The sequence below is a fragment of the Anomaloglossus baeobatrachus genome, chromosome 3, assembly GCF_048569485.1.
Source record: "Anomaloglossus baeobatrachus isolate aAnoBae1 chromosome 3, aAnoBae1.hap1, whole genome shotgun sequence".
Classification (NCBI taxonomy): Eukaryota; Metazoa; Chordata; class Amphibia; order Anura; family Aromobatidae; genus Anomaloglossus; species Anomaloglossus baeobatrachus.
In genome coordinates, this window is record NC_134355.1 from 23,631,005 (window position 1) to 23,775,183 (window position 144,179).

Here is a 144,179-nt window from a genome sequence, read left to right on the forward strand (position 1 = left end):
CCCTAGGTGAGATGCCAGGGCCACTGGGCTTGAGGGGGGTATAGCGGGGTCCACATATGCCCAGAGCATAGAAGAGCTCATCAGCGCCATCTAATACCATCACATCAGAAATGTCTGAGCGTGTGAATCACAGCAATGGGCACTTTACATGAATACTGTACATTGCACAGGTTTCTGACGTAAGATGGAAGCCATGACATAAAGTATAATAAGACAAAAATAAAGGCCATTCAAAATCTTCAAGTCTGAAAATGCAGAAATAGCATTTCAGGACTCCGAAAATCTTAATAGGAAATGTAAAAAAAAAAAAATAAATCAAGCTAGTAAAATTAGCTATTGAAAAACTAATCAACAAAATTAAAATAAATCCCTCCAAAATGTATAAATATATCAATGCCAAAAAGAAAAAATATAGATGTATTGACCCCTTAAAAGATAATAAGATAATTATACAGGACAAAGAAAAGGCTGAGATATTAAACAGGCCCTTTTCAGACATCTTCACCAATGAACTGACTTGCTCCAGGGATCATTCAACAAGGCAAAAAGCAAAGTTTGCCACTAGATATCGCTACTTTAACACAATAAGAAGTACTCCTGTGTCTGAGTAAATTTAACATTGACAAATCCCCCTGGCCAAATGGCATTCATCCATGGATATTGAGGGAATTGAGCTCAGTAATTGATAAACTGCTGTATCTTATCTTCTTAGACTCTCTTGGAACAGGGTTGGTGCCTCAGGATTAAAGGATTCCTGAAGTGGTACCAATATTTAATCAAGGCAAGAGGGTGGATCCAGGTAACTACCGTCCAGTAAGTCTGGCATCAGTGGTGAGCAAGGTTTTTGAGGGCATTTTAAGAGATGACATGTAATGATATATTAGAGAGATTAATATATTAACTGACAGACAGCATGGATTCATGAAAGATAAGTCGTGTCTAACCAATCTGTTGAGTTTCTAGAAGGAGGTAAGTACAAATCTGGTTGACGTCATTACAACAAATACATGACTTCTCATGCACCGGTGGCGAGACTGAGTGGTCATGTGATCGGAATTATGCAATGTGCATTCTTCCTGCCACATTCCAACTAGACGTGCACAGCCTTGCTACATTCACTTGTATTGAGGGAGGCCGCCACATCTAGTCAGATTGTGGCCAGGAGTGTGATCGTATACTTACGGTCACTTGTTCGCTCGGTGTCACAGTCTTCTGTGCTTGAAAATGTTTGACAGGCTCAGGCCACACACATTAGGGGTTAACTCTCTTTTCTGTTGAAGCAGCAGACTTCTCGGTTCCGCTCAGCTGTCTTCTGTTTACCGCTTCCATCTTGGATAAAAGCTCTCTGCTTTCTGCAGCGGGTGCTGGTTATTCAGTTCATTCTGATACTAGGCCTGGAGTGGTGAGGAGTCTGTTTTGCTGCTGTGGTTATTTTGTGCCGTGTTGTATACAAGTGTGTCGCCCAGAGCTATGGGGTACTCTGTCCCGGGCGGTGTACTGCTGGGGAGATGTCACTTGGTGGACGGTGCCCGGTTCCCTGACCCAGGGGACGCTTTTTAAAAGGGGTATATTTACAAGGGAGGTCAGGCGCAGGCATATGGTTGCCGAAGGAGTACGGTGGAGTACTCTCAGAACCATAGCACCGACGGGGTGCAGAGCCCTAGGTCAGGCAAACACTCCAAGCAGACCTGATAAAATCTGCACGGTGAGGGGACCATCCAGGACCTCACTGACCGTAAAGTCCAGGGCACCAGCAGTGACGGGAGAACCAGGGACCGGAACAGAGCACCGACCCTACAGGGTTTAAACTGCCGCTGTACGGACTGAAGACTGAAAGACGACCAGGAGGGGACCCCCAGACGCTCCAAGCCACGGGGACCCACCAACCAGAGACAGGTGCAGGGGAAAGAGGCCACCAGGTTACCACACCGGCACTGGGACTAAGGGGACCAGCGGTGAGGACCAGCCTGCTTCGGATAACCAGGCATAACAACGCCATGAGTAAAGAGACCAGTTACACTGCAACCCCTTGTGTGGCCTACCTTCTTTACGCGCCTAACTCCATCACCTACCCCCTGGGGCCTGGCCCTGCTTGTGGAGGGCCCAACATTCAGGCTGCCATTAACATCAGCCCCAGCAGTGTTAAACTGTGCAGCGGCGGCTCCATAGCTGCAACCCGCAAGTGGCGTCACAACAAAAACTTTATTATTAATCGCTTGTACATAACCCCTTTCAAGCGACCCCCAGGGTCACGGAACAGGGCAACGGCCACCCAGTGAACTGTCCTAGTAAATATACGGCCCAGGACCAAGTACCCCATAGCCCTGGGGTGAGACACATACGTGGCATAATACCCAGCCCACACCTTTTTCCTTTTTCTGGTCCAGTATGACCCAAGCTGCAGTTTTGGTCCATCCCACGCAAAAGAAAAAAGCACTGCTCTCCCAGCCAATGGGGAAAAGCAGTGAGTATGGATCAACGTGGGACCCCCCCATCGGATTACGCCGGACCTGGATTTGGGATTTGCCTGGGAAATAAATTGGTGAAAGAGGGTGTCTGTTGTCTTTATTTCTTTAATAATTTTCTCTTTTGATGTCTTTCAGGTTCGCTTTTGTGAATCGTCGTGGGACCTCGCTTTAAATTACGTTTTGTTTTTACATTTTTTTTTATAAATTTGTGAATGAGGGCTGTAGCCAGGGGGGGGTTTTGTCCAAATAAAATTTTATTTTTCTTTTGTTCAACGACTGGATTAGTAATGCGGGGGTATCTGTTAGACACCCACTCATTACTAATGCCATGCCTTGATGTCAGCTGGCAATTTACAGCTGACATCGACCCCATTTATTACCCCGTTCGCCACAATACCAGGGCAGTTGGAAGAGCCGAGGCGAAGCACCAGGACTGGTGCATCTAATGAGTACGCCACTTCTGAGGCTACTGTGGCTGGTTATTTTTTGGTTGAAGAGGGTCCAATAACCATGGACCTCCCCAGCCTGAAAATACCAGACCACAGCTGTCGGCTTTACCTTGGCTGGTGATTTAATTTGAGGGGACCCCACGTTTATTTTAAGTTATTGATTTAATTTTAACTACTTTAAAATAACAGTGAGGGATGCCCTCTGTTTTGGATTACCAGCCAAGGTAGAGCAGTCAGCGGTGTTCTGCAGGCTACAGCCGTCTGCTTCACCTTAGCTGGCTACAAAAATAGAGGAAACCTCACGTCGTTTTTTTGGCGGAAAATATTTAATTTAGAGCTAAAACCAAGGGTAAACACCCATAAGTGCCACATGAAAGGCATTAAAGGGTGCAAGATTACAAAATGCAGGGGAGTGGGACATTACAAGTATATACAGTACAGACCAAAAGTTTAGACACACCTCATCTCTAGAACAACTATTAAGAGGAGACTTTGTGCAGCAGGCCTTCATGGTAAAATAGCTGCTAGGAAATCACTGCTAAGGACAGGCAACAAGCAGAAGAAACTTGTTTGGGCTAAAGACTCTATATGCCTGGTTCCCACCGTGAAGCATGGAGGAGGAGGTGTGATGGTGTGGGGGGGCTTTGCTGGTGACACTGTTGGGGATCTATTCAAAATTGAAGGCATACAGAGCCAGCATGGCTACCACAGCATCTTGCAGCGGCGTGCTATTCCATCCGGTTTGTGTTTAGTTGGACCATCATTTATTTTTCAACAGGACAATGACCCCAAACACACCTCCAGACTGTGTAAGGGCTTTTTGACTAAAAAAGGAGAGTGATGGGGTGCTAAGCCAGATGACCTGGCCTCCACAGTCACCAGACCTGAACCCAATCGAGATGGTTTGGGGGTGAGCTGGACCGCAGAGTGAAGGCAAAAGGGCCAACAAGTGCTAAGCATCTCTGGGAACTCCTTCAAGACTGTTGGAAAATCATTTCCGGTGACTACCTCTTGAAGCTCATCAAGAGAACGCCAAGAGTGTGCAAAGCAGTAATCAAAGCAGAAGGTGGCTACTTTGAAGAACCTAGAATATAAGATATATTTTCAGTTGTTTCACACTTTTGTGTTAAGTATTTCATTCCACATGTGGTAATTCATAGTTTTGATGCCTTCAATCTGAATCTACAATTTTTAGAGTCATGAAAATAAAGAAAACTCTTTGAATGAGAAGGTGTGTCCAAACTTTTGGTCTGTACTGTATGTGTTTCTTATCTATCTATCTAGCTCTTGATTGTATGTAAAACACCATGTGGAAAACGCAGGTCAATGTTCGGTCCATGTGACGTCCGTGTGCCGCGCGTTTTTCTCACACTCATTGACTTGTATTGCCGCGGTACGAAGCCACTTGCAGTATACTGTGATTTGCCCCGCTCGCAGGAGATTTCAGAGATCAAAGTAGCAGATGTGCTCAGCTCTATTAATTAACATTGGTGCGAGTGCAATGCAATGTTTTCTCGCAGTGCACTCGCAGATTTTATACGCAGAGGTGACGGCACCCTTAATCTGTATATATACACTGCACAGTACCACTTCTACAGTGCCTTGCAAAAGTATTCAGCCCCTTTGAATTTTTCAACCTTTTCCCACATTTCAGGCTTCAAACATAAAGATAAAAATGTTAATGTTCTGGTGAAGAATCAAAAACAAGTGACACAATTGTGAACTAAAGGAAATTTATTGCTTATTTTAAACTTTTGTAAAAAATAAATGAAAATTGGGGCGTGCAATATTATTCATCCCCTGTAAGTTAATACTTTGTAGCGCCCCCTTTTGCTGTGATTACAGCTGCAGTCTCTTGGGGGATGTGTCTATCAGTTTTGCACATGGAGAGACTGAAATTCTCGCCCATTCTTCCTTTGTAAACAGCTGGAGCTGAGTGAGGTTGGATGGAGGCGTTTGTGAACAGCAGTTTTCAGCTCGTTCCACAGATTCTCGATTGGGTTCAGGTCTGGACTGTGAATTGGCCATTCTAACACCTGGATGCGTTTTATTTGTGAACCATTCCATTGTAGATTTTGCTTTATGTTTGGGATCATTGTCTTGTTGGAAGACAAATCTCCGTCCCAGTCTCAGGTCTTTTGCAGACTCCAACAGGTTTTCTTCAAGAATGGTCCTGTATTTGGCTCTATCCATCTTCCCATCAATTTTAACCATCTTCCCTGTCCCTGCTGAAGCAAAGCAGGCCCAAACCATGATGCTGCCACCACCATGTTTGACAGTGGGGATGGTATGTTCAGGGTGATGAGCTGTGTTGCTTTTACGCCAAACATATCGTTTGGCATTGTGCCCAAAAAGTTTGATTTTGGTTTCATCTGACCAGAGCACCTTCTTCCACGTTTGGTGTCTCCCAGGTGGCTTGTGGCAAACTTAAAACAACGCTTTTTATGGATATCTTTGAGAAATGGCTTTCTTCTTGCCACTCTTCCATAAAGGCCAGATTTGTGCAGTGTACGACTGATTGTTGTCCTATGGACAGACTCTCCCACCTCAGCTGTAGATCTCTGCAGATCATCCAGAGTGATCATGGGCCTCTTGGCTGCATCTCTGATCAGTCTTCTCCTTGTTTAAGATGAAATTTACAACAGTATCACGGACCTGCCTGTTGTGTTCCTTGGTCTTCATGATGCTCTTTGTGCTTTACACAGAACCCTGAGATTATCACAGAGCAGGGGTATTTATACGGAGACTTGATCACACACAGGGGCTTATATTTATCATCATCAGTCATTTAGGACAACATTGGATCATTCAGAGATCCTCAATCAACTTCTGGAGTGAGTTTGCTGCACTGAAAGTAAAGGGGATGAATAATATTGCACGCCCCAATTTTCAATTATTTATTTTTAAAAAAGTTTAAAATAAGCAATAAATATCGTTCACCTTCACAATTGTGTCCACTTATTGTTGATTCTTCACCATAACAATAACATTTTTATCTTGATGTTTGAAGCCTGAAATGTGGGAAAATGTTGCAAATTAAAGGGGGCTGAATACTTTCGCAAGGCACTGTATATTGGGTGTAATCATTAGTATCTGTGTTAGGTCCCCTTCATATGTCAGTGATTTCAGTATGTATGACGTCCGTTTTAATACCGGAGAGGGTCTGCGCACACATCAGTGTTTTCACAAGGACCGTATGTCTGTATGGAGCATACGTGTGTTCCGCACGGAGACATGTCCATTTTTGTCCAGTAGCACTGATGTGATCCATGTGACACGTACCGGAGAAAACACGTGTCTTTGAAATAAAATAATTTTCTATACTCGCCTGTCTTTGGCACTGCTGTCACTTGCGTCATGGCCCGCTCATTATGCTCATGAATATTCACTGCACCATGGACCCGGAAGCAGCAGCGCCAAAGAATCAGCATCGGGGACAGTAGCGCCGAGGACAGGTGAGTAAAAAGTTCCTGCTCTCCGTATGTTATCACAGTTAGCACACGGTGAAAACGTGTGCCAAAATCACAGCACACGGAGGGCCATACGCACCTTCAACAAAACCGTGCAAAGTACGATTGTTTTTCACACATGTGTATTTTTTATACGTACAGTACCACTTCTACTGTCCCCCTATCTTCTGGCTAAGGGATGACTTTCCGTTCACTGCAAAATGTTGGGACCCCACAATCCAGAGAACCAGAGCTTTGAAGAGCACCATGTAATTAGAGCCGTGGTCAATCAAACACACTGCTGTGGGGGCCGCAGGGATCTGTACTGGGAGCAGTGGGGGCCGCAGGGATCTGTACTGTGAGCAGTGGGGGCCGCAGGGATCTGTACTGTGAGCAGTGGGGGCCGCAGGGATCTGTACTGGGAGCAGTGGGGACCACAGGGATCTGCACTGGGAGCAGTGGGGGCCGCAGGGATCTGTACTGGAAGCAGTGGGGACCACAGGGATCTGCACTGGGAGCAGTGGGGACCGCAGGGATCTATACTGGGAGCAGTGAAGGCCGCAGAGATCTATACTGGGAGCAGATGGGACCACAGGGATCTGTACTGGGAGCAGTGGGGACCGCAGGGGTCTGTACTGGGAGCAGTGGGGACCGCAGGTGTCTGTACTGGGAGCAGTGGGGACCGCAGGGGTCTGTACTGGGAGCAGTGGGGACAGCAGGGATCTGTGCTAGGACTGATTCTTTCTAATCTCTTTATTAATGACCTTGTGGATGGGATTGATAGTAAAGTGTCAGTTTTTGCTGGCGACACCAAACTATGTAGGATATTAAAAATTGACCTTTATAATACAATATTACAAAATGATCTGGATAAGATGTCGGAATGGGCAGACACCAGGCAAATGAGATTTAATGTTGATAAATGTAAAGTAATGCACCTAGGACGGAGTAATCCTATAACTGCGTATACATTAAATGGAAGTAAACTCGGGACTACAGAACAGGGGAAGGACCCGGGGATTCTCATTACAAATAAGCTGAGCAGCAGCTCTCAATGTCAGGCAGCAGCTGCTAAAGCAAACAAGATTCTAGGGTGTATAAAAAGAGAGATTAGATCCCGGGATCCCAACGTATTGTTACCCCTCTATAAGTCACTTGTAAGGCCACATTTTAAAAAGAATATTCAGAAGTTAGAGTCAGTTCAAAAGGTGGGTAACTAGATTATTACAGGGATGGAGGCCGCCCGTATGATGAGTAATGGAGGCCGTCCGTATGATGAGAGGTGGAACAAGACGTCTCAGAGGAGATCTCATTTATATGTATAAATACATGTGTGGTCAATACAAAGGACTGGCACATGACTTATTTCTTCCAAAGACAATACTAAGGACCAGGGGGCATTCACTGCGAGTGGAAGAAAAGCGATTCCGACAGCTAAATAGGAAAGGGTTCTTTACAGTTAGAGCAGTCAGACTGTGGAATGCCGACCACAAGAGGAAGTAATGGCCGATACTATAACAGCCTTTACATCAGGGCTGGAGGATTTCCTCACTACACACAACATTGTGAGTTATACAGTTAGGTCCAGAAATCTTTGGACAGTGACACAATTTTGGCGAGTTGGGCTCTGCATGCCACCACATTGGATTTGAAATGAAATCTCTACAACAGAATTCAAGTGCAGATTGTAACGTTTAATTTGAAGGTTTGAACAAAAATATCTGATAGAAATTGTAGGAATTGTCACATTTCTTTACAAACACTCCACATTTTAGGAGGTCAAAAGTAATTGGACAAATAAACCAAACCCAAACAAAATATTTTTATTTTCAATATTTTGTTGCGAATCCTTTGGAGGCAATCACTGCCTTAAGTCTGGAACCCATGGACATCACCAAACGCTGGGTTTACCTCCTTCTTAATGCTTTGCAAGGCCTTTACAGCCGCAGCCTTCAGGTCTTGCTTGTTTGTGGGTCTTTCCGTCTTAAGTCTGGATTTGAGCAAGTGAAATGCATGCTCAATTGGGTTAAGATCTGGTGATTGACTTGGCCATTGCAGAATGTTCCACTTTTTTGCACTCATGAACTCCTGGGTAGCTTTGGCTGGATGCTTGGGGTCATTGTCCATCTGTACTATGAAGCGCCGTCCGATCAACTTTGCGGCATTTGGCTGAATCTGGGCTGAAAGTATATCCCGGTACACTTCAGAATTCATCCGGCTACTCTTGTCTGCTGTTATGTCATCAATAAACACAAGTGACCCAGTGCCATTGAAAGCCATGCATGCCCATGCCATCACGTTGCCTCCACCATGTTTTACAGAGGATGTGGTGTGCCTTGGATCATGTGCCGTTCCCTTTCTTCTCCAAACTTTTTTCTTCCCATCATTCTGGTACAGGTTGATCTTGGTCTCATCTGTCCATAGAATACTTTTCCAGAACTGAGCTGGCTTCATGAGGTGTTTTTCAGCAAATTTAACTCTGGCCTGTCTATTTTTGGAATTGATGAATGGTTTGCATCTAGATGTGAACCCTTTGTATTTACTTTCATGGAGTCTTCTCTTTACTGTTGACTTAGAGACAGATACACCTACTTCACTGAGAGTGTTCTGGACTTCAGTTGATGTTGTGAACGGGTTCTTCATCACCAGAGAAAGTATGCGGCGATCATCCACCACTGTTGTCATCCGTGGACGCCCAGGCCTTTTTGAGTTCCCAAGCTCACCAGTCAATTCCTTTTTTCTCAGAATGTACCCGACTGTTGATTTTGCTACTCCAAGCATGTCTGCTATCTCTCTGATGGATTTTTTCTTTTTTTCAGCCTCAGGATGTTCTGCTTCACCTCAATTGAGAGTTCCTTAGACCGCATTTTGTCTGGTCACAGCAACAGCTTCCAAATGCAAAACCACACACCTGTAATCAACCCCAGACCTTTTAACTACTTCATTGATTACAGGTTAACGAGGGAGACGCCTTCAGAGTTAATTGCAGCCCTTAGAGTCCCTTGTCCAATTACTTTTGGTTCCTTTAAAAAGAGGAGGCTATGCATTACACAGCTATGATTCCTAAACCCTTTCTCCGATTTGGATGTGAAAACTCTCATATTGCAGCTGGGAGTGTGCACTTTCAGCCCATATTATATATATATATAATTGTATTTCTGAACATGTTTTTGTAAACAGCTAAAATAACAAAACTTGTGTCACTGTCCAAATATTTCTGGACCTAACTGTAAATGAGTTAGTGACAAAATGTATAATTGGTGGAGGAAGGGTAAAGTATATGGACGGGGGCTTTTTTCAACCAATGTAAGTATGATTAGTTAATAACATCGTTACCAGTGCAACTACTAAACTGAGCTTTACACCTATCTGTAGTCACAATCTAGCAGCCTGTAGTCTTTTTCTTGTCAGCAGTATTGGCTATGTGCCCACGTTGCGTATTTGCATGCAGTTAAGCTGCGTATTGCACCGCAGCGTAACTGCATGCGTCCTACGTCCCCAGCACAATCTATGAAGATTGTGCATAATCCATGCGCACGTTGTGTTTTAGAACGCAGGGTTTTGCATGCTGCCAAATCGCTGCATTCTAAAAAGCAACATGTCACTTCTTTCGTGCGCTCTGCATGCTGTCTCCATTCTGTCTATAGGGAGAGGCAGCATGCAGAGCGCACCAATTCTGCAGTCACCAAAGTTTCAGAACGCCGCTTTTCGGCATGCAGTGACTTTACGCTGCGGTGTAGAACGCACTCACGTGGGCACATAGCCTTATTGTAAATGTTCAGAAGCCTCCTCAGACCCCAAAATATCTGTGTAGTAAATAGAGAACAGGGATTAGGGGAGAGGAGGGAGATGAAGCTGCAATTCTGTCCTTAGAACCATGGAGGAGGAGCCGCATAAAACTGCATGCTGTGGCGGGAAGAGGAGGACTGGGAGAAACCATATACATCAGTAAGCTGTGAAGGAGACAGACACCACTGACTGTGATGCCAGGATATTGCTGCATATAGATGCTTCTTAAATATCTGTGTTTTTATTGTTTAATGCCTGTGTGCTGCTTTCCTCTGTTATCAGCCACATATCCTGCTGTCTTACCCTCCCCCTCTCTTACAGATGCCCAGCTTAGCTGTGCACAGCCCCGGCCGTCTCTGTCCCCTCACTACGGCTTCGGTGGGGTCTACACTATATTTAATGCAATGTTTGCTCTATGGTGGCCTGAGAGGAACAAACTAGAAAAAAAAATCAGCAACATCAACGTGTTTGATTTGTCCGAAGACACTGAATAATGATAACAGAATTGTATTATTTTTATAACATTAAACCAAATTATTATTTATTTTCTCACATAACATTAATAATTCTTATATTCCGTGTAGACGCTCGTGGACGTTCCTCCACTTTAGACTCGTATAGACCACGGCTTAAACGTTCCAGGTTCAGGGACCGGACACTGCAAGACAACAACACAGGGAGCATATATTACTGGATATTATTTTACAGCTCACAGTCATTTTTTTTTCGACTTCCATTCTAATAGTTTTATTGCCTGGAAACAATCAGCAGGCAGGTGAGGAGCTGCATTTCCAAAAGCTGTGCAGTCAAATTAACACTTTTATGAATTGTCCCTAAAGTGTTTACCCCACATTGCTGGATTGTTTTTGCACAATATGAGGTTGCGCAGAACGTTTGTGACCTTTGGTATTTTGATGACGGCTCCTCGTGGGTGGGACCGAATTCATAAAAAGTTACGCCAGAAATCTTACGTCAGTGTAATTTTTGGCGAGATGCAAGGAGGCGCTCCACTGAGAGGATGCCCTGCACTCATTATGGGGCGCGCACCTCCTGATGGATTTGATGCATCTTACCCCATCAAGACCATATGTGTATGGGGAACCTTGGAGGAGTTTTCTGGTATTAACAAGTTATCGCCACTCACACTGCTGCTGCATTAAAATGGGGGAGAGAAGTTCCCAATTACTGACAGCAAGCAGTGGTCTTAAGCGGAATTGATGCATTAAATGTATTAGAAGGCTGAAGAATTTGAAGATTAGTATACCATGAGAATTTAAACCTCAGGTATGAAGGAGTTAAAGAACTAATCAGCTCGGAATCTTCTCATCTGATCCTACCAGTTTGGTGAATTGATCCACGCAGGCATTACGGATCCTCTCCGGCGTGGCCGGACTGTCCAGTCTGAATGTCCCGGTGATGCCGGACTCTGCTCTGGCCGACATGATGGCGTCCTTAATGGCATAAAATATGGAAGCCGATAAGAAGAGTGGAGGCTCCCCGATAGCCTGGAGAAGAAATGCAAAGATACATTGTATCAATATAAACAAAAGAAAGCAACAATGTATCACTTATCTCATGGGATTGAATGAGCTCCATTGTGGGAGATGGGATAGACGCCTTATTTTGTCATTTCTCACTATGAAAACTCTTAAGGACGCTGATAGAAAGGCAAGACACTGCACATCTTCTGACCGTCCAACACAGTTGTCAAATTTTCTGCCAACCAACATTAGGGGGTAGCTCATTATATATAGAGTTGGGTTCTTTTTACAGGTCGGATTGCTTTTAGTATTCTTAGAATAATTCCATATAAATAAAGCAACACAACTGTTATCTGTATGCGGTCAACTTCCCTTGGTGTAGCTGTGTATTATGATTGAAGTGAGCTCCCTCTAGTGGTGGCTGTATAAATCTGTATGTAGTGAGCTCCCTCTAGTGGTGACTGTATAAATCTGTATGTAGTGAGCTCCCTCTAGTGGTGGCTGTATAAATCTGTATGTAGTGAGCTCCCTCTAGTGGTGAATATATAAATCTGTATGTAGTGAGCTCCCCCTAGTGGTGGCTGTATAAATCTGTATGTAGTGAGCTCCCTCTAGTGGTGGCTGTATAAAGCTGTATGTAGTGAGCTTCCTCTAGTGGTGACTGTATAAAGCTGTATGTAGTGAGCTCCCTCTAGTGGTGGCTGTATAAAGCTGTATGTAGTGAGCTCCCTCTAGTGGTGGCTGTATAAAGCTGTATGTAGTGAGCTCCCTCTAGTGGTGGCTGTATAAATCTGTATGTAGTGAGCTCCCCCTAGTGGTGGCTGTATAAATCTGTATGAAGTGAGCTCTCTCTAGTGGTGGCTGTATAAATCTGTATGTAGTGAGCTCCCTCTAGTGGTGGCTGTATAATCTGTATGTAGTGAGCTCCCTCTAGTGGTGCCTGTATAAATCTGTATGTAGTGAGCTCCCTCTAGTGGTGGCTGTATAAATCTGTATGTAGTGAGCTCCCTCTAGTGGTGGCTGTATAAATCTGTATGTAGTGAGCTCCCTCTAGTGGTGGCTGTATAATCTGTATGTAGTGAGCTCCCTCTAGTGGTGGATGTATAAATCTGTATGAAGTGAGCTCTCTCTAGTGGTGGCTGTATAAATCTGTATGTAGTGAGCTCCCTCTAGTGGTGGATGTATAAATCTGTATGTAGTGAGCTCCCTCTAGTGGTGGCTGTATAAATCTGTATGTAGTGAGCTCCCTCTAGTGGTGGCTGTATAAATCTGTATGTAGTGAGCTCCCTCTAGTGGTGGCTGTATAATCTGTATGTAGTGAGCTCCCTCTAGTGGTGCCTGTATAAATCTGTATGTAGTGAGCTCCCTCTAGTGGTGGCTGTATAAATCTGTATGTAGTGAGCTCCTCCTAGTGGTGGCTGTATAAATCTGTATGTAGTGAGCTCCCTCTAGTGGTGCCTGTATAAATCTGTATGTAGTGAGCTCCCTCTAGTGGTGGCTGTATAAATCTGTATGCAGTGAGCTCCCTCTAGTGGTGGATGTATAAATCTGTATGTAGTGAGCTCCCTCTAGTGGTGCCTGTATAAATCTGTATGTAGTGAGCTCCCTCTAGTGGTGGCTGTATAAATCTGTATGTAGTGAGCTCCCTCTAGTGGTGGCTGTATAAATCTGTATGTAGTGAGCTCCCTCTAGTGGTGGCTGTATAAATTTGTATGTAGTGAGCTCCCTCTAGTGGTGACTGTATAAATCTGTATGTAGTGAGCTCCCTCTAGTGGTGGCTGTATAAATCTGTATGTAGTGAGCTCCCTCTAGTGGTGGCTGTATAAATCTGTATGTAGTGAGCTTCCTCTAGTGGTGGACGTATAAATCTGTATGTAGTGAGCTCCCGCTAGTGGTGAGGACATCCCATGCAATTCTATTGTGAGGTTTTTATTCTAGTGCAATGAACGTACCTTGGATGAGTAGATTGCTTTGCTGTTTGGACAGTCCCGAAGAAGAGACACATTAAATTCGGCTGGGATGTCACCGAACGCTGGGATCTTGTACATCCCGGGGCCTCGTGTATACAAGTTACCATCTGGAGAATATTTTAACTCTTCCAAAGTAAAAAGACCGAGTCCTTGGACAAAAGCACCTTCAATCTGGGAACGCGACACAATAATTATATGAATCCCATGAAAAGAAAGGAAATTTTAAATTTTTTCACCATTTTGCTTGCTCAGAGTTGCCATAGTAACCACAATGGACTAACTTCTTAAGAATGCTGTTACCCACCTGTCCTATATCTATTGCAGGGTTAAGACTCCTACCAACATCCATCACTATATCCGTACGCAGGTTCTGTAAAACAAGAATGAGCATCATATATACTGCGTACCCGTCATTTCATGTTTAAGTATAGGGAATTGTTCCAACATTCTGCACTGATTTATTCCTCTATCTTTATAGTGTACTGAACTCCATTTTTCAGATAGAGATCCAATCCTCCTGCATAGACATAGAACTAAGTGTTAAAAGTCTACCTGCAGTCACCACTAGAGGGAGGTCACTGCATACTTTCTTATGATTGAATAGGGTCTGTATATATCAAATACAGTGAGCTCCCCCTAGTCTTGGCTGTACAAATCTGTATGTAGTGAGCTCCCCCTAGTCTTGGCTGTACAAATCTGTATGTAGTGAGCTCCCCCTAGTGGTAGCTGTATAAATCAGTATGTAGTGAGCTAATCATACTGGTGGCTGTAAAAATCTGTATATACTGAGCTCCCTCTAGTGATGGCTGTATAAATCTGTATGTAGTGAGCTCCCTCTAGTGGTGGCTGTATAAATCTGTATATACTGAGCTCCCTCTAGTGGTGGCTGTATAAATCTGTATGTAGTGAGCTCCCCCTAGTCTTGGCTGTACAAATCTGTATGTAGTGAGCTCCCCCTAGTGGTGGCTGTATAAATCAGTATGTAGTGAGCTAATCATACTGGTGGCTGTATAAATCTGTATATACTGAGCTCCCTCTAGTGGTGGCTGTATAAATCTGTATGTAGTGAGCTTCCTCTAGTGGTGGCTGTATAAATCTGTATGTAGTGAGCTTCCTCTAGTGGTGGCTGTATAAATCTGTATGTAGTGAGCTCCCTCTAGTGGTGACTGTATAAATCTATATATAGTGAGCTCCCTCTAGTGGTAGCTGTATAAATCTGTATGTAGTGAGCTCCCTCTAGTGGTGGCTGTATAAATCTGTATGTAGTGAGCTCCCTCTAGTGGTGACTGTATAAATCTGTATGTAGTGAGCTCCCCCTAGTGGTGGCTGTATAAATCTGTATGTAGTGAGCTTCCTCTAGTGGTGGCTGTATAAATCTGTATGTAGTGAGCTCCCTCTAGTGGTGTCTGTATAAATCTGTATGTGGTGAGCTCCCCCTAGTAGTTGCTGTATAAATCTGTATTTAGTGAGTTCCCTCTAGTGGTGACTGTATAAATCTGTATGTAGTGAGCTCCCCCTAGTGGTGACTGTATAAATCTGTATGTAGTGAGCTCCCCCTAGTAGTTGCTGTATAAATCTGTATGTAGTGAGCTCCCCCTAGTAGTTGCTGTATAAATCTGTATTTAGTGAGTTCCCTCTAGTGGTGACTGTATAAATCTGTATGTAGTGAGCTCCCCCTAGTGGTGACTGTATAAATCTGTATGTAGTGAGCTCCCCCTAGTAGTTGCTGTATAAATCTGTATGTAGTGAGCTCCCTCTAGTGGTGACTGTATAAATCTGTATGTAGTGAGCTCCCTCTAGTGGTGGCTGTATAAATCTGTATTTAGTGAGTTCCCTCTAGTGGTGACTGTATAAATCTGTATGTAGTGAGCTCCCCCTAGTGGTGGCTGTATAAATCTGTATGTAGTGAGCTCCTCCTAGTGGTGACTGTATAAATCTGTATGTAGTGAGCTCCCTCTAGTGGTGGCTATATAAATCTGTATGTAGTGAGCTCCCTCTAGTGGTGGCTGTATAAATTTGTATGTAGTGAGCTCCCTCTAGTGGTGGCTGTATAAATCTGTATGTAGTGAGCTCCCCCTAGTGGTGACTGTATAAATCTGTATATAGTGAGCTCCCTCTAGTGATGACTGTATAAATCTGTATGTAGTGAGCTCCTCCTAGTGGTGACTGTATAAATCTGTATGTAGTGAGCTCCCCCTAGTGGTGACTGTATAAATCTGTATATAGTGAGCTCCCTCTAGTGATGACTGTATAAATCTGTATGTAGTGAGCTCCCTCTAGTGGTGGCTGTATAAATCTGTATGTAGTGAGCTCTCTCTAGTGGTGACTGTATAAATCTGTATGTAGTGAGCTCCTCCTAGTGGTGGCTGTATAAATCTGTATGTAGTGAGCTCCCTCTAGTGGTGGCTGTATAAATCTGTATGTAGTGAGCTCCCTCTAGTGGTGGCTGTATAAATCTGTATGTAGTGAGCTCCCTCTAGTGGTGGCTGTATAAATCTGTATGTAGTGAGCTACCTCTAGTGGTGGATGTATAAATCTGTATGTAGTGAGCTCCCTCTAGTGGTGTCTGTATAAATCTGTATGTAGTGAGCTCCTCCTAGTGGTGGCTGTATAAATCTGTATGTAGTGAGCTCCTCCTAGTGGTGGCTGTATAAATCTGTATGTAGTGAGCTCCCTCTAGTGGTGGCTGTATAAATCTGTATGTAGTGAGCTCCTCCTAGTGGTGGCTGTATAAATCTGTATGTAGTGAGCTCCCTCTAGTGATGGCTGTATAAATCTGTATGTAGTGAGTTCCCTCTAGTGGTGGCTGTATAAATCTGTATGTAGTGAGTTCCCTCTAGTGGTGGCTGTATAAATCTGTATATAGTGAGCTCCCCCTAGTAGTGGCTGTATAAATCTGTATGTAGTGAGCTCCCCCTAGTGGTGACTGTATAAATCTGTATATAGTGAGCTCCCCCTAGTGGTGGTTGCATAATTTCCGTACATTGAGCTCCCGCTAGTGGTGGCTGTATTTATTCCATACATTGAGCTCCCGCTAGTGGTGGCTGTATTTATTCCATACATTGAGTCCCCCCTAGTGGTGGCTGTATGAATCAGTTTACAGTGAGCTTTCCCAAGTGGTGTCTGCAGGCCATTATATTACCTTATATATATTATATATATTACAGCCTATAATACTGTGTTACATATGATATTTTACCTTGTGGTCACCAGTTAAACAATCAATTTCAACCTCAGAACAAGCCACCCCGTAGCTGAAGTAGTTGCTGACTTTCCCCTGATTCTTCACAGGGTCATAACAAATGTCATCAAGCCTTAAATTAACAAAACAAGACAGGTTTATTGAAAACTGATGGATACAAGTTGAAATATTGGAAAAATACGGGAACACGGCGTCACCACTGTGTGAGGACAGACAGTAACACATACAGGAATGGAATACCTGTAAAATCCGGTGGCGGAGAGGCTGACCTTGCCTTCATAAGCAGAACCGATCTATGGAAAATAAAAATCAGGAAACTTTTATCATATTTATGCCTATTATAATGTTTCAGTGTACTGCAGTTCTAATTTTGTCCACTAGGTGTCACTTTTTAAGTTACTAAAAAAAACTCAGTTTCCAGCTGCTGCAAAATGTCCATTGAGTTTTGCAGAAAGTTTTGAGCCACGGATTTTGCAAATAACAACAATAACCGCTCACATTAAACAATCAGTTATTTCCACGCCTGGTATGACCTTAATTTCTTTTTATGTCATTATTCTCACTCTTGACCCCCTATTATCAGTCTGAGCACCCATATACTACATGCATGATCATTCATTTGATGGTGGATTTAATATTGGGTGGCGTCATGCAGCCCCCCTGATTGGGGCATGTTAGTGTCACAGGCTGGTGCTTTATAAATGTTGACTAATCATAATAGCTACCTACCCAGCTTTCCCAGGTCCCGCTGGGGTTGGATGTTTTGTACGGCTCCAGCCTCTGCAGTAATGTCTGACATGCATTCTATAACGATAAAGGATGAGAGGATCACGGACAAAGAAAACAATCCACATCACAGTCTATATATATATATATATATATATATGAGCAAATCAGATAACGAACTAATGCCAGAGGGCATTCCAGGGCCAACACCCTCTACCTAAAAACTGCATCACAGAATCTTTTGGGGGCTAAAAACTTAGTTTTTGTTATACAGATCTCAGTTCTCAGTTGCAGATTTTTACAGTGACCACTAGAGGGAGCTCGCTACATACAGATTTATACAGTCACCACTAGAGGGAGAGCACTACATACAGATTTATACAGCCACCACTAGAGGGAGCTCACTACATACAGATTTATACAGCCACCACTAGAGGGAGCTCACTACATACAGATTTATACAGCCACCACTAGAGGGAGCTCACTACATACAGATTTATACAGCCACCACTAGAGGGAGCTCACTACATACAGATTTATACAGCCACCACTAGAGGGAGCTCACTACATACAGATTTATACAGCCACCACTAGAGGGAGTTCACTACATACAGATTTATACAGTCACCACTAGGGGGAGCTCAGTACATACAGATTTATACAGCCACCACTAGAGGGAGCTCACTACATACAGATTTATACAGTCACCACTAGGGGGAGATCACTATATACAGATTTATATAGCCACCACTAGGGGGAGCTCACTGCATACAGATTTATACAGCCACCACTAGAGGGAGCTCACTACATACAGATTTATACAGCCACCACTAGAGGGAGCTCACTACATACAGATTTATACAGCCACCACTAGAGGGAGCTCACTACATACAGATTTATACAGCCACCACTAGAGGGAGCTCACTACATACAGATTTATACAGCCACCACTAGAGGGAGTTCACTACATACAGATTTATACAGTCACCACTAGGGGGAGCTCAGTACATACAGATTTATACAGCCACCACTAGAGGGAGCTCACTACATACAGATTTATACAGCCACCACTAGAGGGAGCTCACTACATACAGATTTATACAGTCACCACTAGGGGGAGCTCACTACATACAGATTTATACAGTCACCACTAGAGGGAGCTCACTGCATACAGATTTATACAGCCACCACTAGAGGGAGCTCACTACATACAGATTTATACAGCCACCACTAGAGGGAGCTCACTACATACAGATTTATACAGCCACCACTAGAGGGAGCTCACTACATACAGATTTATACAGCAACTACTAGGGGGAGCTCACTACATACAGATTTATACAGCCACCACTAGAGGGAGCTCACTACATACAGATTTATACAGCCACCACTAGAGGGAGCTCACTGCATACAGATTTATATAGCCACCACTAGGGGGAGCTCACTACATACAGATTTATACAGCCACCACTAGAGGGAGCTCACTACATACAGATTTATACAGCCACCACTAGAGGGAGCTCACTACATACAAATTTATACAGCCACCACTAGAGGGAGCTCACTACATACAGATTTATACAGCCATCACTAGAGGGAGCTCACTACATACAGATTTATACAGCCACCACTAGAGGGAGCTCACTGCATACAGATTTATACAGCCACCACTAGAGGGAGCTCACTACATACAAATTTATACAGCCACCACTAGAGGGAGCTCACTACATACAGATTTATACAGCCACCACTAGAGGGAGCTCACTACATACAGATTTATACAGCCACCACTAGAGGGAGCTCACTACATACAGATTATACAGCCACCATTAGGAGGAGCACATTCTGAGTTGGGACCCAATAATTTGTTTGCACACCCCCGCAATTGCTCTTACATATATGGCCATGCCATTGAGGTCAGAGCTGATTGATGCAGCGGTCGGAGACGTGTTGGGGACGGTGTTGGTGCTGGTTTCACTAATATGGATTTTTGAGGTCGGTATTCCCAATGCTTTACTGGCAACCTGTGAAATAGAAGAAAATAAGGAAATTGGTGGGTTCAGTCATGTGTCCCCCTACTTATATGTAGTGGCATAGTGATTGCAGGATCCGACTACACTGTTTGTAGTCTGTTACCATGGAGATATATACAGCAGATCTGCATAGATGCTGTGTATACAAGACAGCAGGATATTTTGCAATGACAGCTATTAAATTGCTTCATTTTTTCTTACAAATAAAAGTGAGCAATAAGGTTTTATTAAATATATACACAAATTCACGCTGCATCTGACACCATCACCTGAATCATCTTGGTATGAAGTCCTTGGCCCATTTCTGTTCCTCCGTGAGTCAGGAGGACGGACCCGTCTTTGTATATGTGGACCAGGGCACCGGCCTATAACACATATATATATAATGGGAAATGTAGGAAGGAGACGATGGGACACAGAACACACGGGGAAGAGAATAAAGTGAAGAATAAACCTGATTGAGAAGCGTCAGCGTGAAGCTGATCCCAAACTTGGTTGGGACGACTGCGATGCCCCTCTTCTTCCAACGATGCTGCCTGTGAGAGGGCGCGAAATATGGGCATAACAAAGAAAAAAGAAATTACAATGGATAGATAGATAGAGGGATAGATAGATAGAGGGATAGATAGATAGATAATAGAAGGATAGATAGATAGAGGGATAGATAGATAGATAGAGGGATAGATAGATAGATAGATAATAGAAGGATAGATAGAGGGATAGAGGGATAGATAGATAATAGAAGGATAGATAGATAGATAGATAGATAGATAGATAATAGAAGGATAGATAGACAGATGAATAGATAGAGGGATAGATGGATAGATAGAGGCATAGATAGATAGAGGGATAGATAGAGAGATAGATAGATAGAGGGATAGATAGAGGGATAGATAGATAGATAATAGAAGGATAGATAGACAGATGAATAGATAGAGGGATAGATGGATAGATAGAGGGATGGATAGATAGAGGCATAGATAGATAGAGGGATAGATAGAGAGATAGATAGATAGAGGGATAGATAGAGGGATAGATAGAGGGATAGATAGATATAGATAGAGGGATAGATAGATAGATAGAGGGATGAATAGATATAGATAGAGAGATAGATAATAGAAGGATAGATAGACAGATGAATAGATAGAGGGATAGATGGATAGAGGGATGGTGTCAGGACCGGGAGGACTGGTGGGCCCAGGAGGTGGATCCACTGGACCGAGTACGCCACCAGGTGGCAGAGTACACGGAAGCCGGAGCACTGGCGTGGCCGGGACGGTTATAACCGGGTCAGCAGGATCACAGAGTTCTATGGGATAGTGCAGGAAACAGGCACAGGTACCCGATAGCAAAAAACAAACAGTCACAGGAGAGAGCACAAGGGGACCTGAGCATCTAGCTCTAAAGACAAGCTAAAGGACACGTTGATCAGGCAACGCCCCTATGGAAAGGCAAGTCTTATATACCCAGCACAGCCTCATGTCATTTCCTGCTGCAGGTGTGCTGGGCCTATAAGACCAGGAGAGTGGGCGCGGCCCGGTCCTATACAGAATCCTGAGGCCAATACTCAAAGTCAGACTCCTGAGACCAGGAGCAGGACTCAGGGGAGCAGGAGCGGGAGCGGCAGCCATGACTGGTGGACACATGGATTGGATCAGTGGGTAAGGAGTGGTGCTGGGACACGGGGAGCGTGACAGATGGATAGATAGAGGCATAGATAGATAGAGGGATAGATGGATAGATAGAGGGATGGATAGATAGAGGCATAGATAGATAGAGGGATAGATAGATAGAGGGATAGATAGAGGGATAGATAGATAGAGGGATGGATAGATAGAGGGATGAATGGATAGATGGATGAATGGATAGATAGAGATAGATAGAGGGGATAGATAATAGATGGATAAATAGATAGATGGATAGATAAATGATAGAAAAAGAGATGAGATGGATAGATAGATAGATAGATAGATAGATAGAGGGATAGATAGAGAGATGGATAGATAGATAGATGGATGAATGGATAGATAGATAGAGGGATAGATAGATAGATGGATGAATGGATAGATAGATAGAGGGATAGATAGAGGGATAGATAGATAGATAGATGGATGAATGGATAGATAGATATAGATAGAGGGATAGATAATAGATGGATAGATAAATGATAGAAAAAGAGATTAGATGGATGGATAGATAGATAGATAATACAAAGCATGGGAAGATATACGCCTGCTTTGTAGACTTTAAAAAGGCCTTTGACTCAGTGTGGCACCGGGGCTTGTTCTTGAAATTGCTGGAGAGCGGAATAGGAGGAAAGACCTACGATGTCATCAAAAGCTCCTACACCGAGAACCTCTGCAGCGTGAGTGTGAACGGTAGAAGAACGGCTTATTTCCAGCAGAGCCGAGGAGTCAGACAAGGCTGCAGCCTAAAGGCGGCGTCACACGCTACAATATATCGGGTGATATGTCGTCGGGGTCACGTCGTTAGTGACTCACATCTGCCATTGTTCGAGATATCGTACCGTGTGACAGCTACGAGCGACTGTGAATGAGCAAAAATACTCACCTTATCGTTGCTCGTTGACACGTTGTTCATTTTCATAATGTCGGTCACATTCCTGGATGCAGGTTGTTCGTCGTTCCCGAGGCAGCACACATCGCTCCGTGTGACACCCCGGGAACAATGAACACAGCTTACCTGCGTTCCGCCAGCAATGCGGAAGGAAGGAGGTGAGCGGGATGTTTATGTCCCGCTCATCTCCGCCCCTCCACTTCTATTGGGCGGCCGCTGTTTGACGTCGCAGTGACGCCGAACATCTCTCCCCTTCAGGAAGAGGATGTTCGCCGCCCACAACAAGGTCGTTCGGGAGGTAAGTGCATGTGACTGGGGTAAACGACTTTGTGCGCCACGGGCAACAAATTGCCCGTGACGCACAAATGACAAGGGCGGGTACGATCGCTCATGCGATTGCACGATACATCGTACCGTGTGACGGGGCCTTTAGTCCAACGCTCTTCAATATCTACATCAATGAGCGGCTACTGCTCTAGAATCTTCACCTGCTCCAGGTCTCACACTCCATGACGCCCAGGTGAAATTCTTGCTCTATGCAGATGACCTACTGCTGGTGTCACCAACCGAGAAAGGTCTCCAAGACAACCTACAAATCTTGGAGAAATTCAGCTCCACATGGGCACTACCGATCAATCTAAAGAAAACCAACATCATGGTGTTCCAGAAGAGAAAAAGAAGATTTGACCAGCATCCTTCATTTGTCGTAAACGGCTGCACTCTAAGGCTATGTGCGCACTAGAAATGTGAAGTTTCTCAAGAAAATTTCTTGAGAAACTTCTGCCAGTGAAAGATTTCCGGACCTGCGGAAAAAATCCGCACCAAATCCGCATGCGTTTTTGCCGCGGATTTGCCGCGGATTTGCCGCGAATTTGCCGCGAATTTGCCGCGGATTTACCGCGGATTTACCGCAGGTTTGTCCCTGCAATAAATAATAAAGATAATCGATAGACAGATAATGGATAGAGGGAAAGATGGATAGATGAATAGATAGATAGATAGAGGGATAGATAGATGAATAGATAGATAGATAGAGGGATAGATAGATAGATGAATAGATAGATAGAGGGATAGATGGATAGATAGATAGATAGATAGATAGAGGGATAGATGGATAGATAGATAGATAGATAGATAGAGGGATAGATAGATAGATAGAGGGATAGATGGATAGATAGATAGATAGATAGATAGAGGGATAGATAGATAGATAGATAGATAGAGGGATAGATAGATAGATAGATAGAGGGATAGATAGATAGATAGAGAGATAGAGGGATAGATAGATAGATAGAGGGATAGATAGATAGAGGGATAGATAGATAGATGAGAAAAACCTATATAATGTTCCACCTCCCTGCATTTTCTAAGCTGGCACCCTTTAGTGACTTTCATGTGGCACTTAGGCTACTTTCACACCTCCGGTTTTTGCTATGCGGCACAATCCGGCACTTTGCATGAAAATCGCAACCGGTTTTTTTTGCTGCCGGTTGCGATTTTCCTGCATAGACTTAAGTGCCGCATTGTGCCGCATGGCCTTGCGTTCCGTCCGTTTTTTGCCGCATGCGGCAGATGTAGCCGATGCGGCGGCCGGATGGAACGTTGCCTGGCACGTTTTTTCGTGCGGCAAAAAAAAACCGCATCGCGCCGCATTCGGCCGATGCGGCACATTTTTCAATACATGCCTATGGCGGCCGGATGCGGCGCGATGCGGCAATAACCGCATCCGGCCGCCGCATGCGGTTTTTGCCACTGCGCATGCTCAGTAGCATGCCGCAAGCGGCAAAAACCGGACTGGCCGCAAAGGAAAAACCTATGCAAAGGATGCGGTGTTTTCACCGCATCCGTTGCATAGCTTGCACAGCCGGATTGAGCCGCAGAGCTCAAGCCGGATGTGTGAAAGTAGCCTAAAGGGTGCTTAGCCTTGTATTTAGCCATAAAATAAATAAATAATTAAAAAAAAATGACGTGAGGTCCCCCCATTTTTTGTAGCCAGCTAGGGTAAAGCAGACGGCTGCAGCCTGCAGACCACCGCTGGCAGCTTCACCTTGGCTGATAATCCAAAACAGTGGGCACCCCACGCTGTTATTTTAAATTATATAAATAATTTAAAACAAAAAACGTGGGGTCCCCCCCCCATATTGGATCACCAGCCAAGGTAAAGCGGACAGCTGGGGTCTGATATTCTCAGACTAGGGAGGTCCACTGTTATTGGACACTCCCCAGCCTAAAAATAGCAGGCCGCAGCCGCCCCAGAAGTGGCGCATCCATTAGACGTGCCAATCCTGGCGCTTTGCCCCAGCTCATCCCGCGCCCTGGTGCGTTGGCAAACGGGGTAATATATGGGGTTGATGCCAGATGTGTAATGTCACCTGGCATCAAGCCCTGGGGTTGGTGAGGTCAGGCGTCTATCAGATACCCGACATCACCAACCCAGTCAGTAATAATTAAAAAATAGACAACAAAAAAAGTTTTATTTGAAAAAACACTCCCCAAAACATTCCCTCTTTAACCAATTTATTGAAAAGAGCACAATCAATTCCACGTCCGGCGTAATCCAATAAGGGGGGGGGGGGGGGGGCACGGCGATCCATACCATAGTCGCTGTCCCAGTCAATGAAAAACAGAATGTTCCCCATTGGCTGGGAGAGCAATGCAGTGACCTGAGCTAACATCAATAGGTCAGCTCAGGTCACTGCAGGGGATGACGAGCGCTGCCATCAGGAGCATAGATGAGATCATTAACTTCTGTGATCATCTCCTGTACTGCTGACGTCAGCGCTGTCACTGACTTATCGCGAGAGCCCGTGACGTCACCGCTAGTGACATTCTCGGGCCGCTCGCGAGTCGGGCATAGACGGCAGTGACAGCGCTGACGTCAGGAGGCAGGAGATCGTCACAGCAGGTAATGATCTCACCTCCTGACAGCAGCGATCGTCATCCCCGCGGCTCCCAGCACTGCAGGATGTCCGTGTCTGCCTGCGCTGCAGCGTGACAGGCTGCTGACACTGCGGGCAGACACTGACACCCTGCAGTGCAGGCAGCCGCGAGGCCGGAGCAGGACACACACTGCACGGGCACCTGGACGTCGCACGGAAGTGCTTCTGTGCGGCGTCCAGGGAGTGTGACGTGTGTTTCCTCTGCTCCTCTTCCTGGCATAATGACATCGCTTCCTGCAAAACCGCAGGCAGCGATGGGCATTACCGCAGGTAAATCGCGGCTATTCCGGTGGTATACCGCACATCATTGCTACCTGCGGAATACCCCCGGAATACCGCAAATGTGGCGCCCCTGACCTGGTCAGGCACCACTGAGTACTGCACCCATGCTGGGGACAGTACAATACAGGTAATCCAGAAGGCTGACAGGGGTGTGGAACACAGGCGCATAGTGATCAGCTCTCACACATGTACCCATGAGAGGACCCCTGGGGATCCCAGGAGGGGGAAAAGCCTTGACCTTCACTGGAATAGTGGAGGGGGCCAAAAGCCTCCATCTCCTCTCAAGGGGTGTGGTAAGAGAATCTGGTTGCTAGGTGGCGTAGGCAAGAACAGGAGAGGAGGAGCAGTGAGTCAGTTAGAGGAGAACTCCAGAGGGCTCAGTGAGGAGCAGACCTGTGGGGCTGTTGCTGTCTAACAGCGCCCGCGCAGTGGCTACTGACGGGGGAGAACGGTCAACTAGGAGTGCTACCTGAAAGCCAGCTTCAGCTAGAGAGAAAGCACGGAGTGGGAAGTAAGGAGACTGCTAGAGAGCACCAGGCCCAACCGGGCGGCAGATCCCGAAGCGAAGATAGATCCAGCTTTCTTCTGCTAAACCTGCCGGTGTGGGGCTCTCAAAGCCCACACCACAACACCACAAAAGCCGCAGCCACGTAACCGCAGTGAGGGCCCATAGGTCACAGGAGGCAAGCAGCTGGAGTGGCCTGGTCCGGGGAACAAGCAAACGGCAAACAAAAAGGGGGAGAGAGGCTGCAGCATCTTCCCTGGGCGACCCCCATAGGGACTCAAAGTCGGGGTCACCCCAAACCACCAAGGGCTAAGGAAGGCGAGTTGGTAGTCACCCTCATAAAGTCAGCCTGAAGGATACCTGGTTCCCACCTGGTTCATCTCAGCTACGCCCGGGCTACTCACCCTGCCATCAAATGTGAGTAAAGCCCTTGAAAGACAATTCTGCCTGTGTGGAGTTATTCTGCGCCTTGTGGTACTACAAACCTACACCGGGCCCTGGGGCTTGCCTCACTCTCAGGAGGCTATTCCAACTAACTGCACACACCATCAGCCCCAGGCGTCCCCTAACCTGCAGTGGCGGTCCCCACTGACCGCAATACTGAGAGTGGCGTCACGATCAAAACCGAAGATTTCCTACCTGTGACCAGCACCAGCTACGTGGAGTCCCTGAAGGTATGCACCGATACAGCACCGGCGGGGCTTCACATCTGGCGTCACGAACAGGATAAGGACTAGACCTGTTCAGACAGGTGACCATGTGCCTGGGCGGTCCGCTTGAAAAATTGGAAGCGCCGCCATATTGCCACCATGAAGAGCGCGCTGAAAAACAACAGCAGCCCGCGCTGGAAGAAGTTACCGCCCACGAAGAGGTGTGGCTACCCAGAGATCCCCTGCAGAGTTCTGAGCTTGCCAGCGAAGAGAGCGGAAGCGTCCGGAGACGGCGGAGCAGAAGGGAAGCCAGCAGCTTGCTAATGAAGATGGCGTCGGAGTGCAGAGATCCAGAGCCAGGCTCCGCTGCCTGGTGGTGTCGGGAGCTTGCCGAGTTCTGCGATCAACTAGAAGCCAGGGTCGGAAGGCTGATCAGAGAGGGACGCGAGGAGTTCCTATGGATGACCGCGGCGGTTCGGGCCTACGAGGAGAGAGCCGCGCACCGAGTGCCAGATCGGGCGGTGACAACTCAGACCCCGATGCTGCCAACGATGGGTGAGTCGAGTGATGCCCCGGCTAGCGCAAGTGCCCCGACCCCTACTGCCACGCCCGCGGTCCCTGAAGAGGCGCCCGGCGTGGCGACGCTGAACCAGGCCGCAGCCACGCCAGGTGCGGCCCGCCAAGCCCCGGCCGCCGCAGCGATGCCCTGCTCGGCCCGCCAAGCCCCGGCCGCCGCAGCGATGCCCTGCTCGGCCCACCAAGACCCGGTCCCTGCAGCGATGCCCAGCCCAGCCTGCACAGACCCCATCGCAGCTGCGACGCCGATCCAGGCCGCCGCCATACAGGGTGCGGCCCGCCAAGCCCCGGCCGCCGCAGCGATGCCCTGCTCGGCCCGCCAAGCCCCGGCCGCCGCAGCGATGCCCTGCTCGGCCCACCAAGACCCGGTCCCTGCAGCGATGCCCAGCCCAGCCTGCACAGACCCCATCGCAGCTGCGACGCCGATCCAGGCCGCCGCCATACAGGGCGCGGCCCGCCAAGACCAGGCCGCCGCCATGCCAGGCGCGGCCCGCCAAGACCAGGCCGCCGCCATGCCAGGCGCGGCCCGCCAAGACCAGGCCGCCGCCATGCCAGGCGCGGCCCGCCAAGACAAGGCTGACGTACCATTTACCCCGGCCTGCAAGGCCAGAGCAGACAAGGCTCCCCAGGTTCAGGAAGTCCCTGCTAGGCAATCTCTGGTAGGTGAGGACTCCGCATACTGGCAGCTAAAAGCCGACCTGGAAGCTAAGTTCCCACGGGAGATGGTGGAGCGGTACATGCTCCCTCCGCACACCCCAAAGAGTATCCCGACAGCTCCTGCAGCAACCACGGTAAAGAGTTCCCCACCTGGGCCGGCAGAAAGAAGTTACCAGATGAAGTTTTGAAAAGTTTTGGTTTGCAACGTTTACGTTTAAGCATGTGCCCACAAAAACTATTGTGAGAAAACCATAAACCTTAAGGCTATGAACTGGCTATAGCCACAAACTCTCGCAGTGTAAATAGTTACACCAGAGGGCACCACCACCACCAGAGTCAGCCTGTTTAGGGGCTTGGCTCGTCTGCAACCAGGAGGAGCCCGTCCGTATATAGGGCCTTGGCTCGCCTGCGACCAGAGAGCATGCCTGTTTATGGGGCCTGGCTCTCCACCACAAAGAGGGTACCTGGTCAGCACCAACTGTGGAGGCCGCCTCTGCATCCTGCCAGAAGAGGCTGAAGGCGCGGATCCACCAGGCCAGGTATACCCTGAAACCACCAGCCCATGTAAGCCGCCTCTACATCCTGCCAGAAGTGGCTGAAGCCGCGGCCAACGTGAAAGGGTTTTGGGTGGGTTAACGGACTTGTGGGTGGAGGGTGGTGATGTATGGTACCTGGTGCTTTTAAAAATGTTTTACATGTTTTAATGTTTTATGCATTTTAAAATGTTGTCTTGCAGCCCGAGGACGTGCTGGTGATAACTAAGGGGGAATGTGGCGCCCCTGACCTGGTCAGGCACCACTGAGTACTGCACCCATGCTGGGGACAGTACAATACAGGTAATCCAGAAGGCTGACAGGGGTGTGGAACACAGGCGCATAGTGATCAGGTCTCACACATGTACCCATGAGAGGACCCCTGGGGATCCCAGGAGGGGGAAAAGCCTTGACCTTCACTGGAATAGTGGAGGGGGCCAAAAGCCTCCATCTCCTCTCAAGGGGTGTGGTAAGAGAATCTGGTTGCTAGGTGGCGTAGGCAAGAACAGGAGAGGAGGAGCAGTGAGTCAGTTAGAGGAGAACTCCAGAGGGCTCAGTGAGGAGCAGACCTGTGGGGTTGATGCTGTCTAACAGCGCCCGCGCAGTGGCTACTGACGGGGGAGAACGGTCAACTAGGAGTGCTACCTGAAAGCCAGCTTCAGCTAGAGAGAAAGCACGGAGTGGGAAGTAAGGAGACTGCTAGAGAGCACCAGGCCCAACCGGGCGGCAGATCCCGAAGCGAAGATAGATCCAGCTTTCTTCTGCTAAACCTGCCGGTGTGGGGCTCTCAAAGCCCACACCACAACACCACAAAAGCCGCAGCCACGTAACCGCAGTGAGGGCCCATAGGTCACAGGAGGCAAGCAGCTGGAGTGGCCTGGTCCGGGGAACAAGCAAACGGCAAACAAAAAGGGGGAGAGAGGCTGCAGCATCTTCCCTGGGCGACCCCCATAGGGACTCAAAGTCGGGGTCACCCCAAACAACCAAGGGCTAAGGAAGGCGAGTTGGTAGTCACCCTCATAAAGTCAGCCTGAAGGATACCTGGTTCCCACCTGGTTCATCTCAGCTACGCCCGGGCTACTCACCCTGCCATCAAATGTGAGTAAAGCCCTTGAAAGACAATTCTGCCTGTGTGGAGTTATTCTGCGCCTTGTGGTACTACAAACCTACACCGGGCCCTGGGGCTTGCCTCACTCTCAGGAGGCTATTCCAACTAACTGCACACACCATCAGCCCCAGGCGTCCCCTAACCTGCAGTGGCGGTCCCCACTGACCGCAATACTGAGAGTGGCGTCACGATCAAAACCGAAGATTTCCTACCTGTGACCAGCACCAGCTACGTGGAGTCCCTGAAGGTATGCACCGATACAGCACCGGCGGGGCTTCACACAGGTACCTGCGGAAATTAATGGACATGCACATTTTCTCAAGAAAGTTTCTCGAGAAAATTTTCTCAAGAAATTTTCTTGAGAAAAATCCGCACAGTGCGCACAGCTATTTTTTTTTCTCATTGAATTTCATGGGAAATGTCTGCACAAAGATTGCAGACATTTCTCAAGAAATTTCCGGGGCAAATCCGCGGGTAAATCCGCGGGAAAAACGGTCTAGTGCGCACATAGCCTAACAGGAACAGACAAATACACCTACTTGGGCCTGGAAATTCACCAGTCAGGGAGCTTCAAACAAGCCATAGAGACCCTGAAAAACAAGGCCTCCAAGACCTTTTATGCCATCCGAAGGAAATTGTATCATCTGAAGCCACCAGTGAGGGTCTGGCTAAAAATCTTCGATTCCATCATTGCCCCAATCCTCCTGTACGGCAGCGAAGTCTGGGGCCCTCACACTTACCCAGATTGGTCAAGGTGGGATTCCAGCCCAACAGAAATATTCCACCTGGAATTCTGTAAGCACCTTCTCCAGGTCCATCGAAGCACCTCCAACAGTGCCTGTCGAGCCGAGCTGGGCAGATTCCCTCTACACCTAGCAGCTCTGAAGAGGTCACTATCATTTCAGGCTCACCTACAGAGCAGCAATCCAAGCCCCCATCACCACAAAGCTCTGATATATATACGTGGGCCAGATGAACCAGGACCCCGGGCACAGCTCTCGCAAACCCAACTGGACAAAATAACCAATCACAGCAGCCTGACAAGAACCAGAATCAGGAAGATGGTAGACGAGGGCCAGGAGAGGTATGTCAGTGACTGGAGGACCGACATCAACACCTCACAGAAACTGACCACGTACCAGAGACTACAGAGAGACTACAGACTGGCCCCATATCTGGAGAAAATCCCGGACCCCAGAGACCGCAGGACATATAGACTCAGTGCCCACAGTCTAGCCATCGAATCCGGACGTCACAAGCAGAGCTACAAGCCCAGGGAGGACAGACTGTGCCAACACTGTGACCTGGAGGCCCTGGAGGATGAAACCCCCCTCCTGCTACACTGCACCAAGTACTCAGCAGTGAGGGACACTCACTTCAGGAGACTCTCCCATCTCTTCCCGGATTTCAGCTCCATGAAGGAGGAAGAGAAAATATATATCCTGCTGGGGGAAGAAGAGAGCGCAGTGGAGATAGCAGCGCGGTATGTGAGCGAATGTCATAGACTTCGAGAAAGAGAACTATGATAAGTCATGGACTTCCATAGCCCCCCATCCCAGATGTGGCCCCCCCAATCCCCACCCTGGATATGCCCCAACCACCGTTACCACAGTCCCCACCCTGGATATGCCCCATCATAAGCCATGGACTTCCATAGCCCCCATCCTAGAAGTGCCCCCACAGTCCCCACCCTGGATGTGCCCCATCCATCCTTCCTACAGTCCCCACCCACCATCCCCACAGCCCCAGCCCCTAATGTACACTTGCTTTGGCAAAACTAATTTGTATTTGGTCCTGCCAATAAAGCTGATTTGATTTGATAATAGATAGATAGATGGATAGATAGGTAGATACAGTCATATGTAAAAGTTTGGGCACCCCTATTAATGTTAACCTTTTTTCTTTATAACAATTTGGGTTTTTGCTATTTCAGTTTCATATATCTAATAACTGATGGACTGAGTAATATTTCTGGATTGAAATGAGGTTTATTGTACTAACAGAAAATGTGCAATCCGCATTTAAACAAAGTTTGACCAGTGCAAAAGTATGGGCACCTCAACATAAAAATTACATTAATATTTTGTAGATCCTCCTTTTGCAGAAATCACAGCCTCTAGTCGCTTCCTGTAGCTTTTAATGAGTTCCTGGATCCTGAATGAAGGTAGATTTGACCATTCCTGTTTACAAAACAATTCCAGTCCAGTTCAGTTTGATGGTCGCCGAGCATAGACAGCCACTTCACATCATCCCTCAGATTTTCAATGATATTCAGGTCTGGGGACTGGGATGGCCATTCCAGAACATTGTAATTGTTCCTCTGCATGAATGCCTGAGTAGATTTGGAGCGGTGTTTTGGATCATTCTCTTGCTGAAATATCCATCCCCTGCGTAACTTCAACTTCGTCACTGGTTCTTGCACATTATTGTCAAGAATCTGCTGATCCTGAGTTGAATCCATGCGACCCTCAACTTTACCAAGATTCCCGGTGCCGGCATTGGCCACACAGCCCCAAAGCATGATGGAACCTCCACCAAATGTTACTGTGGGTAGCAAGTGCTTTTCTTGGAATGCCGTGTTTTTTTGCCTCCATGCATAACGCCTTTTTGTATGACCAAACAACTCAATCTTTGTTTCATCAGTCCACAGGACCTTCTTCCAAAATGTAACTGGCTTGTCCACATGTGCTTTTGCATACCTCAGGCGACTCTGTTTGTGGCGTGCTGCAGAAACGGCTTCTTTCGCATCACTCTCCCATACAGCTTCTCCTTGTGCAACGTGCGCTGTATTGTTGACCGATGCACAGTGACACCATCTGCAGCAAGATGATGCTGCAGGTCTTTGGAGGTGGTCTGTGGATTGTCCTTGACTGTTCTCACCATTCTTCTTCTCTGCCTTTCTGATATTTTTCTTGGCCTGCCACTTCTGGGCTTAACAAGAACTGTACCTGTGTTCTTCCATTTCCTTACTATGTTCCTCACAGTGGAAACTGACAGTTTAAATCTCTGAGACAACTTTTTGTACCTTCCCCTGAACAACTATGTAGAATAATCTTTGTTTTCAGATCATTTGAGAGTTGTTTTGAGGAGCCCATGATGCCACTCTTCATAGGAGATTCACATAGGAGAACAACTTGCAAGTGGCCACCTTAAATACCTTTTCTCATGAGTGGATACACCTGCCTATGAAGTGCAAAGCTCAATGAGGTTACAAAACCAATTTAGTGCTTTAGTAAGTCAGTAAAAAGTAGTTAGGAGGGTTCAAATCAAGAAATTGATAAGGGTGCCCATACTTTTGCACCGGTCAAATTTTGTTTAAATGCGGATTGCACATTTTCTGTTAGTACAATAAACCTCATTTCAATCCAGAAATATTACTGAGTCCATCAGTTATTAGATATATGAAACTGAAATAGCAAAAACCCAAATTGTTATAAAGAAAAAAGGTTAACATTAACCCCTTCACGACCGCGGGCAGTAAAATTACGTCCTATTTTAACGTGACTTAACGACCAGGGACGTAATTTTACTGCCTAAACTTCATTTGATTGCCGTGGCCATAGCAACGGCTTTCAAATGATGTCCCCTGCTGTTTCTTACAGCAGGGGACCTTTGCTTGACCCTAGGGGGGGCGGCATCGCCACCCCCTATCGACGATCGATGTGATTGGCTGTTCAAATCTGAACCGCCAACCACATCGATCGCACTAATTTCGGCAAAAATAATGCCCGAATTAGTGCGATCCTGTGAGATCCAGCTATGAGATGCCGCAGCTGCTGCAGCATATCATAGGTGGACCTCAAACATGTCTCCCCCAGCCCCTGCAGCACTGATTGGAGCGATCGTGCTATGACGCGCAATCGCTCCAATCAGTGTGCAGTGGGGCGGTGTGATTTGCCGGTGGCCGCCCTCCCCAGGCCTGTGCTGGCCTGCGAGCCCTCCCCCAACATGTCTGCAGCGTGCAGTGGCTGGTACTTGTGGTACCACGCCACCGCCGCTGCTGCCGCCGCCGCCGCCCTAGCTGTCACCGCTGCTGCACGTGAGTACTGTGCTCACTTTGCAGCCAGCCCGTGCGCGCTCCCGTGGTGCCCCTGCGCGCTCCCGTGGTGCCCCTGCGCGCTGCCATGGTAGCCCCTGCCGTGCCCCCCCGCGATCTGCTCCCCCCCCCCCCCGACATCCCGATCTGCTCCCCCCGCGATCTGACTGCCTCCCCCATTATCTCTGTTCTGCAGCTCCCTCTCCGGTCTCCCCCTCTGCTCTACCCCCCTCCCCCTCTGCTTCCCCCCCCCCCCTCTCTGCTCTCACTCCCCCCCCCTCTCCCCCTCTGCTCTCCCCCGACGTCCTCTTACCTGTCTTCACCGGCCTGATCACATCTGCGTCCATCGCTGGGTCCTTCCTGGGCATTCTGCTGATCTGCCTGCTGCTCCTGTAAAGCTGTCCATCTCTCTGCCATCTGTTCCTCTGCAGCTCTTCTGGTCAGTGATCCTCCTGCTAGTCCTCTGGGTACTGTGAGTATAACTTTTTTTTTTTTTTCCGTATCCCCTGTCCATTTTTACACCTCATCTGTCCGTGCGTCCCGCCAAGCGCTGATCAGGGATGCAGATAACGGATCGGCATCCCTGCTCAATTTTTGGCGTGACTTTTTTTTTTCCGTATCCCCGACGCTTTTTGTATCACATCCGTCCGTGCGTCCCGCCAAGCGCTGATCAGGGATGCACATAACGGATCGGCATCCATGGTCAATTTTTGGCGTGACTTTTTTCCATATTTGCGACGCTTTTTGTATCGCATCCGTCCGTGCGTCCCGCCAAGCGCTGATCAGGGATGCACATAACGGATCTGCATCCATGGTCAATTTTTGGCGTGACTTTTTTTTTTTTTACGTATCCCCGACGCTTTTTTTTATCGCATCCGACCGTGCGTCCTGCAGCGGCCGATCAGTGCACTGCGTCTGTGCGTTTGAAAAGTCAAATGGCGCTCCTTCTCTTCTGAGCCCCGCCATGCGCTCAAACAATTTATTTCCACCACATATGAGGTATCTGCGTACTCAGGAGAAATTGCACAATACATTTTATGGTGCATTTTTTCCTGTTACCCTTGTGAAAAAAAAAGCTACCTAGTTGAAGCAACCGTTTTGTGGTAAAAAAAAAAAATTTTCTTTTCACGGCTCAACGCTATAAACTTCTGTGAAGCCCCCAGGTGTTCAAAGTGCACATCAAACATCTAGAAAAATTATTTGAGGGCTCTAGTTTCCAAAATGGTGTCACTTGTGGGGGAGCTCCACTGTTTAGGCACCATAGGGGGTCTCCAAACGTGACATGGCGTCCGCTAATGATTCCAACCAATTTTGCTGTCAAATGGCGCTCCTTCTCTTCTGAGCCCCGCCATGCGCCCAAACAATTACTTTCCACCACATATGAGGTATCTGCGTACTCAGGAGAAAATGCACAATACATTTTATGGTGCATTTTTTCCTGATAGCCTTGTGAAAAAAAAAGCTACCTAGTTGAAGCAACAGTTTTGTGGTAAAAAAAATTTTTTTTCTTTTCACGGCTCAACGCTATAAACTTCTGTGAAGCCCCCAAGTGTTCAAAGTGCTCACCAAACATCTAGAAAAATTATTTGAGGGCTCTAGTTTCCAAAATGGGGTGACTTGTGGGGGAGCTCCATTGTTTAGGCACCTCAGGGGGTCTTCATACCCCACATGGCGTCCGCTAATGAGTGCAGCTAATTTTGCATTCAAAAATTCAAATGGCGCTCCTTGCCTTCCGAGCACTGCCGTGTGTCCAAAGATTTGATTTCCACCACATATGAGGTATCTGCGTATTCAGGAGAAAATGCACAATACATTTTATGGTGCATTTTTTCCTGTTACCCTTGTGAAAAAAAAAGCTACCTAGTTGAAGCAACCGTTTTGTTGTAAAAAAAATTTTTTTTCTTTTCACGGCTCAACGCTATAAACTTCTGTGAAGCCCCCAGGTGTTCAAAGTGCTCATCAAACATCTAGAACAATTATTTGAGGGCTCTAGTTTCCAAAATGGGGTCACTTGTGGGGGAGCTCCATTGTTTAGGCACCTCAGGGGGTCTTCAAACCCGACATGGCGTCCGCTAACAGGTGCAGCTAATTTTGCACTCAAAAATTCAAATGGCGCTCCTTGCCTTCCGAGCACTGCTGTGTGTCCAAACATTTGATTTCCACCACATATGAGGTATCTGCGTACTCAGGAGAAAATGCACAATACATTTTATGGTGCATTTTTTCCTGTTACCCTTGTGAAAAAAAAAGCTACCTAGTTGAAGCAACCGTTTTGTGGTAAAAAAAATTTTTTTTATTTTCACGGCTCAACGCTATAAACTTATGTGAAGCCCCCAGGGGTTCAAAGTGCTCACCAAACATCTAGAAAAATTATTTGAGGGCTCTAGTTTCCAAAATGGGGTCACTTGTGGGGGAGCTCCATTGGTTAGGCACCTCAGGGGGTCTTCAAACCCGACATGGCGTCTGCTAATGAGTGCAGCTAATTTTGCGTTCAAAAATTCAAATGGCGCTCCTTCCCTTCCGAGCTCTGCCGTGCGCCCAAACAATTGATTTTTACCACATATGGGGTATCAGCGTACTCAGGAGAACATGCACAATAAATTGTATTGTGTACTTTCTCTTTTCTCCCTTGTAAAAATGAAAATTTTATGGCTAAAGTAACATTTTTGTGTTAAAAAGTAAAATTTTCATTTTTTCCTTCCACATTGCTTTGGTTCCTGTGAAGCACCTAAAGGGTTAATAAACTTATTGGATGTGGTTTTGAGCAGTGTGAGGGGTGAAGTTTTTAGAATGGGGTCACTTTTGGGTATTTTCTGTCACCTAGGCCTCTCAAAGTCACCTCAAATGTAATGTGGTCCCTAAAAAAATTATTTTGTAAATTTTGTTGGAAAAATGAGAATTTGCTGATGACCTTTGACCCCTTCTAACTTCCTAACGGAAAAAAAATTTGTTTCGAAAATTGCGCTGATGTAAAGTACACAAGTGGGAAATGTTATTTAGTAACTATTTTGTGTGACATATCTCACAGATTTATGGGCATAAATTTTCAAAGTTTGAAAATTGCGAAATTTTCAAAATTTTCGCCAAATTTCCTAAATTTTCACAAATAAACGCAAAAAATATCGGCCTAAATTTACCACTGACATGAAGCACAATATGTCACGAAAAAACAATCTCAGAATCGCCAGGATCCGTTGAAGCGTTCCAGAGTTATAACCTGTCAAAGTGACACTGGTCAGAATTGCAAAAAGTGGCCCGGTCATTAGGGTGTTTTAGTGGCCGGGGGTGAAGGGGTTAATAGGGGTGCCCAAACTTAATAGATAGATAAATGGATGGATAGATAGATAGTTATATATTCATAATAAATAATAATGATAATTGATAGATGGATAGATAAATAGATAGCTAGATAGATAGATGGATGGATGGATAGATAGATAGTTATATATTGATAATTGATAGATGGATGGATCTAGTGTCCTCACTTGTTGAACCTTGTGATGGCGGTCTTCCTCTCCTGGTAGCGGGCGTTCTGGATGCACTCGTCCCAGCAGCGGTGGACATTGAACGCCTCCAGCTTCTGATTGAAGTGTGTGAGATCGCCCTCCTGGTACATGTTCATCTTCCGGACCTGCGTGTGGACAGGAGTCGTACAGTAATGTCAGAAATCCCGGACACGTTCGTCCTTCCAATGGTCGGAGAACAATGCTGGATGGGATTATAAAGACATTTCTGCCAGATACAGCGCCATCTTGTACATGGGATGGTATTGCAGATCAGCCCTATTTTAGAGAACTGCAGACCTGTAATACCAGCAATGGCCTGTGCAAAAGAGTGGCGCTGTTTCTGTAAGGAGGCATGGCTTGTAATCTGAATGTAGGATTTTCTTTTTCTCTCCGCTGGGGATCTTCTGGGACGTCACAGGAAGATCGTATCTGCCCAATCGGAGAGGGGGAACCTACCCACCTCCAAATCACTTGCCTTGAATTCCCCTTAAGAATATATTAGTCTGCTATCACTCACCTGTTCGGGCGGCAGTCCGCACACCTCGGCTATGTCGCTCATCCAGGTTTCCACCACCATCATTCCTTGTGGAGCCCCGAAGCCTCGAAAAGCTGTATTGGAGGGTAAGTTGGTTCTACACAAGTACCCCGTGCCTTTAATGTTGGGAATATTGTAAACGTTATCCATGTGGAATAACGTCCTGTCAATTATCTGCCAACAAGAAGAAGAAACAGCACTGACATGTATGGGAAACCGTCAGCAAGTATGAAATCCTACATTGCCCATGAGAGCTTAGCTGAGCGTCCATAATGCAGGGGGTGTAAAGATGGTGCGTCCCAGAAAGCAGACCACCAGGACAAGCTCCGAGCAGACACTGAACCAGCAGGGGATGCCGCAGGGAGACCCATACTATACCCCTGCACCCATCAGCGAGGGCGACACTTACCCCATGGGACAGGTCCATTGAGTTACCGGCATTTGAGTAATAAGAAACCTCCAGGGCCGTTATCTTTCCTGTTTTCTTGAAGCCGACCTGGAAACAAATACCGATATCATGCGTCAGTCAGTAGATGATGAGGAGGGTACAAAGAGGGGGGTCTGAGAACCTGGGCTTAGGGGTAATTCAGAGACTGAACCCAAACCTTAATATTAATGTTTAATGTAAAGAATGAGCTGTTGGTTATACAGTACAGCACTTTTTATCAGCTCAGTATGGTGCAATTATTTAGGTGCTGTATAATTGTATTATGTGTGCACTGTATGGCATTATTTTGGCACAGTTGGCTGATAATACTGCAGCACACATGGCACTGCATGGCTGTATTATATGGGCTCTCATAGTATTATTAAAGTATTTTAGGATACTAAAAAAATATATTAGGATACAGTTTTATGTTGGCACTGCATGGCGGTATTATTTGGGTTCTCATATTATTGCGGTATTTTACAATACTATTACTGGAGGAAATCATTGAAGCATTGTATTGTAGTGTTATGTTGGCACTGTACAATTGTTTTACGATTGCTTTGGCAGAGTATGGCGGTATTATTTTGGCACTCTGTAATGCTTTTATTTGGGCAATGCAGTATAGGAGAGCCTGAGCATAGGATATAACACCATTATTGGTGCATTGTTTTGTGGTGTAATTTTGGCACTGCCTGGTGTAACTAATTGGGCACCTGTATAGTTAAGTAGGCACTGTATACGACTAATATTGGTGCACTGTGATGCAGTATTATTCTGTTACTATATGATATTAGTGCTTGATCACTCAATACCAATAATTCTGGCATTGTTTTGTAGCTCCTGTTTGGCAATGCCTTGTCCTATAACGCCACAATGTGATGTAGATACATAAATACTGTACGGCACTATTAATGGGGCATTGTGATATCACTCTGGCCACTGTAGAATACTATTTTTTAGCTATTTTGTTCAGTGTTATTATTCGGTCACTATATAACAGTATTACTTGAGCACTTTATGTCATTAATATTTTCATATTGTGATTTTTTTTTTTGCCCTGTATGGTTTTGATTATTTACATATTGTGGTGTAATATATTTGGTGCTATTATTGATGCTTTAGGCTTATATTTGTGCTCTGTTTGACGCTCTTACTTGAGCACTGTATGGCATTATTATTTGTTGACTGTAGTGTGATCATTTTGCACTTTGTGAGGCTATTATTTGGACTCTATAAGATGCTTTTACTTCAGCACTGTATGGCAGTATTATGCACTTATGTCATGGGATATATTTGCACTTTGTGATGCTATTATTTGGACTCTATATGATGCTATTACTTGAGCACTGTATGGCAGTATTATGTACATACTGTCATGTAAAAAATTTTGCACTTTGTGCTTTGTGACGCTATAATTTGGACTCTATACGACGCTATTACCGGAGCACTGTATGGCAGTATTATGTACTTACTGTCAGGTGAAAATTTTGCACTGTGTGAAGCTATTATTTGGACTCTATATGATGCTCTTACTTCAGCACTGTATGGCAGTTTTATTTACTTACTGTGATGTGATAATTTTGCACTGTGTGATGCTATTATTTAGACTGTATATGACGGTACTACTTGAGCACTGTATGCAGCTATTTTTAATGATTGTATTCTGGTTTTGTTGCAAACTGTATAGCGGTATAATTGTATTTTAGTCGTATTCCTGACCTGAAATGAAATACATTTTAAGTAAAAAAAATAATTAATCTTCAAACTTACCTTATAACGTGCCAGATAGGGGTGTCTGCCGCCGGTTATGAGCATGTCCTCGTCTCTGTCCAGCATGCACCTCACCGGACGGCCCGTCCTACATAAAGGAGGGGCTCAGAATCACAATTATCACATAAGGGGTCTCGTATGTTTTATAAAAGCATGAAGTGAAAATAATAATTACTTGTATGCGGCCACCGCCACGACTGTGGACAGGACAGAACTCCGGGATTCCTTTCCGCCAAAGCCTCCCCCCATTCTCTTTACACGGACCACGATACGGTTTGCAGGGACCCCGATAGCATCGGCTGCAAAGTGCTAAGATGGAGAAGGCACAGTGTGGCGGGATTCAGTGCATTACTTCCATACCTACAGATGGCGGGCTTCTACAACCAACGATGTGATCCACCCAGTGCTGAATTCTGATTGGTGGCAATGGATAACATTGCTCTTACATCTGCTATTTTAACCCCTAATGGTCTCACCTGTGTCTCCATCGTATTCTGGGTGGAAGCGAACAGCTCCATCTCTCCGTCCTCGCCCTTCGGCACCGCAATGCAACAATTAGTCTCCAGATAGAAATGTTCTTGTCCGCCGATGTAAATCTCCCCTGAGGAACAACACAAATTTACAAAGTCCCATGAAGTAAAAGCTGTATATAGCACGACATCGGGAGCCGCGCACGTAAAGGGGGACCCTACCGGAGCAACAATATCGTAATTAGTCCAATGCATCCAGAATAAAAAATGAAGACACATTGGAAGAAATCTTGAAATTTTTCTTTTTTTGTATATACAATTCCTGTGCAGAATATGTGTGCTGTGTAGAGTATGTGCTGTGTACAGGCTGTGCTGTGTGTGCTGTGCAGATGATGTAGCAGTGCTGTGTGTGTGCTGTGTACAGGCTGTGCTGTGTGTGCTGTGCAGATGATGTAGCAGTCCTGTTTGTGCTGTGCAGATGATGTAGTAGTGTTGTATGTGTACTGTGTAGATGACGTAGTAGTGCTGTGCAGATGATGTAGCAGTGCTGAGTGTGTGTGCTGTGCAGATGATGTAGTAGTGCTGTGTGTGCTGTCCAGATGATGTAGCAGTGCTCTGTGTGTGCTGTGCAGATGACGTAGTAGTGCTGTGTGTGCTGTGCAGATGATGTAGTAGTGCTGTGTGTGTGCTGTGCAGATGATGTAGTAGTGCTGTGTGTGTGCTGTGCAGATGATGTAGCAGTGCTGAGTGTGTGTGCTGTGCAGATGATGTAGTAGTGCTGTGTGTGCTGTCCAGATGATGTAGCAGTGCTCTGTGTGTGCTGTGCAGATGACGTAGTAGTGCTGTGTGTGCTGTGCAGATGACGTAGTAGTGCTGTGTGTGTGCTGTGCAGATGATGTAGCAGTGCTGTGTGTGTGCTGTGCAGATGATATAGGAGTGCTGTGTGTGCTGTGCAGATGATGTAGTAGTGTTGTATGTGTGCTGTGTAGATGATGTAGCAGTGCTGTGTGTGTGCTGTGCAGATGATGTAGCAGTGCTGTGTGTGTGCTGTGCAGATGACTTAGTAGTGCTGTGTGTGTGCTGTGCAGATGATGTAGCAGTGCTGAGTGTGTGTGCTGTGCAGATGATGTAGCAGTGCTCTGTCTGTGCTGTGCAGATGACGTAGCAGTGCTGTGTGTGTGCTGTGCAGATGATGTAGCAGTGCTGTGTGTGTGCGCTGTGCAGATGATATAGCAGTGCTGTGTGTGCTGTGCAGATGATGTAGTAGTATTGTATGTGTGCTGTGTAGATGATGTAGCAGTGCTGTGTGTGTGCTGTGCAGATGACGTAGTAGTGCTGTGTGTGCTGTGCAGATGACGTATCAGTGCTGTGTGTGTGCTGTTCAGATGATGTAGCAGTGCTGTGTGTGCTGTGTACAGGCTGTGCTGTGTGTGCTGTGCAGCTGATGTAGCAGTGCTGTGTGTGTGCTGTGTACAGGCTGTGCTGTGTGTGCTGTGCAGATGATGTAGCAGTGTGTGTACAGTATGTGTACATTGTGTGCTGTATATGTACAGTATGTGTACAGTATGTGTGCTGTATATGTACAGTATGTGTACAGTATGTGTGCTGTATATGTACAGTATGTGTACAGTATGTGTGCTGTATGTGTACAGTATGTGTGCTGTATATGTACAGTATGTGTACAGTATGTGTGCTGTATATGTACAGTATGTGTACAGTATGTGTGCTGTATATGTACAGTATGTGTACAGTATGTGTGCTGTATATGTACAGTATGTGTACAGTATGTGTGCTGTATATGTACAGTATGTGTACAGTATGTGTACAGTATGTGTGCTGTATATGTACAGTATGTGTACAGTATGTGTGCTGTATATGTACACTGTGTACAGTATGTGTGCTGTATATGTACACTGTGTACAGTATGTGTATGATATGTGTGCTGTATATGTACACTGTGGACAGTATGTGTGCTGTATATGTACACTGTGTACAGTATGTGTGCTGTATATGTACAGTATGTGTACAGTATGTGTGCTGTATATGTACAGTATGTGTACAGTATGTGTACAGTATGTGTGCTGTATATGTACAGTATGTGTACAGTATGTGTACAGTATGTGTGCTGTATATGTACACTATGTACAGTATGTGTGCTGTATATGTACAGTATGTGTACAGTATGTGTGCTGTATATGTACACTATGTACAGTATGTGTGCTGTATATGTACAGTATGTGTACAGTATGTGTGCTGTATATGTACAGTATGTGTACAGTATGTGTGCTGTATATGTACAGTATGTGTACAGTATGTGTGCTGTATATGTACAGTATGTGTACAGTATGTGTGCTGTATATGTACAGTATGTGTACAGTATGTGTGCTGTATATGTACAGTATGTGTACAGTATGTGTGCTGTATATGTACAGTATGTGTACAGTATGTGTGCTGTATATGTACAGTATGTGTACAGTATGTGTGCTGTATATGTACAGTATGTGTGCTGTATATGTACAGTATGTGTGCGCTATGGAGCAGTGGTCTGCAGAGTCTACATTATTGTTGAACACAAGACCCTCACCCTCCGCAGTGTGATCGGCCTCCAGGAAACCTTTCTCTATGTTCCCGTTTTCTATCTTCTTAATAGGCAGAAAAAATGACTGATGTTGTATAGCCTCCTGGGAACAAGTACAAAAATACTGTAAGTAGGACGCAGTCACACGCAGCACTGGGCAGGTCCGGACCCCCAGGTTCTGGGGTGACACCAGGACCGTCCATAGAAGATTTCCTATCTCACGTCCATGTACCTGGATGGTAATAACCGTCTCCAGCTCCTCGTAGGTGATCTGCACAGCCTTAGCGGCGCGTTGGGCATGTTCCTGAGTGTCTGCAACGATGGCTCCAACAATGTGTCCGACACAAGTCACCTGCAAGGAACAGACCAGAAATAATCACATCCAGGGCTGCCGTCAGCGACCGGCCATCATGGGATGTGCCAAGGGTGGGCTGGACTTGTGAAGCCCGGCGCCATCGTGGTCAACAGCGCAGACAATGAGGAGACAGTGGTGGATGAACCAACAACGATTTATTCACTTAACACAAAGAAAAGAGGTCTTCAGCAAAGAACCAAGGAGCAGTAAAAACGATGGCAAAGAAATAGTTATATTGCAAGTAAAATATAGCAATGCAGATGAATAGGATATAAACACAATGTTATATACACACTACAGGTCTAGGTCTAGGAATACGTAACGGTTACCATAGCTAATATTGTAGTCTTAACACTCCCAACCCAGGAAACGTCAGTGCCACTACTGTACTCGTCACCATTGTCACTCTATAGGCTACACGAAACGCACCAACGGAGATCAACAAAACTACCCACTGGGCTACAAGTCCCAATTGGTGAGTTACTCTGTACACTGACCGTCTGTGTTCCCTGAAGCATGGCCCCACTCCCCACTTAGTACCATTCATTCACACAAACAGTCCTCCACTACGGCCTAGTCATCTCTTTCTGTTGAGTCTCCTGGGTCTTCTCTTGGATCTGGTCTCTCTTTTGGGTCATCTCTCGGATCTGGTCTCTCTTGGGTCATCTCTCAGAACTGGTATGTCTTGGGTCTTCTCTTGGATCTGGTCTCTCTCTGATCTTCTCTCAGATCTGCTCTCTCTTGGGTCTTCTCTTGGATCTGGTCTCCCTTGTGTCTTCTATAGACTCTTGGGTCTCCTCAAATCGGGTTTCTCTTGGGTCTTTTCTCGGCTTTGGTCTCTCTTGGATCTTCTCCCAGCTCTGCTATCTCTTGGGTCTTCTCTCAGATCTGGTCTCTCTTGGGTCTTCCCCCAGCTCTGCTATCTCTTGGGTCTTCTCTCAGATCAGGCCTCTCTTGGGTCTTCCCCCGGCTCTGCTATCTCTTGGGTCTTCTCTCAGATCTAGTCTCTCTTGGGTCTTCTCTTGGCCCTGGTCTCTCTTGGGTCTTCTCTCTCCTCTCTCTTGGCTCTTCTCTTGGATCTGGTCTCTCTTCAGTCTTCTCTCAGCTCTGATCTCTCTTGGGTCTTCACTTAGATCTGCTATCTCTTGGGTCTTTTCTCGGCCCTGCTATCTCTTGGCTCTTCTTTCAGATCTGGCCTCTTTTAGGTCTTCTCTTGGATCTGGTCTCTCTTGTGTTTGCTCTTTGACATTCTCTTGGATCTGGTCTTTCTTGGGTATTCTCTCAGATCTGGTCTCACTTGGGTCTTCTCTTGGATCTGGTCTCTCCTGGGTCTTCTCTTGAATCTGGTCTCTCCTGGGTCTTCTCTTGAATCTGGTCTCTTTTGGGTCTTCTCTCAGCTCTGGTCTCTCTTGGGTCTTCTCTTGGATCCAGTCTCTCCTGTTTCTTCTCTCGGCTCTGCTATCTCTTGGGTCTTCTCTTGGATCTGGTCTCTCTTGGGTTTTCTCTCGGAGCTGGTCTCTCTTGGATCTTCTTTTGGATCTGGTCCCTCTTAGGTCTTCTCTCAGAGCTGGTCCCTCTTGGGTCTTCTTTCAGATTGGTAGCTGTAAGCCAACTCCACTGCTCACTCACGCGGCTATCTTGCTAGAGGTCCAGGCGCCGATTGCTCCCCTTGTTGGCCGTTTCAAGCCTTTTATAATTAGGAACTGTGCCACAGCTGTCAACTGACCCAACGTGTCCTTCAATCTCTTCCCCAGGAAAACATACACTTCACTCAAATTCCTACTTCTCTTTTCTCTGTTATTTCTGACCAGCAGATGGCACTGTTTGCGGACACCCTGTGAGACATTAGTTGTGTGCGTCTTCTGTCCCGTCTACCTCCTTACAACTACATGGCAGCTGGTTTCGTTGGCTCATAGGGAGATCCTAGACTTACCGTCTGCTCTGCGAATATCTGCTCGTCGTGTCTGACCCCGGTAACGTTGCTTCCTGGAATATCTTTTGCCGAAAGGAAACAGACGAATCCTGGAGATGTCTCAGCCCTGGATTTATCAATGGATCTATAGAGAAGCAAAATCAAGGGGTCACATCAAAATAAGACCCTCAGTGCAAACATTTTGATAGTCCTTATTTTTCTGGACTATTTCACACAATTTTTCTACAAAAGGGGCGAGTGTGTTCTAATTCGTATTAACAGGCGGGTGGTCCATACTATGCGGGGGCAGTACTTAAAGGTAAGGCATGGCAATGAACGGGTTTCTAGGGTCTTCTGCAAGGAGAAGGGAGGGGGCTGGCATGAATTGCATGAATTGGGGGTCTTAGGCCTACTTCTTTACCCAGTGATCTGCACCCCAAAACCCATCCACTTACATGATCTTCGCGTGCGCCTTAGTGCTGGTAATTAACCCTAAATACAGCTCGTTTTCATAATGGGGGATATCGTCACAGTACACGGCTTCTCCGGTGGCTTGCTTCAAGGCGGACAAGTGCATGATGGGACGGCCGACAAAGTCTTCGGGGTTCTGACCGGCCGGAACTTCCTGTAAGGCAATGTGTCAATCGCTGCTGTTTAACCATTTAAACGCTGCTGACAATCACTGAAACTGGTTGCCAATGCATGCATGCGCTGGTCCAAATGCCCCTGCCCTGGATGCGATTGTAGGGTGCCGATTGGTTATTATTACGGTCGTGGCCCATTCCAATCCCTTATCTTGTGCATTGTCGATATTGTTGCAATGCTGCCACCCAGTGGACATATTGGCAATTACATTTTTCATTTAATTTTTGCAATTTTGTTCACTCTCCGGCTCCTATTTATATTAATTGGACAGTTCTCATCCAAGTTGAGCCCAAAGCACTTATTGCATCTACGTACCTGAAACAGCTGCACACCGGAGGTCGGGGGCTTGTGAAACAGCTCAGTGGCGCTCTCATATTCTGGGAGGACAGTCTCATGGAAATTATTCTTAGGGAATGATAAAAAAAAGAGTAGATTTAAAAAATTATCGAGAATGAGGTTCAATTCTGCATCTTTGTAATACACGTTGTGTTCCAATTTATCATCACTTGCAAGACCTCTGCTTGCTGCCGGCGAATACAAATATTCTCCAACTCTTAAAACTGTCCTTAGTCCTTAAAACACAGCAGAGGGTTTGTTACAATGTATTAGTATAGGGAATCTTAAATAACCATTTACTAATATAATCCTGATTTCATAGTCTTGTTCCCCTCCTAATTGCAAAATGTAAAACTCCCTCTAACCACCACTAGGGGGCAATCTGTCTCTGCTTCCATTCATTTCAATATGATCTATATAGTAATGTATACAGATCGCCCCCTGGTGGCCGTCTGACATTTCAGATTTTTACAAGCAAATTTAATTGGAGAATTGCTCTGTAAAAAAAAAAGAGGAGATCACTGGAATCTCACGAATATCACAAAATTAATCTGAATCATTCATGCCATTACTCAACAAGAATTGATAGGAATATGTAGTTTCCCTTTAAATTCCTAATATAAATGATCACTTTATAAAGAATTCCTTATTGTTGATAAAGCATTATAGACCAAAATAAGACGCGAGAGGAAGTAGAAAGCTACGTTCTTACATTTTCACCTAAATCTGTTGCCAATTTCTTAAGAACCGTGAGATAAAACTTAAAGAAGAAGCTGAGAGTCAGGATCTGACGAAATTCGACCATCCCTCCAGGCACGCTGGGTGACAGTGACATCTCTGCGGCTAGAAGTCGGCAGGCGTCTTGTAGTAAGTGGTCGTTCCATTCTCTTTGTGGAGAGAAAAAAGAGGGCTCAATGGGGTACAAACTGACACCTATTTAATAGTATATATCCATCTATATAATAGTATATATATACACCTATATAATAGTAATGTGCTGACATCTAGTGGCAAAAATGAAAACTGCAACACCTAATGTTTAGTATTATTATTAATAAGAATAATAATTATATTTTATTTCTATCTTTTTTTTATGCAGCTTTGGGTGTGACTAGAGTAGAAAATAAACTATTTTAAACTTAAAGATATCCACATTGAATTAAAAAAAAAATACATAAATCCATTGGGTTTTTTTTAGTAATAATGATGGATACTTTATGTCTTAAACTCTAGTTACATCCAAAGCTGCAATCAGATTTTTTTTACTATTCGCTTGGTGGTGACTTTACATGCTATTGGTATAAAGGAATGACATAAGTTGCCAGCGTGTATCGCTTTTGGTTGCCAGATTTTGAATGCAGCTTTGGGTGTGACTAGAGTAGATAAGTGGATCAGATCATCACCCGTTACCTCCCGGATAATGAGGAGCATGTGTCTTTTGCCATGACGGTGATGGGGGCCATTCCTCCATAGCTGAGCTGGATCTTCTCCACCCGGTGACTGTCAGGCCGGAACACAACCTTCATCCCACTGGTGACGATGGCGATATCGTCCTCCCGCCGTGATGCTTGTTTGTAGGCAGAGAAATATTCCCACTGTCACATCAACAAAGAGTTAACTGTCCCTGCACTCGTCAATTCTGTGACAATAAAGCATCAAGATTGTAATACGCAGGTTCCCGCTTGCTGTCAGTGAATGGAGACAAATTTATATCCAAAGGTTAAAAAAAAATGTGCTCAACTTCTCACAGGTGCGCTGGTGATGAAATGGGGGGCGGCAAATTCTATAATGGGGTGTCTGATGGTTAAAGTAGCAAGGGATGGCATTCGCTCTTCATTGATGTCTATGCAGAGTGCAGCAATCAAGATGAGTTTGTCATTGTCTGCAACGCTCTGCATAGACAACAATGCTCTCAGTGTGATTTGTTATCTCGCTTACTGTCTATGTACAGTGCAGAAGCGGATGACAAATGCATCTCACTTTCTGCACACTGCATAGGCAGCAACATGTGCATTGCACTATGATCTCCCGCTGCTTCCCATCTTCTCTCTCTTGTAATTTAATGAGAGGACCTAGTTTAAAAATAAATTAAAAATTAAATAAATTAAAAAAAAAAAAAAAATATATATATATATATATATATATATATATACACATATATTTAAAAATATATATTTATTTATTTTATTTATGTATATTGTATTTATATATATATATATATATATATATATAAATAAAATATACATATATATATATAATTTTCTATGGTTAGGGCTAGAAATAGTGCTAGGATTAGGTAGCAGGTAATATAATGCATAAAATGGAATAAAAAAACATTCTATTACATGTATAAATAATGACTTTCATATTATATGTTGGATTTTAGCAAAGAAATGAAGATTAAAGGGAAATCGATAATTATTCCAGTATTTCCTTAAAATAGAAAAATAGGATTAGGGGTTCAATACTGGACTTAGGGGAGCGCTAACAGTCCATGGGTAGGGGTGTAAAATAAGGGCTTTGCTCCAGGGCCTGGCAGGCCACACTACGGCACAGGTCTTATGCCTCAAAGTGGCGTTCCACTAAGCGAGGATCAGGGATCGGACTTTTTTGGGCATATTGGTATTGACCTTAAAAAAAAAAAAATAAATAATAATAGTTTGAGTGTATTTTTTTATAATGTCTCGTTGGGTTGTTCCTCTGTTATTCCTCCTGGAAATGTATTAAACACTTTAATCAGTTCTGTACAGACAGTATCAGATTATGTATAGGCAAGGGGAATGATACAACCTAGGTGACACTTTAGTCACACATTTCCAGGAGGAATAACAGAGTAATGACACAATATACAGGGAGAACAGATGCTCTAGTGTGGAGAGTGCATGTATTTACCAAATCAGACCCGCACAGATCCCTTTTTACAGTAGTTTTCTATGAACTTTTCACAAAGGATTCATGCTAATAGTAATCACCTTTTTGGAGAAGGGAACCTCGACCGACAGGAGGACGTCTTCTGGCTTTAGGATTGTTTTCCTGTATCCAGTAAAGAAATTCCCGTCCATCTGCAGCGTCCGCTTCTTTTCTGTAAAATGATTTGTAGACGGTCGGTTAATGCTGGATGCATCTGATCACATGAAAACCATTGTGCACCGATCTGCAGGGTCCGAGCACTGGGACCCGCACTGAACCGCAGAAGCGGGACATTTCTCCCCATTACCCCATTAAGAATGGAGAAGCCGTCTATATTCCTGACCGGTGCTCCAATTGTTCTCTAAGAGGCTGCTGAAAAAAGCCGAGAGCTGCAGACAGAATCTTATCATGTATCTCTGTATACAGGGAGCTCCCCCTAGTGGTGGCTGCAGACAGGATCTTATCATGTATCTCTGTATACAGGGAGCTCCCCCTAGTGGTGACTGCAGACAGGATCTTATCATGTATCTCTGTATACAGGGAGCTCCCCCTAGTGGTGGCTGCAGACAGGATCTTATGTATCTCTGTATACAGGGAGCTCCTCCTAGTGGTGGCTGCAGACAGGATCTTATCATGTATCTCTGTATACAGGGAGCTCTCCCTAGTGGTGGCTGCAGACAGGATCTTCTCATGTATCTCTGTATACAGGGAGCTCCCCCTAGTGGTGGCTGCAGACAGGATCTTATCATGTATCTCTGTATACAGGGAGCTCCCCCTAGTGGTGGCTGCAGACAGGATCTTCTCATGTATCTCTGTATACAGGGAGCTCCCCCTAGTGGTGACTGCAGGCAGGATCTTATCATGTATCTCTGTATACAGGGAGCTCCCCCTAGTGGTGGCTGCAGACAGGATCTTATCATGTATCTCTGTATACAGGGAGCTCCCCCTAGTGGTGGCTGCAGACAGGATCTTATCATGTATCTCTGTATACAGGGAGCTCCCCCTAGTGGTGGCTGCAGACAGGATCTTATCATGTATCGCTGTATACAGGGAGCTCCCCCTAGTGGTGGCTGCAGACAGGATCTTATCATGTATCTCTGTATACAGGGAGCTCCCCCTAGTGGTGGATGCAGACAGGATCTTATCATGTATCTCTGTATACAGGGAGCTCCCCCTAGTGGTGGCTGCAGAGAGGATCTTATCATGTATCTCTGTATACAGGGAGCTCCCCCTAGTGGTGGCTGCAGACAGAATCTTATCATGTATCTCTGTATACAGGGAGCTTCCCCTAGTGGTGACTGCAGACAGGATCTCATCATGTATCTCTGTATACAGGGAGCTCCCCCTAGTGGTGGCTGCAGAGAGGATCTTATCATGTATCTCTGTATACAGGGAGCTCCCTCTAGTGGTGGCTGCAGAGAGGATCTTATCATGTATCTCTGTATACAGGGAGCTCCCTCTAGTGGTGGTTGCAGACAGGATCTTATCATTTATATCTGTATACAGGGAGCTCCCCCTAGTGGTGGCTGTAGACAGGATCTTATCATGTATCTCTGTATACAGGGAGCTCCCCCTAGTGGTGACTGCAGACAGAATCTTATCATGTATCTCTGTATACAGGGAGCTCCCCCTAGTGGTGGCTGCAGACAGGAGCTTATCATGTATCTCTGTATACAGGGAGCTCCCCCTAGTGGTGGCTGCAGACAGAATATTATCATGTATCTCTGTATGCAGAAAGCTCCCCCTAGTGGTGGCTGCAGATAGGATCTTATCATGTATCTCTGTATATAGGGAGCTCCCCCTAGTGGTGGCTGCAGACAGAATATTATCATGTATCTCTGTATGCAGAAAGCTCCCCCTAGTGGTGGCTGCAGACAGGATCTGATCATGTCTCTCTGTATACAGGGAGCTCCCTCTAGTGGTGGCTGCAGGCAGAGTTCTTGCACATTATACATTAAATTACATCATTGGGGTTGTAGGGGTTCACTTTTAGTTTGACACCTAAGCCCACCATGTTCATGGCACCCCCTGCATCATATTAGAACAGTGCAATATATATGAGCATGTAGCCAAGCTGTCATCCTCACCGCCTCATTTAAAAGCACCGTGGCCATAAATAAGAGATCGCCTCTGTGGAGACACGGGGCTCAGTGGGTGCTCTCGTCCGCTGGCCCGGCTGCCTTTAGAAAGACAGCGTGGCTCAGGGCTCATCCCAACTGAACGCCGACCTCCTTAACCGTGGGCGTAACACTACTCAGACAACACAGGGTGAGGGAACCACAATAATTAGACTTTATTGGATCCCCAAAATATTAACGGCACATAACCAGCAAAACACAAATGTAACAGGCAACAGAGTCTCCCCCTTCCGCTGCTCACCAGGGATTTAGAATGTCCGTGCCTCAGAGGTTCCAGGGCCACTTACTCCAATCCAGCAGCACCCCGCTTTCGGCGGGCAACCACCGTGACTGGAATAACACCAGATTTAGGAAGCTGTATGAGGTCTGCAAAGTCTGTACCAGGTGACGGGATTGTCCCAACCTAGGTTTCCTCCTTAAGTAGTCTCTGGTGTGATGATATAATCCTGTACTGTGCAGCATTATATTATATATATGGAGGATTAAGGGAGCTGCATTATAATATATGGAGGACTATGAGGGCTGCATTATAATATATGGAGGACTATGAGGGCTGCATTAGATTATTTGGAAGAATATGGGGGCTGCATTATATTATATAGAGGACTATGGGGGCTGCATTATATTATATCGAGGACTCTGGGGGGCAGTATACTATATGGGGGACTATGGGGTGCAGCATAATACATGGAGGAGTATAGGGTGCATTATAATATATGGAGAACTATGGGGTTCAATATAATATATGGAGGAGTATGGGGTGAATTATAATACATGGAGGGCTATGGGAGGTGCATTATAATAATTGGAGGACTATGAAGACTACCTTATACATGGAAGACTATGGTAAGTGCATTATAATACATACACCATGTTCCAAATTATTATGCAGATTGGATGTAAGTGTCCTAGCGATTAATAATGAAACTCATTGATGGTATTGGGTCTCAGGGTTCTTTGGATCACTGAAATCAATCTCAGATACCTCCTAAGAGCTTAGGCTGGATCATGCACATCCATCAACAACAACCTGGTGACTTAAAGAAATCCCCTTTTATAGCCACAGCATTCCCTGTGGATACACTGCGTCCTCATCGGATTGGTTGGACAAGATTGCTTCTCCCATTGGATGAATTTCAAGCTGCATGGATATTGTTCATTTAAATGATGTGGGACGGAAGACTAAGGATATCTACATGGAGTCTGCAAGTCACCGACTAGACAATGGCTACTAAGGTAATCACATTAGCAATACACAACTACATTACAATGATTACTGGAAGGGTCTGGAGAAACAACAGCTAAGCAAACATGAGGTAATAGACCAAAGAACAATACGTCTGGCTGAATGTTAAGAAACTTTAACCCATGAGAGTCCATGTCGTCACATTCCTCCCCCTTAATATTAGCCAGACATGATAGGCTTCTGATCATCCTTCTCCTCTTGACGGTATTGTCCTTTTTAATGGTGAGGTCAGCAACAGAGGCTTGCATCTATACACCTCCCCCTGATTACCTCCCCCAAGTTGAGCAGGCATATTGCGGACAAGCACTAAGGTGGGGTCCATGAGTTGGGCTTGCATACATTTCTTACTATCAATCTTCCCCCAGTCAATAGCCCCGGTGTGGTTAGGCTTACTCACAGTTCTTGGCTCAGAAGTGGATGCTGAAGACCAGGAATGTGAATTATCCTTGGAAAAGATGTTAGAAAGATCCACATCAGGGTCCTGCTTGACTTGGAAGTGGGTGATGGCTTCTTCAAACTGACTGGATAGTTCTTGTCCTAGGTCATACTCCAAAATAACTGGTGTGAGCAGGTAATCCACACACCCCACTTCCACTCCCCTCTGGGTGGTATCCAAAACAACAGGCTTGGTGGTGCCATCCATGAACCCGACTTCAATTTTCTCCTTGTTCGTCCCCGAAATAACAGAAATGGGGAGACCATGCATGAGCCCTACATCAACTTCATCCTGGTTAGTCCCCGAAACAACAGGTGTGGGGAGGCTATCCATAAACTCCATATGGACCTCTTCCTGGTCAGACCCCAAAATAACAGGTGTGGGGACGGTGTCCATAAGCTCCACATCAGCCTTGCTCTGGTCAGTCTCCACAATGACAAGTGTGGGTAGGCTGTTCACAAGTCTCACATCAACCTCTCCCTGGTCCTTTCCCGAAATAACTGGTGTGGGGACGGTGTCCATAAGCTCCACATCAGCCTTGGTCTGGTCAGTCTCCACAATGACCGGTATGGGGAGGCTGTTCACAATCCCCACATCGATCACTTCCTGGTTGGTCCCCCAAAAAACGGGTGTGGGGAGGCTATCCACAAGCTCCACCTCGACCTCTCCCTGGTCGGTCCTTAGGTCCAACTGCACACATGCCAGAGGGACGTCTGAGCGCTGGCCCTCAGCCAGGGAGATGGATAATTGGGAATCTGGTAAAGGGTCTTCTGGGGAAACAATAACTGGGCTTACCAGGGTAATGGAGGAACCAGTGTCTCGTAGTCCCTGGCTCTTGACCGGCTGAACTGGTAGATGGACTCCAAGCATGCGGCCTCTGTTTTGGAGACAATCTTTATCTGTATGTCCATGGCGCCCACATGTATAACAACGCCATAGATTGGGTGACTCACAGGCCCTGTTTGTAGTCCTTTGTTTTGGCGCAGCTTCTGCTGGGTAGCGGGACCATCCTTCTCGAGCAGCTGGTGTTAGCAGTACGCCAGCTGGAATACCATAAACATATTCCAGAACATAAGCCCTCTCTTCTCTTGAGGATTTAGGCCCCAATGCAGCCAACAACGCTGTGGCTTGGGCCATTTTGGACAAAGTTGATTCCCGATTGTCACTAGATCCATCATGTGGCACATAGTTTAAATCCTCTGGGTCAATATCGGTGGGATCCTCATCGTCTTCTGCATCATTCTGGGCATCCCAATGGACTAATTTCCAGATCAAGTCTGACCGAGTGTCAGCATTCCTGTAGTCAATCTTTCGCCTCTGGCACAGATCCTGTAGCATCCATTTACTGCTGCGGTTGTAACTCCTCTCTGGTCCTTGTCCCATGGCTGAGCTGGTGGGGTTGGAGATGGCAGCGTCCGAAACCTGAATGCCTCCCTTATGGCCCGCTAGGTATGCTTATGTGCCTCCCTGTTTGTTGAGCCCTGGACGGTGTCCACGAACACCAGTCCACTGCAGCTCCCCTGGGTAAACCAGGCTAAGTAGTATCCCACCGCTGCCACCAATTGTGGAGACACGGGGCTCAGTGGGTGCTCTCCTGTGGAGACACGGGGCTCAGTGGTTGCTCTCCTGTGGAGACACGGGGCTCAGTGGGTGCTCTCGTCCTCTGGCCCAGCCACCTTTAGAAAGACAGCGTGGCTCAGGGCTCATCCCAACTGAACGCCGGCCTCCTTAACCATGGGCGTAACACTACTCAGACAACACAGGGTGAGGGAACCGCAATAATTAGACTTTATTGGATCCGCAAAATATTAACGGCACATAACACATAACCAGCAAAACACACAAATGTAACAGGCAACAGAGTCTCACCCTTCCGCTGGCTCACCAGGGATTTAGAATGTCCATGCCTCAGAGGTTCCAGGGCTAATTACTCCAATCCAGAAGCACCCCGCTTTCGGCGGGCACCCACCGTGACTGGAATAACGCCAGATTTAGGAAACTGGCTGAGGTCTGCAAAGTCTGTACCAGGTGACTGAACTGTCCCAACCTGAGTGTCCTCCTTAAGTAGTCACTGGTATGATGATATAATCCTGGCAGCCGGAGTCGAAATCCCTAGACTGTGGATATGGTCTCCAATCGGAACCGAAGTCCCTAGATTGAAGCCACAAGGTATCCTGATCCTCTAGCCAGCTCCTAAGAGCTTAGGCTGGATCATGCACATCCATCAACAACAACCTGGTGACTTAAAGAAATCCCCTTTTATAGCCACAGCCTTCCCTGTGGATACACTGCGTCCTCATCGGATTGGTTGGTTGGACAAGATTGCTTCTCCCATTGGATGAATTTCAAGCTGCATGGATAATGTTCATTTAAATGATGTGGGACGGAAGACTGAGGATATCTACATGGAGTCTGCAAGTCACCGACTAGACAATGGCTACTAAGGTAATTACATTAGCAATACACAACTACATTACAATGATTACTGGAAGGGTCTGGAGAAACAATAGCTAAGCAAACATGAGGTAATACACCAAAGAACAATACGTCTGGCTGAATGTTAAGAAACTTTAACCCATGAGAGTCTATGTCGTCACAGCCTCTTCTTACCTTCAGAGATGATATGCAGTTTGCTGCCACTTGCCATAAAGACAGGATTCAGGTCAGATATCGGACTGGCCGTCATGATATTCCCACCAATGGCCTGAAAGTAGGAAATGCCAGGTAATTACAGCTTTGGCCCTTAAAGTGCACTCACCGTTCTGCAGTGTGAGAATTATCCTATAGTGTTTATATACATAGTGGATTGACTTTATTGGGGGATACACATATAGGGGGTCTTCCTTACCGCCACATTACGGATCTGCTGTCCTGCAAACCACCTCAGCTGCTCCAGCACGGCCCGGAACACTTCTGTCCTGTGCGGGGGATGGTCTGACACCGCTTTCTGGAGAACATCACCCAGGGTGGCCAAAGTGCAGGCAGCTCCAAACCGGATCCCTGTGAACAGAAGCATTGACTGAAGGACACAGACACATCCATAGGATCAGCTGATGGGGGATCTCCGCTCCTCACCTTCTTCACTCTGCTCAACTGCATTTAATTCTGCAACCCAACTCGGGGTGATGATGACCGGGTACAACATGTTCTTAAATTTCATTTCAATACCTAAAAAAAAAATAGTCAGGAGACTTCAAAAAAACAATGTCTATATCAATTATAGAAGCATAATAGACTAAAGCCAACCTGCTGATAGTCTCCAGGTTTTAAGGCTATGTTTGTATAGATTGGAAAAATATGTGTCATCTGCTAAACACAAAGCATTACTTATCTAGCACTGACTCAGGACAAGTACACAACTGCACCAGCAGAATAGTGACTGCAGCTCTGGAGTATAATACAGGAGGTAACTCAGGATCAGTAATGTATGTACAACAGTGACTGCACCAGCAGAATAGTGAGTGCAGCTCTGGAGTATAATACAGGAGGTAACTCAGGATCAGTAATGTATGTACACAGTGACTGCACCAGCAGAATAGTGAGTGCAGCTCTGGAGTATAATACAGGAGGTAACTCAGGATCAGTAATGTAATGTATGTACACAGTGACTGCACCAGCAGAATAGTGAGTGCAGCTCTGGAGTATAATACAGGAGGTAACTCAGGATCAGTAATGTATTGTATGCACTAATGAAATGACACAACTTTATTTTGGGAGGAGTAGTTTTTTCTGTGCTCATTATAGCCCTCAGGTAAATTTTGCATTTTGAGAATATAATATTCTCTGTGTCTCATATGCAGCAGGTAAAATAAGCATTGAACACAGAATAATACAGCGGGTGAAATAAGAATTGAAGTTGTCACCAATTTTGTAAGTAAATATATTTCTAAAGCTGCTATTGGTATACATTTCTCACCAGATGTCAGTAACAACTCATCCAATCCACACAGGCAAAGAAATGAAACCATAGATGTTCAGAAATTTATCAATGTGTAATAATGAGAAATTACACAGGGAAAAAGTATTGAACACATAAAGAGATGTGCAAAAAGCCATGGAAAGTCATGACACCAGCTGAAAACGATCAGTAAGTAGAGAGCAATCCTGACACTTAGTGAAAAACAATATCAGCTGGTACACCTGATGGCGTATAAAAAGGTGTCTCATTACCAAGGTGCCACACAACAAACATCTCAAGATGGGTAAAACCAGTGAGCTGTCTCAAGACATTCATATTGTTGGAATCATACTGATGGCGTTGGTCACAGAAGAAATTCTAAACTACTAAAGGTTGCAGTGAACAATGATGGGGCCATAATACAGAAGTGTAAAGAACATTATTTTACCATAAACCGGGCATGACCAGGTGCTCCCCGCAAAATGTCAGACAGCAATAAAAATAGTTATCAGAAGAGTTGTCCAAGAACCATCTGTGGAGAGCTACAGAAAGACCTGGAACGAGCAGGGACAATTTTTTCAAAGAAAACAATAAGTAATGCAGTCCGCCTCCATGGCCTGTATGCACGCTCCTGTATGCACGCTCCTGTATGCATGCTCCTGTATGCACACTCACCATAAAAGACTCCACTGCTGAGCAAAAAGCAGCTTCAAGAGAGTTTAAAGTTTGTTCAACAACATTTAGACAAGTCTGGGAAATACTGGAGAATATAGTCTGGTTAGATGAGACCAAAATTGAACTCTTTGGAGGCCATAATACACACCATGTTTGGAGGCCAAAAGGCAAATCACCCCCAAAACACCAACAACAATGAAGTGTGGAGGTGGGAACATCATGGTGTGGGGTTGGTTTTCAGGATACGACACTGGCAAACTTCATATAATTGAAGGAAGGATGAATGGACAAATGCACAGAGACATTCCTGATAAATATCTGCTGCCATCTACCAGGATGATGTGGATTAAACCAGGGAGGACATTTCACAAGACAATGACCCCAAACACACGGCCAAGGAAAGAAAATAAATCTGCTAGAATGGCCGAGCCGATCACCAGAGCTGAATCCAATAGAAAATGTCTGGAAGGAACTAAAGCTCAGAGATCATAGAAGGAGCCGGGACCTGCAGGATGTGAGGAGTGTGTGCGGAAGAATGGGCCAAACTCCACCTGAGCAATGCAGGCGACTAGTGTCTGCATACAGGATGTGAGGAGTGTGTGCGGGGGAAGAATGGGCCAAAATCCACCTGAGCAATGCAGGAGACTAGTGTCTCCATACAGGATGTGAGGAGTGTGTGCGGGGGAAGAATGGGCCAAATCCACCTGAGCAATGCAGGCGACTAGTGTCTGCATACAGGATGTGAGGAGTGTGTGCGGGGGAAGAATGGGCCAAAATCCACCTGAGCAATGCAGGAGACTAGTGTCTCCATACAGGATGTGAGGAGTGTGTGCGGAAGAATGGGCCAAACTCCACCTGAGCAATGCAGGCGACTAGTGTCTCCATACAGGATGTGAGGAGTGTGTGCGGAAGAATGGGCCAAATCCACCTGAGCAATGCAGGTGACTAGTGTCTCCATACAGGATGTGAGGAGTGTGTGGGGAAGAATGGGCCAAATCCACCTGAGCAATGCAGGCGACTAGTGTCTGCATACAGGATGTGAGGAGTGTGTGCGGGGGAAGAATGGGCCAAAATCCACCTGAGCAATGCAGGAGACTAGTGTCTGCATACAGGATGTGAGGAGTGTGTGCGGGGGAAGAATGGGCCAAAATCCACCTGAGCAATGCAGGAGACTAGTGTCTCCATACAGGATGTGAGGAGTGTGTGCGGAAGAATGGGCCAAACTCCACCTGAGCAATGCAGGCGACTAGTGTCTCCATACAGGATGTGAGGAGTGTGTGCGGAAGAATGGGCCAAATCCACCTGAGCAATGCAGGCGACTAGTGTCTCCATACAGGATGTGAGGAGTGTGTGGGGAAGAATGGGCCAAATCCACCTGAGCAATGCAGGCGACTAGTGTCTCCATACAGGATGTGAGAAGTGTGTGGGGAAGAATGGGCCAAATCCACCTGAGCAATGCAGGAGACTAGTGTCTCCATACAGGATGTGAGGAGTGTGTGCGGGGGAAGAATGGGCCAAATTCCACCTGAGCAATGCAGGAGACTAGTGTCTCCATACAGGATGTGAGAAGTGTGTGCGGAAGAATGGGCCAAAATCCACCTGAGCAATGCAGGCGACTAGTGTCTCCATACAGGATGTGAGAAGTGTGTGCGGAAGAATGGGCCAAACTCCACCTGAGCAATGCAGGCGACTAGTGTCTCCATACAGGATGTGAGGAGTGTGTGCGGGGGAAGAATGGGCCAAAATCCACCTGAGCAATGCAGGTACTAGTGTCTCCATACAGGATGTGAGGAGTGTGTGCGGAAGAATGGGCCAAAATCCACCTGAGCAATGCAGGTGACTAGTGTCTCCATACAGGATGTGAGGAGTGTGTGCGGAAGAATGGGCCAAAATCCACCTGAGCAATGCAGGCGACCAGTGTCTCCATACAGGATGTGAGGAGTGTGTGCGGAATAATGGGCCAAAATCCACCTGAGCAATGCAGGCGACTAGTGTCTCCATACAGGATGTGAGGAGTGTGTGCGGGGGAAGAATGGGCCAAAATCCACCTGAGCAATGCAGGTACTAGTGTCTCCATACAGGATGTGAGGAGTGTGTGCGGAATAATGGGCCAAACTCCACCTGAGCAATGCAGGCGACTAGTGTCTCCATACAGGATGTGAGGAGTGTGTGCGGAATAATGGGCCAAACTCCACCTGAGCAATGCAGGCGACCAGTGTCTCCATACAGGATGTGAGAAGTGTGTGCGGAATAATGGGCCAAACTCCACCTGAGCAATGCAGGCGACTAGTGTCTCCATACAGGATGTGAGGAGTGTGTGCGGAAGAATGGGCCCAAATCCACCTGAGCAATGCAGGCGACTAGTGTCTCCATACAGGATGTGAGGAGTGTGTGCGGAAGAATGGGCCAAAATCCACCTGAGCAATGCAGGAGACTAGTGTCTCCATACAGGATGTGAGGAGTGTGTGGGGAAGAATGGGCCAAAATCCACCTGAGCAATGCAGGCGACTAGTGTCTCCATACAGGATGTGAGAAGTGTGTGGGGAAGAATGGGCCAAAATCCACCTGAGCAATGCAGGGACTAGTGTCTCCATACAGGATGTGAGGAGTGTGTGCGGAAGAATGGGCCAAAATCCACCTGAGCAATGCAGGCGACTAGTGTCTCCATACAGGATGTGAGGAGTGTGTGCGGAAGAATGGGCCAAATCCACCTGAGCAATGCAGGCGACTAGTGTCTCCATACAGGATGTGAGGAGTGTGTGCGGAAGAATGGGCCAAACTCCACCTGAGCAATGCAGGTGACTAGTGTCTCCATACAGGATGTGAGGAGTGTGTGTGGAAGAATGGGCCAAATCCACCTGAGCAATGCAGGCGACTAGTGTCTCCATACAGGATGTGAGGAGTGTGTGCGGGGGAAGAATGGGCCAAAATCCACCTGAGCAATGCAGGTACTAGTGTCTCCATACAGGATGTGAGGAGTGTGTGCGGAAGAATGGGCCAAAATCCACCTGAGCAATGCAGGTGACTAGTGTCTCCATACAGGATGTGAGGAGTGTGTGCGGAAGAATGGGCCAAAATCCACCTGAGCAATGCAGGCGACTAGTGTCTCCATACAGGATGTGAGGAGTGTGTGCGGAATAATGGGCCAAACTCCACCTGAGCAATGCAGGCGACTAGTGTCTCCATACAGGATGTGAGGAGTGTGTGCGGAATAATGGGCCAAACTCCACCTGAGCAATGCAGGCGACTAGTGTCTCCATACAGGATGTGAGGAGTGTGTGCGGAAGAATGGGCCCAAATCCACCTGAGCAATGCAGGCGACTAGTGTCTCCATACAGGATGTGAGGAGTGTGTGCGGAAGAATGGGCCAAAATCCACCTGAGCAATGCAGGAGACTAGTGTCTCCATACAGGATGTGAGGAGTGTGTGGGGAAGAATGGGCCAAAATCCACCTGAGCAATGCAGGCGACTAGTGTCTCCATACAGGATGTGAGGAGTGTGTGCGGAAGAATGGGCCAAAATCCACCTGAGCAATGCAGGCGACTAGTGTCTCCATACAGGATGTGAGGAGTGTGTGGGGAAGAATGGGCCAATATCCACCTGAGCAATGCAGGTGACTAGTGTCTCCATACAGGATGTGAGAAGTGTGTGGGGAAGAATGGGCCAAAATCCACCTGAGCAATGCAGGGACTAGTGTCTCCATACAGGATGTGAGGAGTGTGTGCGGAAGAATGGGCCAAAATCCACCTGAGCAATGCAGGCGACTAGTGTCTCCATACAGGATGTGAGGAGTGTGTGCGGAAGAATGGGCCAAATCCACCTGAGCAATGCAGGCGACTAGTGTCTCCATACAGGATGTGAGGAGTGTGTGTGGAAGAATGGGCCAAAATCCACCTGAGCAATGCAGGCGACTAGTGTCTCCATACAGGATGTGAGGAGTGTGTGCGGAAGAATGGGCCAAACTCCACCTGAGCAATGCAGGTGACTAGTGTCTCCATACAGGATGTGAGGAGTGTGTGCGGAAGAATGGGCCAAAATCCACCTGAGCAATGCAGGGACTAGTGTCTCCATACAGGATGTGAGGAGTGTGTGCGGAAGAATGGGCCAAATCCACCTGAGCAATGCAGGCGACTAGTGTCTCCATACAGGATGTGAGGAGTGTGTGCGGAATAATGGGCCAAACTCCACCTGAGCAATGCAGGTACTAGTGTCTCCATACAGGATGTGAGGAGTGTGTGCGGGGGAAGAATGGGCCAAATCCACCTGAGCAATGCAGGCGACTAGTGTCTCCATACAGGATGTGAGGAGTGTGTGCGGAAGAATGGGCCAAATCCACCTGAGCAATGCAGGCGACTAGTGTCTCCATACAGGATGTGAGGAGTGTGTGTGGAAGAATGGGCCAAATCCACCTGAGCAATGCAGGCGACTAGTGTCTCCATACAGGAGGCGTCTGGAAGCTTCAGCATCAACAAAAACTTATGTACGAAATATTAAATAAATATCAGTAATGTGTTCAATACTTTTTCTCCGTGTAATTTCTTATTATTACAAATATCTTAATTTATGAACATCGATGGTTTGATTTCTTTGCCTGTGTGGATTGGATGGGTTGTTACCGATGCCTGGTGAGAAATTCATGTCAATAACAGCTTTAGAAATATATTTACTCACAAAATTGGTGACGTGTTGAATACTTATTTCACCCTCTGTATGATTGTTATTCCTTTAGTGATATCGGACACGTCGCCTCATTCCTCACCGACTTCTGTGTTCCCCACCACAAGTTTAGCATTCGGGTACTGGGCCTTTAGATGCAGCAGCTCGTTCAGGGTGGAGGGCTGATACCACGTGACATCTTCACCTTTAAATACCATCTGCTTTCGAGCTACATCCCGATACAGCTGTAGAGAACACATATACCATAGCAGTGTACACATATCGTTATCGTAGTAGTGCAGCTTATAAAATACATTGGGTCCGGTTCACCATCGCCATTTCTGCACTTTTTTGGACTAAAGGCCGCTTTACACGCTGCGACATCGCTAATGCGAACTCGTTGGGGTCACGGAATTGGTGACACACATCCGGCCGCATTAGCGATGTCGTTGCGTGTGACACCGATGAGCGATTTTGCATCGTCGCAAAAACGTGCAAAATCGCTCATCGGTGACATGGGGGTCCATTCTCAAATATCGTTACTGCAGCAGTAACGAAGTTGTTCCTCGCTCCTGCGGCAGCACACATCGCTCCGTGTGACACCACAGGAAGGAGGAAGCTCTCCTTACCCGCCTCCCGGCCGCTATGCGGAAGGAAGGAGGTGGGCGGGATGTTACGTCCCGCTCATCTCCGTCCCTCCGCTTCTATTGGGCGGCCGCTCAGTGACGTCGCTGTGACGCTAAACAAACCACCCCCTTAGAAAGGAGGCGGTTCGCCGGTCACAGCGACGTCGCCGGGCAGGTAAGTAGTGTGACGGGTCTGGGCGATGTTGTGCGGCACGGGCAGCGATTTACCCGTGTCGCCCAACAGATGGGGGCGGGTACCCACACTAGCGATATCGGGACCGATATCGCAGCGTGTAAAGCGGCCTTAATTTGCTCATTTTTAGTGATTTTAGCGCCTTTATTTTCTATATATTTTGCAACACTTTTTAAGCTGTTTATCTTTGTAAAATCATTTTTAGTTTTCCTCTACAACTTTGCTTGTCCCGGATGTTTTAGACAGATTTGTCCCGGGCGCGTCCTGCCCCAGAAGGGGTCGGACCACATGGATCCGGACGTCGCTACTCGGGTGGCTCGAGGATCTCTGTGCTCGGGGTCACACCGGTACGTGATGGAGGGTTATTTACAGGGGATTTAGGTAGTTTGTGACACCACCCATGGTGTGCGGTAATGGGGAGTACCGCTGCTGCCGTTGGGAGTACCCAGGGTGATGGAACGGGGGCCGCCAGATGACGTTACCCTCCATGGGTAGGGAAAGGCCCGGGGACCCCGATGGTGGGATGGATTGCAGGGGGATCACAAACTCGCCGGTTGCAGGGGTTAGTCAGGTACTCACTCAGAAGAAAGTAGATGCTGACAACGTAGTAAACCAAGTCTCTGGGTGCCGCTGTTTTCTGAGGGGAGCTCGTCCGGGTCCCGTCCCCTGCACCACTGCCTGGTGGTTTGTGGCCTACCTCCTGGCACAGTATTTTAGAGTGTCCTTTGTGGCCCATCAGCTTGGAGCTTCCGGGCCCCGCTCCCTGCTATGGGTAGTAGAGGAGCTTGCTCTCAGGAGCTCACGCTTGGGATTTCAGTGGTCTGCTTTGCTTGGACAGCCCTATCTCCCTCGTTGCGCTTGTGCCTCCGATCTCTGAGGTTCGTGGGAACAGTCCATAAAGGCCCTGTCCTCCGCAGGTTAATTGCTGGGTTGCCTGAAGCTTCTCCCCGACCTAGGGTCCGTGTATCCCGTCTTGCCTTCAGTCCCAGCCCAGCTATTGAACTGTGGCTGCTGGCTATCCTCCAAGACTAGCCAAGCACCCAGTCACAATCTCCCGCAACCGAGTCTCCGACTCCTCCTGGTCCAGACCACCATCTGCGACCTAGTCTCCTTTTCCCCTGGGAGCTCCAACTCCCAGCTTCCTCCAGCTCCTCACAGCTCGAGGGCTACCACTGAATTGACTTGTCACCTCCCACCTCCCTACCTGACCCCTAGGTGGGCAGCCCTATTCCAGCTTAAGCAGCCCACTGGTGTGCCTGACAGGGTGTGGTGCAAGGTGTGACTAGGATTTGGGAATGCTGGTGGAGGCAGTACTGCAGGATGGAGACCAAGAACCATGGGGGGTTGAGTCCTGCACTGGAGATAAAGAACGTGCAGTACCCTGTGACGACCTGACTAGTCCAGGGGCGTCACAGATTTATAAAAAGTGAATTTTACCAAATGTTGCACTTTTTGGGCACATCTGTCATGTGCTGTCGCGATCCACACACGCAGAATACTACTATGGCTCAGACTCTGATCAGATTGCAGATTCCGAAAGGCAACTTGGTCTCTTGTAAGTGCTCAGCTTTGCTGGGCGTCGGCTGAGTTGTTTCACTGCTCTTTACCGTGCAGAAGTTAATCCTTCTTTGGAGCAATGTGCAACTCTTCTAGAGAGCCAGTTTGCTAATTACCATCTCCAGCTGGTCTCGTCCTATTTAAGCTTGTGTAGTAGGAGATCGCTAAGACAGCTTCAGCGATCCCAGTCTCAGTGGTTGTTCCGTTCATGGTGAAGGACAGTTGCTATTCTGCGTGGTGTGAACTTTCCCCTGCTGTGAGTTTATTCCTTACCTGTTTCTTTATTCCCCTGTACACATATTGTCTCCCCTTTGTGTTTGAGTGCAGTGTGTATGAGGTTTTGTTCCCCCTTGTCCGGGTCTTTTCTGTGGGGGGTTTGTTTCTGGGTTTCCTTCCCGCTGAAGGGAAGTCAGATCAGGGTTCGGACAGGAGTCAGGGTCACGCTGGGGGCTTGGACCTAACTACCATCAAGCCTACCTCTGAGGTAAGGAACAGCGCAGGGCCTCGAGTCGGAGAGCCAGCCTTGGAGCCCCTGTTCCGTCACTACATACCTCGTGACAACATCTCACTCCAGTCACTGCCTGGAGTAAACTTTCTGGCGGAATTTCTAATTTGACGTATAAGTTGCTTTTATGAGATTTTGCAACTTTTCTGGCTGAAAAGTCCCCAAAACAGTGGTTGAAGACAAAAAAAAATATTTTTGTTTTGTTTTAAGCTCTTGAATCAGGTGCGTCACTTTGAAAAATTTGGCACAAAGAACATCAATCAATATGACAACACAAAAAAAAGGAAAAAAAATGGCTTCAAGAAATTGCAATTGATGAATCGGGGTCATAGTAGAGGCCCATGGCTGGATTCTACTCATGTGCAGTGGTAGCAGATGAATTGTGTTACAATCTACACATTGTCAAACCTCAAATTGGGCAGATCAGATTGTAAAGGATCGAAAGGATTAGAGACACCAGCAGACCATAAACTTAATTTATGCAACCGGTGTCAGGAAGCTGCTGCAAAGCCGAGGTAGATTTCAGGAAGTGTAAACAGGAAAGTATCTCCATGGAGGAAACATTATTCCTCGATATTTAATATGTTACTATGTATAAGTCTATCCAAGATGGGTACAAAGTAAGACGCTCGTTATTTTATAGCACAAGCGGCGCACCTACCAGTAACTCTGGAGGGAAGATTGGTTCTTGGGTTGGATCCAAGGGTCTGAAGTCCGATGGGTCAAACAAGGCCGGAGGTGACGGTGTCTATAAGAAATACAAGATGTGATCTAGAAGCAGTATTTATAGTGTATTTCATCTCTACAAGACATTCCCGGCCCTCGGGACACCCAAGAATTGGCAGGACAATGGGGTTAGGGCCAAAAGTGCCCCTGAGGTCTAGCAGTGGATAACCACGTCTGACGTCGATAGTACAGAATCCCACCAGATGCTGCTCTTTTATTGAGTTATTTCACAATAACTTATTATTCCTCACAAATGATAGTACCTTGCAAAAGTATTCACTCCCCCATAAAAAGTCATGTTTCACAAAAGACCGCATTAAAGATAATCTTGCTGGCTCTATTTCTCAGCCTTCAGGACTAGAGGTGGGATACAGCTGCGGGGTGCGGTATAATCTATGAATTCTAGGGGAGATGGGGGGAGGCTCCTGCTGGAGCTGGTTTTATTATAGCCGGACAGAGGACAGGGGGGCACAGCTGATCTCTGGGAAAACACACAGATAACATTTGTTTGTATATTTCCCAGGTTAAAGAGTAATTTAAGTCAAAATTAGATTTATTTTTTTTTTACGGTATTATTTTATCCACTGTATGGCACAGTAGTTTGAGTAATGTTTATAAATGGTATTTGGATTATATGCCATTACATTTTGGTCACTGGATGCACTGGATTTGCGGAGTGCATAATATTGCTATTTGGGTGATGTATGGCACAATTATTTAGGATTTATTTGGCATTTTTATTTGGTCACTGTATGATATTGTTTTTTGGGCACTGTAGTTTTATTAGCACAATTATTTAAGATATGTTTGGCATTTTTATTTGGTCACTGTATGGTATTATTATTATTTGGATATTGTATGTCACTGTAATTTTATTAACACTGTATGACACTATTATTTATTCAGTGTACGATATGAGCAGCGTATGGTATTGTTATTTAGGTAACGTCCCACTGTTTTTGAGCACTGTACTGATCTATTTGTTTGGCACTGCTATTTGCAAAGTGCATGGCATTGATATCTGGCACGATGTAGCACTATTATTTGGTCATATCACAGTTATATGCGCAGTTTAAGTGTCGCAAGTGTGTCACAATCACAGTTTACAGCTTATATTGGAGTTGATTTACTTTCATTTGATGCTTAAAGGGATGACTTCCCCATCTGGCTGAGATTACTCATAACCTTAATTACAGCTGCAGAATTTTGGCATCAGACCCTTCCTCTATATATACCCACTCCTGGCTTTTCTCTATACCGATGATAGATCTTCTATACTGACCATTTTGAAGGAGCCTATCTTTGGGGAAGCTGAGGTGTCATTTTAGTTGCAGCTGTGAAGTTTCCTGCTAAAGAAACCAATGATTGCTTTTTTTGTGTGTCTTTCCCTACCTGTTTGTCTTACCTTCCTCATGTTGTTTTATTTTAGTAGTGAGACTAATGTCCTGCTGGCCTACACCCTAGTCAGGGCCTAGACACATGATGGCGCACGGGGGGGAAGGACCCGTCTAGTGTAGGGATCAGCCTTAGGTGAAAGTGATGAGGTGACCCCATTTCCATCTCCCAGCACCAGGGCCTTCCTTTACACCGTCACTGGTTTTCCCGCTGGGCGTTCCATCAGCGTGCTGTAGCATTAAGGTACTGTTATTTGTTTTCTATAACACAATGTAACACAGTTACTACATCTTACATTTTTTTCTTCTTTGTTATCCATACAGCAGCCACTCTTTGTCTTTCCGCCACAACATCCATCCTGAGAATATAATAGCATGGCACTATTATTTGAGCACTGTATGACATCATTCTATGACCACTGTATTGCACTATTTCAGCACTGATATTTGGCATTGTTATTTGAGCACTATATAGCACTATTATCTGGACATTGCACGCTACCGTAATATACATAGTTTATGGCACTGCTATTTGAGCACTGTATGGCACTATTCTATGCCACTCTTTGGGCACTGTGTTGCACTATTTCAACACTGATATTTGGACAGCGCACGGCATTATTATTTCAGCACTATTATCTGCGCATTGCATGCTACAGTAATATGCATAGTTTATGGCACTGCTATTTGAGCACTGTATGGCACTATTCTATGCCACTTATTGGGCACTGTATTTTACTGCTTCAGTACTGATATTTGGCATTGTTATTTGAGCACTATATAGCACTATTATCTGGGCATCACATGCGATAGTAATATGCATAGTTTATAGCACTGCTATTTGAGCACTGTATGGCACTATTCTATGCCACTTATTGGGCACTATATTTCACTGCTTCAGCACTGATATTTGGCATTGTTATTTGAGCAGTATATAGCACTATTATTTGGGCATTGCACGCTACAGTACAATGCATAGTTTATGGCACTGCTATTTGAGCACTGTATGGCACTATTCTATGCCACTCTTTGGGCACTGTGTTGCACTATTCCAGCACTGATATTTGGACAGCGCACGGCATTGTTATTTCAGCACTATTATCTGCGCATGCTACAGTAATATGTGTAGTTTATGGCACTGTTATTTGGAGACCTCATGGCATATACAATACAACATTGTTACCTGGTTTCCTTCTTTTTTATCCATACAGCAGCCATTCTCAGCCTTTCTGCCACAGCATCCATCCTGAGTAACAAAAACTCCATATAAAACACTGGACGGACATAAAATAATTCATAGGGGCAGACAAAAGCTGTGACATCGCAGTCGATATATGGTAAATGGTTTTATTAAAAAGTTTTCCCCATTTGCCTCCTATGGCCTCTGTATTGCTGGCTGCAGAATGAGCTAACTGAGAATCCTTCAGTGAGCGCATTGTGTCAGGGAGTTGATATCAGTTTTATCTGTCTTTTTGTGAACTCCTCAGTTCTTATGAATGTTTAGCTGAACTTTGATGTGGTGATAATCCAGTTTGGATTATAAAAGATTTGTAAATTCCCCAGATCATGGACACATTCTGCTGCAGCCAGATATATACCAGAAAAACAAAGAATCTGTAAAAGGGAAGAAAGGGGAGAGGTTTCTGCTGCCTCCCAGCAAATGCCAAACATCCCAAACCTTACCCTCTTTCCCAAATCTATTGATCACTGAGGGTAACATTAAAGGGGAGAAGATAAAGTTAAAGCCCCTCTTTAAGATGACAATAAAAGGAATCCATAAGGATGATGAGAGTAGTCAGACGTACGTTACCAATCATGGCCTCCAGACAACGACCGGGGTACTCACTTTGGCAAATGTCCTGAATCCCTGCAGAATAGGCCGATATCCCGTACAGCGGCACAGATTCCCTGTTGTGGGGACGGTCAGACATTAAATCCAGCTATGAATGAGTCCCATATTAAAAAAGCATGTTTGCGTCCTTCCAGAAACAGCGCCACATCTGTCCACAGACTGATAATGCAGCTCACTACCGGAATTGACGTTAACGAGGCTGAGCTGCAATACCACTGGCAGCCTGTGGACAGGAGGGGCGCTGTTTGCTTTGTAAGAAAGCTGCCCTGATTTGCTGACGCTAGAAACCTCCTTTAAGAAGTCATCCAATCTTATGCACATAAAGCCGATTTATTGTAGAAGGAGTTTGTGCATCTATTCCTCACCATGTTAAGATCTCTGCTTGTTGTCAGTGTATAGATTTGAGGCCAAACCCTGCTCCTGATCCTGATCTGCTCTGTTTATAGCTGATATTACTGTAATAAACCATGGATGAGCAGAACGAGGTCAGGAATCAGCCTCTAAATGTAAACATTCAAGTTCATATTCACTGACAGCAAGCATGCTGAACATGTAAGAGGTTATGTCACTGCATGGACTGAATATAGTCCATACCTCATAGATCAGTATATGTAGAGCAGCTGACATATTCTAACTTTGGTTCTGGACCAGAAAGACCCAAAAATGTACACAAAACCCATCTTCACCCCCGCTAGGCGGAGCATTTTTTGGGAAATAGAGGTAACTGGGGACAACTGGGGACATTAGGTGCATATGGACACTCCTGTTCTATGATTACTGCTCAGATCAGCACATCTTCTCCTGAAATACTCTGTGCTGCTGTGCTAGCGCAGTTCTCACACTAAGGCTGTGTGCACACATTGCATTTTTCCTGGCAAGAGATGCAGATGTGGTGCAGAAATTTATGAAACCAAATTTGCAACGTGACACATTCCTTATCTGGTATCTTGTCACCTTGGAAGGCGTCCTCTATCTCCTCCATGCTGGGCTGCGGGGTATTACGCAGTAACGCATACAGAGACATGACAATGCCGGGCGTGCAGAAGCCGCACTGGGAGCCGTGACTCTTCGCAATTCTTTCCTGCAATTGAAAAATAAGTAAAAAATATATATATATATATTATGATCATGACCAAGACTCTAAGTCCCCCGCACGGCTCATGACTATGGCTACTAAGTCCCCCGCACGGCTCATGACTATGGCTACTAAGTCCCCCACACGGTTCATGACTATGGCTACTAAGTCCCCCACACGGTTCATGACCATGGCTACTAAGTCCCCCGCACGGCTTATGACTATGGCTACTAAGTCCCCCGCACGGTTCATGACTATGGCTACTAAGTCCCCCGCACGGCTCATGACCATGGCTACTAAGTCCCCCGCACAGCTCATGACCATGGCTACTAAGTCCCCCGCACGGCTCATGACCATGGCTACTAAGTCCCCCGCACGGCTCATGACCATGGCTACTAAGTCCCCCGCACGGCTTATGACTATGGCTACTAAGTCCCCCAGACGGCGGCTCATGACCATGGCTACTAAGTCCCACGCACGTCTCATGACCATGTCTACTAAGTCCCCCATACGGTTTATGACCATAGCTACTAAGTCCCCCGCACGGCTCATGACCATGGCTACTAAGTCCCCCGCACGTCTCATGACCATGTCTACTAAGTCCCCCGCACGTCTCATGACCATGGCTACTAAGTCCCCTGCACGGCTCATGACCATGGCTACTAAGTCCCCCACATGGCTGATGACCATGGCTACTAAGTCCCCCGCGCGTCTCATGACCATGTCTACTAAGTCCCCCACACGGCTCATGACCATGGCTACTAAGTCCCCCGCACGGCTCATGACCATGGCTACTAAGTCCCCCGCATGGCTCATGACCATGGCTACTAAGTCCCCCTCACGGCTCATGACCATGGCTACTAAGTCCCCCACACAGCTCATGACGATGGCTACTAAGTCCCCCACACGGCTCATGACCATGGCTACTAAGTCCCCCGCACGGCTCATGACCATAGCTACTAAGTCCCCCGCACGGCTCATGACCATAGCTACTAAGTCCCCCACACGTCTCATGACCATGTCTACTAAGTCCCCCACACGTCTCATGACCATGTCTACTAAGTCCCCCACACGGCTCATGACCATGGCTACTAAGTCCCCCGCACGGCTCATGACCATGGCTACTAAGTCCCCCATACGTCTCATGACCATGTCTACTAAGTCCCCCGCACGTCTCATGACCATGGCTACTAAGTCCCCTGCACGGCTCATGACCATGGCTACTAAGTCCCCCACATGGCTGATGACCATGGCTACTAAGTTCCCCGCGCGTCTCATGACCATGTCTACTAAATCCCCCACACGGCTCATGACCATGGCTACTAAGTCCCCCGCACGGCTCATGACCATGGCTACTAAGTCCCCCGCACGGCTCATGACCATGGCTACTAAGTCCCCCACACGGCTCATGACCATGGCTACTAAGTCCCCCACACGGCTCATGACCATGGCTACTAAGTCCCCCGCACGGCTCATGACCATAACTACTAAGTCCCCCACACGGCTCATGACCATGTCTACTAAGTCCCCCACACGTCTCATGACCATGTCTACTAAGTCCCCCACACGGCTCATGACCATGGCTACTAAGTCCCCCACACGGCTCATGACCATGGCTACTAAGTCCCGTACACGGCTCATGACCATGGCTACTAAGTCCCCCACACGGCTCATGACCATGGCTACTAAGTCCCCCACACGGCTCATGACCATGGCTACTAAGTCCCCCGCACGGCTCATGACCATGGCTACTAAGTCCCCCACACGGCTCATGACCATGGCTACTAAGTCCCCCACACGTCTCATGACCATGTCTACTAAGTCCCCCGCACGGCTCATGACCATGGCTACTAAGTCCCCCACATGGCTGATGACCATGGCTACTAAGTCCCCCGCACGGCTCCAGTGGCTTCTAATCAGGGGGCAGTATTGTCGCAGGCTTTCTTGGTGTTTATATACCGGCCAAACATCCCTGTCATAATTATTAGAATCGCATCCCCGAAAATATTACCACAATTGTGTGACTAAAAATCACTGTGACCTCTGCAGCCACATGAGCCATTCCTCAATCACAAGCCCCTGTGACACTGACAGTGGAGGCTCCATAGCTGCAGGCTACGGTGGGGGAGGGGTTACATGCCATATACTGGGGTCTCAGGGTGGGGGGGAGATGCTGACACTTATGGGGGAACCATAAATAGTAGCTGTAAACAGTGGCTAAAGCTCCTCCATATATAAAGCTGTCTACTATGGGGTCACTGCGGGGTCTTAATTATGGGGTCATTGTAGAGGTCATTATTATGGGGTCACTGTAGCTGTCAGTATTATGGGGTCACTGTGGCTCTCAGTATTATGGGGTCACTGTTACTGTCAGTATTATGGGGTCACTGTTGCTGTCAGTATTATGGGGTCACTGGTGCTGTCAGTATTATGGGGTCATTGTAGAGGTCATTATTATGGGGTCACTGGTGCTGTCAGTATTATGGGGTCACTGGTGCTGTCAGTATTATGGGGTCACTGGTGCTGTCAGTATTATGGGGTCACTGTTGCTGTCAGTATTATGGGGTCGCTGTTGCTGTCAGTATTATGGGGTCACTGTGGCTGTCATTATTATGGGGTCACTATAGATGTCATTATTATGGAGTCACTGTGGCTATCAGTATTATGGGGTCACTGTGGCTGTCATTATTATGGAGTCAATGTGGCTGTCAGTATTATGGGGTCACTGTAGATGTCATTATTATGGAGTCACTGTGGCTATCAGTATTATGAGGTCACTGCGGCTGTCATTATTATGGGGTCACTGTAGATGTCATTATTATGGAGTCACTGTGGCTGTCAGTATTATGGGGTCACTGTAGCTGTCAGTATTATGGGGTCACTGTAGATGTCATTATTATGGAGTCACTGTGGCTGTCATTATTATGGGGTCACTGTAGATGTCATTTTTATGGAGTCACTGCGGCTGTCAGTATTATGGGGTCACTGTAGCTGTCAGTATTATGGGTCACTGCGGCTGTCAGTATTATGGGGTCACTGTAGATGTCATTATTATGGAGTCACTGCGGCTGTCAGTATTATGGGGTCACTGTAGCTGTCAGTATTATGGGGTCACTGTAGATGTCATTATTTTGGGGTCACTGTGGCACTTTATTAAGGGTCACTCTATCTGCTGATTTTCTTATTATGGGGGGCTGTAATGGCGTGCCCCAACAGCGCGCCCTCTTCTCTGTATGCTCAATCTTATAATGAGGACATATATTGGGGTACTGCTTTACCGCGGACAAAGCTTTACAATGGCTGCAGGCGTCCTACTCACCTGTATGGGGTGCAGTCTTGTTTTCGTGCTGCCGATCCCTTCCACCGTGGTGACCGCCGCACAGTTCAGAGAACAGATTGGAGCGAGGCAGGCGTTCACTGCATAGTGTCTACGACGGATGGGTATAGGATGTCACCGGTATATACAATATTTTACATACAAGGATGATTAGCGTCAATATTTTAACATTGTGTCTCTGTCTTTCCGCCATGCTTTACACTGCAGCTCTACTCAAGCAAGCACACAAGCTCCGGATGAGGTCAGTGCATTGCGACACAACCTCGTACAACATGGACTAAAAGGGGAATAGCGGGGTTATCATGAAGGGACTGCTGCGCACAGGGCGGAGCTTCAGTAAGGGGGTGGAGCCTGAAAATAGGCCCTAAAGCTATGTGGACCTTTTTTTGCAATATAAATGTGGAAGGATACAGGATCTTCTGCTGGAATTCGCAGAATCTAGAGATCATCACGGTGCAGGCTCCGCAGCCTCCTTCTCCGCAGCCCAGCTTCGTCCCGGGTAACCCCACTGGGGAAGGTGATGTTAAGGTGATAATAAAGGAAATCAGACCTGTGTAAAAGTATTGGCGCCCTCCTTTCTGGAAAGATTTAGTTTCCTATTATCAAAGTTGTCTAAAGAGAAAGTAGGCCTTCGTTGCCCATAGCAACCAATCAGAGCTCAGCTTTCATTTCTAAAGCTGCTCTGTAGAAATGAAAGCTGCGCAGTGATTGGTTGCTATGGAGGTTGTTTACAACACATTGTACGGTAACATGCCTCGGGTCATTCAGACCCAAAATTCATCCCTCAATCAATAATGTGGATGGAAAAGTAAATAAATAGTTATGTCATGAGGAACCCAAAAATGAAAATTAGACGCTGACAGAAAAGGGGGTAAAGTCCCAAATAACCAGCTGAAATCGATCAACATCCGTGTTAACCTTTATCCCCGATTCGTCACTTGCGGTTTTATTTATTTTTTTTATCTTGTGGCATTTGTAGTCTTTGTTTGGGTGAACTACAAATACCATAATGCCATCCTAGTCACGTCATATATAGGTAAACCCCTGAATATACGTGCGTTATGGATACATTTCCTTCGAAGATAAGTCAATAATGTCATTTTAGGATCTGCATTTTTCTCGATAACCTGCAAAAAAAGGACAAAATAAATATACATATATATCACGGGGTAAAACTTAAAAACGCAAAGCTTCCTTGAACCCCAAGTCTGGACCACCCCTTTAAAATACATATATTTAAAGCTAAAAAATAATTCAACAATTTCCAGTTAGTCTTCTACAGTCTCTTTGAATCCCTTTTTTGCTGTTGAATGAGCTAACTGAGAATCCGTCAGTGAGTTCTTTCTTGTATCTGTCTTGTTGAGCTGCTCTCAGTTGATTTATGACCATATTAACATTCCTCGGACCTCTGAAGCGATATCTGTTCATAAATCAATTAAGAGGAACTGGGGGGGGGATACACAAACTCCCTGCCAAAATTAGCTCACTGATGAATTCTTAACCATTTTTCATTTTGAAAGAAACCATTAGTTTTACCATATATTGTACTGGAAAACAGGAAAAAAATTCAAGTGCGGTAAATAGCAAACAAAGTGCAATTTCACGATTGTTTTGGGTGTTTTTTATTCACTGTGTTCACTATATGGTAAAACCGATGTGTCGCTGTGATGCCTCATTATAGTACGAGTTTGTAGATACCAAACATGTATAGGTTTACTTTTACCTAAGGGGTTAAAAAAAAAATCAAAAATTTGTCCCAAAAAAAAGAATAGGGCTTTTGTCGCCATTTTCTGAGACCTGTAACGTTCTCATTTTTCGGGATCTGGGGCTCAGTGATGGCTTAACTTTTGCATCCTAAGCTGACATTTTTAATTACACCATTTTTGTGCAGATGTGAAGTTTTGATCGCTTATTATTGCATTTTAAAGAAATGTTGTGGCGACCAAAAAACGTAATTTTGACATTTGGATTTTTTTTCTCGCCATGCCATGTACCGATCAAACTTACTGATTTTATATTTTGATAGATCAGGCATTTTCGATACAAAATATGTGTTTTCTGTTTGTGTTTTTTAACTGTTTAATTTTAAATGGGTCGAATGAGGGGTGATTTTAACATTTAGTTGTTTTTTTTTTTTATTTCTTCATATTTTTTAAAACTTTCTTTTACGGTCTTTACTTATTTTGCTAGTCCCCCTAGGGGACTTTATCACTGCACGGTCCGATCGCCTGAGCATTTCTGCTGATCAGAGCAGCATCGCACTGATCAGCAGAAATGCTCATCTCTTGTGAGTACCGGCGCTCTGTCAGCTCTCACAGGAAATTAGTCATGGCAGCGTCAGGGGTTATCAGCTGACCTGGCGCTACCATGACAACACATTGGCGCCTGGTGATCGTGCTATGGGACCACCGATAGCGGTGGGGAATGGCGCGATCCTTGCCGCAGCCCTTTAAACACTGACAGCGTGATCTAAGGGGTTAACTGGTGCGGGTGGATCTCCAATCAACCTGCGCCTGTTAGCCACACATGTTAGCAGACATGCGGGGAATACCGCAGCTTCGCCGCTGGAGCCTGCGGTAACCGGAGGGAGGCGACCAAGGACATACCAGTACGTCCGTGGTCGTAAAGGGGTTTAAGGGAATTTGTCAGCAGATTTTTGCTGTGAAATCTGAAAACAGCATCCTCTAGGCCGGGTTAACGCACATATTTCAGTGATGAGTCTTATCAAATTGTGGGCTGTTTACCTGCAATGTTTATTTTAGATTCAGAAGATTATAATTGCTGGACTAGGTCAACTAGACTTCAGCTAGTCCAGTACACCCCGTCCTGTGATTAGCAGCTCACTGTCTATAGTCATTGTATATAGAGAGCCGTGTGTGTGTGCGTGTGTGTGTGTTCGTGACGGGGGGGCAGTCCTCAACTCTGCTGCATTGCTAAATCTAAAAACTCTGTGTCAGAACTGATGAACCCAGTAATCTAAGGGACACATCACTAGAATCAGGGTCTCTGTCTCTACATCATGACACTCTCAGATGAGGTAGAAAAACCCTGGTAGCAGATCCCCTTTAAATGCAGATCTGGATGTGACTAGAGTAGTTGTCATTAAATATGAGTTACTTAACAAAATATAAAACCATAAAATGCTGTTTTCTAAGGGATCTGTGCTTTGTGTAACACATTAAATAACCACCTCAAGGAGATTCACTTATTAAACTTGACAGTGACAAATATGCTTGGCCCAGATTTCCTCGCTTGCGGTGCTTTGTGCTTGTTCCACACTTGTTAGCTGCAAGTTTGGGTGACATCCAATAGTGTAGATACCGGGGGGCAGAGTTGCCGGTAGCCTGGGCCCCGCGCCCTGAGGGGCCCACCCAAAGCGATGCTGGGGACTCGATCTTCCTGCCGCTCTCTGTATTGAATGTTGTAGGGCTCTATAGTCCTGCGTCTTACAGATCAGCAGATCCAGAGCGGAGTGACGCGATGATGTCATTGTAACGGGGTGCCAGGGGTGCCTCGGGGCTTGTAGTCGTGGCCCCAGTTTCTATCAGGCTAACCCCCGGCTCCGCCGTCACTATTGGGATGGGAGGTGGCTTGGTGGGGCAGAGTGTGGTGGTGCAGATGCCGCCATCAGTTGTACAAAGAATCTGCAGACGTAGATCAATTGAACCAGCAGGCAAGTTTATTGTACACTTCTCCATCGTAGAGGCAAAACACATCAGATGACTTCACACTTTTGCTAGGGAAAAACCTGTTCCGGACGTCTCCTCTAGTGGGGATGTGCCCGGCTACTCCACTTCACCTGGCTCCCACTCCGGCTAACACAGACTGGACCCACACCAATACTGCTTCACACTTGAGGATACTCCTTCTCTTCTTTTCTCTCGCTTTCATGTCCACCCAGCTCCCACACTCTGCCCCTCTCTGCTTCTTCTCTCCCGTCCCGGACTCGACTGCCTCTGACTAAAAACTTTTTCCTTAACAACTCTTTTCCTCCCTCCCCTTTCTGCTGCCGGCTCCTCCTTTCCTCCTGTACAGTTTCTATGGGGACAGCCGTCCCACCCGGCCACTAGGGGAAACCCACTGAAACAGTGCAATAACAATAAAACATTTTTATTAAATAACATCAGCATTCAGGGGAAAACTGCACCTCCTTGTAAGGGGTCTGCCCATCCCCTACATGCCTCCCCTCTTTCTGCCTAAGCCTCCCGGCAAGGCATAAACCTAAAAAACACATTTTATCAACAAAGTCATTTTTTATAAAACTCTACACATGTCCACACCAAGGCACACTCAAGGGCGCACCAGTCTGGCGCCCGGAGTCCCTCCTGGGAGCTCCCGGTCTTAGTAGATGGTGTGCCCGGAGGCTTTCACAGCACTCCCGGTCTTTGAAGGCAGAATCATAAAAACAACACAGAAGGAGCCTCTGGCTCAGTCCAGCGTCAGGTTCCTTCCGGGCTCCATAGCTTAAACCTGGTTGCAACGGTGAAACTTTTCCGGCTCTTTAACAATGCCGGTATTCAACACAAACATGTCCATCACCTCCGGTCGTTACGGTCACTCAGGATGGTAAGCGCGCTGCCATTCGGCCCGCTGAGCCCTCACATAATCAGAAAGGGACTGACCTGGCAAGCGACGCAGTCTCCGGAACGGCTCGTAGTTGACGGTTGGTTCTGGTGCCTCCGTCTCCGGTCTTGCCTCCTCAACCCCCGACGGGGGTGACGGGGTCGCTGAACGGGACGGCTGGGGACTGCCCACTACGATCACTGGGTGTGTGACCAGACTCTGTTGAATTGCCAACACCGCCGGTGTCCCCTTCTCTGGGTCGGCACTCAGTCCTGTCTTGACTTCGGGCGATACCGCCAGCGTGCTTTTCGGCCGAGGAACTTCAGCCAGCACCGGTCTCTGTTTGGCACGCCTCTGGTATTGGCACTTGTCACGCTCCCCGGGTCCCCTGCGCTGTCCCCCGGCTCACCTGTCACGCGTCCCGGCTCCCCTGCCTCGCTTCCCGGTTCCTTGGTTCGGTCACCGCCGCTCCCCGCTCTTCAGCATCCATTGCCAGCCCGTCCCCGGCGTCCTGGTCCCCGCTCCCGGCGCCCGTCAGCTTCTCAGCCCCAGCCCAGCCCTGCTGCTTCCTCCTCGCAGCTTCCTGCCCTGGCTTCTGGCACTCGGGCCGCGCGCATGCGCATTAGGGCGCGCGCGCGGTCATTGACCCTTTCTTAAAGGGCCAGCGTCCATTAACAGGAAATGATGCAAACAGGTACAGGGTATAAAGGGGTTTAATGACCAAGGGGGCGGGGCCTGATCTTCGTGTTTCCCAAGCTAGGAGTCAGGTCTCCTGGTGTCTATATGATATACTCACCTATCTCTCTTGTAGAGCCGTGCCTGCCTCGCCATCCGGTCCTGCTGAATCCCGAACCCCGAACGCTGTCCATCTGCCATCCTGACAGTCCGTACCATCTCGGATCCCTGCGGTGACCCGTCATCTCGCTCCGAAGGTTCCGGACCCCGCCTGACATCTTCTCGGCTTCCGAACCTGAGCTACGTCACCCGGACTACCTACAGTGACTCCGTAGTCCCAGGGACTTCTCCGTTAAACTCATATGCACGGACTGTTCTGCTGCCTATAGTGCTCCAGCTACCGGACCCCTTACCACCATCTAGGAGTTCGGCCCAGTGGATCCACCTCCTGGGTCTGCCCGTCCACCTGGCCATGACAGTAAGATCAGGCCATGGATCCCGCTGCAGCACTAGCAGCCGTACAAGAGGAACTCCAACGCCAGTGTGAGACTCAGACCCGCATGCTGCAGTTCATGTCTTCTGTGGACGCCCGCCTGAACACGCTACAAGCAGCAGTTGCGTCTTCAACATCCCGGGCTTCCACTAGTCAAGCCACGGCTCCAGCTCCCGTGGCGACTTCTTCAGATACTTCCAGACTTCGTTTGGCCTCACCACCCCGGTACGCCGGAGACCCCAAGACCTGCAGGGGATTCTTAAACCAATGCTCCCTCCATTTCACGCAGCTGCCGCATTTGTTTGCCTCCGACCAAGCCAAGGTCGCCTTCATCATGTCCCATCTAGAGGGTGAGGCACTGGCGTGGATGAACCCCTTGTGGGAGAAGGGGGATCCTGTGACCACGAACATCCAAGAGTTCCTGCAGGCATTCCGTGGCACCTTTGATGAGCCCGGACGCGCCTCCGCGTCTGCTTCGTCTCTTCTCCGGTTGCGTCAGGGGACTCTGACGGTGGGTCAGTACGCAGTCCGGTTTCGCACCCTGGCTTCGGAACTCGGCTGGAACAACGAGGCCCTAACCGCCGCCTTCTGGGAAGGACTCTCGGGGCGAATTAAAGATGAGCTGGCGGGTCGTGACGTACCGACCACCCTGGATGCCCTGATTGCCCTAGCGACACGAGTAGACATTCGCTTTCAGGAGCGAGCCAAGGAAGTGTCCCGTGAGAGACGTCCGGTACGGCATTCCTCTCCTCCGCAGAAGCCCTCCGTACTTCTGTCATCGACAGCTGGGGCCCCCGTCCACGAGCCCATGCAGATCGACCGAGTGCGGCAATCTGAACAACGTCGAGCAGAGCGGCTCGCCAAGGGTCTCTGCTTTTACTGCGGAGAGGGCACACACCTGCTACGCTCCTGTCCAGAGAGGCCGGGAAACTCCAAAGCCTAGGGTTGGTAGGAGAGGCCACCCTAGGTGCTGGGACTCTCTCAGACCCGGTTACGTGGACTGTGCAAGTGACAACAGGAGAGACGCGGTTCACGGCTGAAGCATACCTCGATTCCGGGGCAGCAGGCAATTTCATCCAGCAGGCCACGGTGGACAAGTACCAGGTGCCTGTTACTCCACTCGACAAGCCCCTAGTGATTGCCTCTGTGGATGGGAGACCCCTCTCTTACACCATCTCCTGGGTCACCAGGCCGGTCGAACTGCGTATCGGTGCCCTGCACACCGAGAACATCGCTCTCTATGTCCTTCCACGCATGTCCCATCAGATCCTGCTGGGACTTCCCTGGTTGCGGACACACGAACCATCAGTCAGCTGGGGCACTGGCGAAATCACCCGATGGGGCTCTTCGTGCCATGAGAAGTGTCTGAGGTCCATACAACCCATCCGACGGCCTCCGGTTCCAGAGAACCTACCGGGACTGCCCTCGGCCTATTGGTCCTTCGCAGACGTCTTTGATAAAAAGGAGTCTGAGGTACTTCCGCCACATCGTCCTTACGATTGTGCCATTGACCTGCTCCCAGGAACAACACCACCTCGAGGACGGATATATCCATTGTCTCCAGCCGAAACAAGGGCCATGTCTACTTACATCACAGAGAGCCTGGCAAGGGGATTCATTCGGAGATCCTCCTCTCCTGCTGGAGCAGGCTTCTTCTTCGTGAAGAAGAAAGAGGGCGACCTACGCCCATGTATAGACTACCGGGGATTGAACCAGATCACCGTGAAAAACAAGTACCCTCTGCCGCTCATCCCCGAATTGTTTGACCGGCTTAGGGGAGCTCGTGTGTTCACCAAGCTGGATCTTCGGGGTGCTTACAATCTGGTACGCATCCGCTCTGGGGACGAATGGAAGACTGCGTTCAATACTCGCGATGGGCACTATGAATACTGCGTGATGCCCTTCGGCCTGTGTAACGCCCCAGCCGTCTTCCAAGAACTGGTGAACGACGTTTTCCGGGACCTTCTCTACGTCTGTGTGGTAGTGTATCTGGATGACATCCTTGTCTTCTCTCCGGACCTCCAGACCCACAGAGAGAACGTACAGCTGGTTCTACAAAGACTGAGAGAGAATCGTCTGTACGCCAAGTACGAGAAGTGTGTCTTTGAGCAGTCTTCTCTTCCCTTCCTGGGTTACGTCATCTCCGATACCGGACTGCAGATGGATCCAAAGAAGGTCTCCTCCATTCTCAACTGGCCTCCTCCTTCTGGACTGAAGGCAATCCAACGTTTCCTGGGATTTGCCAACTACTACCGCCAGTTTATCCCTCACTTCTCTGCTCTGACTGCACCTCTCTCCGCTTTGACCAAGAAGGAGGCTAATCCAAAGGACTGGTCACCTGCGGCCGACGCCGCGTTTTGCTCTCTGAAGCGGGCATTTGCCTCCTCTCCTGTACTCCACCATCCGGAGTTAAACCGCCAGTTCACCTTGGAGGTGGATGCCTCCTCCTCGGGAGCCGGAGCAGTCCTCATGCAGAAGTCCTCCTCCGGGAAGATGGTGACTTGCGGTTTCTTCTCCAAGAGCTTCTCTGCGCCTGAACGCAACTACACCATCGGTGACCGAGAGCTCTTGGCAGTCAAACTGGCTCTGGAGGAATGGCGCTACCTTCTGGAAGGAGCAGTGTACCCCGTGATTATTTTCACGGACCACAAGAACCTGGAATACCTGCGGTCCGCTCAGCGACTGAACCCACGGCAAGCCAGGTGGTCCTTATTCTTTGCCAGGTTTGATTTCCAGCTCCATTTCCAACCTGCGGACAAGAATGTACGCGCTGATGCCTTGTCCAGGTCTTTCATGCCCATGGAGCAGGAGGAGGAGACTACCCAACCCATCATCTGTCCTAGCAAAATCATTCCGGTGGCCCCTGTCACCCTGGCCCAGATACCGCCCGGGAAGACCTATGTCTCTGAGACTAACAGGCAAAAAGTCTTACACTGGGGCCATGCCTCGAAAACAGCCGGTCATGCTGGTCAAAAGAGAACATGGAGCACGATTGTACGCCATTACTGGTGGCCATCTCTTCGCACGGACGTCGCTGCTTTTGTCTCTGCCTGCTCCTCTTGTGCCAGGAACAAGACGCCCAAACACCTGCCATATGGCCGTCTTCTGCCTCTGCCGATACCCTCAGTTCCGTGGCAACACATAGCGATAGACTTTATTACGGACTTGCCATTGTCCTCCGGACACACAGTCATATGGGTCGTGGTGGATCGTTTCTCTAAAATGGCACATTTCGTCCCTATGACTGGACTGCCCTCTGCTCAGGAACTCGCGGACGCCTATATACATCACATTTTCCGCCTGCATGGCTTTCCATCACACATCGTATCCGACAGAGGAACTCAGTTCACCTCCCGCTTCTGGAGGGCGCTCTGCAAACATCTGGGAGTGACTCTGGACTTTTCTTCTGCTTACCATCCTCAGTCTAATGGCCAAGTGGAGAGGGTCAATCAAATCTTGACCTCCTTCTTACGTCACTATGTCAACGCCCATCACGACGACTGGTCCACGCTTCTTCCTTGGGCTGAATTCTTCCATAACCACCACATCAGTGAGTCATCCTCCAGCTCTCCCTTCCATGTCGTTTACGGACTTCAGCCCTCCGTCCCATTGCCTGTATCCCCTTCTTCGGATGTCCCTGCTGCCGATACTGTAGCCCGTGACTTTGCAACCATTTGGGACTCTGTCAAGGCGTCCCTTGGGCGTGCTTCCCTACGGATGAAGAGACACGCAGACAAGAGACGTCTGGACCCTCCATGTTTCTCTCCTGGAGATCTAGTCTGGCTTGCTTCCAAGTACGTCCGATTGAAGATACCATCCTACAAGCTGGGTCCTCGCTACATCGGGCCGTTTAAAGTCCTCAACAAGATCAATGAGGTCTCCTACAAGCTACAGCTCCCGGCCACGATGAGAATACCCAATTCCTTCCACGTCTCCCTGCTCAAGCCGGTTGTCCTTGGTCCCTTCTCCGCTGCTGCCAGTTCGGCTCCTCCTCCTATTGCCGATGACGACATATATGCGGTAAGGGATATCGTGGCCATGAAAACCGTCCGGGGTCGACAGTTCTTCCTGGTGGACTGGGCAGGGTATGGTCCTGAGGATAGATCCTGGGAGCCCCGGGAGAATGTGGGTACTCCGCTGATCCGTGCCTTCCTGTCCCGGTTGCGGGGAGGGGGGCGTGGGGGGGGGTACTGTCACGCTCCCCGGGTCCCCTGCGCTGTCCCCCGGCTCACCTGTCACGCGTCCCGGCTCCCCTGCCTCGCTTCCCGGTTCCTTGGTCCGGTCACCGCCGCTCCCCGCTCTTCAGCATCCATTGCCAGCCCGTCCCCGACGTCCTGGTCCCCGCTCCCGGCGCCCGTCAGCTTCTCAGCCCCAGCCCAGCCCTGCTGCTTCCTCCTCGCAGCTTCCTGCCCTGGCTTCTGGCACTCGGGCCGCGCGCATGCGCATTAGGGCGCGCGCGCGGTCATTGACCCTTTCTTAAAGGGCCAGCGTCCATTAACAGGAAATGATGCAAACAGGTACAGGGTATAAAGGGGTTTAATGTCCAAGGGGGCGGGGCCTGATCTTCGTGTTTCCCAAGCTAGGAGTCAGGTCTCCTGGTGTCTATATGATATACTCACCTATCTCTCTTGTAGAGCCGTGCCTGCCTCGCCATCCGGTCCTGCTGAATCCCGAACCCCGAACGCTGTCCATCTGCCATCCTGACAGTCCGTACCATCTCGGATCCCTGCGGTGACCCGTCATCTCGCTCCGAAGGTTCCGGACCCCACCTGACATCTTCTCGGCTTCCGAACCTGAGCTACGTCACCCGGACTACCTACAGTGACTCCGTAGTCCCAGGGACTTCTCCGTTAAACTCATATGCACTGACTGTTCTGCTGCCTATAGTGCTCCAGCTACCGGACCCCTTACCACCATCTAGGAGTTCGGCCCAGTGGATCCACCTCCTGGGTCTGCCCGTCCACCTGGCCCTGACAGCACTCTTCCCACTCAATTTCTTGCTGCCACTGTGCAGCCTCTTGCGCCGTGGGCATCCGGGTCACTCCTACGGCAAATAGGCCACGGCATCCCACATCTCTCCGGAACTTCACCTTTTCTCCCGGGTACAGCGTATGAAGGCATTGTGGCAAGCCCTCAGTGTCCAGGTTAACCCGGTTGTAGAAGAAATGGTCTCCGGTCTCTTCATCTTCAATGAATCCATAGCCCTCCTTCTGGTTAAATTTGACTACGGTGCCCACGGTACACTGCCGTTCAAACTCCTCGCTGAGGGGACCGGCCATTATCTCGCGGGCCACGGTCTCGGCAAGTAACCTCTCCTGCTCCGGATCGGGTTCAGGCGATGGGGACTTTCGCTGAGTCAGGGGCATCGGCTTTACCGGCTCCCAAAAGAATCCCCACTCATCCTCTTCTAGCTCCCGGGCATATTGCTCTTCCGGGGCCGGAACTGCTGTGGGGGTTGAAGATCCCACCTCGACTGGCGGGAACGGCTCCGGACACTGGTGTGGAGTACCCAAGACTTTGCTTCCTGTATGCAGCCACGCCTGGTATGTGGCCCGGACTTCGGTCGAGGTCTCACCGGTCGCGGCATCCCAGGTAGTGACCCAGGTTACTTTTGTGGGCCGCTCCGGTCCTTCTGGCACGGCCGGTAAAGCAAGGGCAAGTCCTTCTGCGTCCACAGTCTGCTTCGGGCGTCCTCTGCCCAGGCTGGTTGCTACCAGCGCGCCCACTGCAGTATGTTGCTTTCTCGGAGCCTCCATTTTGCTCGGTGTTAGTCTCTGCGTTGGCGTCTCTTGCAATGGCGTCGGGGACAGTGGAGATGCTGGGGAAGGTGGAGGCGGGCATTCTTTTCCCGCTCTTGGGTATACTCCACCCCCAGTCTCGCACATCACATCAACCCGGCCAAGGCGGCTCTTCTTTCTTCCTGTAACGCCGCCCACTTCACATGTCTTCGTCAGCATCCTGGGGCCAGCACCTCCCCTCTTTAAACGGCGCACTCCGCACTTCTTTTTCTTTACCGGCCAGCCCCAGGCTTTTCTTTTGGTGCCAATTCTTCGCGCGCTCTCAATGTTCATGAAGACGGCGACCATCTTGCCGCCATCTTGTGCCCGGTCCAACGCCTTAGGCACCACTTGGTCTCCATCTTCTTGGTTCGGGACCCCTTGCATATAATCCGGATCCTGCCGACTACGCCACATGTAACGGGGTGCCAGGGGTGCCTCGGGGCTTGTAGTCGTGGCCCCAGTTTCTATCAGGCTAACCCCCGGCTCCGCCGTCACTATTGGGATGGGAGGTGGCTTGGTGGGGCAGAGTGTGGTGGTGCAGATGCCGCCGTCAGTCGTACAAAGAATCTGCAGACGTAGATCAATTGAACCAGCAGGCAAGTTTATTGTACACTTCTCCATCGTAGAGGCAAAACACATCAGATGACTTCACACTTTTGCTAGGGAAAAACCTGTTCTGGACGTCTCCTCTAGTGGGGATGTGCCCGGCTACTCCACTTCACCTGGCTCCCACTCCGGCTAACACAGACTGGACCCACACCAATACTGCTTCACACTTGAGGATACTCCTTCTCTTCTTTTCTCTCGCTTTCCTGTCCACCCAGCTCCCACACTCTGCCCCTTCTGCTTCTTCTCTCCCGTCCCGGACTCGACTGCCTCTGACTAAATACTTTTTCCTTAACAACTCTTTTCCTCCCTCCCCTTTCTGCTGCCGGCTCCTCCTTTCTTCCTGTACAGTTTCTATGGGGACAGCCGTCCCACCCAGCCAATAGGGGAAACCCACTAAAACAGTGCAATAACAATAAAACATTTTTATTAAATAACATCAGCATTCAGGGGAAAACTGCACCTCCTTGTAAGGGGTCTGCCCACCCCCTACATCATCACACTGCGACACGCACAGGACGTGAACCCCGGCAGGATGATGTCACTGCAGTCGCCGGCCCGGGACCTGTGTAATGCTGGACCCTCAGGGGTAAGGTGACTAGCTGATGTTTATATTTTCTTTTAAAATTGTGTTATGGTCATAATGTAAATTTAATGTAATGTATAAAATAGTTGGGTATACAAAGGGAAGGTCATCGTACATAGTGGGGGCCACTAAGTGGGCTATCAGGGTGTGGGGGCTACTAAGAGGGCTATGACAGTGTAGGGGCTACTAAAAGGGCCATAACACAGTGTGGGGGCTTCTAAGAGGGTCATGACAGGGTGGGGGAAAATAAGGGGGCCATGACTGTGGGGGGGCTACTAAGAGGGCCATGACCGTGTAGGGGCTACTAAAAGGGCCATGACAGTGTGGGGGCTGCTAAGAGGACCATGACAGTGTGAGAGCTACTAAGAGGGCCCTGACAGTGTAGGGGCTACTAAAAGGGCCATGACAGTGTGGGGCTACTAACAGGGTCATGACAGATTGGGGGCTAATAAGAGGGCCATGACATAGTGTGGGGGCTACTAAGAGGGCCATGTCAGTGTGGGGGCTACTAAGAGGGCCATGACAGTGTGGGGGCTACTAAGACGGTCATGACAGAGTGGGGGCTACTAAGAGGGCCATGACATAGTGTGGGGGCTACTAAGAGGGCCATGTCAGTGTGGGGGCTACTAAGAGGGCCATGACAGTGTGGGGGCTACTAAGAGGGTCATGACAGAGTGGGGGCTACTAAGAGGGCCATGACAGAGTGGGGGCTACTAAGAGGGCCATGACAGATTGGGGGCTAATAAGAGGGCCATGACATAGTGTGGGGGCTACTAAGAGGGCCATGACAGTGTGGGGACTACTAAGAGGGTCATGACAGAGTGGGGGCTACTAAGAGGGCCATGACAGATTGGGGGCTAATAAGAGGGCCATGACATAGTGTGGGGGCTACTAAGAGGGCCATGTCAGTGTGGGGGCTACTAAGAGGGCCATGACAGTGTGGGGGCTACTAAGAGGGTCATGACAGAGTGGGGGCTACTAAGAGGGCCATGACAGAGTGGGGGCTAATAAGAGAGCCATGACATAGTGTGGGGGCTACTAAGAGGGCCATGACTATGTAGGGGCTACTAAGAGGGCCATGACAGTGTGGGGGCTACTAAGAGAGCCATGACATAGTGTGGGGGCTACTAAAGGGGCCATGACAGTGTGGGGGCTACTAAGAGAGCCATGACATAGTGTGGGGGCTACTAAAAGGGCCATGACATAGTGTGGGGGCTACTAAGAGGGCCATGACAGTGTGGGGGCTACTAAGAGGGCCATGACAGTGTGGGGGCTACTAAGAGGGCCATGACAGTGTGGGGGCTACTAAGAGAGCCATGACATAGTAGCCCCCACACTGTATGTATCATAGTCCTCTTAGTAGCCCCCACACTAAGAGGACTATGATACATACAGTGTGGGGGCTACTAAGAGGGTCATGACAGAGTGGGGGCTACTAAGAGGGCCATGACAGAGTGGGGGCTACTAAGAGGGCCATGACAGATTGGGGGCTAATAAGAGGGCCATGACATAGTGTGGGGGCTACTAAGAGGGCCATGACAGTGTGGGGACTACTAAGAGGGTCATGACAGAGTGGGGGCTACTAAGAGGGCCATGACAGATTGGGGGCTAATAAGAGGGCCATGACATAGTGTGGGGGCTACTAAGAGGGCCATGTCAGTGTGGGGGCTACTAAGAGGGCCATGACAGTGTGGGGGCTACTAAGAGGGTCATGACAGAGTGGGGGCTACTAAGAGGGCCATGACAGAGTGGGGGCTACTAAGAGGGCCATGACAGAGTGGGGGCTAATAAGAGAGCCATGACATAGTGTGGGGGCTACTAAGAGGGCCATGACTATGTAGGGGCTACTAAGAGAGCCATGACATAGTGTGGGGGCTACTAAAGGGGCCATGACAGTGTGGGGGCTACTAAGAGGGCCATGTCAGAGTGGGGGCTACTAAGAGAGCCATGACATAGTGTGGGGGCTACTAAAAGGGCCATGACAGTGTGGGGGCTACTAAGAGGGCCATGACAGTGTGGGGGCTACTAAGAGAGCCATGACATAGTAGCCCCCACACTGTATGTATCATAGTCCTCTTAGTAGCCCCCACACTAAGAGGACTATGATACATACAGTGTGGGGGCTACTGAGTCAGTCATGATACCATGTAGGAGCTAATGTGGGGTCTGTGTACAGTTTGAAGGCTATTAAGGGGTCAATATACTGTGTGGGGGCTACTATACAGTGTGGGGGCATCATACTGTGTACGGGGGGGGGGAGACTCGGGACATTATTGTTATGGGGCACGGTTATTGCGACTGTCTAAGGGGAACTCAGGGCATTATTACTTTCTAGAGGGTAAAATATGGGCACTGTTTTCTAGGGCAGTTGGACAGGTCATTAATATATTCTAGAGCTTTGTTTTACCATCTATCGGGCACACAGTAGGGGCACATATGGCAGCAGCGGCTCAGTATTGGGGTATCAGCAGGAGGAAACGTTTGTGTGGGTTGGAAATCAATAAGGATGGTGCTGGAAATGTGAGGTCAGATGTGTCTGTGCTGTAATCTCTGTACAGGAGTTGTGGCCGGAGAAGTCGTCATGTCGGTCTGGGCCAGATGGAAAAGACAGGAAAAGTGACCGACTCCACCAGAAAGAACGTCAGCTGCAAGTCTCCATCTATAACTGTACTGTAACCTCATATATATTCTGCAGGACTGGTATTATATCACTATATGATTAGCGGTAATATCAATGTTAATCTTTGCATAGAGATTTTTTTTTAGTAACTGCTGAAGTTCTCCTACATCCAATATCGGGGTGCGCCACCATAGTTGTAATTAGGGATATCTGGTTAGGGTTCCACCCAGACGTTTCACCCCTGCCCTCCCCACCACCCCCCAAACCAAACCCCTAGCTATGCCCTTCGTGACAGCTATGTAAAATCAACAAATTCAGACTTTTCAAGACTAAATCCTATACAGGATAAGTCATCATATCAGATCAGAGTTTACTGTGGCAGATTAGACGCAGTGTACAGAGCTCCGTACACCACGTATTGGCCGATCCCGGGGACTGCAGCTTTAGCGGGCTTTACACGCTACGACATCGCTCAAGTGATCTCGTTGGGGTCACGGAATTTGTCACGCACATCCGGCCGCATTAGCGATGCCGTTGCGTGTGACACCTATGAGCGATTTTGCATCGTCGCAAAAACGTGCAAAATTGCTCATCGGTGACATGGGGGTCCATTCTCAAATATCGTTACTGCAGCAGTAACTAAGTTGTTCCTCGTCCCTGCGGCAGCACACATCGCTCTGTGTGACACCGCAGGAACAAGGAACCTCTCCTTACCTGCGTCCCGGCCACAATGCGTAAGGAAGGAGGTGGGCGGGATGTTACGTCCCGCTCATCTCCGCCCCTCCGCTGCTATTGGGCGGCGGTTCAGTGACGCAGCTGTTACGCTGAACGAACCGCCCCCTTAGAAAGGAGGCGGTTCGCCGGTCACAGCGACGTCGCAGAGAAGGTAAGTCCATGTGACGGGTCCGGGCGATGTTGTGCGACACAGGCAGAGATTTGCCCGTGTCGCACAAGCAATGGGGGCGGGTACGCACGATGGCGATATCGGGACCGATATCGCAGTGTGTAAAGCGGCCTTTAGTCTCTATTGAAGTGAATGTGACCTGAGGCATAGTATCCAACAATAACCATTACACAGTGTTACTGGCTACAGCAACACCTGATAACAGATGATCAGTAGGGATTCCAGCTGATACTGAAGACCTGCATAGGTTCTGGACCTCCCCTTTAATTCAATTTAAAGTATCTTTCTGGAGGCGAAAGGTGAATTGACTTAATCGGACATTAATATCCTTATTTTTCTAGATTTGCAGCTTCCTTACATGGGAGGCATCGGATACTCGATGTCATCCACTGGACAAAACAGCTACTAGTCCAGTAGCAGAGGAGTGCCACAATCACCCCCTATCCCTAAATGAGGTGGAAAAGGGCTCTGTACAGACAAAATTTAAACCATCTCAGCACGCAGAATCTTTGCTCCCCTCCACAACCAGAAAAGATGTCTTCATATTGTAGAACCTATAACTTTCTAATATACTTTCTGTATCAATTTTTCACTTTTCAAGGTCTCCGTTTACTGTCAGTGAATTTGGAACATTCAATATTTACATTCCGAGGCTGAAGACCTTAACCTAAAGCTCCTCAGTTCTCTCTGTGCAGGACCGAGGATACATTTGTGCACCGCTACATTGTAACCAGAGCCATAGGTCACTGGAGCTGAATGTAGCCATTTCCAAGAACAGTTCTCTAGAAAATTCACTTTAAAGTCAAACATTACATGAAGTTATAAAGTAACAAAATCTTCTTATTCTACAATACAAAAATAAACAAAACTATTAACTCCTTTAGGACGCAGCCATTTAAGTCAATTTTTCATCTCTGCATTCGAAAGCCTAATAGACATATGAGGGCTCTTTTTTATGAGATGCGGAGTCTTTTGGGTATATATTACAATGTAAAATGTTTTATTTTTTTGTTTAGTGTGGGTTCGGAAATAGAAACAAATGACACCATTATTTTTGGGAATTTTCACTCTTTTTAGTTGCTGCGCATTTGGTAATATATTGTGAGGTCAGTGGTGTTTCGCAGACTACGTGGCCACTATTGAACCCAGTGGCGGAACGATCGCGGTCGCAGGGGGCCCGCCAGCCATAGCCCCTGCTTCAGCTGGATGTGCATCCGAGAGCACACATCCAGCTGAAATGCATCGCAGTGCAGAAACGCGTCGGGTCCCTACACTTCTATTACACACTGCTGGCCAACCAGAAGCTGGCAGCTTTCACTGGCATCCCCGTGATTGAGGCGGTGCATGATAATGACGTCATGTGTTGCCATAGCATGGACGCCGATGAAAGCTGCCGGCCACTACAGGGCGGCTATAGAGGATGCCGCTCGATGTGGGAGCCAGGAAGGGGGTGAGTACAGTACATACCAAGAGAGAGACAGTATATACCAGGAGAGGCCCAGGAGAGTAACATATATACCAAGAGATGTAATGTATATTCTAAGAGAGGCCCAAGCGAGGAACCTATATACCAGGAGAGGGACAGTATATACCAGGAGGCACCCATGAGAGGAATATATATACCAGGAGGGGGACAGTATATACCAGGAGGGGGAGAGCATATACTAATAGGGGCCCAGGAGAGGAACATATACACAAGAAGGGAGGCAATATATACCAGGAGGGGCCCATGAGAGGACCATATATACCAGAAGGGGGACAGTATATACCAGGAGGGGGGAAGTATATACCAGGAGGTGCCCAGGAGAGGAACATATATACCAGGAGGGGGATAGTGTATACTAGGAGGGGCCCAGGAGAGGAACATATATACCAGGAGAGGGACAGTATATACCAGGAGGCACCCAGGAGAGGAATATATTTACCAGGAGGGGGACAGTATATACTAATAGGGGCCAAGGAGAGGAATATATATACAAGGAGGGAGGCAATATATACCAGGAGGGGCCCAGGAGAGAAACATATATACCAGGAAGGGGACAGTTTATACTAGGAGGAGATCAGGAGGGGGACAGTAAATACCAGAAGGGGACAGTATATGCCAGTATGAGGGACATATATACCAGGATGGGGGACATATTTACTAAGATGGGGGGCATACCAGGATGGAGGGCATATATACCAGGATGGAGAACATACTTACCAGGATTGGGGACATATATACCAGGATGGGCCAAGGATGGGGACATATTTACCAGGATGGAGGATATTACTACATAATAGGGGTAGGGCCACTCCTATGTCTTTATATGATTTAGACCACTAAATGTGTACAAACATCTGACCAACAAGCGGGAATGTGGGGGCCCAGGTCTAAAATTTGCACTGGGGCCCATCGAACTCTAGTTACGCCACTGATTGGGCCCGTGAGTCAGGGGACGTTCCTCTATCATTCACCCTGGGCATCTGATGTCTCAGCGCAGTGGACGCAATGTCACTATATGTGCAAAGTTTCAGACTAAACGATGCAGAAACGGAAGAAGCGATTTATTGAGGGGAGTATTTTTCTTTTTAACTCAATAAGTACTTTGTGGGGGTCATCATAATATTCATAGAGCTATATAGCTGCCATTATATTATTTAGAGGGTATTTTGGGGGCCATCATGATTTTTGGAAAACTATTTCCAGTGGCATTGAAAAGTTTGTACACATCTAGTAAAAATTACTGTTATTGTGAATAGTTAAGCAAGTTGAAGTTGAATTTTAAAAATTGCAAAAATGAAAATGGGCCAAAGCAAAAGTTTGGACACCCTTGGCGTTTTGTGTGCTGAGATACATTATGAGATCCCCAGCTTTCTGGATAGCTTTGCCCCTGGAGGTCTTAGGCAGAAATATCATGGTCATATTTCTTAGCATGATTTTACCTTTCTATAGAGATGAAACATGGCATGGATAGTATCATCTATCTGACTGATATTAATTTGGAGCTCATAGGCAGGACTCACAATTATGAAAAATATACATGTTCTTATCTCGTGATCACGGTGCAATAAATGTGTCTCCCATAATTATGAGATCGATAAAAACTCCAATATTCATCACTACCCACCGGACCCAAAAAGTCTAGAATATTATTTTGAAGCTCTGAAGAGTTATCTCCGGGATTTGCTACATTTGACACGTCTTCAGTTTTTATATACGGTCTGCAGACTTTTTGCTTGTTTCCCAGCAAATAACCAGTTGAATTACCTGTCCACACAAGGGGGTCCTAGCTGAAGAGGGGCATATGAAGTATTAGCTTTTTCTATCTTCATCAGTTATAATTAATCCCATATGTTCATTATGGGGGTGGATATGTCCCCTTTCCAAAGACAGAGATGTCTTTTATGGATTTTACAATTTTCCTCTAGGCCTCATTCAGAACTCTGATTTTCCACGTATGAGAAAAAATGGACCAATTTTTCGGGATCAGACTTTGATCAGAGTGTGATTCGAGTGCTATCAGTTTTTCTCCAATGTGAAGAATAAAAAAAAGTTTCCACTTTTTGCTTTCTGATAGTCCAGGAAAATTGCGCCACACTCGCATGTCATCCGATTTTTTTCATAAACCCATAGACCCATATAGATATTTTTGATCAAGACCCTGCGAAACCTTATGGACATGTGAATGGCCCCATAGACTATCACAAGTACTAAACGTGAAAAGCACAGACACCACTTGTACGCAAAAATCGGAAATCAGAATGAGGCTTTATGCAGATTCTCAACTATTCCACAGCCGGTAATATACAGTCTAACAACAATGAGGATATTTATGGTGCAACATTTTTTATGAATTTCAACTGATAATTTGATAAAACAAACTGCAAAAACCTCTATGTATTAAATTAATAATTGCATCAATTTAAAAAATAGTTTCATAGTGCAATGTGTTTACTCAGTATATGCAATGGGAAGGTGCCTCCACCGAATTAATGCATAGCGCCTCACCGAGCCGATGGACATCAACAGAGGGTCCTTAATAATATGCAATTGTGGCCACGTCCCTATAAAACTGATAGGGAAGGCTTTTTAGCAGGGGCCACCTCGGTGATATCGGGTAAACTGGAAGTTAACGTGACATCACCGAATCTCAGAGGTCACGGAGCCCGGGGTTACGTGATGGGGATGAGCGATAGCGCCACTCAGAGGCAGAACTGGCTAAACAAAGTATTTAGAAAAAGTCTTCCCTATCAGTTTTACAGAGAGGTGGCCACTATTGCAGAGTAGTGAACATCCCCATTAAGGCATATGCCTCGTCCATTATGTGTTTATACATGGAATTTTTTTACTCACTTTTTAATTTAGAGATTGAAAGTCAAACATTTGAGACTTTTTTGAAGATATCGCCGTGTATCATATGTATACTTAGTGCTAAATTATATTACCGACAAAATGCAATTAAAATTCAGCTTATAAAAAAACTATTTTTTTTCTACCTTTTTCAATTCTCAGAAAATATTGTTTGTAAATTGTGACAGGGTGTTAGAAAGATCGATGGCAATATTGTGTTATTAACCAAGAATGAAATAAAGATGAAGGGGGATATGTATATGTGTGTGCCTGTGTATGCGTAGGTTACATGATGAGAACTATAAGAAAACAATATAGGTATAATGTGTGTGTGCGCATATATATATATATATATATATATATATATATCTGCAGTTTACATTGCTGTGAAGTATAAGAAAATAATATATATTATTATTATTTCTATATATAAATATTATAAATAAATATATACATATATAAATATATTTATTTATAATATTTATATATAGAAATAATAATAAAAAGATATATATATACTATTGTCTTACAATTCACAGCAATGTATCCTGCAGATACTGTATATCTATATATATAATTGCCTTATTCTGTCTGTCTGTCTGTCTGTCTGTCTATCTGTCTGTCTGTCATGCTCCAAAATTGTGTCCTTACGGTGACACAAAGCTGATTGGCCGCTGGGCTCGCCATGGCCCCGCCCCCCCACACCGATTGGCCGCTCGCCCAGGCTGCGCCCCCACACGGATTGGCCAGCCGCTCGCCCAGGCTCCGCCCCCCCCACAGATTGGCCTCTCGCCCTGGCACCCTGCAGGCATTGGCAATTCGGCCACGCCACGCCCCGCCCCCTCACGCAATGCAGGCTAGCTCTGGCCCCGCCCCCTCCCTCCCCCCGCGCATTCCCCGAACTGACACGGCTGTCACGGAGGTGAGTACTGTACTCCCCCCCCCCGCGCATTCCCCGAACTGACACGGCTGTCACGGAGGTGAGTACTGTACTCCCCCCCCCCCCTCCCCCCCGGCCCCCGCTCGCACGGGAGTGGTGTGGATACGTTGGTAACCATGCTCGCATGGTTACAAGCGCATCAAGGTCCTGCTGCGGCGGAAGATCCACACGCACACACATAACAGCACACACACAAACATACACACACATCAGATCACACTCACTCTCACACACACACCTCACATCGCATCCACATACTCACAGCATCCGGCGATATCGCTTGCTTCTCGGCCTCGATACTGTGCTGTTGTGACCTTCCAGGACCTGACGGAGGATCACATGGCCAGAGGCATGTGGTATCTCCGGATGTTGTGAGTGTGAGCGCGTATGTGCGATATCGTCAGTGTCTGTGTGTGTGAGTGTATGCGATCGGGTGTGTGTGAGTGGATGCGATCGGGTGTGTGTGAGTGGATGCGATCGGGTGTGTGTGAGTGGATGCGATCGGGTGTGTGTGAGTGTATGCGATCGGGTGTGTGTGAGTGTATACGATCGGGTGTGTGTGAGTGGATGCGATCGGGTGTGTGTGAGTGGATGCGATCGGGTGTGTGTGAGTGGATGCGATCGGGTGTGTGTGAGTGGATGCGATCGGGTGTGTGAGTGTCGGCAGAGGAGCACGGCGTGCTGGAGGAGGCTGGGAGCAGAGAGGCTGATCATGGGGAAGGCTGGGAGGGGGAGGCTGATGCTGGGGGAGACTGGGAGGGGAAGGCTGATGCTGAAGGAGGCTGGGAGGGGGAGGCTGGGAGGAAGGAGGCTGGGAGGAGAGAGGCTGATCCTGGGGAAGGCTGGGAAGGGGAGGCTGATGCTGAGGGAGGCTGGAAGGAGAGAGGCTGATGCTGGGGGAGGCTGGAAGGAGAGAGGCTGAAGCTGGGAGGAGAGAGGCTGATGCTGGGGAAGGCTGATGCTGAGGGAGGCTGGGAGTGGAAAGCTGATGCTGGGGAAGGCTGGGAGGACGGAGGCTGGGAGGAGAGAGGCTGATCCTGGGGAAGGCTGGGAGAGGGAGGCTGATGCTGGGGGAGGCTGGAAGGAGAGAGGCTGATGCTGAGGGAGGCTGGAAGAAGAGAGGCTGATGCTGGGGGAGGCTGATGCTGGGGGAGGCTTGGAGGAGAGAGGCTGATGCTGGGAAAGGCTGGGAGGAGAGAGGCTGATGCTCGGGACAGAGAGGAGAGGCTGATGCTGGGAGGAGAGAGGCTGATGCTGGGATGAGAGAGGCTGATGCTGGGAGGAGAGAGGCTGATGCTGGGGGAGGCTGGGACGAGGGAGGCTGATGCTGCTGGAGGCTGATGCTTGGGGAGGCTGATGCTGGGGGAGGCTGGAAGGAGAGAGGCTAATGCTGGTGGAGGCTGATGCTTGGGGACGCTGATGCTGGGGGAGACTGGGAGGGGAAGGCTGATGCTGAGGGAGGCTGGGAGGGGGAGGCTGGGAGGAAGGAGGCTGGGAGGAGAGAGGCTGATCCTGGGGAAGGCTGGGAACGGGAGGCTGATGCTGAGGGAGGCTGGAAGGAGAGAGGCTGATGCTGGGGGAGGCTGGAAGGAGAGAGGCTGATGCTGGTGGAGGCTGATGCTTGGGGAGGCTGATGCTGGGGGAGACTGGGAGCGGAAGGCTGATGCTGAGGGAGGCTGGGAGGGGGAGGCTGGGAGGAAGGAGGCTGGGAGGAGAGAGGCTGATCCTGGGGAAGGCTGGGAAGGGGAGGCTGATGCTGAGGGAGGCTGGAAGGAGAGAGGCTGATGCTGGGGGAGGCTGGAAGGAGAGAGGCTGAGGCTGGGAGGAGAGAGGCTGATGCTGGGGAAGGCTGATGCTGAGGGAGGCTGGGAGGGGAAAGCTGATGCTGGGGAAGGCTGGGAGGACGGAGGCTGGGAGGAGAGAGGCTGATCCTGGGGAAGGCTGAGAGAGGGAGGCTGATGCTGGAGGAGGCTGGAAGGAGAGAGGCTGATGATGGCGGAGGCTGATGCTGGGGGAGGCTGGAAGGAGAGAGGCTGATGCTGGTGGAGGCTGATGCTTGGGGAGGCTGGGAGAGGGAGGCTGATGCTGAGGGAGGCTGGGAGGAGGGAGGCTGGGAGAGGTAGGCTGAGAGAAGAGAGGCTGATGCACACACACACACACGCGCGCGCACTGCACAACACACCACACACACACACACACACACACTGGGAACCACAAACAACTGCCCTACACAGACACCCACACACACAGACAACGCTGCACACGCACAACACCCAACACACAAACACCGCGGCACACACAAATATACGCACATACCGCACAACACACACATTGCACAAAACATACCTCCCACCAAAACACACCACACACACACAAACCGCGCAACACACACACAACGCTACAGACACACAGCGCTCCACAAACAACGCAACACACGCAACACACATACAACACCGCTCTCACCCCCCGTCACACCCAGACAACACCCACAACATGTACAGTCCCTACACAAACACTTGGTAACTACACACAACAACATCTCTCTCTATATATATATATATATATATATATATATATATATATATATAAAACAAAAATCATACATGAACTACACAATACGTAAATTAAACAAAGAAACAACAAAGAGCCAGCACCAGTGTGCACTAAGGCATCAAATATTCCAAACTGCATTATAAAAATATTTTTGCCAAAAATCTCAAAAAAAATTTTTATAATGCAGTTTGGAATATTTGATGCCTTAGTGCACACTGGTGCTGGCTCTTTGTTGTTTCTTTGTTGAATTGGTCGGTGGTTGACCTCCACCTTGCTATGCACCCCAATTTGGGATGTATTCCATCTGTATAGATTTTGGCGTTTGGTGACTGTTCACATTGGGTCATCAGGCTTTGTCCACAGGCTATATATATACTTCATGCAGCATTTGCTTGGACCTGTCCCGCCCACAGCCATGACTCAGTCATGGGTACGGGACTGCAATAGACCAGGTGAGTGCTGCTGAGAGCAGTTCTGCTATTTATATGTGAGGCCGCATGGCACATTTTATAAAAATATTTTAGTGTAGGACTGCTTCAAATGAGATTTGCCGTGACGTGGCGAAGCAGCTCAAGAAATTGCAATTTTTTGCCAAAAATCTCAAAAAAAAATTTTTATAATGCAGTTTGGAATATTTGATGCCTTAGTGCACACTGGTGCTGGCTCTTTGTTGTTTCTTTGTTGAATTGGTCGGTGGTTGACCTCCACCTTGCTATGCACCCCAATTTGGGATGTATTCCATCTGTATAGATTTTGGCGTTTGGTGACTGTTCACATTGGGTCATCAGGCTTTGTCCACAGGCTATATATATACTTCATGCAGCATTTGCTTGGACCTGTCCCGCCCACAGCCATGACTCAGTCATGGGTACGGGACTGCAATAGACCAGGTGAGTGCTGCTGAGAGCAGTTCTGCTATTTATATGTGAGGCCGCATGGCACATTTTATAAAAATATTTTAGTGTAGGACTGCTTCAAATGAGATTTGCCGTGACGTGGCGAAGCAGCTCAAGAAATTGCAATTTTTTGCCAAAAATCTCAAAAAAAATTTTTATAATGCAGTTTGGAATATTTGATGCCTTAGTGCACACTGGTGCTGGCTCTTTGTTGTTTCTTTGTTGAATTGGTCGGTGGTTGACCTCCACCTTGCTATGCACCCCAATTTGGGATGTATTCCATCTGTATAGATTTTGGCGTTTGGTGACTGTTCACATTGGGTCATCAGGCTTTGTCCACAGGCTATATATATACTTCATGCAGCATTTGCTTGGACCTGTCCCGCCCACAGCCATGACTCAGTCATGGGTACGGGACTGCAATAGACCAGGTGAGTGCTGCTGAGAGCAGTTCTGCTATTTATATGTGAGGCCGCATGGCACATTTTATAAAAATATTTTAGTGTAGGACTGCTTCAAATGAGATTTGCCGTGACGTGGCGAAGCAGCTCAAGAAATTGCAATTTTTTGCCAAAAATCTCAAAAAAAATTTTTATAATGCAGTTTGGAATATTTGATGCCTTAGTGCACACTGGTGCTGGCTCTTTGTTGTTTCTTTGTTGAATTGGTCGGTGGTTGACCTCCACCTTGCTATGCACCCCAATTTGGGATGTATTCCATCTGTATAGATTTTGGCGTTTGGTGACTGTTCACATTGGGTCATCAGGCTTTGTCCACAGGCTATATATATACTTCATGCAGCATTTGCTTGGACCTGTCCCGCCCACAGCCATGACTCAGTCATGGGTACGGGACTGCAATAGACCAGGTGAGTGCTGCTGAGAGCAGTTCTGCTATTTATATGTGAGGCCGCATGGCACATTTTATAAAAATATTTTAGTGTAGGACTGCTTCAAATGAGATTTGCCGTGACGTGGCGAAGCAGCTCAAGAAATTGCAATTTTTTGCCAAAAATCTCAAAAAAAAAAATTTTTATAATGCAGTTTGGAATATTTGATGCCTTAGTGCACACTGGTGCTGGCTCTTTGTTGTTACAATACGTAAATTCTAGAATACCCAATGCGTAGAATCGGGCCACCTTCTAGTATATATATATACGTATATATATATGTATATATATACCTATATATATATATAATATATATATATATATATATATATATATATATATATATATATATATATATATATATACAGGTTACATTGATGTGGATTATAAGAACACTAAACATAAATATAAAATAAATATATATATATTCATATTTAGTGTTCTTCCAATCAATACACAGTAATGTAACCTGAAGGTATATATATAATTTATATATAGATATAATAATAGAAATATATTGAAATATATATATATATATATATATATATATATATATATATATATATATATATATATATATATGCAGGTTACATTGTTGTGGATTATAAGAATGATAAATAAATATATAATATATATATATATATATAATATATATACGGTGTATATATATGTTATATATACACATATATATTCTTTATACTAATATAAATGAATATGAATAATACATAAATAATTTACTATTTTATTATTTTTTTTATTATTGTTGTTATTTTTATTTATTTTTTTGCATCTTATTCAAATTTGATTCAGTCATATTTCACACACAATGTTGCTTATATACAGATATAAAATCCCTGCATCTTTTTACCTAGTTGGAATGAATATTCATTTCCTAGAAAAAAAAAATTACAAGTGGGAAAAGCAATTGCATGAAAACTAAAAAGAAATCTGTAAAGCAATTCTTATCATTTTTTACGTGATCGCAAAAAGTATTACAATTCCTTTTTGTGATTTTACGTTAAAACTGTATATTGTTACTATTTTAATTAGTAATGAAAATATCATTAAAAAAATCCAATTTAATTAAAATAAAAAAAATACAATTTATTTTTACCTTTTTCCCATTCACAAAAAATATCAGTTCATCTGGCAGACTGTGCGGCTCTGGAGATTCCTGATTTCTGACCATGGCTGCGGCAGGCGTGATCACATGCAGATCAGCAGAACATCCGAGTCCTCAGGCACAGACAGAACATAATAGGTGAATGAGCAGATGTGACTCTTTATAGAGTGTAAATGTCATTTTTCTGGGGAGGAGCAGTCCGGCCCATGCTGGCAACCAATGATGGGACATACTGTAGATATCACAGTGCATCTGCCGGCGTCCCCGCTCTGCTGACAGTTCTCATATGATATGGCGGTGGTGGCGGTGGCACTGTTATATACCACATTTTCCTGGGCGCTCCACCGCACTCAATCAGTTTTCATTACCAGCCTGAGGCATCAGTTCCATAACCTTTCCTCAATGCTCCCTGGAAATATACTATTTAGTTGATTTTCCGAGTCTGGTAACGCTGTCAGCTGGTTGAGCCTCCTAATTTTGCATAATGGTGCATTACAAATGGACAGAGGAGAACTGACTTGTCCCTATAACCTCGATAACCTCCCCTGATCAACAATTAAACACAAAGTGTGCTCTATCTTTATTTTCTTGGCAGCTAAACCCAGAAGTGCTGATATTGGCAGATATAAATATTTATAGTGAGCACGCGCCTCTACAGCACAGTGATTCATGCTTTTTTGTTAACCTGCAGGCTAGATTGATCACTACCAGATATTTTGGGGCTAATCCAAAACCCCCATCTATTTGTTGGAGCAGAGGGTGAATGATCTGGCCTCTGGAGGACTCAAGATGTCCATGAATTACCCTAATGTCTTAGAGAACTATGCAATGCTTCATTTATCCTGCGGGGGTGCTATTGGGAAAACAAAATCAAAAACACAGTTCCTTGGAGGGGTGGTTTGAAGTCCAAAGTTTACCTATCTATTTAGTGCTGTAATCTAAACTATGTTCTAATATACTTGAATTAAAAATTCTCTACCATTCCCTATCTACACTAACTGCTTTTCTATTTATTTTTTTATTTCCTTTTTGATGACGTTTCATTTTAAAATGCCAGTGCATGCTGGGATACTGAAAAGAAGCGTCATCAGGAGGAAAGATACAAATCAAAAAGGTCCGTGGCGCCTCTGTTAGGAGTCTCGACACAGAAAATAGCCAGATATCCCTCCGGGAAGGACCTAGCCAAGGAGTGGCTCTTTTTAGAAGACCACCATAACCAACATATTAAGTGGCCCTTTTAGTCAATATCCAGCTCTTGACGAGTTTAAAGATATGACAAGGGAAATACCAAGGCCAGGTTAGATGGTTAGGTTATGGTGGTCTCCTAAAAAGAGCCACTCCTTGGCTAGGTCCTTCCCGGAGGGATATCTGGCTATTTTCCGTGTCGAGACTCCTAACAGAGGCTCCACGGACCTTTTTGATTTGTATACTTCCCAGGGGGCAATGCACCTAGGATTTCACTGTGTTGAGCGCCTTCGCTGGCTGCCGGCAGTGTTTTCTCTGGCTGGTCTCCTCGAGATCAGTGATTGTTTTGTCTATCAGGAAGAAAGAGGCTATAGTCTCTGCCTCTCCCTGAAATGAAGCGTCATCAGTGGGCAGCATCTGCCCTTTCCCTTAAATGAAGCGTCATCAGGAGGGCAGAGGCTGCAGTCTCCGCCTCTCCCTAAATTATGTGTCATTAGGAGGTAGCCTGTGCCTCCTCCCTTAAATGAAGCATCATCAGGAGAGCAGAGGCTGCAGTCTCCGCCTCTCCCTGAGATAAAGCGTCATTAGTGGGCAGCCTCTGTCCCCTCCCCTAAATGTAGCGTCATCAGGAGAGCAGAGGCTGCAGTCTTCACCTCTCCCTGAAATCAAGCATCATCAGTGGGTAGCCTCTGTCCCCTCCCTTAAATGAAGCGTCATCAGGAGGACAGAGGCTGCAGTCTTCGCCTCTCTCTGAAAATAAGCGTCATTAGGAGGTAGCCTGTGCCTCCTCTCTTAAATGAAGCGTCATCAGTGACACTTGTTCCACGAACTGCTTTGTTCTTGCACACAGTGCGATGTGCACAATGACAGTGCACTCTCTGTTGCTGGCTCATATCAGCAGTAACTAGCCGGCATGAGAGGGCGTTGTCAGAATGCCTGACTTGCAGAGACCAGTGACGTCACTTGTAGGTAATTTGCTCATTTTTAATGGTTTTAATATTTTTGCTTTATCCTCTATATGTTTTCCAACACTTAAAATTCTCTTTCTTTCCTTGTCTTTTTTGTAATTTTTCATCAACAGTTTTGCTTTTCCAGATGTTTTAGACTGAAGAATCGTGACTTTTACCAAATATCACATTTTTTTGAAGCCCATCACTCCATTTGTCCCCCCTGGAGTAAGGTTTCTGGCGGTGTCTTCAATCTGGAACATTTATAAAAAAAAAAAGGTTGACTTTATGTCGTTTTTTTTTACTTTTGTTGCTTAAAAATTGGAAACAATAACCCGCTAAGGACAAAAGTAAAGTACATTTTATATTTTGCACCAAAATCCATAAACAATTTTGAAGAATTTGGTGCAAAAGATTGTCAGTAAATACAAGACAAAGAAGGAAATGTAAGAAATCCAAATCCTGAATCGGACTCTTTGTGTTTACAGAACTAATTGTAGACGTCTGCTAAAGTAAAGGGATAGGGACAATACTTTTAGGTAAATATTTACAGATTCTATTTCAAAAACATGTTTGGATAGCGGCAATTCTCGGAGTGGCCAAATCTACCCCAAGGGATTCTGGTGCCTAAGAGAACTATGTCTTCCACAAGTGCTCCCAATTCTGGGGACATTGTTTGTATTGGACCTCAGGCTCAAGATTTGCAGCACTTTGGGAATTTTGGAAATCTAAGGGGCAAAAAAGGATGGAGGTTGCAATTTTCTTCTACTCACACATCTGCAGTTTGTTGCAATGTCGGTTCCTTTGAGTGTACAAGGGAAATTGTCACTTTTTTAAATCCTACCCGACCACCGTGCAGAGCCGCCGCCCGACCACCGAGTGGAGCCGCCGCCCGACCACCGTGCAGAGCCGCCGCCCGACCACCGAGCGGAGCCGCCACCCGACCACCGAGCGGAGCCGCCACCCGACCACCATGCGGAGCCGCCGCCCGACCACCATGCGGAGCCGCCGCCCGACCACCGAGCGGAGCCGCCGCCCGACCACTGAGAGGAGCCTCCGCCCGGCCACCGAACGGAGCTACCGCCCGGCCACCGAGCGGAGCCGCTGCCCGACCACTGAGAGGAGCCGCCGCCCGGCCACCGAACGGAGCTGCCGCCCGGCCACCGAGCGGAGCTGCCGCCCGGCCAATCTTCACCCCACCTACTGTCTCCTCCCCAAAATCCTATAGAATGTAAGCCCGCAAGGGTAGGGCCCTCTTCCCTCTGTACTAGTCTGTCTATTGTAACGTGTATATGTATTCTGTATGTAACCCCCTTCTCATGTACAGCACCATGGAATCAATGGTGCTCTATAAATAAATAATAATAATAATAATAATACCCTTCATTATAATCTATAAATGATAGCGCTCATCAATACTTTAGCCACAGTAAAGTCATACTTGGTAAGGAATGAACATTATTTAGCTAAACCTGACACAATGTATCTTATTTACCACCCACCACAATGTCCAATCCACCAGTTCTAAGAACTAAAAAATGATTTCTGTCTTGGGGTTAATGATTGGTGAGAAGTGAACGCTCTGCCGCTCTACAAGTGATCTGTACAAGGTCCTCAAAATGTCCAAAATGGGTACTGTAAAAAACAAACAAACCAAAAAGCAAAAAAACTACTACTCCAGGATACAGTGGAAACTGTTCATCCAGGGCTATCGGGTTCATAAACATATGAGGCTAAAAGAGGACCCGAAATCTACCAGCATCGACAAACAAAGAAAGAAAGTGGTCTACCTTATCCGAACACAAAGAGAACCCACAGCAAGCATGAATTGCAAAATTACCAACCAACAAAATGCTTATAAATAAAAGAATGTAAGAAAACAGGCTGAATTGAATAAATATATATAACACATAGAGTTGAAAGCAGCAGTTTCCAAACCTGCAGATGTGTCTTTATAGAGAGGGGAGGGAAAAACCTGCAGATGTGTCTGTATAGAGAGCAAAGGGGAAAACCTGCAGGTGTGTCTTATACAGAGCGGAGGGAAACTAAGGGTTTCAACTGTATGTATGCAGAGGAATTACTCAGTATAGAAAGGTGCGAGAGTTATCATTTGAGTAGTCTGGCTTTGAATAATAGATAATTTGTATCAAAGAGCATACAGTTAGGTCCAGAAATATTTGGACAGTGACACAAGTTTTGTTATTTTAGCTGTTTACAAAAACATGTTCAGAAATACAATTATATATATAATATGGGCTGAAAGTGCACACTCCCAGCTGCAATATGAGAGTTTTCACATCCAAATCGGAGAAAGGGTTTAGGAATCATAGCTCTGTAATGCATAGCCTCCTCTTTTTCAAGGGACCAAAATTAATTGGACAAGGGACTCTAAGGGCTGCAATTAACTCTGAAGGCGTCTCCCTCGTTAACCTGTAATCAATGAAGTAGTTAAAAGGTCTGGGGTTGATTACAGGTGTGTGGTTTTGCATTTGGAAGCTGTTGCTGTGACCAGACAACATGCGGTCTAAGGAACTCTCAATTGAGGTGAAGCAGAACATCCTGAGGCTGAAAAAAAAGAAAAAATCCATCAGAGAGATAGCAGACATGCTTGGAGTAGCAAAATCAACAGTCTGGTACATTCTGAGAAAAAAGGAATTGACTGGTGAGCTTGGGAACTCAAAAAGGCCTGGGCGTCCACGGATGACAACAGTGGTGGATGATCGCCGCATACTTTCTTTGGTGAAGGAGAACCCGTTCACAACATCAACTGAAGTCCAGAACACTCTCAGTGAAGTAGGTGTATCTGTCTCTAAGTCAACAGTAAAGAGAAGACTCCATGAAAGTAAATACAAAGGGTTCACATCTAGATGCAAACCATTCATCAATTCCAAAAATAGACAGGCCAGAGTTAAATTTGCTGAAAAACACCTCATGAAGCCAGCTCAGTTCTGGAAAAGTATTCTATGGACAGATGAGACAAAGATCAACCTGTACCAGAATGATGGGAAGAAAAAAGTTTGGAGAAGAAAGGGAACGGCACATGATCCAAGGCACACCACATCCTCTGTAAAACATGGTGGAGGCAACGTGATGGCATGGGCATGCATGGCTTTCAATGGCACTGGGTCACTTGTGTTTATTGATGACATAACAGCAGACAAGAGTAGCCGGATGAATTCTGAAGTGTACTGGGATATACTTTCAGCCCAGATTCAGCCAAATGCCGCAAAGTTGATCGGACGGCGCTTCATAGTACAGATGGACAATGACCCCAAGCATACAGCCAAAGCTACCCAGGAGTTCATGAGTGCAAAAAAGTGGAACATTCTGCAATGGCCAAGTCAATCACCAGATCTTAACCCAATTGAGCATGCATTTCACTTGCTCAAATCCAGACTTAAGACGGAAAGACGCACAAACAAGCAAGACCTGAAGGCTGTGGCTGTAAAGGCCTGGCAAAGCATTAAGAAGGAGGAAACCCAGCGTTTCGTGATGTCCATGGGTTCCAGACTTAAGGCAGTGATTGCCTCCAAAGGATTCGCAACAAAATATTGAAAATAAATATTTTTTTTTGGGTTTGGTTTATTTGTCCAATTACTTTTGACCTCCTAAAATGTGGAGTGTTTGTAAAGAAATGTGCACAATTCCTACAATTTCTATCAGATATTTTTGTTCAAACCTTCAAATTAAACGTTACAATCTGCACTTGAATTCTGTTGGACAGGTTTCATTTCAAATCCAATGTGGTGGCATGCAGAGCCCAACTCGCGAAAATTGTGTCACTGTCCAAATATTTCTGGACCTAACTGTAACTAATTTAAAACTAACCCTATGTACAAGAATATAACTACTATAATACTGCCCCTATCTACAGGAATATAACTAAAATACTACTTCCCCCTAAGTACAAGAATATAACTACTATAAAACTGCCCCCTATGTACAACAATATAACTACTATACTACTGCCCCTATGTACAAGAATATAACTACTATAATACTGCCCCCTATGTACAAGAATATAACTGTTATAATACTGCCCCTATGTACAAAAATATAACTTCAATAATACTGCTCCTATGTACAAGAATATAACTACTATAATACTGCCCCTATGTACAAGAATATAACTACTATAATACTGCCCCTATGTACAAGAATATAACTACAATAATACTGCCCCCTATGTACAAGAATATAACTACTATAATACTGCCCCTATGTAGAAGACTATAACTACTATAATACTGCCCCCTATGTACAAGAATATAACTACTATAATACTGCCCCCTATGTACAAGAATATAACTGTTATAATACTGCCCCTATGTACAAAAATATAACTTCAATAATACTGCTCCTATGTACAAGAATATAACTACTATAATACTGCCCCTATGTACAAGAATATAACTACTATAATACTGCCCCTATGTACAAGAATATAACTACAATAATACTGCCCCCTATGTACAAGAATATAACTACTATAATACTGCCCCTATGTACAAGACTATAACTACTATAATACTGCCCCCTATGTACAAGAATATAACTACAATAATACTGCCCCCTATGTACAAGAATATAACTACTATAATACTGCCCCTATGTACAAGACTATAACTACTATAATACTGCCCCCTATGTACAAGAATATAACTACTATAATACTGCCCCCTATGTACAAGAATATAACTACTATAATACTGCCCCTATGTACAAGAATATAACTACTATAATACTACCCCCTATGTACAAGAATATAACTACTATAATACTACCCCCTATGTACAAGAATAGAACTACTATAATACTGCCCCCTATGCACAAGAATAGAACTACTATAATACTGCCCCCTATGTACAAGAATATAATGATATCTGATAACCAGCACAGGTAAAGTACACAGCTGTGAGTTTCAGCCCCCCAGCTGTGTGCTTTATCTTGGCTGGTTATCAAAAATAGAGGCTCCCCCACAACTTGTTTTTTTTTAATTATTTAAATAAATAATAAAAACAACATTTTTTTTATAACCACCGTCAACAAAGTAGACAGCTGGGAGTTGGTATTCTCAGGCTGGGGAGGCCCAAGCTTAGTAGGCACTTCCTAGACTAAAATAGCAGCCCGTAGCTGCCCCATAATTTGCTCATTCCCTATACACATTAATATTTAGTATATCAGTATAATGTGTAGCATCATTAATTCCATAGCGCTTTACTCCAGCAACACTGTGCCCATTGTGGCTCATAATCTTAATTCCCTATTAGAGCTGAGTGGACCCATGAAGTTTCGGTGAGTTCAGCCAAACTTTAGAGAAAGTTTGGTTTGGGACCGGACTTGACCTGAACCCCAATGGAAGTCACTAATTTGGCAGTTCGGGTCTCCACCCACATGTAGCCAGCCATAAACTCGTCACTTCAGGAGGTGGATGGGCAGAGGGCTTCCATTTTTTGTGGTGCACACTACATCCCATCAAGTTGTTGTCACTCCCTGTGCGAGACGCTCAAACACAGCAAGTGGCTCGCATAGGGCTGAGCACTGAGTGTACCCAAGCACAGCGATGCTTGTCTGAGTGGTTTGCATATGTAAAGCACCAGAACTCGAAATCTGTTTTTCTTTTGTCTGTGTTTAGTACAAACACCGAACCTCGGGTTCACTCATCACTATTCCCTGTGTCTATGGAGTGTGGGAGGAAACCCTCGCAGACACGGGGAGAACATACAAACTCCTTGCAGATGTCGTCCTTGGTGGGATTTGAACCCAGGACCCCAGCCACCACACAGTGCTAACCACTGAGCAACAATTTAGTGCTAACCACTGAGCCGCCATACAGTGCTAACCACTGAGTCACCATACAGTGCTAGCCACTGAGCCGATATACAGTGCTAACTACTAAGTCACCATACAGTGCTAACCACTGAGCCACCATACTATGTTAACCACTGAGCTACCATACAGTGCTAACCACTGAGCCACCATACAGTGCTAGCCACTGAGCCAACATACAGTGCTAACCACTGAGCCACCATACAGTGCTAACCACTGAGCAACAATTCAGTGCTAACCACTAATCCGCCATACAGTGATAACCACTGAGCCACCATACAGTGCTAGCCACTGAGCCGACATACAGTTCTAACCACTGAGCCATTGTGCGGTTTATCTGGTTATTTCCACACGTTTAGTATTTGCAGTTGGATTTGCTGCAACAAAAACCAGAGTGTTGGGAGGAAAGATGCTACAAAAAATATTCATGGATTTGAAGCTTTTTTTTTTTTTTAAGTGTATTTTTTTCCGATTCATTTAGATGGAGGAAAAACATTGCAAACTGCTGAAGGAATTGCTGCAGACGTAAGAAAAGTGTTTTGCAAACATGAGCATCATCTACAGGAAAATGCAGAAATCTGATTCACTTTGCTGGTTGTGTAAAATATTGCAAAAATGCAAAGAAAAAAAAAATCAGTAAAAGCAAAACATTTAATCAAATCCAAAGGTGTCAATGTAACGATGTGTGCAATCAGTATCATAAAGTCTGATCATTACTAGATGGGGGCGCAGGGGGGGACAATTCCACCACTGCTGCAGCTTGGACTTTCCATGGACAGAAGATACCTGGAAGGCACGGTGACTCAGTGGTTAGCACTGCAGTCTTGCAGAGATGGGGTCCTGGGTTCGAATCCCATCTGCAAGGAGTTTGTATGTTCTCCCCGTGTTTGCGTGGGTTTCCTCCGGGGTCTCCGGTTTCCTCCCACACTCCAAAGACATTACAGATAGGGGATTTAGATTGTGAGCCCCAATGGGGACAGTGTTCCTGATGTATGTAAAGCGCTGTGGAATATGTTAGCGATATATAAAAATAAAGATTTATTATATTTTTTTTATACCTGTGCCATTTGCAGGACAGTGATGCTCGATGTTACATACTCTGTATATATCATTTGGGTTCATGCTCTGTCTAGTTTTTTATACTATGGTCTCCATTGACTCCTTGGACTGTTGACCTGCGGGTTAATAAAATGCAATAAAGTGTGTGACACAATGTACCGCACAGGTTAGTATTAATCACCTTACATAACGCTGGCATATTATTGTCAGAAAGAAATAAACAACAAGAACACTGATCACTCAGTAACTCAGCTTCTCCTTCGCCCTCCAATAACCCGGACTTCATGCCAACCTCGTCTTCCTTATCACTCTCACACAGTCCCTTAAAGTGTCCCTCAATGATGCCTCCCCGTTGATGTTCCTCCAGGTAAAAGAATATCTGCTGGATGGAAATTTACCATGAAAGAATGAATGACAGTTGCACATTTCCCACTACAGCTTGGTAGATTTCACATCTTGAAGGCCATGTATGTAAAAATTCACTTTATTTATTTATTTATTATTGTTCATTTGCTTTCTTTACTGCTTTGCAAAAATGTTACAAATCCGTCGGCGCTCCGGATCAGTTGTGTTAACTTTCTCTACTCCTACAGTACATCCATTCCCTCAGTGTTAGGCAAGGAGAGATTTGTACACAGATACCCAGTGGAAAGGAAGAAAGCATATACAGCTTCAGGGAGGGCAGATAAAAAATGACTGTAGCATAGGAGGAGAGCACGAGGAGGAAATGAGGACAGGCTAGAAAAAATGCTGCTGTATAAGTTAATCAAGATGGCAGCAAAATGAAGACAATGTGTGGATACACAGAGACCTCATATCCAGCCTATATTACTGGGAGAGACACACAGACCTCACATCCAGCCTATATTACTGGGAGAGACACACAGACCTCACATCCAGCCTATATTACTGGGAGAGACACACAGAGCTCACATCCAGCCTATATTACTGGGAGAGACACACAGAGCTCACATCCAGCCTATATTACTGGGAGAGACACACAGACCTCACATCCAGCCTATATTACTGGGAGAGACACACAGAGCTCACATCCAGCCTATATTACTGGGAGAGACACACAGAGCTCATATCCAGCCTATATTTTTGGGAGAAACACGGAGACCTCACATTCAGCCTATATTACTGGAGAGACACACAGACCTCACATCCAGGCTATATTACTGGGAGAGACACACAGACCTCACATCCAGCCTATATTACTGAGAGAGACACACAGAGCTCACATCCAGCCTATATTACTGGGAGAGACACACAGAGCTCACATCAAGCCTATATTACTGGGAGAGACACACAGAGCTAACATCCAGCCTATATTACTGGGAGAGACACACAGAGCTCACATCCAGCCTATATTACTGGGAGACACACAGAGCTCACATCCAGCCTATATTACTGGGAGAGACACACAGACCTCACATCCAGCCTATATTACTGGGGGAGACACACAGAGCTCACATCCAGCCTATATTACTGGGAGAGACACACAGAGCTCACATCCAGCCTATATTACTGGGAGAGACACACAGACCTCACATCCAGCCTATATTACTGGGGGAGACACACAGAGCTCACATCCAGCCTATATTACTGGGAGAGACACACAGACCTCACATCCAGCCTATATTACTGGGAGAGACACACAGAGCTCACATCCAGCCTATATTACTGGGAGAGACACAGACCTCACATTCAGCCTATATTACTGGGGGAGACACACAGACCTCACATCCAGCCTATATTACTGGGAGAGACACACAGACCTCACATCCAGCCTATATTACTGGGAGAGACACACGGACCTCACATCCAGCCTATATTACTGGGAGAGACACACATAGCTCACATCCAGCCTATATTACTGGGAGAGACACACAGACCTCACATCAAGCCTATATTACTGGGAGAGACACACAGAGCTCACATCCAGCCTATATTACTGGGAGAGACACACAGACCTCACATCCAGCCTATAATACTGCCATATCATTAGAACATCATCTATATATTGGCCACAAAATAAAGCTTTTACAATGTGGTCAAGTTCATCAGGATTATTCTCCAGATTATTAAAAGTTTTCATAACGATTCAGTTTCTATATCTGTGATATGATCGGAGCCTTTTATCATCTCCGCATTGAACTGTGACGCGTTTTGCCCATTTTGGCCATTTTCATGCACATTTAGCCATATCTGCATGGTGGTGATGAATGGGTGATATGTTCTGTGGAGAAGTGTATGATGCACATTGTATCTCTAGAAGAATCTGACATATTAGGGGAATCACCACCGTGTCAGCATCCGCCCCATCACAGGACGTCACACTGATTTCCAGATAGTGATTATGGAAGAAAAGTCATAAAGGGGAGACCAGACATCATTAAATAACAATCTGTAATTTAGAAGCCTGTGGTGCACTGTCATGCCGGCTGCCAGAGAACTCCCAGCGAGCATCGCAACACAAAGGGAAAACCAGTATAGCCATACAATGGAAAGACCTGGTGCTAGGGATCATGGGCGGCACGATCGCGGTCACAGGGGTCGCCTTCGCGACCAGGCCTGGGGGTTCAGGGGGCCCGAGGACTTCTACCAGTGGCACACTGTCAATGGCGGCAGGCCACACAACCGCTATGGGACCCGGTGCCAGTGCTGACATCGGACCCCCAACGAAGATCGCATCTTCATTTGTATCGGTATCGCAGACACTGATACAATTGAAAGCAATGATGAGAGAGTGAGTGATGCACTCCCTCTCTCCTCATTCTCCCGCTGTGTCTGCGCTCTGCACACCTCAGCACAGCGGAGCATGGTAACATCACTGCTGCACGCCTGCTGTGCTGAGATGTGCAGAGCGGCAGAACAGTGGACATGCTGAGGAGACCATAGTCTCACTGCTGTTACAGTAAAGAATCCATAGTCTCACTGCTGTTACAGTAAAGAATCCATAGTCTCACTGCTGTTACAGTAAAGAATCCATAGTCTCACTGCTGTTACAGTAAAGAATTCATAGTCTCACTGCTGTTACAGTAAAGAATCCATAGTCTCACTACTCTTACAGTAAAGAATCTATACCCTCACTGCTCTTACAGTAAAGAATCCATAGTCTCACTGCTGTTACAGTAAAGAATCCATAGTCTCACTGCTGTTACAGTAAAGAATCCATAATCTCACTACTCTTACAGTAAAGAATCCATAGTCTCATTGCTCTTACAGTAAAGAATCCATAGTCTCATTGCTCTTACAGTAAAGAATCCATAGTCTCACTGCTGTTACAGTAAAGAATCCATAATCTCACTGCTCTTACAGTAAAGAATACATACCCTCACTGCTCTTACAGTAAAGAATCCATAATCTCACTACTCTTACAGTAAAGAATCCATACCCTCACTGCTCTTACAGTAAAGAATCCATAGTCTCACTGCTGTTACAGTAAAGAATCCATAATCTCACTGCTCTTATAGTAAAGAATCCATACCCTCACTTCTCCTACAGTAAAGAATCCATAGTCTCACTGTTGTTACAGTAAAGAATCCATAATCTCACTGCTCTTACAGTAAAGAATCCATACCCTCACTGCTCTTACAGTAAAGAATCCATATTCTCACTACTCTTACAGTAAAAAATCCATACCCTCACTGCTCTTACAGTAAAGAATCTATAGTCTCACTACTCTTACAGTAAAGAATCCATAGTCTCAGTGCTGTTACAGTAAAGAATCCATAATCTCACTGCTCTTACAGTAAAGAATCCATACCCTCACTGCTCTTACAGTAAAGAATCCATAGTCTCATTGCTCTTACAGTAAAGAATCCATAGTCTCATTGCTCTTACAGTAAAGAATACATACCCTCACTGCTCTTACAGTAAAGAATCCATAATCTCACTACTCTTACAATAAAGAATCCATACCCTCACTGCTCTTACAGTAAAGAATCCATAGTCTCACTGCTGTTACAGTAAAGAATCCATAATCTCACTGCTCTTATAGTAAAGAATCCATACCCTCACTGCTCATACAGTAAAGAATCCATAGTCTCACTGTTGTTACAGTAAAGAATCCATAATCTCACTGCTCTTACAGTAAAGAATCCATACCCTCACTGCTCTTACAGTAAAGAATCCATATTCTCACTACTCTTACAGTAAAGAATCCATACCCTCACTGCTCTTACAGTAAAGAATCTATAGTCTCACTACTCTTACAGTAAAGAATCCATAGTCTCAGTGCTGTTACAGTAAAGAATCCATAATCTCACTGCTCTTACAGTAAAGAATCCATACCCTCACTGCTCTTACAGTAAAGAATCCATAATCTCACTACTCTTACAGTAAAGAATGCATACCCTCACTGCTCCCACAGTAAAGAATCCATAGTCTCACTGTTGTTACAGTAAAGAATCCATAATCTCACTGCTCTTACAGTAAAGAATCCATACCCTCACTGCTCTTACAGTAAAGAATCCATATTCTCACTACTCTTACAGTAAAGAATCCATACCCTCACTGCTCTTACAGTAAAGAATCTATAGTCTCACTACTCTTACAGTAAAGAATCCATAGTCTCAGTGCTGTTACAGTAAAGAATCCATAATCTCACTGCTCTTACAGTAAAGAATCCATACCCTCACTGCTCTTACAGTAAAGAATCCATAATCTCACTACTCTTACAGTAAAGAATGCATACCCTCACTGCTCCCACAGTAAAGAATCCATAGTCTCACTGTTGTTACAGTAAAGAATCCATAATCTCACTGCTCTTACAGTAAAGAATCCATACCCTCACTGCTCTTACAGTAAAGAATCCATATTCTCACTACTCTTACAGTAAAGAATCCATACCCTCACTGCTCTTACAGTAAAGAATCTATAGTCTCACTACTCTTACAGTAAAGAATCCATAGTCTCAGTGCTGTTACAGTAAAGAATCCATAATCTCACTGCTCTTACAGTAAAGAATCCATACCCTCACTGCTCTTACAGTAAAGAATCCATAATCTCACTACTCTTACAGTAAAGAATGCATACCCTCACTGCTCCCACAGTAAAGAATCCATAGTCTCACTGTTGTTACAGTAAAGAATCCATAATCTCACTGCTCTTACAGTAAAGAATCCATACCCTCACTGCTCTTACAGTAAAGAATCCATATTCTCACTACTCTTACAGTAAAGAATCCATACCCTCACTGCTCTTACAGTAAAGAATCTATAGTCTCACTACTCTTACAGTAAAGAATCCATAGTCTCAGTGCTGTTACAGTAAAGAATCTGTCACGCTCCCCGGGTCCTCGGCTCTCCTCCCCGGGTCCTCTGCTCCGCTCCCCGGGTCCTCAGCCCCGCTCCCCGGCTCACCTGCCACGCTCCCCGCTCTCCAGCCTCCGGTGCCCGTCCTTCCCAGGCCCCCTGGTCTCCGATCCCGGCGCCCGACGGCTTCCCAGGCCCTGGCCGGCTCCCCTGCGTCCTCCTCTCAGCTTCCTTCCCTGGCTTCTGGCACCCGGGCCGCGCGCATGCGCATTAGGGCGCGCGCGCGGTCACTGACCCTTTCTTAAAGGGCCAGCGTCCATTAACAGGAAATGAGGCTAAACAGGTACAGGGTATAAAGGGGTTTATTGTCCAAGGGGGCGGGGCCTGATCTTCGTGTTTCATAAGCTAGGAGTCAGGTCTCCTGGTGTCGCTGTGTATATACTCACCTATCTCTCTTGTAGAGCCGTGCCTGCCTCGCCACCCGGTCCTGCCGTATCCTGAACCCCGAACGCTGTCCATCTGCCATCCTGACAGTCCGCACCATCTCGGATCCCTGCGGTGACCCGTCATCTCGCTCCAAAGGTTCCGGACCCCGCCTGACATCACCTCGGCTTCCGAACCTGAGCTGCGTCACCCGGACTACCACCAGTGACTCCGTGGTCCCAGGGACTTCTCCGTTATACTCGTGTGCACGGACTGTTCTGCTGCCTATAGTGCTCCAGCTACCGGACCCCTTACCACCATCAAGGAGTTCGGCCCAGTGGATCCACCTCCTGAGTCTGCCCGTCCACCTGGCCCTGACAGTAAGATCAGGCCATGGATCCCGCTGCAGCACTAGCAGCCGTACAGGAGGAACTCCAACGCCAGCGTGAAGTCCAGACCCGCATGCTGCAGTTCATGTCTTCTGTAGACGCCCGCCTGAACACGCTACAAGCGGCAGTTACGACTTCAACATCCCGGGCTTCCACTAGTCAATCCACGGATCCAGCTCCTGTGGCGACTTCTTCAGATACCACCAGACTTCGGTTGGCTTCACCACCCCGGTACGCCGGAGACCCCAAGACCTGCAGGGGATTCTTAAACCAATGCTCCCTTCATTTCACGCAGCTGCCGCATTTGTTTGCCTCCGACCAAGCCAAGGTCGCCTTCATCATGTCCCATCTAGAGGGTGAGGCACTGGCGTGGATGAACCCCTTGTGGGAGAAGGGGGATCCTGTGACCACGAACATCCAGGAGTTCCTGCAGGCATTCCGTGGTACCTTTGATGAGCCCGGACGCGCCTCCGCGTCTGCTTCGTCTCTTCTCCGGTTACGTCAGGGGACTCTGACGGTGGGTCAATACGCGATCCGGTTTCGCACCCTGGCCTCAGAACTCGAGTGGAACAACGAGGCCCTAACCGCCGCCTTCTGGGAAGGACTCTCAGGGCGAATTAAAGACGAGCTGGCGGGTCGTGACGTACCGACCACCCTGGATGCCCTGATTGCCCTAGCGACTCGAGTGGACATTCGCTTTCAGGAGCGATCCAAGGAAGTGTCCCGTGAGAGACGTCCGGTACGGCATTCCTCTCCTCCGCAGAAACCCTCCGTACTTCAGTCATCGACAGCTGGGGCCCCCGTCCACGAGCCCATGCAGATCGACCGAGTGCGGCAGTCTGAAGAACGTCGAGCAGAGCGGCTCGCCAAGGGTCTCTGCTTTTACTGCGGTGAGGGCACACACCTGCTACGCTCCTGTCCAGAGAGGCCGGGAAACTCCAAAGCCTAGGGTTGGTAGGAGAGGCCACCCTAGGTGCTGGGACTCTCTCAGATCCGGTTACATGGACAGTGCAAGTAACAACGGGAGAGACGCGGTTTACGGCTGATGCCTACCTCGATTCCGGGGCTGCAGGCAATTTCATCCAGCAGGCCACGGTGGACAAGTACCAGGTGCCTGTTATTCCACTCGACAAGCCCCTAGTGATTGCCTCTGTGGATGGGAGACCCCTCTCTGACACCATCTCCTGGATCACCAGGCCGGTGGAACTGCGTATCGGTGCCCTTCACACCGAGAACATCGCTTTCTACGTCCTCCCACACATGTCCCATCAGATCCTGCTGGGACTTCCATGGTTGCGGACACATGAACCATCAGTTATCTGGGGCACTGGCGAAATCACCCGATGGGGCTCTTCGTGTCATGAGAGGTGCCTAAAATCCATACAACCCATCCGACGACCTCCGGTTCCAGAGAACCTACCGGGGCTGCCCTCGGCCTATTGGTCCTTTGCAGATGTTTTTGATAAAAAGGAATCCGAGGTACTTCCGCCACATCGTCCTTACGATTGTGCCATCGACCTGCTCCCAGGAACAACACCACCTCGAGGACGGATATATCCACTGTCTCCAGCCGAAACAAGGGCCATGTCAGCTTACATCTCAGAGAGCCTGGCAAGGGGATTCATTCGGAGATCCTCCTCTCCTGCTGGAGCAGGTTTCTTCTTTGTCAAGAAGAAAGAGGTCGACTTACGCCCATGCATAGACTACCGGGGTTTGAATCAAATCACCGTAAAAAACAAGTACCCTCTGCCGCTCATCCCCGAATTGTTTGACCGGCTTAGAGGAGCTCGTGTGTTCACCAAGCTGGATCTTCGGGGTGCTTACAATCTGGTACGCATCCGCTCTGGTGACGAATGGAAGACCGCGTTCAATACGCGCGATGGACATTATGAATACTTCGTGATGCCCTTCGGCCTGTGTAACGCTCCTGCCGTCTTTCAAGAACTGGTGAACGACGTGTTCCGGGACCTTCTCTACATCTGTGTGGTAGTGTATCTAGATGACATCCTTGTCTTCTCTCCGGACCTCCAAACCCACAGAGAAAACGTACAGCTGGTTCTACAAAGACTGAGAGAGAATCGTCTGTACGCAAAGTATGAGAAGTGTGTCTTTGAGCAGTCTTCTCTCCCCTTTCTGGGGTACATCATCTCCGATACTGGACTGCAGATGGATCCCAAGAAGGTCTCCGCCATTCTCAACTGGCCTCCTCCTTCTGGACTGAAGGCAATCCAACGCTTCCTGGGATTCGCCAACTACTACCGCCAGTTTATCCCTCACTTCTCTGCCTTGACTGCTCCTCTCTCCGCTTTGACTAAGAAGGAGGCTAATCCAAAGGACTGGTCACCTGCGGCCGACGCCGCGTTTGGCTCTCTGAAGCGGGCTTTTGCTTCCTCTCCTGTACTCCACCGTCCGGAGTTAAACCGCCAGTTCACCTTGGAGGTGGATGCCTCCTCCTCAGGAGCCGGAGCAGTGCTCATGCAAAAGTCCTCCTCCGGGAAGATGGTGACTTGCGGATTCTTCTCCAAGGGCTTCTCAGCGCCTGAACGCAACTACACCATCGGTGACCGAGAGCTCTTGGCAGTCAAACTGGCTCTGGAGGAATGGCGCTACCTCCTGGAAGGTGCAGTGTACCCCGTGATTATTTACACGGACCACAAGAACCTGGAATACCTACGGTCCGCTCAGCGTCTGAACCCACGGCAAGCCAGGTGGTCCCTATTCTTTGCCAGGTTTGATTTCCAGCTTCACTTCCGACCCGCGGACAAGAATGTACGCGCTGATGCCTTGTCCAGGTCTTTCATGCCCATGGAGCAGGAGGAAGAGACCACCCAACCCATCATCTGTCCTAGCAAAATCATTCCGGTGGCCCCTGTCACCCTGGCCCAGATACCGCCCGGGAAGACCTATGTCTCTGAGACTGACAGGCAAAAAGTGTTACACTGGGGCCATGCCTCGAAAACAGCCGGTCATGCTGGTCAGAAAAAGACATGGGGTGCGATTGTACGTCATTACTGGTGGCCATCCCTTCGCACGGACGTCGCTGCTTTTGTATCCGCCTGCTCCTCTTGTGCCAGGAACAAGACGCCCAAACACCTCCCATATGGCCGTCTTCTGCCTCTGCCGATACCCTCAGTTCCGTGGCAACACATAGCAATGGACTTTATTACGGACTTGCCATTGTCCTCCGGACACACAGTCATATGGGTCGTGGTGGACCGGTTCTCTAAAATGGCTCATTTCGTCCCTATGGCTGGACTGCCCTCTGCTCAGGAACTCGCGGACGCCTATATACAACACATCTTCCGCTTGCATGGCTTTCCATTACACATCGTATCCGACAGAGGAACTCAGTTCACCTCCCGCTTCTGGAGGGCTCTCTGTCAACATCTGGGAGTGACTCTGGACTTTTCATCTGCATACCATCCTCAGTCTAATGGCCAGGTAGAGAGGGTCAATCAAATCTTGACCTCTTTCTTACGTCACTATGTTAACGCCCATCACGACGACTGGTCCGCTCTTCTTCCTTGGGCTGAATTCTCCCATAACCACCACGTCAGTGAGTCGTCCTCCAGCTCTCCCTTCCATGTCATTTACGGACTTCAGCCTTCCATCCCATTGCCTGTATCCCCTTCTTCGGATGTCCCTGCTGCAGATACTGTAGCCCGTGACTTTGCAACCATTTGGGACTCTGTCAAAGCGTCCCTTGGACGTGCTTCCCTGCGGATGAAAAGACACGCAGACAAGAAACGTCTGGATCCTCCGTGTTTCTCTCCTGGAGATCTCGTCTGGCTTGCTTCCAAGTACGTCCGCCTGAAGATACCATCATACAAGCTGGGTCCTCGCTACATCGGGCCGTTTAAAGTCCTCAACAAGATCAATGAGGTCTCCTACAAGCTACAGCTCCCGGCCACGATGAGGATACCCAACTCATTCCACGTCTCCCTGCTCAAGCCGGTTGTCCTTGGTCCCTTCTCCGCTGCTGCCGGTCCGGCTCCTCCACCTATTGCCGATGACGACATCTATGCGGTAAGGGATATCGTGGCCATGAAGACCGTACGAGGTCGACAGTTCTTCTTGGTGGACTGGGAAGGGTATGGTCCTGAGGATAGGTCCTGGGAACCCAGGGAGAACGTAGGCACTCCTCTGATCCGTGCCTTCATGTCCCGGTTGCGGGGAGGGGGGCGTGGGGGGGGGGGGGTACTGTCACGCTCCCCGGGTCCTCGGCTCTCCTCCCCGGGTCCTCTGCTCCGCTCCCCGGGTCCTCAGCCCCGCTCCCCGGCTCACCTGCCACGCTCCCCGCTCTCCAGCCTCCGGTGCCCGTCCTTCCCAGGCCCCCTGGTCTCCGATCCCGGCGCCCGACGGCTTCCCAGGCCCTGGCCGGCTCCCCTGCGTCCTCCTCTCAGCTTCCTTCCCTGGCTTCTGGCACCCGGGCCGCGCGCATGCGCATTAGGGCGCGCGCGCGGTCACTGACCCTTTCTTAAAGGGCCAGCGTCCATTAACAGGAAATGAGGCTAAACAGGTACAGGGTATAAAGGGGTTTATTGTCCAAGGGGGCGGGGCCTGATCTTCGTGTTTCCTAAGCTAGGAGTCAGGTCTCCTGGTGTTTCTGTTCATATACTCACCTATCTCTCTTGTAGAGCCGTGCCTGCCTCGCCATCCGGTCCTGCCGTATCCTGAACCCCGAACGCTGTCCATCTGCCATCCTGACAGTCCGCACCATCTCGGATCCCTGCGGTGACCCGTCATCTCGCTCCAAAGGTTCCGGACCCCGCCTGACATCACCTCGGCTTCCGAACCTGAGCTGCGTCACCCGGACTACCACCAGTGACTCCGTGGTCCTAGGGACTTCTCCGTTATACTCGTGTGCACGGACTGTTCTGCTGCCTATAGTGCTCCAGCTACCGGACCCCTTACCACCATCAAGGAGTTCGGCCCAGTGGATCCACCTCCTGGGTCTGCCCGTCCACCTGGCCCTGACAGAATCCATAATCTCACTGCTCTTACAGTAAAGAATCCATACCCTCACTGCTCTTACAGTAAAGAATCCATAATCTCACTACTCTTACAGTAAAGAATCCATACCCTCACTGCTCTTACAGTAAAGAATCCATAGTCTCACTACTCTTACAGTAAAGAATCCATAGTCTCACTACTCTTACAGTAAAGAATTCATAGTCTAACTTCTCGTACTGCCAAAAAATCATCATCTGTGATTTTAATTAAACCTTCCTTTCTTTAGATGTAGATGATGCCCCTGTGTCGTCATTGGAGGCCATGATCATTATCACACCTCTGTACTGTCCGCTCATGTATTTGTACATTGTGATATGACCGCCTCTATGTATTTGTGTTATAACCTGTTTTGTGCAGTTCACTTATCCCCTACCCTGTCGCTCTTCTCTGCACCCCCTGCAGTACTGACTTGTTTGGACACATCTTTGCTATCTCTGCCTCTTTTAATGCATCCCATGATTTGATCAGCCTTGGCAGCAGCTGCCTGGCACTGAGCACTGAATGGGTACTTTCACACCTCCGGTTTTTCTTCTGCGGCACAATCCGGCACTTTGCAGGAAAATCGCAACCGTTTTTTTTTGCTGCCGGTTGCGATTTTCCTGCATAGACTTTAATTAGTGCCGCATTGTGCCGCATGGCCTTGCGTTCCATCCGGTTTTTGCCGCATGCGGCAGATTTAGCCTATGCGGCGGCCGGATGGAACGTTGCCTGGCACGTTTTTTCGTGCGGCAAAAAAAAACCGCATCGCGCCGCATTCGGCCGATGCGGCGCATCTCTCAATGCATGCCTATGGCGGCCGGATGCGGCGCGATGCGGCAAATACCGCATTCGGCCGCCACATGCGGTTTTTGCCACTGCGCATGCTCAGTAGCATGCCGCAAGCGGCAAAAACCGGGCGGGCCGCAAAGGAAAAAATTATGCAAAGGATGCGGTGTTTTCACCGCATCCGTTGCATAGCTTGCACAGCCGGATTGAGCCGCAGGGCTCAAGCCGGATGTGTGAAAGTAGCCTGATGCAGCCGGCTTTCTGTCTTCCCCGGTGTGTTACTAGTTTGTGTGTCGGTGTGAGACCAGCTCGGCCGGCTCTGTGCCATGTTTCCAGATCTCGCCTGGCATTCGACCACGGGGCTGTCTTCACACTTTACTGTTCTGATTTGCGAATTAGATTGTGTGACCCTACTACACGCCATGGGAAGAGAACAGACCCCTATCAGTGCCACCCGTGGGTGCTGCGCCCCAGGAAATGCCGCAGTATTATACTCCAGCTCAGGGTTGGACTGGGGTGTGAGGTCATTTTAATACACCCGGCGGGGGCCCCTGCAGGCTGCCGGAGACAACTTAGATTGAAGACAAGGTCAGGGCCTACTGGGGGTTTCCCCGCTACCCCGGCACGCCAGACCGACGCTGCTCCGGCTTAAGGGAGAGCTCAATATCAGAGACAATTGCATAAATTCCAACTCCATATTGTCAGAACTGCAATAAAAGGAATTAGGAATTTAAAGAGATGTTCCAGTGTAAAAAAAAAAAAAAACATGCTTTACACACCCTCCCTGGGTCCAGCACAGAATCTCCACCACTGCTGCCAGTATCTGTTATTGTCTGCAGCTCTGATGTCACAAAGGTGCAGCCAATCAATGGGCTCTGACAATGTAGACAGAGCTGCTTGGCTCTCTGATTGGCTGCCGCGCCGATATTACATTCACAGAGCTGCAGCCAATCAGTGAGCTCCGACTATGTAGATAGAGCCACTGAGCTCTCTGATTGGCTGCAGAGCTAATGTCATATTCACAGAGCTGCAGCCAATTAATGATCTCCGACTATGTAGATAGAGCCACTGAGCTCTCTGATTGCCTGCAGTGCTCTTACATTCACAGCGCTGCAGACAATCAGTGAGCTTTGACAATGTAGACAGAGCCGCTGAACTCTCTGCCTGCAGCACTGCTGTCACATTCACAGAGCTGCAACCAATCAATTAGTCTCGACTATGTAGACAGAGCTGCTAAGCTCTCTGACTGGCTCTAGTGCTGACACATTCACAGAGCTGCAGCCAATCAGTGAACTCTGACAGTGTAAATAGAGCTGCTGAGTTCTCTGATTGGCTGCAGCGCTGATATTACATTCACAGACCTACAGTCAATGAGCTCCGACAGTATAGATGGAACCGCTATGTTTTTTGATTGTCTGCAGCACTATCATATTCACAGAGCTGAAGCCATTGATGAGGTCTGACAATGTAGAGAAAGCTGCTGAGCTCTCTGATTGGCTGCAGAGCTGATATCAAATTCACAGAGCTGCAGCCAATTAGTGAGCTCGACAACGTAGATAGAGCTGCTAAGCTCTCTGATTAGCTGCAGCGCTGATGTCACATTGACAGAGCTGCAGCCAGTCAGTGAGCTCCGACAATGAAGACAGAGCCACTGAGCTCTCTGATTGGCTGCAGTGCTTGTCACATTCACAGAGCTGCAGCCAATCAATGAGGTCTGACAATGGAGACCGCGCCACTGAGGTGTCTGATTGGCTGCAGCACTGTCAACATGACCTCAGTGCTGCAGATAATTACACTCTCCAGAAGCAGCGGTGGAGACTCAGCGCTGGACCTGGGGAGGGTGAGTAAAGGACAACTGGAGATAGGAGTTTTCTGAAAATGGAAAACCACGTAAAGGATCAGGCCACATGTTGAGGTTTTCAGTTTTTTCCCTCTTGTGTGATTGTAATTTTTATTAGTATCATTTTGGGTTACATCCAACAACCATAAAACTGAATTTTATTTTACAATATTCAGCAGAGGCACAAAAAATCGTAATATTTTAATTAGTTTACATCCATGAAAGTCACCGGTGTCTTCACTCGTCGACACTCCAGCGTCTCAGCGCTTAGAGCTGCGGACGTCTCCCTGCAGGATTCTCATATAGTTGAAAAATAGAAAACGGGTTTAATCCAGCGCTAAAAACCACGGATGCTGTATATTTAAAAATGTATCTTTTATTTCACAGTTCTACGCGTTTCAGCGACATCTCCGTCTCCTTCTTCAGGAGAAAAGAAATCCAATCCAATCTTTCTTTTGTTCCTGAAGAAGGAGATGGAGATGTCTCTGAAACGCGTAGAACTGTGAAATAAAAGAGAAATGTTTAAATATACAGCATCCGTGGTTTTTAGCGCAGCATAAAACCCGTTTCTATTTTTCAACTATATATATATTATATGCCTTTACGGGGCCGCTGCTGAACCAACCGGACACTCACAAACGATCATAAGGGGTTGTGACTGGCACAACCTCACCAGGTGAGTGTAACATTCTTTATTTCTTTCTACCCTCATACCGGGTAAGACCCTATTGCACTTTCTTTCCATTCTATAGTATTTTAAAGTTGCAGGATTCTCATGACATTTCTCCAGCATTTATTGATACATTCAGTGTTTCCCGCATTAAGTATTGGAAATTCATCATCTATAACCCTGAACCCGGCTGCAAAAAGAATCGATCTGGAAGTTCCACAGTAGAAAGCAGCAGATAGAGGAGTTCACGGCCAAAGCAAAGGTCACATCTGTGAAGGACTGCGCCGCGAGTAAGAGGAGGAAGCCAGGTGTAGGACTGCGCCGCGAGCAAGCGGAGGACTGGTGTAGGACTGCGCCGCGAGCAAGCAAAGGACAGGTGTAGGACTGCGCCGCGAGCAGTAGGAGGAAGGCAGGTGTAGGACTATGCCATGATTAGGTGGAGGAGGGCAGGTGTAGGACTGCGCCGCGAGCAAGCGGAGGACAGGTGTAGGACTGCGCCGCGAGCAGTAGGAGGAAGGCAGGTGTAGGACTATGCCATGATTAGGTGGAGGAGGGCAGGTGTAGGACTGTGCTGCGAGTAGGGGAGGAAGGGAGGTGTAGGACTGTGCCATGAGCAACTGGAGGAGGGCAGGTGTAGGACTGTGCTGCGAGTAGGGGAGGAGGGCAGGTGTAGGACTGTGCCATGAGCAACTGGAGGAGGGCAGGTGTAGGACTGTGCAGCGAGCAAGCGGAGGAGGGCAGGTGTAGGTCTGCTCCGCGAGCAAGCGGAGGAGGGCAGGTGTAGGTCTGCTCCGCGAGCAAGCGGAGGAGGGCAGGTGTAGGTCTGCTCCGCGAGCAAGCGGAGGAGGGCAGGTGTAGGTCTGCTCCGCGAGCAAGCGGAGGAGGGCAGGTGTAGGTCTGCTCCGCGAGCAGGCAGAGGAGGGCAGATGTAGCGCCCCCGAAGCCATCAGGAGCTACAAGGTACTGCATCCTGTCAAAGATGCAGGTCCTACCCCCAGGGACCCAGAAGACCAGTGCCGGTAACACCAAAACACATATTATCCCTGTTTTTCCCGTTCCCAAGGACTGGTGACAGACTAGGGTTGGACCTAATGGATGGCCACCAGGGGTGGAACTGATCTAGTCAACTAGATGACAACCAGGGAGGAGGGGTTAGAGAGTCAGTAAGTGGAATTGAGAGGAGACGGACGTAACCATGCTGACGGGGGGGTGTAGCAGTGACCTGTCAGGCGCAGGTGTTTGGGTGCTGAAGGAGTATGGTGGAGTACTCTCGGAACCATAGCACCGACAGGGTACAGAGCCCTAGGTCAGGTAAACGCTCCTGGCAGACCTGATAAAATCTGCACAGTGAGGGGTCCATCCAGGACCTCACCAATAGTAAAGTCCGGGGCACCAGCAGTGACGGGAGAACCAGGGACCGGAACAGAGAAACCGACCCCACAGGGTTCACACTGCCCGCCGTACGGACCAGAGACTGAGACACAACAGGAGGGGACCCCCAGACGCTCCAAGCCACGGGGACCCCCCAACTAGAGACAGGTGCAGGGGAAAGAAGCCACCAGGTCACCACAGCGGCACTGGGACTAAGGGGACCAGTGGTGAACACCAGCCTTCCTCAGGGTACCAGCCATCAAACCGCTGTGAGTAAAGAAAACCAGTTACACTGCAACCCCTTCTGTCCGTGCCTAACTCCATCACCTACCCCCTGGGGCCCCGGCCATACTTGCGGAGGGCCCAACATCCAGGCTGCCACTAACATCAGCCCCAGCAGTGAGAGACTGTGCAGCGGCGGGTCTGTATCCATAACCTCAACCTGCACTTTATTAAATATTCCCCTGTACATAACTCCTTTCAAGCGACCCCCAGGGTCACGGAACCGGGCAACGGCCACCCAGTGACATATCCCAGCAATACACCGCCCGGGTCCAAGTACCCCATAGCTTTGGGGCAAGTCACAGATGTAGGTCTGTGCTGCGAGCAGGTGGAAGAGGGCAGGTGTAGGACTGTACTGATCCTGAGTTACCTCCTGTATTATACTCCAGAGCTGCACTCACTATTCTGCTGCTGCAGTCACTGTGTACATACATTACATTACTGATCCTGAGTTACCTCCTGTATTATACTCCAGAGCTGCACTCACTATTCTGCTGCTGCAGTCACTGTGTATATACATTAAATTACTGATTCTGAATTACGTCTTGTATTATACTTCAGAGCTGCACTCACTATTCTGCTGGTGCAGTCACTGTGTACATACAATACATTACTGATCCTGAGTTACCTCTTGTATTATACTCCAGAGCTGCACTCACTATTCTGCTGCTGCAGTCACTGTGTATATACATTAAATTACTGATTCTGAATTACGTCCTGTGTTATACTCCAGAGCTGCACTCACTATTCTGCTGGTGTAGTCACTGTGTACATACATTACATTACTGATCCTGAGTTACCTCCTGTATTATACTCCAGAGCTGCACTCACTATTCTGCTGGTGCAGTCACTGTGTTCATACATTACATTACTGATCCTGAGTTACATCCTGTATTATACTCCAGAGCTGCACTCACTATTCTGCTGGTGCAGTCACTGTGTACATACATTACATTACTGATCCTGAGTTACCTCCTGTATTATACTCCAGAGCTGCACTCACTATTCTGCTGGTGCAGTCACTGTGTACATACATTACATTACTGATCCTGAGTTACCTCCTGTATTATACTCCAGAGCTGCACTCACTATTCTGCTGGTGCAGTCACTGTGTACATACATTACATTACTGATCCTGAGTTACATCCTGTATTATACTCCAGAGCTGCACTCACTGTTCTGCTGGTGCAGTCACTGTGTACATACATTACTGATCCTGAGTTACCTCCTGTATTATACTCCAGAGCTGCACTCACTATTCTGCTGGTGCAGTCACTGTGTACATACATTACATTACTGATCCTGAGTTACCTCCTGTATTATACTCCAGAGCTGCACTCACTATTCTGCTGGTGCAGTCACTGTGTTCATACATTACATTACTGATCCTGAGTTACATCCTGTATTATACTCCAGAGCTGCACTCACTATTCTGCTGGTGCAGTCACTGTGTACATACATTACATTACTGATCCTGAGTTACCTCCTGTATTATACTCCAGAGCTGCACTCACTATTCTGCTGGTGCAGTCACTGTGTACATACATTACATTACTGATCCTGAGTTACCTCCTGTATTATACTCCAGAGCTGCACTCACTATTCTGCTGGTGCAGTCACTGTGTACATACATTACATTACTGATCCGGAGTTACCTCCTGTATTATACTCCAGAGCTGCACTCACTATTCTGCTGGTGCAGTCACTGTGTACATACATTACATTACTGATCCGGAGTTACCTCCTGTATTATGCTCCAGAGCTGCACTCACTATTCTGCTGGTGCAGTCACTGTGTACATACATTACTGATCCTGAGTTACCTCCTGTATTATACCCCAGAGCTGCATTCACTATTCTGCTGGTGTAGTCACTGTGTACATACATTACATTACTGATCCTGAGTTACCTCCTGTATTATACTCCAGAGCTGCACTCACTATTCTGCTGGTGCAGTCACTGTGTACATACATTACATTACTGATCCTGAGTTACCTCCTGTATTATACTCCAGAGCTGCACTCACTATTCTGCTGGTGCAGTCACTGTGTACATACATTGCATTACTGATCCTGAGTTACCTCCTGTATTATACTCCAGAGCTGCACTCACTATTCTGCTGGTGCAGTCACTGTGTACATACATTACATTACTGATCCGGAGTTACCTCCTGTATTATGCTCCAGAGCTGCACTCACTATTCTGCTGGTGCAGTCACTGTGTACATACATTACTGATCCTGAGTTACCTCCTGTATTATACCCCAGAGCTGCATTCACTATTCTGCTGGTGTAGTCACTGTGTACATACATTACATTACTGATCCTGAGTTACCTCCTGTATTATACTCCAGAGCTGCACTCACTATTCTGCTGGTGCAGTCACTGTGTACAAACATTACTGATCCTGAGTTACCTCCTGTATTATACTCCAGAGCTGCACTCACTATTCTGCTGTTGCAGTCACTGTGTACATACATTACATTACTGATCCTGAGTTACCTCCTGTATTATACTCCAGAGCTGCACTCACTATTCTGCTGTTGCAGTCACTGTGTACATACATTACATTACTGATCCTGAGTTACCTCCTGTGTTATACTCCAGAGCTGCACTTACTATTCTGCTGGAGGAGTCACTGTGTACATACATTACATTACTGATCCCGAGTTACCTCCTGTATTATACTCCAGAGCTGCACTCACTATTCTGCTGCTGCAGTCACTGTGTACATACATTACATTACTGATCCTGAGTTACCTCCTGTATTATACTCCAGAGCTGCACTCACTATTCTGCTGCTGCAGTCACTGTGTACATACATTACATTACTGATCCTGAGTTACCTCCTGTGTTATACTCCAGAGCTGCACTTACTATTCTGCTGGTGTAGTCACTGTGTACATACATTACATTACTGATCCCGAGTTACCTCCTGTATTATACTCCAGAGCTGCACTCACTATTCTGCTGGTGCAGTCAGTGTACACTGTGTAATACACACTGTGTATTTCTCACCCTGTACCTATATAACTAATCTGTAATGAAGGATTCTCTTCAGTGGTTTAAACAAATTAGCAAAGTAATTTATATAAAAGTTATAACTTAAAAAAGAACAGTTCCCCTTTAAGGTTCAGTTTTCCAGATTCAATGATTGCGGGAATCTACTTCCGCCCTTCCTAATTCCGTCATCCGTAGCCTCAAACCGGAGCATCGAGAGGCGGAGTCTGAACAAAATAAGCTATCGCCATAGGCTGCGAGCTGCAGCTCCTCTTGTCAATCACTTGTAGTCCCTCCTACTTTGTGGCCAATATGTGCGACACTGCTGAGACTGAACTAATTTCAGCCAATGAAAATGGAGGAAGAGTTTGATGCTCCAATCACGTGGAGAATTTCCTGTCACATGATCTTGCGTGGCGTGCTGCTCTTCTCGGAGTTGGGTTGCGCGGTGCGGCCGGACCATGGTGGGCAGCAGTCAGCTGGAGAACGCGAACCCGCTCATCTACGAGCGCCGCGGGGAGCGGCCGGTGACGGCGCAGGACGAGGACGAGGAGCTGCACGACAGGATCGACGACAGGGAGATATTCGATATCCTGACAATATCATTGCACCGATCGTTATCGGTCATTTAAAGGGGCAGATTTCAGAAGAAAAATCATATGTATGTCTGTTTATAGCAAAATAATTGGTTGTAGCCGTCTCTGTGTCATCGCTCTGCTTGCTGTCAGAGAATGGGGCATTGCTGTTACATGTGCGGTCAGGGCGGAGCGCCGCTCACAGCTGAGGGTTTGTTACAGTTGCCTCTAATCTCACAACTGATTTTTCTTTAACTTTGTACATCTGATCCGATCTATTAATGACCCGGAGCATCCGCTGAGCCTGGAGGAGCTGAACGTGGTGGAGGAGGTCCGGGTGCAGGTATCCGGGGGGAAGGGGGGTGAGGACGGGGGGAGGACGGGGGGGGGAAGGGGGGTGAGGACGGGGGGAGGACGGGGGGGAGGACGGGGGGGGGAAGGGGGGGAGGACGGGGGGGGGAAGGGGGGGAGGACGGGGGGGAGGGAGGGGGTGAGGACTAGGAGCCCCCATCTGGAGCAGAAATCACAACGCAGCCCCAGCAGAAGACAAAACCCATGCTAGTCACCCCCAGAGCTGCGGCTGCAGTGCTCCTGGTCTCCCATCATCCTCTATGTGCAGTAATGCTCTACTCACCCCCAGAGCTGCGGCTGCAGTGCTCCTGGTCACCCATCATCCTCTATGTGCAGTAATACTCCAGTCACCCCCAGAGCTGTAGCTGTAGTGCTTTCGGCCTCTGGTTATCCTCTATGTGCAGTAATGCTCTACTCACCCCCAGAGCTGCGGCTGCAGTGCTTCTGGTCTCTTGTTATCCTCTATGTGCAGTAATACTGCAGTCACCCCCAGAGCTGTAGCTGTAGTGCTTCCGGTCTCTGGTTATCCTCTTATATGGAATAATGCGCTACTCACCCCCAGAGCTGCGGTTGCAGTGCTCCTGGTCTCAGGTCCTCCTCTATGTGCAGTAATACTCTACTCACCCCCAGAGCTGCGGTTGCAGTGCTCCTGGTCTCAGGTCCTCCTCTATGTGCAGTAATGCTCTACTCACCCCCAGAGCTGCGGTTGCAGTGCTCCTGGTCTCAGGTCCTCCTCTATGTGCAGTAATGCTCTACTCACCCCCAGAGCTGCGGTTGCAGTGCTCCTGGTCTCAGGTCCTCCTCTATGTGCAGTAATACTCCACTCAGCCCCAGATCTGCAGCACATACAGAGATGGGAATGTCCAGTACCTCCTGATTTGACGCTTCATGGTGATGCAGACTTTTGAATGCAGCTCTGGATGTGACTGGAGCAGGTTGGATGCTTTTGCTGTTATTTCCAGCACTTTGCAGACTGTGCCTCTTTTTCAGGTGGATGATGAGGAGAGCGCGGTGTCGGTGGAGTTCACCCCCACGATCCCGCACTGCAGCATGGCCACCCTGATCGGACTCTCCATTAAGGTCAAGCTCTTGCGCTCTCTGCCCGAGAGGTATAAGGTGAGTGGTCGCTGCCGGGGTAAATGCTGCAGCCCCTTTATACTATAGTGTAGAGCAGTGCTGCAGTGTAAAGTATAGGAAAGGAACGAGCTGCATTGTGATCTATTGAAGAAACAGGAGACCACAATGGACAATGTAGATAAGCTGGAGCCACAAATCACAGCTGTGTCCTAAAAGAGCAGAGCTGCAGTATAAAGCATGGAAGTACATTACAATCTCTATTCTCACCTGCAGGTGGACGTTCACATAACGCCGGGGACGCACGCCTCCGAGCACGCAGGTGAGAAATTGAAGGACGTGGATGTGTCCTCGTCCAAAAGAGTACAATATAGGACAGGTGGGAGTCTGCACACGGTAATAGAGAGCACGGCTGCATTCGTCTGGAAACAGCGCCCCCTTGTGCTCAGGTTGCTGATGGTACTGCAGGTCAGCCCCATCCATTTCAGAGGGGTTCAGTCACAGTATCAGACACAACCTGTATTGTTGCAAGAAGAGTCACCATGTTCTCTGTCTCTGCCACTCATTTAAAGGGCCAGTACATCTCAGCAATCTACTACTGGAGACAGAATTGTCATTGCATTTTTGGATGTGATTGGAGTAGATGGTGCTGTGTTCATATAAGAAGTCTAATTGCCCACTTTTTTTTTTCCTTTTCCTACAGTAAATAAACAGCTGGCGGACAAGGAGCGCGTGGCGGCTGCACTGGAGAATTCCCATTTGCTGGAAGTTGTGAACCAGTGCTTGTCTGCGAGGTCCTAGACCCCACCCTCAAGTGCCGTCCACTAATACCCCGGATCCTGACTGTTTACAAGAGCTCGCTGCTTTACTGTGTGTAACATAGCACCCTCTAATAGTAAAGAGATTACTACTTTACTGTGTGTAATATAGTGCCCTCTAGTGGTGGAAGAGCTCGCGGCTTTACTATGGTGCCCTCTAGTGGCAGAAAAGCTTACTGCTATAGTTCATGTGACATAGTGCCCTCTAGTAATGGAAGAGTTTGCGGTTTTACAATGGCGCCCTCTAGTGGTGGAAGAACTCTGCTTTACTATGGCGCCCTATAGCGGTGGAAGAGCTCACTGCTTTACTATGGCACCCTCTAGTGATAGAAGAGTTTGCTGTTTTACTATGGCGCCCTCTAGTGGTGGAGAGCTCGCTGCTTTACTATGGCGCCCTCTAGTGGTGGAGAGCTCTCTGCTTTACTATGGCACCCTCTAGTGGTGGAGAGCTCGCTGCTTTACTATGGCACCCTCTAGTGGTGGAGAGCTCGCTGCTTTACTATGGCGCCCTCTAGTGGTGGAGAGCTCGCTGCTTTACTATGGCGCCCTCTAGTGGTGGAGAGCTCGCTGCTTTACTATGGCACCCTCTAGTGGTGGAGAGCTCGCTGCTTTACTATGGCGCCCTCTAGTAATGGAGAGCTCGCTGTTTTACTATGGCGCCCTCTAGTGGTGGAGAGCTCGCTGCTTTACTATGGCGCCCTCTAGTAATGGAGAGCTCGCTGCTTTACTATGGCGCCCTCTAGTGGTGGAGAGCTCGCTGCTTTACTATGGCGCCCTCTAGTGGTGGAAGAACTCACTGCTTTACTATGGTGCCCTCTAGTGGTGGAAGAACTCACTGCTTTACTATGGCGCCCTCTAGTGGTGGAAGAGTTTGCTGCTTTAATATGGCACCCTCTAGTGGTGGAAGAGTTTGCTGCTTTACTATGGCGCCCTCTAGTGGTGGAAGAGTTTGCTGCTTTAATATGGCACCCTCTAGTGGTGGAAGAGTTTGCTGCTTTACTATGGCGCCCTCTAGTGGTGGAAGAGTTTGCTGTTTTACTATGGCACCCTCTAGTGGTGGAAGAACTCACTGCTTTACTATGGCACCCTCTAGTGGTGGAAGAACTCACTGCTTTACTATGGTGCCCTCTAGTGGTGGAAGAACTCGCTGCTTTAGAGAACGCCATAGTAGTGGGACAATTTCACTGCTTTAGGCCCCCTTCAAACATCCGTGTCTCTGGTACGTGTTTGGTCCGTTTCCTCACGTGCCGGAGACACGGGCACACTTAGATCCATTAAAATGAATGGGTCTCCGCTCACGTGCGTGTTTTGCCATGGACTGTGTGTACGTGTGGAGCATATGTATCCTCCACACATAGATATGTCCATTTTTCTACGGCATCACGGGTGTCACGTGGACCGCACTGATGTGTTCCGTGTGACACGCACTGGAGAAAACGTGTGTCTGGTGGAAAAAAAAAAAAAAATTATTTCTATACTCCCCTTCTCCAGCGCTGCTGCCTCTGCCGCTGCTGTCACTCGCTTCTGACCCCGACTCATTATGCTCATGAATATTCACTCCACTGTGAACCGGAAGCAGCAGCAGCAGCGGGGAGTCGGCAGGACCGGAGACCGAAGATCAGCACCACGGACAGCGACGCCAGGGACAGGTGAGCAGAAAGTCCCCGTTCTCCGTGTGTTATCACAGATAACACAGGGGTAGCACACGTGTGCCATAAACACGGCTCACAGAGGACAATACGCACCTTTGACACGTTCGTGAAAAACGTGCGTGATTTTCACGGAGGTGTAAAGGGGGCCTTAGAGGGCGCCATACTAGTGGAAGATGTCGCCGCTTTACTATGGCGCCCTCTAGTGTTGTGATGTAGCAAATTCTGTATATATTCAGTGATCACACTTTGGTTTTATAATTTCTTTTTTTTTTTTTTTTTGAGGGGTCAGAAATTGACTAAAGTGGAATGATTAATCCTCATTGGATGCATTTTTTAATGAGTTTTCTTGTTTTTTAGAAAGAGCTAAAAATTTCTGCAGTTTAAGTCGCTAACGTCAAGCAGAGTTCTAGTAACAGACGTCATCAAGGTGCAATGACTAAAGGGTTTTTTCCAGCAATAAAATGTATTGATAAGTTGCTGATCATGGTGGTCTGACCTCTGAGGTCCTCGCCCATCCCCCGGAGGTCGCACATTCACACCACTGCTCCATTCATTCTCTATGGGACTGTGGGAAAACCTCTCCGCACTTTACCTGCAGACTCTGGCCGTTTCATAGACATTGAATGGAGCGGTGTGGCGTATGTGCGGCCGGCTCTTCAGTCCCAGCAGTCCAATCCCCACTAATTTGCAACTTATCAGTTAGAGGAATAACCCCTTTACTATTATTTCCAATGTCTTGTAAAATCTCTAAACCTGTAATATCCATGATGTTTTGCTTAATAAACATATAAAACTCAAATCAATAATCATTTTATTTCATAATATCTTACAGTAGTCCGTTCTGTTTTTCTGTTCCGTTCCTCCAGATCTGCTGCATAAATGATTAAACTGTGTTTACCTGCAGCCACCACCAGAGGGAGCTCACCACATAGGTTTATATGGCTCCTATTGAACTGATCTGCAGTGAGCGCCCTCTAGTGGCAGAATACAGAACTCTAGATAAACTTAATAATAATAATTTTATTCATTTATATAGCGCTATTAATTCCACAGCGCTTTACATACATTGACAACGCTGTCCCCATTGGGGCTCACAATCTAGAGTCCCTATCAGTAATGTCTTTGGAGTGTGGGAGGAAACTGGAGACCCCGGAGGAAACCCACGCAGACACAGGGAGAACATACAAACTCCTTGCAGATGGTGTCCTTGGTGGGATTTGAACCCAGGACCCCAGTGCTGCAAGGGTGTAGTGCTAACCACTGAGCCACCACAAGACTGCAGTGCTAACCACTGAGCCACCGTGCTGCCCCATTTATTTTATTATCTCAACTCAACACAGATTTACTTACTTCTCATAAATTGTTGGCTCCTGTTACATCTTGTAGCTGTAAACCACTTGGCTGCAGCAGGATCCTCTCCCTCAACTGATCAGTCTTGTCTAGCAGATCAGCTACATTGTGTCTGGTCTCCAAAAAGGAGCCCTATATCTAACACCATCAGCAACATTGGCCGCTGAGGACACTGTAACATGTCTGGAGGTCCGTAATGCAAGTTTGTGTCCAATAGGTTGCAAGGGGTCTCCACTGCGAAGGCGTTGGGAGTCTTCTTACCTTTCCAGCTTAAGGAAATCCTCAAAGGATGGAGGATTCGTCAAGATCTCTGCTGGCTGAGAAGGATGTGGCTTCTGGAGCAGTAAAGAGATAGAGGACGATCTGGCTCTTCCCGAGGAGACGCTGACTTTTTCCTCCTCGCTTGTTTACAGTGTATCTATTCCATCAAACTGCTATTTTGTTACAATGTATCACTGCAGTTATTTGTCGTCTACTGGTTTTAACTCACTGAAAATTGACTGCGCTGATACATTGTGACAAACCTTCAGCTTTGTGACTGGGGAAAATGTAAGAATCGGCCTCTGAATTAAAAAAAACAAACAAAACAATGTTTCCATTCACTGGCAGCAAACAGGGATTGTGAAAAGGAAATTTTCATTAAAGGGGACCTGTCACCAGATTTGGCGACTATAAGCTGCGGCCGCCACCAGAGAAGGGCTCTTATACACAGCATTCTAACTACAGTGTTCTTAAAAAGAAGATTCAGTTGTGGAAAGGAGAAACCGCTCTGCCTGTGACAATCTATAGTCACCATTCATTGTCAGGATTCTTCCCATATTATCTGTGATCAGAAGTGTTTTCACGTAAAGCCACCAGATGGCGCTGCCTGACTGAAAATTATCATTCCCCTAAATCCAGCTTTACACGTTGCAATTTTGCATACAATATCATATGCGATCGTAACCGCCCCCATGTACTTACCCGTCCATATGACCTCGATGTGGGCGGCGAACGTCCACTTCCTGGAGTGGAAGGGACGTTCGGCGTCACGCGGCAGCCGGGCCAATAGAAGCGGAGGGGCGGAGCTGAGCGGGACATAAACATCCCGCCCACCTCCTTTCTTCCGCATTGTCGGCGGGAGCCGCGGACGGAGGTAAGCTGTCGTTCAATGTTCCCGGGGTGTCACAAACTGCGATGTGCGCTGCCTTGGGAACATTGCACAACCGCACGTTCAATTCATGAGAAATGAACGACGTGCATGCGATCAACGGATTTTCATTTAATCGCAATTGCACGGAGGTTAAGATTAAGAGCTGACGATCCAGGACATTCCTAACAATGTATATAGAAACAGCCGGTATAACCCGGGCATCTCCTGTATATAATTATATATGTACAGCCGGTATAACCTGGACATCTCCTGTATATAATTATATATGTACAGCTGGTATAACCTGGGCATCTCCTGTATATAATTATATATGTACAGCCGGTATAACCTGGGCATCTCCTGTATATAATTATATATGTACAGCCGGTATAACCTGGACATCTCCTGTATATAATTATATATGTACAGCCGGTATAACCCGGGCATCTCCTGTATATAATTATATATGTACAGCTGGTATAACCTGGACATCTCCTGTATATAATTATATATGTACAGCCGGTATAACCTGGGCATCTCCTGTATATAATTATATATGTACAGCCGGTATAACCTGGGCATCTCCTGTATATAATTATATATGTACAGCCGGTATAACCTGGGCATCTCCTGTATATAATTATACATGTACAGCCGGTATAACCTGGGTATCTCCTGTATATAATTATATATGTACAGCTGGTATAACCTGGGCATCTCCTGTATATAATTATATATGTACAGCCGGTATAACCTGGGCATCTCCTGTATATAATTATATATGTACAGCTGGTATAACCTGGGCATCTCCTGTATATAATTATATATGTACAGCTGGTATAACCTGGACATCTCCTGTATATAATTATATATGTACAGCTGGTATAACCTGAGCATCTCCTGTATATAATTATATATGTACAGCTGGTATAACCTGGCATCTCCTGTATATAATTATATATGTACAGCCGGTATAACCCGGGCATCTCCTGTATATAATTATATATGTACAGCCGGTATAACCTGGGCATCTCCTGTATATAATTATATATGCACAGCCGGTATAACCTGGGCATCTCCTGTATATAATTATATATGTACAGCCGGTATAACCTGGGCATCTCCTGTATATAATTATATATGTACAGCCGGTATAACCCGGGCATCTCCTGTATATAATTATATATGTACAGCCGGTATAACCCGGACATCTCCTGTATATAATTATATATGTACAGCCGGTATAACCCGGGCATCTCCTGTATATAATTATATATGTACAGCCGGTATAACCCGGACATCTCCTGTATATAATTATATATGTACAGCCGGTATAACCCGGACATCTCCTGTATATAATTATATATGTACAGCCGGTATAACCTGGACATCTCCTGTATATAATTATATATGTACAGCCGGTATAACCTGGACATCTCCTGTATATAATTATATATGTACAGCCGGTATAACCCGGGCATCTCCTGTATATAATTATATATGTACAGCCGGTATAACCTGGGCATATCCTGTATATAATTATATATGTACAGCTGGTGTAACCTGGGCATCTCCTGTATATAATTATATATGTACAGCCGGTATAACCTGGGCATCTCTTGTATATAATTATATATGTACAGCTGGTATAACCTGGACATCTCCTGTATATAATTATATATGTACAGCTGCTATAACCTGGACATCTCCTGTATATAATTATATATGTACAGCCGGTATAACCTGGTCATCTCCTGTATATAATTATATATGTACAGCTGCTATAACCTGGGCATCTCCTGTATATAATTATATATGTACAGCTGGTATATCCTGGGCATCTCCTGTATATAATTATATATGTACAGCTGGTATAACCTGTGCATCTCCTGTATATAATTATATATGTACAGCTGCTATAACCTGGGCATCTCCTGTATATAATTATATATGTACAGCTGCTATAACCTGGGCATCTCCTGTATATAATTATATATGTACAGCTGGTATATCCTGGGCATCTCCTGTATATAATTATATATGTACAGCTGGTATAACCTGTGCATCTCCTGTATATAATTATATATGTACAGCCGGTATAACCTGGGCATCTCCTGTATATAATTATATATGTACAGCTGGTATAACCTGGACATCTCCTGTATATAATTATATATGTATAGCTGGTATAACCTGGACATCTCCTGTATATAATTATATATGTACAGCTGGTATAACCTGGGCATCTCCTGTATATAATTATATATGTACAGCTGGTATAACCTGGGCATCTCCTGTATATAATTATATATGTACAGCTGGTATAACCTGGGCATCTCCTGTATATAATTATATATGTACAGCCGGTATAACCTGGACATCTCCTGTATATAATTATATCTGTACAGCTGGTATAACCTGGGCATCTCCTGTATATAATTATATATGTACAGCTGATATAACCTGGGCATCTCCTGTATATAATTATATATGTACAGCTGGTATATCCTGGGCATCTCCTGTATATAATTATATATGTACAGCTGGTATAACCTGGGCATCTCCTGTATATAATTATATATGTACAGCTGGTATAACCTGGGCATCTCCTGTATATAATTATATATGTACAGCTGGTATATCCTGGGCATCTCCTGTATATAATTATATATGTACAGCTGGTATAACCTGGACATCTCCTGTATATAATTATATATGTACAGCTGGTATAACCTGGACATCTCCTGTATATAATTATATATGTACAGCTGGTATAACCTGGGCATCTCCTGTATATAATTATATATGTACAGCCAGTATAACCTGGGCATCTCCTGTATATAATTATATATGTACAGCCGGTATAACCCGGGCATCTCCTGTATATAATTATATATGTACAGCCGGTATAACCTGGGCATCTCCTGTATATAATTATATATGTACAGCCGGTATAACCTGGGCATCTCCTGTATATAATTATATATGTACAGCCGGTATATCCTGGACATCTCTTGTATATAATTATATATGTACAGCCGGTATAACCTGGACATCTCCTGTATATAATTATATATGTACAGCCGGTATAACCTGGGCATCCCCTGTATATAATTATATATGTACAGCTGGTATAACCTGGGCATCTCCTGTATATAATTATATATGTACAGCTGGTATAACCTGGGCATCTCCTGTATATAATTATATATGTACAGCCGGTATAACCTGGACATCTCCTGTATATAATTATATATGTACAGCCGGTATCACCTGTGCATCTCCTGTATATAATTATATATGTACAGCCGGTATAACCTGGACATCTCTTGTATATAATTATATATGTACAGCCGGTATAACCTGGACATCTCTTGTATATAATTATATATGTACAGCCGGTATAACCTGGGCATCTCCTGTATATAATTATATATGTACAGCCGGTATAACCTGGGCATCTCCTGTATATAATTATATATGTACAGCTGGTATAACCTGGGCATCTCCTGTATATAATTATATATGTACAGCTGGTATAACCTGGGCATCTCCTGTATATAATTATATATGTACAGCCGGTATCACCTGTGCATCTCCTGTATATAATTATATATGTACAGCCGGTATAACCTGGACATCTCTTGTATATAATTATATATGTACAGCCGGTATAACCTGGACATCTCTTGTATATAATTATATATGTACAGCTGGTATAACCTGGGCATCTCCTGTATATAATTATATATGTACAGCCGGTGTAACCTGGACATCTCCTGTATATAATTATATATGTACAGCCGGTGTAACCTGGACATCTCCTGTATATAATTATATATGTACAGCCGGTATAACCTGGGCATCTCCTGTATATAATTATATATGTACAGCTGGTATAACCTGGGCATCTCCTGTATATAATTATATATGTACAGCTGGTATAACCTGGGCATCTCCTGTATATAATTATATATGTACAGCCGGTATCACCTGTGCATCTCCTGTATATAATTATATATGTACAGCCGGTATAACCTGGACATCTCTTGTATATAATTATATATGTACAGCCGGTATAACCTGGGCATCTCCTGTATATAATTATATATGTACAGCTGGTATAACCTGGGCATCTCCTGTATATAATTATATATGTACAGCCGGTGTAACCTGGGCATCTCCTGTATATAATTATATATGTACAGCTGGTATAACCTGGACATCTCCTGTATATAAATATATATGTACAGCCGGTATAACCTGGGCATCTCCTGTATATAATTATATATGTACAGCTGGTATAACCTGGGCATCTCCTGTATATAATTATATATGTACAGCTGGTATAACCTGGACATCTCCTGTATATAATTATATATGTACAGCTGGTATAACCTGGGCATCTCCTGTATATAATTATATATGTACAGCCGGTATAACCTGGGCATCTCCTGTATATAATTATATATGTACAGCCGGTATAACCTGGGCATCTCCTGTATATAATTATATATGTACAGCCGGTATAACCTGGACATCTCTTGTATATAATTATATATGTACAGCTGGTATAACCTGGGCATCTCCTGTATATAATTATATATGTACAGCTGGTATAACCTGGACATCTCCTGTATATAATTATATATGTACAGCCGGTATAACCTGGGCATCTCCTGTATATAATTATATATGTACAGCTGGTATAACCTGGGCATCTCCTGTATATAATTATATATGTACAGCTGGTATAACCTGGACATCTCCTGTATATAATTATATATGTACAGCCGGTATAACCTGGACATCTCTTGTATATAATTATATATGTACAGCTGCTATAACCTGGGCATCTCCTGTATATAATTATATATGTACAGCTGGTATATCCTGGGCATCTCCTGTATATAATTATATATGTACAGCCGGTATAACCTGGGCATCTACTGTATATAATTATATATGTACAGCTGATATAACCTGGGCATCTCCTGTATATAATTATATATGTAAAGCTGGTATAACCTGGGCATCTCCTGTATATAATTATATATGTACAGCCGGTATAACCTGGGCATCTCCTGTATATAATTATATATGTACAGCCGGTATAACCTGGGCATCTCCTGTATATAATTATATATGTACAGCTGGTATAACCTGGGCATCTCCTGTATATAATTATATATGTACAGCTGATTATAAGCTGGGCATCTCCTGTATATAATTATATATGTACAGCCGCTATAACCTGGGCATCTCCTGTATATAATTATATATGTACAGCCGGTATAACCTGGGCATCTCCTGTAATATAATTATATATGTACAGCTGGTATAACCTGGGCATCTCCTGTAATATAATTATATATGTACAGCTGGTATAACCTGGGCATCTCCTGTAATATAATTATATATGTACAGCTGGTATAACCCGGGCATCTCCTGTATATAATTATATATGTACAGTTGGTATAACCCGGGCATCTCCTGTTTATAATTATATATGTACAGCCGGTATAACCCGGGCATCTCCTGTATATAATTATATATGTACAGCCGGTATAACCTGGGCATCTCCTGTATATAATTATATATGTACAGCTGATTATAACCTGGGCATCTCCTGTATATAATTATATATGTACAGTTGGTATAACCTGGGCATCTCCTGTATATAATTATATATGTACAGCCGGTATAACCTGGGCATCTCCTGTATATAATTATATATGTACAGCCGGTATAACCTGGGCATCTCCTGTATATAATTATATATGTACAGCCGGTATAACCTGGGCATCTCCTGTATATAATTATATATGTACAGCCGGTATAACCTGGGCATCTCCTGTATATAATTATATATGTACAGCTGATTATAACCTGGGCATCTCCTGTATATAATTATATATGTACAGCCGCTATAACCTGGGCATCTCCTGTATATAATTATATATGTACAGCCGGTATAACCTGGACATCTCCTGTATATAATTATATATGTACAGCCGGTATAACCTGGGCATCTCCTGTATATAATTATATATGTACAGCTGATATAACCTGGGCATCTCCTGTATATAATTATATATGTACAGCTGGTATAACCTGGGCATCTCCTGTATATAATTATATATGTACAGCTGGTATAACCTGGGCATCTCCTGTATATAATTATATATGTACAGCTGATATATAATTATATACAGGAGATGCCCAGGTTATACCAGCTGTACATATATAATTATATACAGGAGATGTCCAGGTTATACCGGCTGTACATATATAATTATATACAGGAGATGCCCAGGTTATACCGGCTGTACATATATAATTATATACAGGAGATGCCCAGGTTATACCGGCTGTACATATAACCTGGGCATCTCCTGTATATAATTATATATGTACAGCCGGTATAACCTGGGCATCTCCTGTATATAATTATATATGTACAGCCGGTATAACCTGGGCATCTCCTGTATATAATTATATATGTACAGCCGGTATAACCTGGGCATCTCCTGTATATAATTATATATGTACAGCCGGTATAACCTGGGCATCTCCTGTATATAATTATATATGTACAGCCGGTATAACCTGGGCATCTCCTGTATATAATTATATATCAGCTGTACATATATAATTATATACAGGAGATGCCCAGGTTATACCAGCTGTACATATATAATTATATACAGGAGATGCCCAGGTTATACCAGCTGTACATATATAATTATATACAGGAGCTGTCCAGGTTATACCGGCTGTACATATATAATTATATACAGGAGATGCCCAGGTTATAGCGGCTGTACATATATAATTATATACAGGAGATGCCCAGGTTATAGCGGCTGTACATATATAATTATATACAGGAGATGCCCAGGTTATAGCGGCTGTACATATATAATTATATACAGGAGATGCCCAGGTTATAATCAGCTGTACATATATAATTATATAAAAAAAAACCAAGGAGAAAAATTGTATGAAAAATACCCTGAATATAAATAAATAAATTGCAAGTGCTTAATAACAGGGTACTTAGTGTATACATTTTTGCAAAAAGGTAAAAAGCTGTCTCACCTCGTCACGGTGTACCCATCTGAGACAGTCCCTAACCTACTGAAGTTAAAAACATTATCAATACCTGACTTGTGTCATGTCAGAACTCCAATATGGATTTTTCATACAATTTTTCTCCTTGGTTTTTTCTAGTCTTAAGGCTGCAATTCACATGCTTAATGTTGCATGTTTACTGAACATTGTTTCAGCTCAGGTTTTTGTGTTTTTTGTATGTTTTCTTGCTTGGTTGCAAGTTGGGGGTGCAGCCCTCCTAGTACTGAGACTGAACAGCTGATTGCGTCTCACTTTGCTGTGTATTTTATCTGGGACACAGCTAACCACTTGCCACCATCCATATTGGAGTTCTGACATGACACAAGTCAGGTATTGATAATGTTTTTAACTTCAGTAGGTTAGGGACTGTCTCAGATGGGTACACCGTGACGAGGTGAGACAGTGTATACATTTTTGCAAAAAGGTAAAAAGCTAAGTACCCTGTTATTAAGCACTTGCAATTTATTTATTTATATTCAGGGTATTTTTCTATATATAATTATATACAGGAGATGCCCAGGTTATACCAGCTGTACATATATAATTATATACAGGAGATGCCCAGGTTATAGCGGCTGTACATATAACCTGGGCATCTCCTGTATATAATTATACATGTACAGCCGCTATAACCTGGGCATCTCCTGTATATAATTATATATGTACAGACGGTATAACCTGGGCATCTCCTGTATATAATTATACATGTACAGCCGGTATAACCTGGGCATCTCATGTATATAATTATATATGTACAGCCGGTATAACCTGGACATCTCCTGTATATAATTATACATGTACAGCCGGTATAACCTGGGCATCTCCTGTATATAATTATATATGTACAGCTGGTATAACCTGGGCATCTCCTGTATATAATTATATATGTACAGCCGGTATAACCTGGGCATCTCCTGTATATAATCCTATATAGACATTGTGCGCAGTGTCAGGCAGCTGTTGTCAGGAGCCTGCAGCGCAGCATTCAGTGTAGGTGACAGCAGACACCACTGATCCTCAGGGCACTGAATTACACAATAACCCGTCCCGTCTGATTTACGTTCCCCAGACAGGTGTGCTGCAGTAAGTGCTCCCCGCTCCGTCCTGTCACTCTTTCTGCCTCCCAGGGAAGACAATCTGATATAATATGTGTAATTTCGGCCTTAGAGGAGTAGTCAGATCTGTTCCAGAGACCATCTCTGTATGTAGACATATAATTACTGACGGCAGTGCTGGTCCTGACATTTCGATATATTGTTCCCTTTCAAGGATATTACATTGCAAACTCCAGCTTTCTGTCTGCACAGCGGGTGGCGCTGTTGCATTAGTTTGTATGGTACAGTAAAGTGGTGAAAAGTGGTACTGCGGCTGGCAGGAAACCCTGGGACTATTTTTGTTACAATGTTTCTGGTTGATATCCAGCTCTGGGACTGAGATCAATAGTTCATATGTCTTTCAATGTTTAATCAGCAGCAGATGGGGGTGAATGGTCTAAGAATCGGGCTGTGGTTACCCTGCAGCACAAAAATGCAGCGTTATAAATTGTAGGGAACCTGACCATGTCTGGCAGGGAAAAGCTTAAGTAGCTATTCCTTTGTAAGTTGTCACCAGACCAATGACACTTTGTGTGACCCCTGGATACAATATGGAATTGCTGTAGCCCTTTTTTGAACCAGAGTAGACAAACAATAAATTGCTTGTCTGCAGCCACCACGAGAGGGAGCTCTCTGCAAACGGTATACAAATTAGAATGGAGTGAGCTCCCTCTAGTGGTGGCTGCAGGCAGTGCAAATGGTATTTATTTCTATTTCTATGCAGGGGGTTTGGAGCTGTGTATCAAGAAAATAAACCCTTGATTGCAGATTGTCACCACCCTGAGCTGCAGCACGGCGGCCAAGACCATACAGCG

At 46.7% G+C, this 144,179-nt stretch overlaps 2 protein-coding genes across 2 annotated transcripts; one reads left to right on the plus strand and one right to left on the minus strand.

Moving 5' to 3' along the window:
* Nucleotides 1-10,655: 10,655 nt before the first annotated feature.
* Nucleotides 10,656-100,300, minus strand: XDH (xanthine dehydrogenase). The gene is made up of 37 exons (XM_075339057.1): nucleotides 100,144-100,300; nucleotides 74,261-74,318; nucleotides 73,603-73,699; nucleotides 73,174-73,282; nucleotides 69,734-69,860; nucleotides 68,774-68,835; nucleotides 68,111-68,173; nucleotides 67,224-67,286; nucleotides 65,469-65,555; nucleotides 62,030-62,171; nucleotides 55,773-55,865; nucleotides 55,546-55,697; nucleotides 55,308-55,401; nucleotides 48,940-49,049; nucleotides 47,378-47,562; nucleotides 46,680-46,854; nucleotides 45,947-46,036; nucleotides 45,442-45,611; nucleotides 45,008-45,131; nucleotides 42,952-43,071; nucleotides 42,726-42,822; nucleotides 40,148-40,272; nucleotides 39,847-39,980; nucleotides 39,672-39,759; nucleotides 37,881-37,967; nucleotides 37,454-37,645; nucleotides 36,916-37,061; nucleotides 20,022-20,103; nucleotides 19,837-19,932; nucleotides 19,430-19,558; nucleotides 17,538-17,612; nucleotides 17,049-17,101; nucleotides 16,806-16,920; nucleotides 13,911-13,976; nucleotides 13,589-13,777; nucleotides 11,493-11,660; nucleotides 10,656-10,813 (listed from the first exon to the last, which is right to left on the minus strand). The coding sequence occupies exons 1-37, from the start codon at nucleotides 100,216-100,218 to the stop codon at nucleotides 10,763-10,765; spliced, it is 4,089 nt and encodes a 1,362-aa protein (XP_075195172.1). The 5' UTR covers nucleotides 100,219-100,300; the 3' UTR covers nucleotides 10,656-10,762.
* A 28,311-nt stretch (nucleotides 100,301-128,611) lies between these two features.
* CIAO2B (cytosolic iron-sulfur assembly component 2B) lies at nucleotides 128,612-133,460 on the plus strand. The gene is made up of 5 exons (XM_075339058.1): nucleotides 128,612-128,772; nucleotides 129,023-129,102; nucleotides 130,101-130,226; nucleotides 130,461-130,506; nucleotides 130,888-133,460. Exons 1-5 carry the CDS (start codon nucleotides 128,646-128,648, stop codon nucleotides 130,983-130,985), a joined length of 477 nt encoding a protein of 158 aa, XP_075195173.1. The 5' UTR covers nucleotides 128,612-128,645; the 3' UTR covers nucleotides 130,986-133,460.
* The last annotated feature ends 10,719 nt before the right edge of the window (nucleotides 133,461-144,179 follow it).

What these genes read in the sequence shown, in the direction of transcription:
- XDH (XM_075339057.1), bottom strand. Translation starts at nt 100,218, where the DNA reads ATGGTCAGAAATCAGGAATCTCCAGAGCCGCACAGTCTGCCAGATGAA. An exon ending in GGTGGGGAACACAGAAGTCG is followed by an intron (nt 55,866 to 62,029) that starts GTGAGGAATGAG and finishes TTTTTTTTTTAG; the next exon opens with GTATTGAAATGAAATTTAAG. An exon ending in CTGCAATAGATATAGGACAG is followed by an intron (nt 13,778 to 13,910) that starts GTGGGTAACAGC and finishes TCGCGTTCCCAG; the next exon opens with ATTGAAGGTGCTTTTGTCCA.
- CIAO2B (XM_075339058.1), top strand. Translation starts at nt 128,646, where the DNA reads ATGGTGGGCAGCAGTCAGCTGGAGAACGCGAACCCGCTCATCTACGAG. An exon ending in CGACGACAGGGAGATATTCG is followed by an intron (nt 128,773 to 129,022) that starts ATATCCTGACAA and finishes TTAACTTTGTAC; the next exon opens with ATCTGATCCGATCTATTAAT. An exon ending in GCACGCCTCCGAGCACGCAG is followed by an intron (nt 130,507 to 130,887) that starts GTGAGAAATTGA and finishes CTTTTCCTACAG; the next exon opens with TAAATAAACAGCTGGCGGAC.